This window comes from Chiloscyllium punctatum, chromosome 32, assembly GCF_047496795.1.
Source record: "Chiloscyllium punctatum isolate Juve2018m chromosome 32, sChiPun1.3, whole genome shotgun sequence".
NCBI classification, from domain to species: Eukaryota; Metazoa; Chordata; class Chondrichthyes; order Orectolobiformes; family Hemiscylliidae; genus Chiloscyllium; species Chiloscyllium punctatum.
In genome coordinates, this window is record NC_092770.1 from 12,151,318 (window position 1) to 12,295,496 (window position 144,179).

Sequence of the window (144,179 nt, forward strand, 5' to 3'; positions counted from 1 at the left end):
AGCCATGCACTGCAGGTAAGAAAAAAGAAAAAAGTGACAAACTTTGAGTGTTTCCAGACTGTCAGTGTCAAAAGGAATCAGGGCAAAGGAATTTAATCAACTTGTATACCAAAGAATTGTGAGATTGACTGTGAGATTGACCAATGTCAGCAATACAGATAACATTTACTTTAACGGCTGTTCAACTAGTTACACTTCACAAGCAACTCAGAAATTGATCCAAATCTTTTTTTAACATTGTAGTTTTGTGAATTCACTTCCTACTCCCAATATAACTGCTGTGTTAGGATTTCTTCTCATGTTTTGCAACTAATAATCTCAGTCGATTGGTAAATTGATGATTTTGTAAACATAAATTCACTTAGTTTGGGAGAGTGCTATCCACTAAGAAAGGTTTTTTTTTTAAAAATGCATCTTTTTGTGACCAACTGAGGGTGTGAATGAAAAGAATGAAGCTAATTTCTTTCTCCTTACACTGGAGTCTAACGATTTAGGGTATCCCATTTGGAATCCGAATGAATTGGGTAATCTCACTTCAGGACTAGTTGTAACACTTGTTCATAAAAAAATGTAGGAGGCTGCATTCCAAGACAGCAACTGATATAACTAAATATGAGGTGTCAATCTGGCAATGCTACATTCCAGAATTACATGAATGTCAATCAGTGGAAGCAGTAATCAATTGTTGGGGCCAAGCAATCCCACAACAAAGAGATCAGGTCTAAGCCCAGCAAACCTGCCACACTGAGTCACGAATAGAAGGGGGGAATGATACAACTAACAGCAGGGCACTCCACAACCATTCCTATCCTCAATGATAAGCATGCTGAGCACATTAATGCAAAAGACAATTCTTAGTCATACAGTCAGACACCATAGAACCAGGCCCTTTGACCCACCATGTCTTTGCTGACCAGCTAATACCAAACTACAATAATCCCAATTTTCCACATTTGGTTCATAGCCTACTATGCCCTGGCATTTTAAGTACTCATCCAGATGCTTCTTAAATGTTGTGAAAGTACCTGCCTCCACCACCCATTCAGGCAGCATGTTCCATATTTCTACCAGCCTCAGGGTGATTATTTTTCTCTCAGATTTCCTCTAATCCACTTACGCCTCACTTTAAACTTATGCTCTCTGGTCTTAGACACATCTGCCATGGGAGCAAAAGATTCTCACAATCTACTCTGTCTATGCCTCTCATTTTTTTGTATGTCTCATTAAGATACTCCCTCAGCCTCCTCTGCTCCAAGAAAACAAATCTAGCCTACCCAGTGTCTCCTCGTAACTGAGACTTATCATCCCAGGTGGAAAGTGTGTGCTGGAAAAGCACAGCAGGTCAGGCAGCATCTGAGGAGCAGGAGAATCAATGTTTCGGGCCAGAGCCCTTCATCATGTGCGGCACGGTGGCACAGTGGTTAGCACTGCTGCCTCACAGCACCAGAGACCTGGGTTCAATTCCCGCCTCAAGCGACTGACTGACTGTGTGGAGTTTGCACTTCTCCTCGTGTCTGTGTGGGTTTCCTCTGGGTGCTCCGGTTTCCTCCCACAGTCCAAAGGTGTGCAAGTCAGGCGAATTGGTCATGCTAAATTGCCCGTAGTGTTAGGTGAAGGGGTATGGGTGGGTGGTGGGTCGGTGTGGACTTGTTGGGCCGAAGGGCCTGTTTCCACACTGTAGGTAATCTAATCAGGAATTTTCATCCCAGACAACATCCTAGTGAATCTTCTCACCATACTCGCTAGTGCAATTGCTATCCTCCTGATAGTGTGTTAATCATAACTGAACAATATTTCATCTTTGGCCTAACCAATGTTTTATAAAGTTGTAACAAGACTTCCTTGCTCTTATATTCTATGCCCTGACTAATACAGGCAAGCATCTGAAATGCCTTCTTCATACCGTGTCTATCTGTGTTGACACCTTCAGGAATCAATGAGCTTGTAAACCAAGGTCCCTGTGTTCCTCAATGCTGCCTAGGGACAAACCATTCACTTACAGGATTAAATTCCATCTGCTATTGCTCTTCCCAATTTACCAGCTAATCAATATTAGACTGTACCCTGAGATCATCCTCCTCACTATTAACACCACCAATTTTAGTGACAATTGAAAACTTATTATTTATACCTTCTAAATGTACATCGAATTCATTAATGTAAATAACAAAGCAGTAAAGGTCCAAGCCCCTACCCCTGTGGTACACCACTGGTCACAGGCTTCCAATGATAGAAACAATCTCCTCCGTCATCCTTTGGCTCCTATTGCTAAGCCAAATTTAGATTCAGTTTGACAACTTGCTTTGGATTCCATAGAGTTGAAAATGTGTTGCTGGAAAAGCGCAGCAGGTCAGGCAGCATCCAAGGAGCTGATGCCCGAAACATTGATTCTCCTGCTCCTTGAATGCTGCCTGACCTGCTGCGCTTTTCCAGCAACACATTTTCAACTCTGATCTCCAGCATCTGCAGTCCTCACTTTCTCCTTGGATTCCATAGACTCTTACATTTTGGACCAGCTTTTCATGTGGAACCTTGTCAAAAGCATGACTGAAGTCCATGTAAACTGCACAACCCCATCACCTACTCAAAAGACTAAAATAAATTAGTCAGACAGGGTCTCCCTCTAACAAGTCAGTGCTGATTACCTTTGATCAATCTCTGCCTTTCCAAGTGTCCAAAATTCTCCCTCATTTCTTTCCAGTAATTTCTCTATTACTGAAGTCAAACTAACTGGTCTGTAATTATTAGGCCTATCACAACTGTCTTTATTGAACAAAGTAACCATATTAGTTCTCCTCCAGTCATCTAGTGCTTTGCCTGTGGCTAGTGATGTGCTAAATATCTCTCCCAGGGTCCCAGCAATCTCTATCATTGCCTCCCATAGTAGCCTGAGATACATCTCTTCAGACCCTGGGGAGTTATGCACCATTTTGCCCATTAAAACACCTAATACCTAATAACCTTATGTTATGGACCTGACCAAACCCAACCTGCAAATATATCGAGGAGGTGGCTTCGACCCTGACTCTTATCTGATTTAAAGGCATGTGCAAGGTGCGATGTTTGAGATGTAATTCAATTGGTCACACCACTCAGCTTTAAGCAAAACACATTTTATTCTTACCCTCAGTTAAAATCCAAACAAAAGAAAGAAGAATTGATGTAACTTGAACTTTATTGGAAAACTTAACAGAACAATAGATTATTTAATTACGAAATACAACTGTTCCAATACAGTAACATCCAATAAACATCCTTTTGGCAAAGGCAAATTCAGTAAAATAGATTGTCTCACGTGAGATTCTGGCAGAGAGAGAGAACCGAGCCTTTTAGTTGTAGCAGGGGGGAAGAGACAGCTTCCACAGCCAACTTCCAAACCCCAACACTGAAAGCTAAACTAAAATCTTGGTTCAGTGGAATTCTAATTCCACCCATTCATGCTACTTTTACTATTTCAACTTTGAAAAAAACCCAAGGCCTCAGAAGCTGTTTACTTTATTGGCATTGAATAGATAGCTCTTCACCTATGGCTCAAAACATGTCTTAAAATAAAGGACAAAATAGACCTCTTAAAGGCATAGTATCATCACACTTATTTGCATTAACACATCCTTGTACCTTACAACTCCAATTGAAATATTCCAATAAGGCTGAATAATTTGAATGCATATTCAGACAGAAGTTCGGAGTGGATGATCAACATCAGCCTACTCCTGAAATCCCCAGCATCACAAATGACAGTCTTCAATCAGTTGGATTCACTGCACGTGACATCATGAAGTTGCTGAACGCTCCAAATATCTCAAAAGCTATGGGTCCTGCCAACATTGAACTAATAGGACTCATGTCTCCAGAATAAGTCATAACTCTAGTCAAGGCGTTTCAATACAGCTAATGAGGAAATCTACTTCCAGCATTCTGACAGAATGTAACATCTATGGAGTTCCAAGAATAATTAGGAGGCAACATTCAATTCCACCCAGTGACAGGGGCAGGGCATATTGCCAAGATTTCAATTGGACACTAAGGATAGTTTAGTAGTGATGGTAAAGCAGTTTGGAGTCATAGTGAATTAGAGAAGAGACAGAGACAGAATCTCTATGTTACACTGATCTGCTGTGATCCATGTGATAGCATTTGCTGTTTGATGCAGGCTCTCAACCTTTCCTCTTGTCTTAGGAATTGTGACCCTGGAGTTAAACAATCACCAGTTATCTCTCTCTAATGAGACAGCAGCCCTATGATCAGGTAGGACGATAGTGATTTTATCATCAGGGTGTTTAGTCATGGTAAATTATTCATACTGGATAATATTAATTCTGGATGCAAGAAATAAGTTGTACATATACATGTATAGTACACTGCATTACTGTACTATCATTGTAAACCCTTGTTTGTTCAAAAACATGGAGTTTTGTAGCTTCCTTCTCTTATTATCCACCTTGGATTTCACCTTTTGTCTACTTTAAAAAAACTGGTCTCTATTGAGATCATAACATAAATTCAGTGCTTTGTTAAAGGATAATACATCATCAGCATCAGTCTAACCAATCATCACATGATTAACTAACTCTCCTGTTTTAATCAGCTGCAGTTAGTATCTGCTGCAAGGATTTGCTGGTTGATAATCAGACGTTCAGAATCAACCTTGGAAATCAATTCCTGGAATGGGATCGAACTCAGAGCTTCTGACTCAGAGGCAGGTCTATGATCCACATTTGTTATTCTTCTTCTTATTATTATTGTTACATGTACCAAGATACAATGTTTCTTACTGGATAAAGTCTTCATAAGTCATCTGTATATGCAGTTTCAAGTGCAACTAAGAACTCTCATCTTTTGACTCAGATGCTGGAATGCTGTCACAAACACAGTCACACCTAGATTCATTGCTAAACTGATTATTTATTAAAAATAAAACCTTTAATCTTGCTGAAGCAGACACAACAGAAAATGCTCTTATGCATTTTTAATGATTTATCCATATAGAAAGTTTGTTTAAGATATGCATCATCTTCGCTTCTCAGTGGTGACTGCATTCTTCAATTGAGTATTAAAATAATTATTTACTACTGACAGAAACCATAATTAAGTGACACAGAAAAATAATCAAATTGGGATGTAAAATATTTATCAGTATGTGGTAAGTTAATATAATTAGGAAAAACTTTGGTCTACAAAGTCACACATTTATTAAACTAGCTGATGCAAGGCCAAACATGGTTCTGATCCTTGATAAATTGCTTATCTTAACTTGGAAGATGTTTTATAACAATGAGAGTACTATGCTATGTTGCACAGGATACATGATCCCTAGGTGACTAATTTAATGTGACAGGATACATTTACTTTTATTCACAGACCTATAAGATGCAACAAGGAAAATGCAATGAGAAGAGCATTACAGGAAGAAAATGTAACACAGAGAACATACATATGAAACACAGCACTTAATATATTATGAAATTTGGAGCGTCAAAATTTGTACAGTATTGAAAAGTTGTATTCTTATGAACTTGCCAAATAAAAGTGAAGACACATCTTAGAACACCTGTTAAATTACAATAACATGGGTATTAAACTTGAGATAAAGAATAAAATTTAATGTGCAGTCAAAAATAGCTGTTGTAAAAAAGCAGCTATTTAAAGTGGAGCTAATAAAAAAAACAGCGTAACCCAATCAATGTGTTAGAGAACAAGCAATGCAGAACATATTAAACATGGAGGAACTAGTGAAACAGTGCTTTTGTGGTGAGACTCATAAATACAGCATGATTGGCATGGTCGATGTAGAATTTTGCCAATAAAAATGTGGAATAAAAGACCAAAAGAACAGCAGATGCTGGTAAACAGAAACAAAATCAGAAATTGCTGGAAAACCTCAGTAGGTCAGACAGCATCTGTGGAAAGAAAGCAGAGCTAACGTTTGAGACCAATGACCATTCTTCAGGACTAAATAAGTTCTGAATATTAATATCATTTCACTTTAACAGGCTGAAAAATTATATATATTGACTTTAAAAGTGCACCTCAAAAGTTGTGACTTAAATATCAGGTTATGAGCAAAGAATATATGCCAAGTCTCAGTATTGTATATTATGAATGTGTAGTCAATATTTTAAAAGTTGGACACAAACTATTAAAGTGGTGTCAAATCTTGCAACTTTTGGCATCTTGAGCTCCAGTCTTGAGTCACAAACAAACACTTAATTAAATGTGAACATTAACAGCTATCTGGGGAAGTCACACAACTCTTTAAGGATTGTTCAGCACAAAAAACAATGATTTCCAACGTGCCTGTCCTGCCCTGGACAAAAAAAATTAAACTCAATATATGGAAGATGATTGTGAATGAATACTTATTAATCTTCCACTGTGTAAGGATGGTCACTCATTTAAACTAGAATGGCTGTCTCTTACTCTCATGAGATTAAACAGCATGCACACCACTCCGCTTGGGGGCAAAAAAAATGAAATTATGGAAGTTATATGTTGAGAAAGTGATTTTGTTGCAAGCTTTTAAATCAGCTAGAACCTGTTTTGCAGATAGATAAAAAAGTTCTTTCAAAAATCATAAAAAAAGTTGGAAGTCATCCAAATGTTGTTTAATTTCACTGCATGGCTTCATTTCCTAAAGCAGTGATTGTCAATAGCCAACCTGTGGTTTTCTGATTGTCAGACTGCTATTTCTGTTATTTGTTCCTTCTAATGTATGCACTGTAACTCATGGCACTACTGCTTTAGCTCCTGTGGTATGTGTGTAGCTGTGCTGGTGCTTAGAGAACACTGTGAAGGGTTGGCTTGCTCTTGGCACAGAACATTGCTGGCAGCCTTCCTCCTCTTCAGGCCTACAATGGCAAAAAAGGAACAAGTGTTACATTGTTGCCCTCAAGATATATTTTGAAATGGAACTAGCATTGCAAGATTTTGTGTATTACACTTATGCACGTTTATTAGCGAGTGAGAAAGAGAATAAACAACGAACAGAATAGTACCAGCTCTGAGCACTAAATTAATGATACATATTAATAGGGCCAAAGGAGAAAGAACACAGGGTCATTTCAAATGGGATGCAATTGAAAAGCAGAGAAGTTTTAAACGTATTTTAAGCCTTGATTAGGCTTTTTTAAAATCAGCAATGGATGTCTTTCCTACAGTGGAAAGCAATGCAGCTAAATTGACAATGAAAGCATTGGAGATGCAACATGAATGGCTGTTGTAATCACTCAGCCCATTTCTAATGTGCAAGCTGTTAAATTGGGTATTTGAAAGCATATTTTGTTTAAAGAATAGTTTTGCTGAAAATAGTGGTGGCATAGTGGCTCAGTGGTTAGCACTGCTGCCTCACAGCGCCAGGGTACCTGGGTTCAATTCCTGCCTCGGGCAACTGTCTGTTTGGAGTTTGCACATTCTCCCTGTATCTGCATGGGTTTCCTCCCACAGTCCAAAGATGTGCAGGTTAAGTGAATTGGCTATGCTAAATTGTAGTGTTAGGTGCATTAGTCAAGGGTAAATATAGGGGAATGGGTCTCGGTGGGTTGCTCTTCGGAGGGTCGGTGTGGACTTGTTGGGCCGAAGGGCCTGTTTCCACACTGTAGGGGATCTAATCTAGATAATATAACTTGCAATCAAATATTACATTTTTATCAGCAAAAGAAATACTATACTGTAACAGAGAAATTTCAACCTTTGCATTGGAATCTTTAGAAATATGGTCACTTGGGTCTCACCAATATGACCCTGAATGCTGACTGGAAAACTTCAGTCAACCTCCCTTAATTGACCTCAAATAAATTGCCAGTGAGCCTCATTAGTTATCCACCTACTATAGGCTGATGGACCTGTCGTCCACCAAACCCACTTCTGCAAAATTGGTCTAGGGGTATATATAAGTAATCTCCAAAAAGAATATAAAGAGGAACCAAACTGGAGAAGCTGAAGGAAATAATTCCAGTATTGTCAAGACAGGTAAAAGCATTGTCACCAACAATGAAGTAATAAATTTTGTTGTTTCTGAAGAGGTTGGAGTACATATATCTTGGAGGATTGTAGGATTGGAAAAGACTTCAGAGATGGTGAGGGCAAGACCATGGGTGGGTTTGACTATATGAATTTGATAACTGAGTTTTTTTTTTAAACCAGAAGCCAGTGTAAGCCAACAAACACAGTTGTAATGGTTTAACAGGACTTCATATGAATGAAGACAAAAGCAGCAGAGTTTTGAATTAGTTCAAGTTAATGATAAGAAGAATGTGGGATGCCTTTCAGAACTGTGTTGTAATAGTGAAGCCACAGGTAACCAGAAGATGAGTTGCAACAGCAGCAGAGTTGGATGATCATATTCGGGGTCAGGCATTCTGTGGTTGGTGAGGAAATATGATTGGAAGCTCATCTCTGTATCAAATACATCAAGCTTGTGAACAGTTTGGTTCAACTTAGGTAGCTGTTGGGAGAGCAGTGATTTCAGTGGTTAGTATAGGATTTTATATTGAGAACCAAAGTCAATGGCTTCCTTATATTTAAATTAGAGAAAACTTCCATCCATCCAGTCCCTCACATGGAACAAAGCATAATTTGAGGTGTGACACAAATGAAACTTCATGATGCGCAACACTTCATAATTCTAGTTGCGCATTTCCAATTTTGGATGACAATTGAACATTGAAAAATAAGGCCAATAAGTTAAATTAACAATCTTATTTTTTGTTTACGTACAAGTCTATATGATAAATAATTGCATGAATCGGTTTTGTGTTAAGGCAATAATAATCAATTATCTCCACATGCAAGATTGAAAATTGTTTGCAATATAAAACAAAAATATTGTTCACTTTCCGTCAGTCATGTTTTTTAACGCAATAGAAAGCTAACCAAAAATATATTCCACATCTTTTGAGTTATTTTCCTTCTAGTTATTACATGCACAACTACAAAAACACCCACATTTTGAAATTGCTGTGCTATGAAGTCCTTTATTAAGTTTCTATGTGACTAAAAATCAATCATTTCACAAATCCCAAATAAATCATATTTTGCGATGACAGAGTCATGGTTTCCACATAATTCTTGATATTGCATTATTGAAATCAATGTGCTTTAAAAAATGTGGGGACAATAAGTGTTTTGTTTATTTTAAAAATATAAACAAAGTTAGAAATTGTTTAAATAAAACAATGAAGCACCTTTTAATTCCAATCAATTCAAAAATATGCTTTGAATTAATGGGTTTGTGATTGATTTTGCCTACAATAAGTCATTGTGCTAATGCACAAAATATGGCAGCCAGTTTGTACGTATGACTCAACAAACAGTAAATAGATGACCATATTATTAAATTTTTAATTTTAGACATTTAGTTGTGAACAATAATGTTGCAAAAGGAATAAAGTTCAATCAGCAATTTGTTTTCTTCTCAAGTATATTTCCTGGTTATTTCATTTTCTTGTTATGCAGAATTTCTGTGAAACGCAATTTAGAAAGATGTCATGAGTTGGCATAGGCTTTGTGGGCCAAAGAGCCTGTTCCTATCTTATACTATGCTTTGTTCTTTAGTAGCAGGATAACAAAATGAATGTTTCAATAAGCGATGATTTACTCAGCTGCCATTTCACAGTTTAGAATAAATGGATGTGAACAATCATTTTTCTAAGAAAGGTATAAATCAATGAAAGATTATAATAGAACCATTAAATTGTACATTATTGAAAAGACAGCTGATAATCATGCTTTATCTGTTTGAACGCATTTATTTTTGTTTAGTCAACACAATAATTACACAAGAAGTGTACAAAGAAAATCTCAATAAACTGATCACAAAAGTATAAAAGGAAGCAACATTTCCATGAAATGACAGAATACAAAAAGTTTGATTAACTTTTAAAACAAAGTCATACTAATTACAAATTGATTTCTTCACAGGGTGGAACATGAAAACACTCTAAGGAAGCTTTCAAAAAATATATTATTAACATCATTAATGACCTTTCCATTTTATTATCTTTTATTATTTGTTATCTTACTCTGTTGGCACAGAATGTGAAGCAAGATGATCAATTTCCTATTACCTTTTCTGCAATATGTCAATGAGCATTAAGTGCAGGAAGTTGTTAAGATGAACCAGAAATTTGTTAAAGAAACTTTAGGGTTAGGGTAATAAACTTTTGATTTTGAAAAAAGACAATTATCATTTTAAGTTTAATGCACAATAATTTGATCAAAATTCAGGCTTACCCAGCTGTACATTACAGAAAAATTCAAAATTCAAATATGCATTTGAAGTGCAAGTTTCATGACAACTGGAAGAACAAGCACTAGTAACAAGCTAGTACAATAGACATTCTGGAATTTGCTACAGTTTGTTCTTTGTGACATGATTGAAAAACCTATTTGACACATACAATGCATATTCCATCTCTTTGAAGTCCATTGCATATGAAGCTTATTTAAACCTTATGTTGTCACGTTGGATTTTTGCCACTTTGGATTTTTGCCATGTTATTCTTGAAAATGATTTATTGACAATCAAGACCAAATAAGTTGAGACATACCAGAACACACTGGCCATCTATGTTAATTGCTGCGCTGAAAATTTTCATAAACCACAATTATTAAGTATGACAAAATTTCATCTCGAGTAGAAAGAGATCATAAAAAAGAACAAGTGTATTGCTGAATATATGATTTATCATCTCCAATGTGGAAACACTCTATAGACTTGACTGTTGCATCACAACTGATTCAATAGAACCTTCCTTTAAATTATTTGGCACATCTCATGCACAATTATTTGGAAGTAAACCAGGAGGCCAATGAAAAATAAACAATGCATTCTTCCTATTGTACAATACAGACAGGGAGTAACTTAACAATTCAGTTAATGCAGTTATGAAAACTGGCAACATCTTTAAAATCACATTTGCTGTAATTTGCTAGTTTATGCTCTCCTTGCATTTTCTAAGATCATACAACGTGCTGTTTACTGAAAATAGTTGGTGAAATTAGGTTGTCAAGATAAATGTCAATCAGCCGTTGACAAAGGAGACCTGTGTTGATCTCATTCATAATGTGAGCTCTATATTTTTGACAATTAATAATAAGGTGACTTTTAGTGCAGTAATATCAGTCACAAAGATTGCTGGTGTAGTTTTTTTGTTAAATTGAGACATATAAGTGAAGGCCAAACAGTGCAACACTGAAAGCATAAGTATAATGCAAGTAATCTTCATGTGAAGTAAATACAAAATGATCAAGAAACTCAGCAGGTCTGGCAGCATCTGTGGAGAGAGAAACAGAGCCAACATTTTGAGTTCAAAGATTCTCTTCTGGAATGGAAGAGTCGTCTTTGGACTCAAAATGTGCACCATTTCTCTCTCCATGTGATGCCATGTCTGCGAAGTGCCTTTGGCATTCTGTTTTTATTTCAGACTTCCAGCATGCCTAATATTTTGTTTTTAACCATTATATGATACTGAACTTCAACCTTCAGAGGCTGTAGATTGCAAGAAGTAAGGCAAATGAAACAAATTTCGTTTGCTTAATTTGTGTTGTTACCTACATTTTAAGTTAATTCTGCAAAACACACCCTTACACATGCACTGAAGGACATTAAATACCTAACAGCATGTTGAGCCATTAATCTTTCGACTGAACTCTTAAGTGCCAGGGAACTAGTATCGTTAAACATATCAGAAGATTGATCAACTTCAAACAAACTGTCAGGCTAAGTTCTTGCAGCCAAATATACAGCTGGGGATTTAAACGCAATTAAATAAACTTAGGATAAGATAGCACCTGAAAATGATTGGATTAGCATAGCAACCCATGGCTCATTAATGTATTTTAGGAAATCTACTCTTCATTCTTGGTATGGTCTACAGGTGACCCAATACCACTGAAGAATGCTTGGTTCTTCATTGTCCTTTAAAATGACTTGGTAAGTCATTGTCAAGAAAGTGGCTCACTACCACTTTCGTTCATAGGCAATTAAGGATGGGAAATAAATGCTGGTTTTTAACAGCAATGCTGACATCTAAAACATATGATCACTTTTATATCAGTATACATAGAAAATCTGAATACTTACTCACAATTTGGAGAATTGAGTCTATGACTAACAGAAGCATGGTTCCAAAGTAAAACTGAAAGATTTGACTGCTATTCCATTCAACCCTGGCCAGTGGAGACTAGAACATGATCTCCAAATAAAATGCTAGCTTAACTTGCAACACAGCCATCCAGATTCACTGCTGCAGTGGCAGTGTTGTTGTCTATCAGTCACAGTCTTGGGTTTATACTCCACCTCAGACAACCTTGCTGACTGGAGTCCGAAAACACTGAAAACTGGTTAGATGTCCAGCAGAGTACTTCAGTTCATTGTGTGGCTGCTCCTCTGCATTCTTGAAAGATTAGTGGGGCTCTTTAATGTTGGTTGCAGCTCATCCAAGAAAAGGTACTGTGAAGATAGGTATTCGTAAGGAATGAAACTACTTGAGCCTACAAATGGCTACATACCTAAGACCATAATAGCATACAATGGATATAGTCACAATTGGGACATATTTAAAAATTACTTCTGAAATCAATTAAGACAGAAATCTCTCATTTCATCTTCAATAGCCTATTAAACATCACCTGGGTGGTATGAGCAAAGGAACGTCTGGTTGACACAATTGCATGATATTTACAGGAATAAAGGATTTGAGGTAAACTGATTCCAACTGGAGGAAAGCTGTCCTAGTTTCTTACTAGCATGCAGTTTTGCCTATCTTTGCTTTCTGCTCTCAGCTCAATTGGTCCTTTGTGCTCAGGTGGTAAAGATGCAGCAGTGTTACTTTGGATATTAATACTATAAAAATGGAAAATAGCCCCATTTAAACCAATAAAATTATTATTGGTGTGTTATTACATGTTCTACACACTATTTCACTTTCTGATGTGGACATAAAATCCATGTTTGTACAGAAATCCATTGTTCATTTTTATTTTGTTCTGGAAAATCTTGTCAACACATATTGCAGTCCATACATGTAGTGCAAAACTATTACCTTGTTCCACTTTAATAAATGCCAATTTGTTAAATTGTTCAACAAGATGAGTCTTAGCAACTTATTGTTCATTTTTGGTGCCTAGCCAAAAATAAGTCAGCTTGTTAATATAAATCATTTAGTTTATTCTGACTAATATCAGAAATGGGCTGCAATATTAGTTAGCTGATATAAAGTATTTTGTACTGTACTAGTGAACTTACATTATCCTCTGAATGTGTTTGCCCAAGATAAAGTGTGTCAGAAGAAACTGTGCAGTTAGGAACGATGTACTGTTTGTAGATTAATCTTCAAACTATTATCATCCTAAACAATCAAGAGATTCCCTGATTGGCGTTTGCGACATCTTGCACAATTAAGAAAAGGTGCATTCATGGAGCAATCTTCTCAAGTCTGTTGTATGTCAGACGATCTGAATGGGGATAACTGCAGGGGGTTTTATGCACTAACTCTGCAATGGTGTTGGCTAATTGCTTTGATAACAGAATAAGTTGTGTTCTTTATACGTGAAACTTTTACGAGCAGTGGATTTTTGTGTTTGCTTTGAACGTAAAAAGGTGGGAAGAATTTGTTGAGGAACTGTCCAGTGCTTAGGAATCTTGTCTAATCTCTGGGGGCAGCGGTGTGGAACCAGAAAGGTTGTACTTTATTAACTGTACCAAGTTAACAATAGGGTTTCAGAATACTTTCCCAGCAATGGTGGTGGAAATTGAATAAAGATTTGTGCACTTTGTGTCTTTCACTGTGTCTCACACCTGCACACACACGCCATGGGTGCTGGGGAAAGAATAAGCACTACCGCACTTAGGCGGTAGTGTGGGGGTTAAATAAAAAAAAGAGAAGAAAAAAAGAGAAAAAAAATAAACAAGAGTCTTAAGGAAAAAAAAAGAAAAAAAAATACTTTCCCAGCAATGTTTGCTTCAGAATACTATTAACGGTTTGCAGTTGGACAAGTCTCTCAGCCCATCAAAACAGAATGGTATAAATTTCTGGACTGCGTTTGGTTTTAAGTCACATACTCTCGGCATTTCTTCTGAAAAGACGCACCTAATACCTAAAGGTTATGCAGGAGCTTTCACGCGTCGTGTCCCAGGAGTATTACTGTCCCTCCTGAGGCATTCATGAGGTAACACAATCTAACCACAGGACAATTCAGAGATAGTTTTGCGGGCTGGGAAACACCCCGACACAGGGCGGTTCGGAGTCCTGGCTGTGGGTGGAGCTGATCCCGGTGTCCGAGTCGGTGTCGTTCACCTCCGAGGAGGCGAAGCCGCTCTCAGGCGGACATTTGGCGAGTCCCTCGGCCGAGCCCCGGCACAGCGCGGGCGCCTCGCCGCCGCTGTCCTCCGCCACAGCCGCCTCCTCGCCGAGGCTGAGGCGCTCCAGCTGCCGCGCCAGGCGCTCGTATTCCTCCGCCTTCTCGCGCAGCTCGGCTTCCTGCTGCTGCAGCCTCTGCTGCACGTCCGCGAGACTCCGGCCGAGCTGCCGCGCGCGCCACGCGCTCCTCTCCAACTCGCCCTGCAGCCTGAGGTCGTCGTCCTCGCCGCCGCCCTCCTCGTCCTCCGGCCGCTCGGGGCCGCTGTCGGCGTGCCACAGCTGCTCGCGCTCGAGCTCCTCGCTCAGCCTCTGGACGGTGTCGCGGCGCCGCTCGAGCTCCTCCTCGAGCCGGCCAACCGCCTCGCTCCTCTCGAGGTACTCCTGGAGCTGTCCGCCCTCCACCAGGTAGGTCTCCTGCACGTAGTTCTGGCCGTCGCTCTGCACCCGCTCCGAGTGCAGGCGGCCCTCGAACCGCTCGATGTCGCCGTCCAGCTCCCGCAGCCGGCTCAGCTGCTGGCGGATGGTGTGGTCCTGCGAGACGATCAGGTGCGCCAGGGTCTCCATGCGCTCCCGGCCCTGCCTCAGCCGCTTCATCTTGGCCAGCTTCCTGAAGGCCTTCCTCACCATCCTCCTCTGCTTGTCCCGCGGCAGGTCGCGCACGGAGCGGGCGGCCGGGCGTCTCTCTGCCGGCTGACCCCCGCCGCCGCCGCTGCTGCTGGGCACCACCTTGGCCTCGGCGCTGCGGAGGCCCGGCAGCGGCAGCCGGGCGTCCCACTTGACCAGGACGAAGCGCACGTTGCGCCGCTCCGGGCCCCAGGCCAGCCAGAGCCTGAGCAGCTTGGTGGCGGGCGGCAGCAGCCTCTCGAAGCCCCTCCACTTCTCGGCCAGGCAGTAGTCCCTGGGCGGGGCGTGCAGCAGCCTGGTGTCCCCGGCGTGGGCGAGGTGATCCCGCAGCAGCGCTCTCACCACCTGGGCGCAGCTGGTCCTCTTGGTCAGGCCGCACACCACCTTCTCCTCCTGGCATACCCACACCGAGAGTTCGGTACCCTCCGGGGAACCCATCACCCGGCTTCACACTTTAACAGTGGGGTTTGGTGGTGGTTGGGGGGGGGTGAGATCTGCAAAAAAATAAACAGCCACAGACACTTTTGTTAGGAGTGAAAATATATACCCGAGCCCCATTCCCACCGCTCTCCCAAAACACAAATACAAACCTTACAAAAATAAGAGAAAGTTTTTAAAAACTCACCAACTCCCTGCAGGATGAAAACTTCCCTCCCTGTCCCAACTCCGCATTGCTCTCTGACGATATTGCCTCTTCAACCCAAACAATATCTTCATTAGCTCCACCTCATCAAGTGATAGATATATTACAGTAAGGGTTTCCCCATTAACTTGTTTGCCCCCCCCCCCCCCCCTATCTCCCTCTGCATGTTGCCCGCACGCAACGTTATTTCCACACGTTTGGAATATTTACGTGGCTTTTGAAAGTTGAGGGAAAAAAAACAGAACGCCTCAACCTCAAAACAACTTGAAGTCTTGCACGTTCCCGTCACTTGGTAATTTTTTTTGCCAGCGCTTGGCTGCTAAGCGTTACAAAGTTAGTTAATAGCTTCTTAAAACTGTGTTCGTCTGTAACACTTTAGACCTACTTTATCAACCAAAGACAAAAAAAAATGTTGGTACACCGGTGAAGATCGTTGTTTCTGCACCCAAATCTAAAATGTAACTGTCTTCGTTTAAACTAGTTGTATTTAATTAAAATAGCAATAACACAACAAACACTGTTTGTGAGTGTTTTTAAATCTTTTAAATATTTCCATGGTTTATAGTAGTTTAAAATTACTGAAAGTTTGTTTTTTTTAAATACTTCTTGCATTTTAAGATCCCATTCCCAATGTAATGATATTCTACAGGCATGGTCACTGTTAGGTGTGAATTGATTTAATTTAATTGAGTTGAATCAGCATTATTGTCACATAAACATTGGCAGTGAGCTCTGGTTAGCTATTTACAGATCAACAGTAATAGAAACGTACAGCATGGAAACAGACTATTTGGTCCAACTCGTCCATGCTGAATAGATATTCTACATTAATCTAGCCCCATTTGCCAGCATTTGGACCATATCTTGCTGAGTCCTTCCTATTCATATATCCACCCAGATGCCTTTTAAATGCTGTAGTTGTACTAGCCTTCACTACCACCTTTGGCAGCTCATTCCATACATGCACTACCCAGTGTGTAAAACGTTGCCCCCCAGGTGTCTTTTAAATCTTTCCCCTCTCACCTTAAACCTCTGCCATTTAATGTTAGACTCCTCTATCCTGGGGAAAAAAACCTTGACTGTTCACCCTATCCATGTTCTTCATGATTTTATAAACTTATGTTAGGTCACCCCTCAGCGTCCGATCCTTCAGGGTCGAAGAGCCTGCTTCCATACTGTAGTGAACTTAATCTAATCGAAAATAGCCCCATTCTATTCAGCCTCTCCCTATAGCTCCACCCTTCACCCTGGCAACATCCTTGTACTTTTCTTCTTAAACATTTCAAGTTTCACAACATCTTCCCTATAGCAGGGAGACCAGAATTGAACACAGTATTCCAAAAGCAGCCTAACCAGAGTCCTGTACAGCCACAACATGACCTCCCAATTTCTATACTCTGCACTGACCAATAAAGGCAAGTGTACAAAATGCCGTCTTCACTTCCTTGTCTACCTGCGACACCACTTTTATGAACCTGGACTTCAAACGTCTCTTTGTTTGACAATACTCCCCAGGTTCTGGATTAGTGGTGCTGGAAAAGCACAGCAGTTTATCTAATACTCCCCAGGACCTTACCATTAAGTGTATAAGTTCTGCCTGATTTGCCCTACTAAAAAGCAGCACCCATTTATCTAAAACTCCATCTGCTATTCCTTGGCCCATTTGATTCAGGTCCCAGTGTAGTCTGAGATAATCATCTTTGCTGTCCACTACACGACCAATTTTGGTGTAATCTGCAAGCTTACTAACCATACCTCCTATATTCATAAATACAAAGCAATCATAAAAATGTCAAGAGCAATTGACCCATCACCAATCCTTGCGAGATACCACTGGTCACAGGCTTCCAGTCCAAAAAAAAACCCTTCATGACCACCCTCTCTCTTTTACTCAAAGGTCAAGCATTCAAACTGTACAGGATCAATTTTAGCATAGGCTACTGGATACACTAAGAACAGAAATGCTTTAAAAGTTTATTTTCCTCCATCACTATGCGGAGTTATATTTACCAATTAAGATTACAGAAATCCCTGGCTGAGTATTCTTTTTTATTTCCAGTTTCACTATTTTAGTTGTCTCTAAAAAAAAATCTGGAATTTAATATTCCTTGAATTAGATTACTTGGCCCAACATTGGCAGCCATATCTTCAGCCACTGAGGTTCTAAACTCGGGAAAGTGGATATGTTTGGTAAGAATATTCCAAACTCTTTCAAGTTACAGGTTAAATTTTAGATTAGATTAGATTATTTACAGTGTGGAAACAGGCCCTTCGGCCCAACAAGTCCACACCGCCCCACCGAAGCGTAACCCACCCATACCCCTACATCTACATCTACCCCTTACCTAACACTACGGGCAATTTAGCATGGCCAATTCACCTAACCTGCACATCTTTGGACTGTGGGAGGAAACCGGAGCACCCGGAGGAAACCCACGCAGACACGGGGAGAACATGCAAACTCCACACAGTCAGTCGCCTGAGGCGGGAATTGAACCCGGGTCTCTGGCGCTGTGAGGCAGCAGTGCTAACCACTGTGCCACCGTGCCGCCCAATTGTTAATTTCGTCTTTGTTCACCTGTCCTAAATTCTCATTTAGCTTTGTCCATTTCTGCTTTATGGCACACCTTAAAGGTGCAATTTAAATGCAAATTATTGCTTTCCATAGATTCATAGAATGGTTGGTTTCATGGAATCCTTACAGCGTGAAAGCAGGTCATTCGGCCTATCGAGTACACACTGACCTTTTAAGAGCATCCCACCCAGACCCATTCCCTACCCTGTATTTCCTATATTCCCACCCATGCTAACCCACCAAGCCTGCACACTATGGTCAATTTAGCTTGACCAATCCACCTAACCTGCACATCTTTGGACTTTGGGAGGAAACCAGAGAACCCGGCGGAAACCTGCATGGACACTGGGAGGATATGCAAACTCCACAGAGGCAGTTACCTGAGGCTGGAATCGAACACCAATCTTTGGAGCTGTGACGCAGCAGTGCTAACCACTGAGCTTGTGTACACAACTGAATTATTTGACTATGTGATTGTCACAGTCAAACCTTAAGAGAAACAACTAATTCATATATAAATGTTCAACCAATGTCTTTGTCATTGTCAGTCCCTATTTTCTCTAGAATTTAAAAAATGATTTGATCTAATTCTAAATTGAATGAAGGAGCACAGTTTGGGGGTGGGGAAACTGAATGTGTCCTGGAATTGTGGGATCTCCTTCCTAAGGAACACCTACAGTTTTACTTGGAGCAGGTGAAAGTATAATGTTTCCATAAGCAAGGTGGCCAGGATGGCATTAACTAATAAAGTTCACTTATTATCTTTATGCATAGTGAGCAGGATGCTGGAAAGATGCAGATATAGAGGTCCATGAGGGGCACTAATGAGTCCTCTCCAGCTTGAAATCTCCAGACTTGCACGATGTTCTCAAAGTTTTGTGACTGGTGCTTCTTTTCAATACATCACTCATCTTATAAATATTGTTAAAATCACACAACACCAGGTTACAGACCAACAAGTTTAATTGGAAGCACACTAGCTTTCGGAGCGATGGTCCTTCATCAGGTGATTGTGGAGGGCTCGAACGTAACACAGCATTTCTAGCAAAAATTTGCAGTGTGATGTAACTGAAATTATACATTGAAGAACAATTAATTCTTCAATGTATAATTTCAGTTACATCACACTGCAAATTTTTGCTATAAATTCTGTGTTACGATCGAGCCCTCCACAATCACCTGATGAAGGAGCGTCGCTCCGAAAGCTAGTGTGCTTCCAATTAAACCTGTTGGACAATAACCTGGTGTTGTGTGATTTTTAATTTTGTACACCCCAGTCCAACACCAGCATCTCCGAATCATGACTTTTAAACATTGTTCATTGTATTCAGAGATTTAGGATGGTGGCCCACCTACATGATTTTCCTTCCCTTATATACTGGGCATTCAAGATAGTCAATATTGGTTTCTGTTCCCATAAAAATATTAGAATCCACTGACCTTCGTTGTAATTATGGATTTGCTAACGGGGTTAACAGCATAGATCAACGGCACATTGCTGGGACAAACTCCTCGAAATTACTACTCATGGCACTGTCAGAGTACTTTCAGTACCTGAAGAGTTGGAATATAAAAGGAGGATGTTTTTCACTACATTCTCAAGTGGAATATGAGTGGACAATAAATGCTCACAAAACCTGCTAAGAGATAAGTTTTTGATTCAGATTTTAAAGAGAATATGGCATTGAAATTGAGGATCAACCATATAATTTGGATGGCAGAGCAGGCTCAAAGGGCTAAATAGCCCATTTCTGCTCCCAGTTTCTATGTTTCTATATCAAAAGAATTAAAGTAAGGATTTTTGCTTGAGAGAGGAGTAGAACTTCAAGGTATGCATGCCTGGAAGAGTTGTGACAGTGAGTCAACTACCATATAAAAACCAAAATAACTGTGAATGCTGTAAATCAGAAACAAAAACAGAAATTGCTGGAAAAGCTCAGCAGGTCTGGCAGCATCTATGGAAAGAAATCAGAGTTAACGTTTCTGGTTGAGCGAGTGACCCGAAACCTTCTGAGGAAGGTCACTCAACCCTAAATGTCAAATCTGATTTCTCTCCACAGTTGCTGCCTGACCTGCTGAGCTTTTCCAGCAATTTCTGTTTTTGTTTCTGATTTACAGCATCCACAGTTCTTTTGGTTTTTAATTGAGGAATTTTATTTCGCTGCTTGCAAGTGGATTAAAGTGTGTCCTCAGCAGTGTTTTAATTGACAAACATGAACCCAAAAAGTAACATCTGGCAATGAACCCTGTAATCCATTAAATTGCTTCCTTTTCCCCCATACCTAACATTTCGAACATGATGTGCATATCTTGCATTGATCTTTCTCTATACCTGTGCAGTTTAAAACTCTGACCTAGGTTGCTGAATAGAAAAAGAGTTTACTACAGTTATATTCAGAGGTGATTATGCTGACTGCCTTTTTGGATAGTTCAACATCTCAATTCTATTTAAAGTAACTTTTTTGTGATGCAAGATCTCACAAAATATAAAGTGGTGACATTATGCCAATGTGGATATAAGAAAGTCAATCTTTTTAAATCATTCAATGGGACATGACATCTCTAATTGGGTCAGCATTTCTTAATCATCCCTAATTGCCCTTGAGAAGGTGTTACTGCTATCGTCCATATGCTATGGGTATCCCACAATGCCTTTAAAGAGGAAATTCACCAAGCAACACTGAAGGAAAGGCAACATACTTCCAAGTCAGGATGGTAAGTGGTTTGGATGGAAACTTGCAGGCAATGGTTTTTCCATGTTTCTGTAGCCTCGTAAGTAGATTGAAATGTGTCCTCAGTGCTTTAATTGATAAACATGAATCCAACAAGTAACAGGCTACATCTGGCAATCTACCCTGAAACCAAGTCTGAAAGATGACTTCAGAAACAGGGAAGGAGAATGAACAGCATCGATGGCATCAGGATAAATACCTGAGGAGTGTGGCCTGGACTAAGCTCAGTCTGATTTAACAGCAGCAGCAACAAAGCAAAGGAGAGCGGACCTGGGGATAAATAGTGGCAACAGGAGAAATACCCGAAGAGCAGGGTCAGTCAGAGCAAACATGGAGCTGAACCCAGGGGTAGAACTTTGGAGATGATGTCATCACTCAAAATGAGAGAGCTAGACTCCTTGGGAATGATGTTTGCAGACTGAGTAGTGTCTGGAGAAAGGTAAAGTACTTAATTTCCTGTAGTCTGCCAGGAATAAAGAGTGGGAATGAGAGACCTGACTTTGGTGATTAGTGGGCAAAAATGTGTAATCAGTTCTTGGAATAATGTCTGTAATTGATGAGGTTGATTTTGTTGATAAGGTTCAAAATAGCCGGAGTACTTAGCTCCATGGAATGCTTCTCTTGCAATAGTGGGAAATCAGGGACACTTCCAGTGTCTGTGGTGTCTATGTATGCAGGAAGCACATCCAGCAGCTGCATGGAGCGCCTGGAGCTGCGGATGAACTTGCTATGGAGAATGTTGTGGACAGGGCATTTGGTGAGCTGGTCACACCACCAATCGGGGCTACTTAGAGATGAGTTGGGGGACCACCAGGAAGACCAGTAAACGAGGGCAGGCAGTGCAGGAATCCCCTGCAGCATTCCCCTCCCAAACAGGCGTACAGTTAAGGGAAAGCAGCAGCAAAAGGCAGATCTGTGGCATCACAACTGTCAGTGTTGTACAGCGCAGAGGGCAACATGTGGGTGAGAAGTAGTGATTGAGGACTCTATAGTCAGGGATATAGATGTTTCTGTGGCTGCAGGCAAGTATTCAGGATGATGTGTTATCTCCCTGGTGCCAGGGTCAAGGATGTCACCAAGCAAGCACAGGATATTCTGAAGGGGCAGGGTAAGCATCCAGAGATTGTCATCCATATTTGTACTAACAACACAGGCACAAAGGGAAATGAGGTCCTGCAAAGGGCCTTCAGGCAATTAGGTAATTTTGAAAAGAAGACCCCGTAGGGTTGTAATCCTGGGATTACATCCTGTGTCACGTTAGTGAGGATAGGAATTAGAAGATAGTATAGCTAAATACCTGGCCAGAGAGCTGGTGTTAGGAGGAAGGGCTTCAGGTATGTGGATCATTGGGATATCTTCTGGGGCAGATAGCACCTCTAGAAGGAGGAAGGTTGCACCTAAACTGGAGGGACACCAATATCATATTGTGGAGGTTTGCTATTGTCACTCAGGAAGATTGCAACTATTCTGGTGGGCTGCGGGAGATGCAGGAACCAGAGGAATAAGCAAGTAAAGTATCTAAGGTCAGTAAGACTAAAAGGAAGAACAGACAGGGAGAGATAATAGCAGGAATGGCAGTCTGAGATGTATTTGTTTTAATAAGCGTTGTGTAACAGGTTAGGCACATGAGCTTAGAACTTGAATCAATTCATGTAACATGTCATAGCTATTGCAGAGACCTGTTTGTCAAAGGCACAAGACAGGCAGCTTAACACTCTGGTATGTAGATGTTCTAGATGAGATAGAGAGGGATGTAAAAGAGGTGGGGGAATTATGTTACTGATTAGGGAAAACAGCACAGCATAAGAGGGAGGCAAGGCCATATGTGTACAGCTCAAGAATAGGAAAGGGACAATCATTTTGATTGGATTATACTATACACCTCCCAACAGCCAACAGAGGAGCAGAGATTTGTACAGATTATGGAAAAGATTAAAACCATCAGGTTGTGGTGGGTGATTTTAACTTCCCTGACATTGACTGGGACTGGCTTGGTACCAGGGACTTGAATGGACTGGGGAAAATTGTTAGGTGTGTCCAGGACAGTTTAAAAAAAATGTAAATTATCTAACAAGGTAAGGGGCCATACTAGACCTGATATTGGAGAATGAGCCCAGCTAGATGATCAAAGTATCAGTGGGGGAGCATTTTTTTTGGGAACAGTGACCATAATTCTCGTAAGCTTTGTTATGGATAAGAATAAGAGTGATTATCAGGTGGAAGTACTAAATTGGGGAAAGGCTAAGACAATATTAGGCCGGGACTGGGGAATGTAGATTGGCGACACTGTTTGAGGGTAAATCTGCATCTGGGAATCTTTTAAAGGCTAGTTGATAAAGTTCTGAATCAGCATGTTCCTGTGAAAATGAAAGATTTGGATGGCAAGATTCAGGAAACTTGGATGACAAGAGAAAGTGAGAACTGAGTCAAAAAATGGCAGACATAAAGTTTAGGAAACTGAAAACAGACAGAGCCCTCAAAAATACAACGGTAGCCGGAAAGAACTTAAACAAGGAATTAAGAGGCCTAAAATGGTCCATGAAATGTTTTTGGCAAGCAGGATTAAGAAAAGTCCCAAGGTGGTTTACATGTATATCAGGAGCTAGAAGGTAGCTAGGGAAAGAATTGATAATCTGAAGGACAAAGGAGGGAATTTATTTGTGGAGCTAGCAGACTTGGGTGAGGTCCTTAACAAATACTCTGCAGCAATATTCACAAAGCAGAAGGACATGATGGATGGTGACTTTCGGGAAGGGTATGTTGATATTCTAGGGTATGTCATTATAAAATTAAAAGAGGTGTTGGGTATTTTGAAAAGGATTAAGATAGACAAGTCCCCAGGAGTTGTTAGGATCTATTGCAGAATCTTGAGGGAGGCAGGTAAGGATTGCTGGGGTCTTGTATGAAATCCTTGTATCCTCTTTAATCACAGGAAAGGTCCCAGATGATGACAGAATTGTCAATGCTGTTCCTTTGTTTAAGAAGGACAATAAGGATCACCTGGGAAATTACAGGTTGGTGAGCCTTACATCAGTGGTAGGGAAATTATTGGAGAAGATTCTTGGAGGTAGAATTTACTCACTTTTGGAAAAGAATGGAATTAGCAATTGGTAGCATGGCTTTGAGCAGGTAAAGTCATGGATCTAAGGATTTTGAGAAAGTGACGAAAATAATTGATTATGGAAGGTCAGTGGATGTTGTTGACATAGACTTTAATAAGGCATTTGACAAGGTATCTCATGACAGGCTGATCAAAGGGTAGGGGATGAGCTCATAGAAGTTTACAGAATTATGAAAGGCATGGATAGCTGGAGTCTTTTTCCCAGGGTTGAAATGTCAATTACTGGAGGGCATAGATTTAAAGTAAAGTTTAAAGGTGATGTGAAAGGAAGTTGTTTTTACAAAGAGTGTTAAGTGCCTGGAATATGTTGCCAGAAGAGGTGGTGGCGGTGGATTCAATAATAATGTTTAAGAGACATTTTGATAGATATATGAATAGGCAGGGATTAGAGGGATATGGACCACTTAGAGGCAAAATGTCTTTAGAAAGGCATCATGTGTCATGCAGTCTTGGTGGGCTGAGAAACCTGTTCCTGTGCTGTATTGTTCTTGTTCTTCTAGATGGTAGTGGTTTGGAAGGTGCTGTCTAAGGAGCCTTAGTGAAGTTCTACAGTGCATCTTGTAGATGGTATATACTGCTCCTGCTGAGTGTTGGTGGTGGAAGAGGTGAACATAGTGCCAATAAAGCTGGCTGCATTTCCTGGATGGTGTGAAGCTTCTGGAATGTTGTTGGAACAACACTCATCCAGACAAATGGGAGTATTTCAATACACTCCTGACTTGTGTTGTACAGATGGTGGACAGGCTTTGGGTAGTTAGGAGGTGAGTTACTCTCTGCAGGATTCCTAATCTCTCATCTGCTCTTGCATCCACTCTACTTATATGGCTGATCCAGTTCAGTTTCTCATTAATGGCATCTAACAGGATGTTAATACTGGGAGTTCAGTGACGGTAATACAATTAAATGTCAATGGGCAATGGTTAGATTCTCTTGTTGGGCACTGCCAGGCACTTGTGTGGCATGAATGGTAGTTGTCCAGGTTCTGCTACATTTGCACATGGACTGCTTCGTTATCATGACTGGTGCCGAATATTATGCAATCATCAGTGAACATTCACGTTTCTAAGTCTATGATGGAAAGATGGTCATTGTTGAAGCAGCTATAGATGGTCGAGCCTAGGCACAGCCCTGACAAACCCCTGCAGGAGTGTCCTAGAATGGAGATGACTGATCAACAACCACAAGCATCTTCCTTTGTGCGAGATATGGCTCCAACCAATGGAGACCTTTCCCCTCAATTCCCACTGACTCCAGTTTTGCTGGGGCTTCTCAATGCCCACTTGTTTAAATGTGACCTTGACATCATTATGAATATTTGTTCCACAAAATGTACTATCAGAGTTTTAGGTTATTTTATATGGTGAATCACAAAAAATTCATTATACTGTATGGTATATCATCCTTAAATATGCATAAATATCTGTTCAAAATGAGCCTACCTGACTTATAATTATAGACTTTGCTTTGTTGTGATGAATGCAATATATTTTACAAAGCATGTTGTTTAACATTCCATACTACATCCTTCAGGTAAATTAATGTGTTCGTTTGGGGTTTCAGCATACAGATTTAACCTTTCCCTTTGAAACTTAGATAAAACATACTAGGGTACTTAGAAATGTTTAAAAAATCTGATGATTATTTATGAATATATTTACTTTGATAGATTAAGCCTTGAAGAAAAATGCATTCCCAGTATTTTCAGCATTTACTATGGAGTTTATTATTACATATTAAATGCAATCCTGATTTGGAAAGTACATTCCAAACCTTCAAAATTACTTTTCAACAGATTAGATTAGAACAATGGATCTTAGAAAATTGAAAATGCCATGTTATTATTTGAATGGATCTATAAATAAAAATGACAGTTTGCAATGTGCTGCTATGTTTGACCTTAGCTCTTAAAATGAATGTTAAAATTAGTGGAAGAAAATGAGATGAAGGTTTTGAAATCTATTTGTTGAGTTTAACTTCACAGCTCAAAGAAAATGTGTTTACTTATTTGCTTCAAAGTTTGTTTTACAAGTAACCTGAAGTGACGAGTGAAATTCTAAGCTGATTTTGTGTCAGGCATCAAGTTATTAAATGGATAAAATTAAAAGAAGAATGTATGCTCTTCAAGAGAGCACTCCAACAGCTTATTACTCATTACTTTCATGCTAGCTATGCGTGTGATGGAGTAGAAGACTGAGATAGAAATGGAAATACAACTTTGTTATCAATAACATCACTCAGATACTTTGATCTCAAAGGAATGGATTATTTAGACTGTTAAGACTGTATAATGAATTAATAAATTCACATTTAAAATATTGTCTTACTTTGGTCAACCTACCTTCAAAAGTATATTGGTATATTGGAGAGAGATAAAAAGAAAGAACAATTTCACAACCTGAAGGTTTAACTCTCAAACAGAACCTCCAAGAAACCAGTTTGCATTCCATTTGTATGAATAATACAGAGAAGGTTAGATGTAGGTATTTTACAATAGTCAGATGTAAGTAATTTTGATAATTTAGAAATATGTTACAGGAACATATTTGTATAAAATTAATAAACTTGAAAAAAATACAAAATTGATTTGTCCCCTTTGAGCATGTTGCACCACTTAATAAGATCACGGCTGCACTCGCCATGACCCCTTAATTTTCCTACCTTCTCTATCATCTTTCATTCCCTTGCTTGTGAAGAATTTATCTAACTCTGCCTTAAAAATATTCAATGATGCTGCCTCCATCACTCTGGGGAAGAAAGTTTCAAAGACTCTTAATCCTCCAAGAGAAAAGCATTCTGTTCATCTGTGTTAGATGGTTTACCCCTTATTTATAAACTGTTCCCTCATTCTAGGTTCCCTGATAAAGGAAATATTCTTTCTACATCCACTATGTCAAATCCCCTCAAAATACTGTTTCAATATGTCTACCTCTCATCCTTCTAAACTTCCAAATTGTCAACCCTTACTCATAACTGAGCTTCCCCATTCCAGGTATCAGTCATGTGAACCTTCGCTGACCTACCTCTGATGTATATACATAGTTTCTTAGAAAGAGACCAAAACTGTGCGCAGTAGTCCACATGTAACCTCACCAATACAGTACCCAACCATAACAAAGCATCTCAATTTTAAATTCCACTTCACTTTTAATGAGCAACAAAATTTAACTTGTTAAACCAGAATCAGAAATATAAGATATTGTTCACAGAGTTGCAGATGTGCAGAATAAGCCAGTGTTGCTCTTGTCAAGTTACATATGAATAATGATCGAACTGGTAGATTAGGCTCAACGGGCTGAATGGTCCGTTCTTATTCTGTTCTTATTCCTGTGTTAAGACCATTAGATCATAACACAAGAGCAGAATTAGGTCATTTCGCCCATCAAGTCTGCTCTACCATTTAATCATGACTGATAAGTCTTTCAACTCCATTCTTTTGCCTTCTCATAACCTTTGATTCCCTTACCAATCAAGAATCTCTGCTCTTCTTAAACACATTAAGTAACTTGGCCTCCACAGTATTTCTGGCAGTGAATTCCTCAGATTAACCATTGTCCAACTGAAGAATTTCTTCCTCACCTCAATTCCAAAGGTCATCCCTAAACTCTGAGGCTGTGCCCTCAGGTCCTAGTCTTTTCTACCAGTGGAAACATCTTCTCCACCTCCACTGTATCCAGGTCTCCTACCATTGTGTAAGTTTCAATCATATCCACCCTCATCCTTCCAAACCCCATCGAGTGCAGACCCAGAGTCCTTAACTGTTCCTCATAGGACAAGCTTTTCATCCACAGGATCATTCTTGTAAACCTGTGGACCCCTTCCAACTCCAGCACATCCTTCCTTAGATATGTAGCCCAAGACTGCTCACGATATTCCAAATGCAGTCTGACCAGAGCCTTATACAGCCCCAGCAGTACATCTCTACTGTTCATTCTAGCCCTTGTAAAATGAATGTTTACACTGCATTTGCCTTTGTAACTGACAATTGAACCTGCATGTTAATCTTAAGAGAATCCTGAACTAAGACTTCAGATTTCCAAAGCCTTTCTCCATTTAGAAAATGGTCTACACCACTATAGTCCCTACCAAATTGCATAACCTCACACTTTCCCACATTGTGTTCCATCTACTGCTACTTTTCCCACTCTATCATGTCCAAGTCCTTGTGTAGCCTCCCTTTTTCCTCAACACTACCTATGCCTCCACCTAACATTGTTGCTAAATTTACAGACAATATGATGTTCCTTCGTTCAGTTCATTTATATATAACATGAATAGTTGTAGTCCCAAGCTGGACCCCTGTGGAATTCCACTAGTCACCAACTACCATTCTGAGAAAAAAAACCCTTATCCTTACTCTCTGCCTTCTGCCAATTAGCCAGTCCTCTATCCATGCCAGTAACTTGTCCAAAACACTATTGGCTCTTATCTTATTTAGCAGCTTTCTCAACTGTCAAAAGTCTTCTAGAAATCCAAACTGATCACATCCACTGGCTTTCCTTTGTCTAACTTGCTTGTTACCACCTCAAAATAATCCTAACAGATTTATCAGTAACCTCTCCAAGAGAAACCTGGTGTAAATATGTAAATAAAGTTTCAGCTTTCTTACTATTTTCCTGTAAAGGTGAAGTGGTTTCAATTTGCAATGATGAAAAAGAGATATTACATTTCACATGGACCCTGATCTGAGTTCCAAGTTCACATAAACCAAGTGATGCAAGGTTCAATGAGATGCCTTCTCACATTATTTGAATGCGAGTAAGAACTAAACAAATAGGAGCATGAATAGACAATGTGACCCCTGCAACTTGTTCTATCATTTAATAAGACCTTACAGATCTGATTGCGACTCTAACTCTAATATCCTGTCTTTTCACACACACGTACACACCCACCCACCCAATTACCTTTGACTCCCTGTAAATATTTCTCTCGTTCAACCTTGAATATGATCAATGATTTGGCCTACACTTCTCACTTTGAAAGAAGAAATGCTTTTGTATCTCCATATTAAAGAAAAGATGATTGTAAAACTATTAAGCTTGGTTCTAGATTCCCCTTTAGGGAAATGTCCTCTCAGCATCTGAACTGTTAATTCCCCTCAGAATCTTATGTGCTTCAATAAGATCATCTCTCATTCTTCCGAATTTCAATGAATATAGGCGTGACTTGCTCAACCTTTCATCATAAGATAACCCCTTCATTTAGTAATAAATCGAGAGAACCTTTCCTGAATTGTGATTCAATGAAATTAAGTAAGGAGATACAATTGTCTCACCAACACCCTTCACAGGTTAAAAAGTTGAAATAACTGCAGAGACCAGTACCCCATCACGAAGTCACACTTTATTTACATGTGCACAGTACATGGGCTCTGAGCAGCCAGCACAAAGCCAATCCCTAGACTGATGAGACCTTCTAAATCTCTTGTTTATATCTGCCAGCCAGGGCTCCCTGATTGGGGTTGTTAACCTGGGCCAATCCACCTGGGCATGGTTCCAATTACTACAAAAGGCTTCCTAATTTTTATACTCCTTTCACCTAGCAATAAAGGCCAAAATTTCATTTTACTTCCCAACTACTTTCTATACCTGAATATTAATATTTTAATAATTCACGTACAAGAACCCCTTAGACTCCTTTACTGTGCACCATTTGGCAGTGTCTTTCCATTTAAATATCCCACTTTGCTAGTCTTCCAACTGAAGTGGATAACCTAATATTTTCTCATATTATACTTGATCTGCCAATGTGTTCCCACTTATGTTTTTTTTAATCATTCGTGGGTTATGGATGTCACTGGCCAAACCAGCATTTATTACCCATTGTTAATTACCTAGAGTACAGTGAAGTGTCAACCACCTTGCTGTGCGTCTGGAGTCACATGTAGGCCAGACCGGTAAGGATGGCAATTTTCTTCCCTAAAAGACATTAATGAATCAGATGGGTTTTTCCCTGACAATCATCAACAGTTATCACTACACAACATGGTCATCATTAGACTCCTAATTCCAAATATTTATTGGATTCAAGTTCCACCAGCTGCCTTGGCAGGATTTGAAACTGGCTCCCAGAATCCATAGATTAATAGTCTAGTGATAATATCACTAGGCCATTTTATTAATCCTGTCCTTATTCCTTTGTAGATTCCATGTGTGTTTTCCTTTTCTACCCATCTTTGTATTGTAAGCAAAATTGGGAGAATCTAAGGTGGTGTAATGGTAATATCACCAAACTAGTAATCCAGAAGCCGTGGCTAATACTCTATGGATATGGAATTATGGCAGCTGATGGAATCTAAATTCAATTAATAATTTGAATTTAAAGCTTGTCATTAAAATGGTGACCACAAAACTATCGCTGTGTGTTTTTAAAAATCATATGCTTCATTAATGTCCTTTAGAGGTGGAAATCTGCCAACCTTTCTTGATCTGGCCACATGCTAGTCTAGACCAACACAGAGCAAAATGATTGACTCTTAACTGCTCTCCAAATGGCCCAGCAAAGTACTTTGTTCAAATACATTTAGGGATGGGCAATGAATTCTGACTTTGCCAATAGTGCCCACATTCTATTAAAGAATGATGGAAAGAAGGCTATGATATACTAGGACTTGGGTCATAGTTTAAAATAAGGGATCATCCATTTAGAGCAGAAATGAGGAAACATTTATTCTGTCAGAGGATTGAGTGTGTTTAGATTTGCCCTCTCCAAAAGGCAGTGGATGCAGAATCTTTAAATTTTTTTAAGGAAGAGGTTGATAGATTTCTCATTCCCTTGGTAATTAAAAATCTATCAGGGATGGGCAATATCAGAAGCTAGAGTTGGCGTTAATAATCAAATCAGTCATGATTTTACAGAATGGCAGAGCAGGCTTGAAGGGCCAAGTGGCCTACTCTTGCCATTTATTTATGTGTATGTTCAAGTCCTTTATCCAAGTTATTAAAATAGATTGTGAATAGTTGAAGCCCCAGCACTACATCACTCCACTATCTGGCTCACTATTTCTTGTTAGCCATCCCTCTGTCCATGCGAATTACCCACAACACAATGAGCTGTGGGTCTTTATCAAATGCTTTTAGAAATCCAAATGTGGCACACCTGCATATTTCTCTTTATCTGCCAGTGCACTTTCCATTTACAATCTCAAAGAACTCTCATAAATTCATTAGACATTATTTTCCATTCATAATATCAGACTGGCTTTGCTGAGTTGCATTATGATTTTCTAAATGCTCTGCTTTTTAAAAAAAAACTATTTTGTGGGATGTGGGCATTGCTGGCTGGCCAGCATTTATTACCTGTCCCTAGTTGCCCTTGGGAAGATGTGGTAAGCTGCCTTCTTGAAATACTGCAGTCCACCTGCTGTGGATTGATCCACAATGAAATTACAGAGGGAATTCCAGGACTCTGACCTTGGTGAAGGAACCACGATATATTTCCAAATGTGAGTGGCTTGGAGGGGATTTTGGTAGTAACTGCTGCCCTTGTTCTAGATGGACGTGGTCATGGGTTTGGAAGGTACTACTTCCTTTCAAATTAATTGAAGCATTTTCCGAATGGCACGAACTAGGCTGACTGGCCTATAATTTGCTATTTGCTGTCAATCTCCTTTCTTGAACTGTATTTTTTATCACATTGGCAGTTGGTGGGACATTTCCAGCATCTACAAAATTTTCATAGATCCAAACCCGGTAGGATATTATTCCAGACTGTTTGAAGCCAGACATAAATAGCACTTAGATGAGTTGTTGAACCTTTGAAGCATTTCTTCAACTTCTTTTCTTGTTGTCTTGAGTAATGCATAGCAAGTTTGGAATCTAGTACATTGTTCAAATAAAAATATCATAAGATAAAAACTGAGCGTAATTGTGGATATTGTTGGAAAATCTCTACAGAAGCAGCTGCTTAGCTTCATAAAAGGCTTTTTAAAAAATGGTATTTTCGGTTTTATTGCAAAAACAGGTTGTATGAAACTATTCAATGAAGACTTGTTTGAGGCATTTATAAATAGAAAGGATAAAAATCGTGCTAAGTTATTATAGAGGGTGTTTTTTTTAAATTAGAAAGCTTGCATATAAAATGCATCAACAATATTAGATTTGGTGTGAGGAAGTATTCATAGTGAACAGGTTGTTCCAAACAACATTTAAGCATAAATTTCATTTAAATCTTCGAAAGCATTTTATGAGAGAGTAGGTTTTATGCTGTACAACTAGTAGTGTAGTGGGAAACATTTTCACGAAGTCAGAGTAATTTCCAGAACATTTCATAAATTTACCAGACCTTTTTCTTTAATCTTCTCATTTTCACCTCTCCAGGGGAATTAAGTGGCTGGGGTGGAGAAAGCATTGGAAATTCTTGTTCATAGCCGTGCCATTTCCTTTTCCTCCCTTTTTGTACACTTATGTGTTAATAGACTTCCTATGAGGAAGCATCTAAACTATGCTGTGACGTCAATCAGAATGTAATAGCTATTTAAGGAGGCAAATTTCCATATTGCCAGATGCACCTATGGGTCAGAAATGAGAATTTTTTTAAAAGTATAGCTTTTACACTTTCAAATGTACTGACTGGATTATTATCCCAAAACGTTATAAAGATTTGCTGATCTCTTTTACCACAGCTCACAATTATTTGAAACATTCAGAATAACATGACCATAATGTCAGGTAGCACGGTGTAAATGTACATCAGCAAAATAAAAGATTGATTTTCTTTTGCCACGCAATCTGTGAAGTTTAGTTCTGCAGAGCTAAATAATCTGACATATTGGATTTTATTGTTCATGGAATGGAAGTGGAGCTTAAGGAATATCATAAAATGGAAGTACAATGTAACAGCTAAAACGGGACTCTGTCACATCTTACTATTTGCCTCAAAACAGATAGAATCTTGTGCACAGGCATGTATATTTTGCAGGACCTGAGTGCAGGATGCAGGTAAGCTTTTACATAATTACAAGAAAGAATCAGGCTGTGGCTTCTTGACTTCTGTTCTTTCCCAACAGCCAGTAGCAGCTGGGAGCCATTATCATTGGATATATTTGGATTCCTGCTTCCAGATACCTCTATAGGACAATACTGGGGGAATCCTCTGGCTGACATAAATAACTGAATTCCAAAGCAGACATGGCTCAGGTTGTGTCACATGCAACTCACTCTAGGGAGGAGTAGGAAGGAAATAACTGTCCAGAAATTTCCCTCCACATGATGATCAATTTTAACCCTGAATTCTCGGCCTAATTCAACAATGTTGTGGATAGGGTGGACAAAGTTTAAAAAGTCAAACAGCACAGGTTTGTTTGGAAGCAGAGCTTTCAAAGCGCTGCTCCTTCAGGTAACTAGTGGAGCAGGCTCGCAAGACACAAAACTTATAGCAGACGATCACAGTGTCTTGCAATTAAAACGATATACTGAATATTTTAATTGCACGACACTGTGATCTTTTGCTATGAATTCTGTGTCTTATGATCCAGTCCCACTAGTTACCTGATGAAGGAGTAGCGCTCTGACAGCTGGTACTTCCAAATAAAGCTGTTGGACTATAATCTGGCGTAGTGTGATTTTTAACTTAATTCAACAATTGAGCTCTGCTTGTTTCCAAATCTCAGTTCTATTTATGTCATGCTTGGAGTGGATGTCCACTACTTTTTTGCATCCTCTTTGCTCTCCTCTAACTTTCATAAAACTTTCTCATTGTGATGTCCATTAGATTGAAAACTCATTTTTAATTGACTTTTCCTCTTCACTATTTTTCTCCTTTTCCAATGCCACTGCGATCATATGGTTTATGCCATAAAAAGAGTGAAGACGTCATGGCGGGAGCAACACACAAATGCACTTAAAAATGAAGTGTTGCCCTGGTGAATTTACAAGTTAGGAGTACTTGCTTGCCAAACAGCATTAGAAGCAAGTGAAAGGCAGCGCTAAGTGACTCTACAACCAAAAGATCAGATCGAAGCTCTGCAGAACTGCTCTATCTAGTTATGAATGGTGGACAATTAAACAACTCACTGGAGGTGGCAACTCCACAAATAACTCCATCCTCAATGATGGGGGAGCTCAGCACATCAGTGCAAAAGATAAGGCCGAAAGCATTCACAATAGTGGTTGTAAGTTTGCTTGCTGAGCTGGTAGGTTTGTTCTAAGATGTTTCGTTACCTAGCATGGGAACATCATCAGTGAGCCTCCGCTGAAGCGCTGGTGTTCTGTCCCACTTTCTATTTGTGTGTCTTGGTCTGTCAAGGTGGGTGATATCATTTCTGGTTCTTTTTATCAGAGGTTGGCAAATGGGGTCAAAATTGATCTGTTTATTGATGGAGTTCCGGTTTGAATGTCAGACCTCTTGGAATTCCTGTGCATGTCTCTGTTTAGCCTGTCTGAGGATGGATGTATTGTCCCAGTTGAAGTGGTGTCCTTCTTCATCTGTGTGCAAGGATACTAGTGATAGTAGATCATGTCTTTTGATGGCTCATAGGTGCTCATGTATCCTGGTGACTAGTTTTCTGCCTGTTTGTCTGAGGTAGTGTTTGTTGCAGTCTTTGCAGGGTATTTTGTAAATGACATTCGTTTTACTGATTGTTGGTGCAGGGTCCTTTAGTTTCATCAGGAGCTGTTTCAGTGTGTTGGTAGGTTTGTGGGCTACCTTGATGCCAAGAGGTCAGAGTAGTCTGGTCGACATCTCAGAGATGTCTTTGATGTATGGTAGTGTGGCTTCAGTCTCTGGGCATGTTGTGTTTTCTTGTTTGGGTTTGTTGTTGAAGAATTGGCAGACTGTGTTTATTGGGTACCCGTTGTTCTTGAATACGCTGTATAGGTATTTTTCTTCTGCTCGTAGTTCTTGGATGTTACAGTGTGTTGTGGTTCATTTATATAATGTCCTGATGCAGCTCCATTTGTGGGTGTTGTGATGATTACTCCTGTAGTTGAGTATCTGGTCTGTGTGTGTGTTGCTTTCCTGTAGATGCTGGTCTGCAGCTCTCCATTGACTGTTCATTCTATTGTGACATCTAGGAAGGGGAATTTGTTGTTGTTACATTCAAAATACCCTGCAAGGACTGCACAGAATTCCTAGAGGCCTGGCATTCAAACCAGAACTCCATCAATAAACACACCAATTTGGACCCCATTTACAACCTCTCAGAAAAAGAGCCGGAAATGATATCACTCACCTTAACAGACCAACACACATAAACAGAAAGCGGGACAGAACACCAGCACTTCAACGGAAGCTCACTAATCATGTTAACTAGCATGGTGACGAAACATCTGAGAACAAACCTACCAGCTCAGCGAGCAAACTTATAACCTGAACCTCAACTTGAGCTACAAATCTTCTCAAAATTTGCATTCATAATAATCTTCAGACAGCAGTGCCAAGTAGATGATCCATCTTGACTCCTCTACAGTCCCCAGCATCATAGAAACCAGCTTTTAACCAATTTGATTCAGTTCATCAAGAAATGGTTGGAGGCACTGGATACTGCAAAGGTTGTGGGCCCTGACAACATTCCAGCAATAGTACTGGAGATTTTGCTGCAGAACGTGCCACATCCCTAGCAAAGCTGTTCCAATACAACTATAACACTGGCATGTACTTGGCAAAATGGAAAAATTGCCCAGGGATTTCCCGTACACAAAAAGTAGGACAAATCCAACCAGCCAATTACTGCCTCATCAGTCTATTCTTGATCCTCAAAGTGATGGAAAGTGATTTCAAAAGTGCCATCAAGCAACACTTGCTCACAGGTTGGCTCCTGACCTCATTACAGCCCTGGTTCAAGCATGGACAAAAGTGCTGAATTTCAGAAGTAAGGAGGCAGGGATAGTCCTTGATATCAAAGCTGCATTTGACTGTGTGTGGCATTGAGCAACCCTTGCAAAACTGGAGTCAACGGCATTCAGGGAGAAACTCCCTGTTCAATGGAATCATGTCTGGCACAAAGAAAGATGGTTGTTGTTGATGAAGGTCAGTCATCTCAACTTCAGAACAATTCTGCGGAAGTTCTTCAGGATGGAGTCCTGGGCCCAACCACCTCTAGCTGCTTCATCAGTATCCTCCCTTCCATCATAAGGTCAGAAGTGAGGGTGTCCACCAATGATTGCCTTTCATGATTCATAAGATACTGAAGCAGTGCATGTTTATGTGCAGCAAAACCTCGACAATATCCAGGCTTGGACTGAAAGTGGCAAGTAACATTCACATCACATAAATAATATGCAATAACCATCTCAAAAGAGAGAATCTTCCCATCGACCATTGACATTCAATGACATAACCACAACTGAAATCCCCATTATCAACGCTGGGGAAGTTGAACTGCTAGCCATATAAATACAGTGGCTACAAAGAGCAGGTCAAAAGCGAGGAATCCTGCAGTAAATAACCCACCTCCCGACTCCCCAAAGCCTGTCCACTATCTGCAAGGCACATGTCAGGTGTGTGATGGAATACTTCCTACTTGCCTGGATGAGTACTGCTCCAACAATACTTGAAGCTTGACACCATCCAGGATAAAGCAGCCCACTTCATTGGCACCACATCCATAAACATTTAATCCTTTCACCACCCCGGTGCTCAGTAGTAGCAGTGTGTATCCGCTACAAGGTGCTTGCAAAGATTCACCAAAGATCCTTGGAAAACACCATCTGAATCCATGACCATTACGATCTTGCAAAACAAAGAGTAGATAATGGGAGCACCACCATCTGAAAGTTCCTTTCTGAGCCATTCATCATTCTGACTTGAAAATACATCAGGTTCCTTCACTGTTACTGGGTCAAAGTCCCAGAGCTCCCTCCTTAATTACATTGTGTGTCTACCTGAGGCACATGGACTGCAAAGACTCAAGAAGGCAGCTCACCACCACCTTTAAGGGCAACTAGTGACAAGCTATAAATGCTGCCCAGCTAGTGAAACCCATGTCCCTGAACTAAATAAAAATGCCCATCACTTAAGTTTGGAGCACATCAGTGGATCGTATGAAAAATATATTGCTTTACAGCTGGTGGTTGGGAGAGATTATTGGGGAGAATAATTTTTTTTGCTAGCTGGAGAGTCTAAAATCACTTATCCTGTTCACTATTAGGGCTTTTGCCCGAAACGTTGATTTCGCTGCTCGTTGGATGCTGCCTGAACTGCTGTGCTCTTCCAGCACCACTAATCCAGTATTTGATTTTCAGCATCTGCAGTCATTGTTTTTACCTTGTTGATTTTAACCCTACTGCAAATCCTCTTGCAAGGATGTAAGTATATGTTCAGCTTCTACCACAGTTTTGTTTTATGGTATTGCAGATGTTGCATTTGTTTTTCAAGTTAGTGAATGTCCAAATGATCACCTCCATATTTGCTGTGTTAAGGTAATTAATTTGTAGAGAGGTCACTTCTCAGAAATGTGCAATATTACTGATGTGTCTCCACAAGTGCATGGGAGGTTTGCACTGTGGAACCAGCACTGGAGCTTTGGTTTGCAGGGACATTGTCTACTCCTAAACTTGTTTAGAAAAGACCATTCTCAGTGTGGTCGTTCATAGCCTACATTTGACAGATGGGATTTGTTAAAAGGATCTTGTTAACAATTCCTATCTTTCCCATTACTGATGCATAGGATTATATGGGTAAATCTTGCTTAGGAATATTGGTGCATATGGGCATTGGGTGAGCAGTGGGTGGACTGATTGAGTTATTTTGGAGCATGGATGGTTTCAAACAGCAAGTGAAAGGAGCTAGGTATCCGATAACAGTAGGGGGCTTGAGACTGAGGGCAAGCCAGGAGCAGATCTTAGTTCAGCAAGAGGTGAAAGCTGCAGAATGAGGGCTAGGAACACTGCAGAGTGGGAACACATTAGTCTATTATAATATAGGAGGAGTAGGATGAATTTGGACATGGACATATTAGGAGTAGCATCGTAGATAGGTGCAAGAACACTCGAGTGAGACAGGGAATGTAGGAGTACAGAAAGTACAGGCTCATTAAAAGAAATTATGGTATCTTGGTTTTGTGCAGGAACACATGGAGGTGAGCACAAAGTTTGATCCACTGAGCAGTCTATGGGATTAGAAGAACTGAAATTGCACGACAGAATGCAAGATCTATTTTTTAATCCCAGGGCCAATCATTAGCCCAGTTTTATAAATGGAAAAACAAATTAACAGAACAAATACTAGCCTAGAACAAAGCAAAGCCATACTCGAGAAAGGTGGAGCTGAAAGAACCAAGAAACTGCTCCCAGATGGTGAACGATGTGCTAGAGGAATCGGAATATAGTCAAACGTGACCATAGCATGTCTTAGAAACTGTTGTGACCATCGGAACCTAATTGAACCTTGAAATAAATATTTTCTTTATATATATTTTCAGCTATCTTTTCTCCAAGAAGATTATAGCTCTTAAGGAGGCCATTTGGCCCATTGTATCTGTGCCAGCTCTGAACAAAGTTGTAATATGTATTGCAAGCCCTTGTTTCTTGTAGCACTGGAGGAGGTCATAACCATGAAAATATTTCTTTTGAATACACTTTCAACTGCCTCTTGACAGGTCCAACTATTTTGAGTCTGTTTTCAACACTCAGTCAGCGTACTCCAGATCATAACAATTTCAATAAAATAAAATTCTCACCTCTTTGGAGCTGCTTAGTATGATATCGTCAGGAATGGAAATGTCATCAAAATACTCTAACTATTCAACATCATTTTTGGGCAAAGCCTGAACAACAAAAACCCAACATTTTACCTCCTTAGATAAGTTGAATGATGCTGGAACATATTTTTCTGTCCCTCACTAAACTACTTGACTCTTCCTCTTATTCCTGTTCACACATAATTCCCTCCATTTCTACTCAACAATCCCTTGCTTTCAATCCATGTCATAAACCTACTGTGTGACCTCAGCCTTCTCTCTGGCCATGTCCTCATTATCTTATTTCATAGAATCACAGAAATTCCTACAGTGTGGAACAGGCCATTCAGCCCATTGATTCCACACTGACCCTCCAAAACGCATCCCACCCAGACCCACCATCCCTACCATCTCACTGTTACACTGCATTTCTCAAGGCTAATCACCTAACTTACACATCCCTAGACAACATTGGCAATTTAGCATGGCCAATCTACCCAACCTGCACATCTTTGGACTGTGGGAGGAAACTGGAGCACCCAGAGGAAACCCACACAGATACAGAGAATCTACAAACTCCACACAAACAGTCATCCGAGGCTGGGATCGAATCCGGGTCCCTGGCACTAGTGAGGTAGCAGTGCTAACTACTGTGCCACAGCGCTGCCCATAGCAAGCCTGATTAATTTTCCAGTATTATAAGTACCACTGTCAAATATAGAAGAAGCATCAAACTTTGTAACCAGTTTGAGAAATCTCCAAATAAAATGGCCTTAGGAAACCATTATGGGGTGATCAGATGCTTAGAGTGGAGGGTGAACCTGCCATGAATCAATCAGGATGGAGACAATTCAGGTTGGATTTGAATTGGCTTTGAAAGATTGAGTAGACTGCAGTACAGTGCATGTGGGGTCAGAGCTAGCTGAGAATTACTCTCGACATATCAGTTCAGCCTGGGAACACTGATTAAAGTTTAGCTCAGGGTGGACCCAAATAGAAGAAAGGAAGGATTTTACCAAGATCTATATGGACTGTAGCCAGTTGGGAGGAACAAAAGCATTATCAGAAAAATAAAAAGTGAAGTGAACAAAGCCCAATTCAATGACTGAAGCTCCAGCCAAAGAGGAACTGGCTTCTATGGGAAAATATTTGCAGGAATTTACAATGCTGTAAACACAATACTACACTGTATCACTGACTAAAAGTTACTTGTAGTGTTTCATAAAGCACTTGCACATTTATACATCATTGTACATTAAAAAATATAAGAATCTGGAAAACAAATTAAAAAATCAGATCAACATGATCTATCGAAGTCTACAACTTAGATTCTGCCTGCCTGGAAAGACATCTGCACACACATGCCCCGTCATAGTTCAAGAAGGTGGCTCATCACCACCTTCTCAAGGGCAATTGGGGATGAGCAATAAATGCTGGCCCAGCCAGCGACACCTACATCCCATGAATGAATTAAAAAAACACTTATGGATGTGAAAAGGTTCCACTTCTCTTGTTGCCAGCCTTATAAAAAATGTTGATAGATGATATGATTTTTTAAAACAAATTGATTTTAGTGTCATGTCTTGAATTTGTTGATTTTTTTAAAAGTTCAGAAGAACTTTATCCAGAGAACAAAAAAGACATAATGGTATATAAGGATATATATAGTGTGTGAATAATATATACACATATTATGCTATACATTTTTCATTTTGTGCATGCAAATAATATTTTTGTAACCATAATATATCAACTGGCATATGTTATGCCTGAGGGAGTCAAGCAGAAATGCCTGTACAGTTGTTCGTGATACTACTAAATTTAGGGGGTGAGGAGGCAGTTGTTAAGTCACTCCAGGTAGGTTTAAGGATAGAGTTGGCCAATTAACTGAGGGCGTATTTATTTGCAGTGAGACTCCATTGAATGATTGGTCAACAAATGCGCAGGCAAGCAATGGACCTACCTCACTTGTTTTTTCACCAGTAATCTGTGTATCTGCCAATTCAGAGTAATCTTTATATTTTCTTTATTTTGCACAAAAAAAACCTCTTGTAAATCCAGGAAGGGCACAATGGTCACAACTTCCTTGAACGTAGCTTACTCCATTCCTCCCTCACAACACTAGCAGCTGGCAAGAGAAGTAGACTGGCATTAATGACTTTGTCAGGTCAGTTGCCTATGGAAACATAAGTGGCACGGCCAACACAGTGATTATGGGCTGAATGTTACAAAATTTTGACTGTGTCAATTTTGTCATGTTTCATGGTTTGTTCACCTTGAGGCCGAGCAAGACTTCTCACCACATCATCCCATACTCGCCTCATTAACTACCTGTCATGCCCCTATAGTGCCCAACTTGTCTGATACTCACCAATTCTACCCAGTTGTTATTAGATTACTTACAGATTAGATTAGATTACTTACAGTGTGGAAACAGGCCCTTCTGCCCAACAAGTCCACACCGCACCCGCCGAAGCACAACCCACCCATACCCCTACATCTACCCCTTACCTAACACTACGGGCAATTTAGCATGGCCAATTCACCTGACCTGCACATCTTTGGACTGTGGGAGGAAACCGGAGCACCCGGAGGAAACCCATGCAGACACGGGGAGAACGTGCAAACTCCACACAGAGAGTTGCCTGAGGCGGGAACTGAACCTGGATCTCTGGCGCTGTGAGGCAGCAGTGCTAACCACTGTGCCACCGTGCCACCCACTAGCGTAACTGTATATCATGAAATGGATTGTCATCCCTGGTGCCTCCAACTGTTTTTTAAAATGTTTTTGTGCACCCCAATTAGCACTGGCATTCTGAAACGACCCTGCATCATTCATAATACTTTCCCCAGACATGTCAAACAAAGGAAAATTGGCATTGTGTTTTGCAGGCAGGGAGCTGGATGTTCTGGTCAATGGGGTGGTGTAGAGGAAGGATGTCCTCTTCTTGCAGGACCAGCAGAGGGAGCCACATCATAAGACCCTGCCAATCTGGTCAGAGGTTGCCACCCAGGTCAGTGCAACCTGAATTGTCAGAAGGAAAGTCCAGCAGTGCCGTCAAAATGTCCATTACATTAACCACTCCTCCAGGGCAATTGCCACCATGTTCTCTCTAGTACCACAACTTGTCCTGTCCTCACTATCCTCTCCATCCACCACCAAGGTTCTACCACTCTTGCTGATGCATGCGACATTTAGCCTCACTTGCTTCACCCACACCACTGCCACCAAACCTCCCAGACTAACACTGCATGCCCTCAACCCGGCCTTCTCATACATTCAGGACACTTTCTTCCCCATGCACACGAACAAATGGCTGTGCCACCCACTTCCATCTCACTCATTCCCTACTCTCTCTGATTCCAGGAAAATTACAGCCCACAATAGGGCAGGAAGACCCAGGTGGTTAGTGGGGTGCCCAACAAGTGGACGGAATCCAAGTCATCTCAGGAGACCAGGACCAACTCTCACATGAATCTCATTGGTCACTCATTTATTACACACAAAAACTCTTGACCCTGATGCCTTTTCTCTTCTGTGGCTTGCAGGTATAAGTCGAGTGTCCATGTCTGGGTGGTCAAGCAGGCCACCTGGGTGGTCAAGTAATCCCCAATAGCAGTTCTCAAGAAGAGAGTTCAGAGGCCCCAGATGAAGCATCAGAGAGGCTGCCTTTTACACCCCACTAGCTCAGATGCTGACACTGAGGGTACATTAGCCAGACTCAAGACAGGAGCACAAGTGGTGAGCACATCGCCAGCATATCTCTGCAGCTGGTCAAGGAAGGAATACCACTGGCTGCTGGCAGACAAAGGACAGCTGGGGACTAGGTACCTACTCAGGCTCAGGGAGGAGGACCCCATATCGTTAGCAATCAGGGACTCAATGCATATGCACAAGACAACACAGGGGCAACATACAGGTTTGTGGAAGGCAATGGCCCTCACAGCCCAGAGGCTACAGTTACACTATGTGGAACAGGTTGCTGCAAGCATGCAATCATCTGGTTGCCTCCATGGACAGTTTTGTGATTGCCATGGAGATTACCAGGGTCTACTGGATTCGTGCACAGACCTGCACTTCATTGCCTTAGTCTTTGATCCTTAGCACTAATGGTAAGGTGACATAAGGGGTGGGCCACCTTGACCTCACCCCAGGTGCTCTATCCCCACAAGGAGACAAATTCAGTGCCAGTGTCCATTCAATCAGAGGAGTCATCATGGTCAGGCCCCTCAGAAATAACTCTCACAAATCAGTTTGTATCACATGTCAGCAATGTGAAGGTTGCATTTAGAAAAGTTTCAATATGGCAACAGTGGTCTCAGTTGCCTTAAATGCGTTGCTGATCACTTCACACAACAGCAATGTTTGAGTCTGGGAGGTGTATAACACAGTGAGGCAATGCACAAGCATCTTCAGGTGATCGGGTGTGTCTCCTATATAAGCAAAGGTGCACGGTGGCCCAGTGGACAGTACTGTTGCCGCACAATGCTAGGGACCCGGGTTTGATTCCAGCCTTGGGTGAATGTGCAAACTGTACACAGACATTCTCTATGTCTCCTGTTTCCTCCAACAGTCCAGAGATGTATAGATTAGGTGAATTGGCCATAATAAATGCCCATAGTGTCCAGGGATGTGTAGACCAGCTGGATTAGCCATGGTAAATGCAAGTTTCAAGTTCTGGGTGGGATGCTCTGGAGAGTTGGTATAGACTCCATGGGCCGAATGGCCTCTTTGCACACTAGGGATTCTTCTATGAATATATGTTCATAGTGTTGTCCCTTGCAGGGCCTCATATTACGGGAATTTATAGCCCTCTCCCTCACAGGTTAAGATAGCTACCCCATCCACTTATTGTGCAGTTGCAGCCATTTTGTTTCCCATTGCATAGCTGCAATTTCCAAGACAATGGAAGGTGAAAGCAAGCCCTGCTCAGGAAATAATTTGCAGGGGTTCCACTTTTATGTGAGGGCTCAAACATCCAAGTCTCCTTCCCATGAACCCATTTTGGCTTCATATCCCCGAGGGGCTCTACCCAATCTGTCTATATCACCCTGCAGCTGCCTATGTTTCTCTCAGACTCCTGGACACGAGGTGACCATGCCAGATTTGGTCATAGACTGTCATCCCTGGAATCCAGGGCAATCATTACCTTTGAATAAGATCTCTCCTCCTCCTGTATGACCCAATTCTCATCCATGGTTTACCGTAACACACCCCCTTGCATATACATTTGACCTTCTTTAAAATTGTCATCCCTCCTGCTGTCTAGCTAAGGTCCCTAATCCCCATGAATCAGTCACCCACTCTCCTTCCCAACGCAGAAGTCCCCTTTCTTCTGAACCCCTTGCCTTTATTTGACAGAGAAATAATTGACTGCAGATCACCTCCTTGAGTGTTGGAACTGGACAGCATGTGCAGGAAGTGCCCGTAGTTGACAAATGCCTGTTTATCTTAACTCTCAGATTGGTCATTAAGGAGCCACAGGACCCACCCAGAACTTGGAACTTGCATTTACCATGGCTAATCCAGCTGGTCTACACATCCCTGGACACTATGGGCATTTATTATGGCCAATTCACCTAATCTATACATCTCTGGACTGTTGGAGGAAACAGGAGACATAGAGAATGTCTGTGTACAGTTTGCACATTCACCCAAGGCTGGAATCAAACCCGGGTCCCTAGCATTGTGCGGCAGCAGTACTGTCCACTGAGCCACCGTGCACCTTTGCTTATATAGGAGACACACCCGATCACCTGGAGATGCTTGTGCATTGCCTCACTGTGTTATATACCTCCCAGGCTCAAACATTGCTGTTGTGTGAAGTGATCAGCAACGCATTTAAGGACTGACTGCAATCCACTCCACAGACTGCAGAAGCATGGATCCATGGACCAACAGGGCCCTGACTGGATGTCTGAGCATGGCAATGCCCCTGAACTCATCTCTGAGGATGTCTTTCATCAACTGTTGCAACATCCTGACTGACGAATACCTCCATGTACTTCATTGAGGACCAGTCACTTTAGACTCTGAGACACAGCCGTTTGCTTGCAATACATGCTGTGTGTTTGTCATGTAAGCTGCTGTTGTGCCCTGAAGTGCATCTTTAGAGACAGAAGCATCCTGCAAGTAAATCAGAGAGGTGACATGGGGGTTCTGTGAAGCTGGCAGTTGTCAGATACCATATCGGCATTCAGTTGGTGCCCTTGAAAATACCTCAAGACATTGTTACTGCTGACAGCCTGGAGGACCAAACAGTGCGTTGAAGTCACTAGGTACGACTCTGACTTTCATTTGGGAATTGACAATGTCTAGTTTCTTCGCAGCAGGTGACAGAACAGGAAGAGTCCTGAGGACTTGGGTGGCACAGTGACACAGTGCATCTTAGCACTGCTGACTCACAGCGCCAGGCACCTGAGTTCCGTTCCAGTCTTGCATGTTCACCCTGTGTCTGTGTGGTTTTAAGACGGGTGCTCCAGTTTCCTCCCATCGTCCAAAGATGTGCAGGTCCGGTGGATTGTCCATGCTAAATGGCCCACAGTGTCTAAGGGTTTAGCCATGGGAAATGTGGTATTACAGGGATAAGATGGGGGCTTGGTCTGACTGGGCTGTTCTTTGGAATATTGGTGTGAACCTGATGGGCTGAATAGCCTTCATTTTGCACTGTAGGGATTCTATGATTCTATGAATTGCTGTCCTTGCTCTTTGTATTTTTCAGTTTTGACATGTGCCAAAATTTTTAAAGTACTTCTAACATTGCTATTTGCCATTTCACAATTGGTAGTTTTTAAAAAGGACCAATTTCATTGATTGGGTCTATTGTTTTCACATTCTTCATCAATATTGAACAAAGAATCAAACAACATTCAATTAATTTATGTTCAGCCTATTGTATATTTGATCGTTGTTTTGACAAAATTCTCATTTTAATACGATTAATTTTTGCTCCAAGCATGGGGAATGCTCTAAGCTGACATTGTATGTGATTCTATCTTTGAAAGGCTCCTGTTTTGAGTAGTTGATGCAAAAGTTTTAATTTTCCAGATAAACAAACAAGACAGCAAATGCTGTCATTTGTACTCATCTGCATGGAAACAACACTTTAATGCACAAGAAGCAATTACATTTGGAGGCCTTTTCATTGGCATTTGGAGTGCCAATTGCAAGTGTAATTCAATTCCAAACTTGCTAGGTGTCCTTTTTACTCTAGGGTGAGAAGGCCATAAGAGATTGGAGCGGAAATTAGGCCATTCAATCCACTGAGTTGGCTCTACCTTTCAATTATGGCTGATAGGTTTCTCAACCCTATTCTCATCCTTGATCCCCTTGACAATCAAGAACTTACCTGTCTCAATCTTAAATACACTCAATGATCTGGCCTCTATAGCCCTCTGTGGCGATAAATTCCATTGACTAACCACTCTCTGGCTGAAGAAGTTCTCCTTATCTCTGTTCTAAAAGGTCTTCCCTTTGCTCTATGGCTGTGCCCTCAGTTCCTTGTCTCTACTATCAATGGAAATTCCTTCCCAACGTCCATTCTGTCCAGGTCATTCAGTATTCTGTAAGTTTCAATTAGATCCTCCTTCACCCTTCTAAACTCCATGAAGTACATACAGGCACAGAGTCCTCCAACGTTCCCCAAATGTTCATTCCTGGTACAATGCATCTTTCCTGAGAAATGAGGCCCAAGACTGCACACAATACTCTAAATGTGGTCTGACCAGAGTGTTAGAGAGCTTCTAATGAATGTAAGAATACAAAAAAAAAGTGGAACAATATAGAACTCAATGGAACACTAAAGTATATGAAGTAATTTTGGCTTCATGCCCATTCACCTGTAATCTGGATAAGAAATTGCTTCACACTTTTATTAACAGCATGAAATTATATTGAGGCAGTTTGGTTACAAAAGCATACGCAGAATCTGGAGCTAATCCATTCTGAATAAATCATTCATATCTATTAATATTAACCTTTATTGTTTCATAATGTGTATTGATGTGGAAGATTGATTTGAATCTTGATCATCTTTCTTGCAGGATTTTGACATTTGGATAAGAAAACGTCAAATATCATTTGCTGAACAAATGCAAGTATCGATCTGTAAGAACACAACTTGACCAGCTGATCCACACCTTAGTTTCTGAAGAAAAGACCATGATCCCTCACTTTCACCAAACAACAGGTTATGAGGGAAGCACAGACCAAAGATATGACTGTAAATCTTGTGCCGACAATGGAATCACGGAAAGCTGGGTTAGTCAAGGAGTTCAGTGTGAGAAAAGGAGGGAGGTAATCTTTTACTTTGGCTTTTCTGTCTTTGTTAACCTCCAGGAAACCATGCTATGAAAAGTTACATGTGAATTTGATAAGAGAAAATATCAACAGTGACATAAATGGCGAACTGTAAGGTCATTACTCTTTAGTCGTATGTTTATATTTTAAAATGCTAAAGTAAGCTTAAGTTGTGGCAGAGAAGCTCAGCCATGTTGAATTTGAATCCTATGACACCTGGGGAATCGTGGATACCTCACATAACCGAGATGACCACAAGACAGACCATAGGATCGAGGGACTGAAGTAAGCCATTTAGCCTATCAAGTCTGGTCCACTATTCAATGAGATTATGGCTGATTTGATAATCTTAAACTCTAACTTCATCTCTTATCCCCACAACCCTTGATTTCCTACCTAATTAAAGTACAGGAAGTGTTACTGACTGCGTAAACGTGAGCAGTAGCTGGAATCACTGTGGTGCATCCATGAGGCTGGGAGTTGCCTGGATTACTGCTGCAGTTGATAGTTCTTCAGAAGACTGCAACTAATGCCAGGACCATGGCACAACAAGTAGGCCAGGAGGGAAGGAGGAAGAGTGAAAGAGGAGTAGTGATGGGTGATTCATTAGTTAGGAGAATAGACAAGCATTTCTGAGGCCACAAAAGTAACTTAAGGATGGTATGTTGTCTCCCTGGTGCCAGGATCAAGGATGTCACAGAACGGCACATTCTTTTGGGGTAAGAGTGATCATCCAGAGGTCACAGTCCACAGTCCACAGTCCCTGGTGTTGTGTGATTTTTAACTTTGTACACCCCAGTCCAACACCAGCATCTCCAAATCATCACATTGATATCAACAGTGTAAACTGATTGGGGGATGTGGTCCTGCAATAAAACTTAGGAAGCTATGTAAAAAATTAGCAAGCAGCACTTCAAAAGTAGCAATCTCCAAAATACTCCAGCGCCATGTGTAAGTGAGTAGGGAAATTGGAGGATAAGACAGATGAGTTAGTGGCTGGAAAGATCGTATAGGAGGAAGGCTTCAAATTCCTGGCATGCTGTACCTAGCTCTGGCAAAGACAGCAAATGTACAAGTCAATGGGTTGCACCTGAACAGGACAGAGACTGAGTTCCTTGTAAGGCGCTTTGCTAGTGTTATTGGGGAGACTCTAAACTAACTCTGCAGGCATTTGGGAACCAGGAAAGAATATAGAACAGAGAACATTACAGCGCAGTACAGGCCCTTCAGCCCTCAATGTTGCACCAACCTGTGAAACCAATCTGAAGCCCATCTAACCTACACTATTCCATTGTCATCCATATGCTTATCCAATGACCATTTAAATACCCTTAAAGTTGGCGAGTCTACAACTGTTGCAGGCAGGGTGTTCCATGCCCCTACTACTCTCTTGAGTAAAGAAACTATCTCTGACATCTGTCTTATTTCTATTACCAATCAATTTGAAGATATGCCCCCTCATGCTAGCCATCACCATCCTAGGAAAAAGGCACTCACTGTCCACCCGATCTAACCCTCTGATTATCTTATATGTCTCAATTAAGTCACCTCTCAACCTTCTTCTCTCTGATGAAAGCAGCCTCAAGTCCCTCTGTAATGTTGAAAGATTAAATGGGAGTGTCTCTCTGGACATTAATGTAACATTAAAGGGTTAAACGTCACTGTCTTTGGGTGGAGACAACACTCATGCAAGAATGTGGATGACTCCTCAGTCCATTTAGACAGTCATTTGCCACTACTCTCCTGCTATTTTCAAATCAAGCTATCGTTCAATCTCTTCCATTTAGAAACACTTTCTAGCGATCCCCCAAAGCTAGGTATGTCACACCTACATTGTCTTGGGGAATTACTGAGTCAGGAAACCATCTGCATAACAATTCCCCAGGATTAGGGCATTAGCATTATCTAAGAAGATGATCTCATCCTACCATTGTACCTGTGAGTAACTGGGAGTTGTCTTCAATGACTGTGGGCAAGTGGCTAGAGTATCTGTAAGCATGACCAAATGACCTGTATAACAGGGATGTGTTTTCTTTGTTCAGGGCCTCTTTGACTCGACTTTGCACGCCTGTGAAGAGGATCAAAGGGGGTCACTTAGCTTGTACAAGCTTTAATAAACTTTAACTGTTTGCAGAAATTGGTGGGCGTGAATTTCATATTGTGTGTGAGACCTCAGGAAAAGAGCCTAACACCTCAAACTTTCCTCATAAGACCTTGCCTCCATACCAGGCAATATTCTAGTAAATCTCCTCTGAACCCTTTCCAAAACTTCCACATCCTTCCTATAATGCGGTGACCAGAACTGTACGCAATTCTCTAAATGCGGCTGCACCAGAGTTTTATGCAGTTGCAGCATGACCTCATGGTTCCAAAACTCAGTCCCTCTACCAATAAAAACTAACACACTATATGCCTTCTTAACAGCCCTATCAAACTGTGTGGCAACTTTCAGGAATCTATGTACATGGACACTGAGATCTCTCTGCTCATCTGCACTGCCAAGAATCTTACCATTTGCCCAGTACTCTCTATTCCTATTACTCCTTCTAAAGTGCATCATCTCACACTTTTCTGCATTAAACTCCATTTGTCACCTCTCAGCCTAGCTCTGCAGCCTATATATGTCCCTCTGTAACTTACAACATCCTTCAGCACTATCCACAACTGTACCAACCTTAGTGTCTTCCATAAATTTACTAACCCATCCTTCTACGCCCTCATCCCAGGTCGTTTATAAAAATGACAAACAGCAGTAGACCCAAATCTGATCCTTGCAGTACACCACTAGTAATTGAACTCCAGGATGAACATTTCCCATCAAACGCCACCCTCTGTATTCTTTCAGCTAGCCAATTTCTGATCCAAATAACTAAATAACCCTCAATTCCATGTCTCCGTATTTTGTATAGTAGCCCATCATGGGGAACCTATCAAATGCCTTACTGAAATCCATATACACCACATCAACCGCTCTACCCTCATCCACCTGTTTGGTCACCTTCTCAAAGAACTCAATAACATTTGTGAGGCATGACCTACCCTTCACAAAACCATGCTGACTATCCCTAATTAGCTTATTCCCATCGAGATGATTATAAATCCTTTCTCTTATAACCTTTTCCATCATTTTACCCACAACCGAAGTAAGGCTCACAGTTCTATAATTAGCAGGGTTGTCTCTACTCCCCTTCTTGAAGAAGGGAACAACATTTGCCATCCTCTCAGCTTCTGGTACTACTCCTGTAAGCAAAGGCGACAAAGATCTAAGCCAAAGGCTTGGCAATCTCCTCCCTGGCTTTCCCAGAGAATCCTAGGATAAATCCCATCCGGCCCAGCGGATTTATCTATTTTCACACTTTCCAGAATTTCTAACGCCTCCTCCTTGTGAACCTCAACCCATCTGGTCTAGTAGTCTGTTTCTCAGTATTCTCCTTGACAACATTGTCTTTTTGCAGTGTGTATACTGACAAAATATATTCATTTAGCGCTTCCCCTATCTCCTGAATAGTACACTCTTGTTAAGTACAGATACATAGTTAGCGTTTTCAGTTAACCCTAGACCATCCCTCAGGTAAATGGAGGAATTGAGTACTTTGAATCAATCTTTAACTTTTGTAATGCCCCCAGATAGTGGACTGGAGTATTAGCACACCTTCACAGAATGGGACGTGACAGAATGGAACGACAAAAATAAGCAGATGACACCTGACTAAACAAAATTCCACATACACAGTACACTTATCACCTAGTCTGTACCTTAACTCACTGAAGACTTCACTAAAGCTTTGACTCCTGTCATGTAACACTGTGAGAGATTAATAAGGTTATAGATTTCATAAATATGCATCCTGCTTTGTTGCTGTCTTTGATTTGTTAAAAGATTTATGACCAGTATGTAATACTTTACCTGGAGTTACCAGAAGACTGCCAACATAGACATGAAATTAATTCCCAGTCCGCTCAACTAATCAAAGTGATCCACAGAATTAATTTGGGAAACAAACCGGAATAGCCTCAGAGAAAGCAGCCAGGGAAACTCTCAACCTGATGCCCACAGCAAAGTTTTCAAACTAAAATGATCAAAACTCACCTTACCCAACCTGGTAAATCACAGCAAGGATACGATACTCTTCATACGCTAAGTACTGACCCTTGTATAGAGATTAATTAATTAGCATGATATACAATTTGAAGTGGTTTGCCTTTGGTATTCATATTCAGAACAGAGCACGCACATGGAGAAAAGTTTACTTTAAGTGCAATTTCCATACAAAACATTTCCAATTGAAATTTATTGTATCTTTACAAACTTGACAAACAAAGTATCTTTTTGGGAGAAAATATTGGGGGGCGGGGGATGGTGGGGAAGAGGGGGAGAGTAACTTTACATAAACAGCAGAGATTGATTGCAAAGGAACCATTGAAATGATAGAGAACAGAAGGGGGCCATTTAGTCCATCTTCTCCATGCCAATACAAAGACAACCAGGTGTCATTTTAGTCCTTTCTTTCTTCAGATGGGCCCATTGCCCTACAGCTTACAGTATTTAAAGATGCAAAATACTGGTACTTAAAAAAAAAACACAGTTTTAGAATCTCTGCCTCCACAACCAACTTAGGTAGTGAATTCCAGATAGCCACCATCCTTTGCTTAAAAAGGTATTTCCTTACGTCCCCTCTAATCCTTCTGCCACTTGAATCTGTGACTGCTGGTTTTTGAACTCTCTGCCAAAAGAAACAGGCTCCTCCTGTCTACTCCATATCTACCCTTCATAATTTTGTATACCTCAATCATTTCAAACCTCACTCTTCTCTGTTTCAAGAAAAACAACCCCAACATCTCCAATCTCTCCTCATAACTACAATTCACCAACCCTGACAACATTCTAATAAATTTTCTCTGCATGAGTGAGTAAAACCAGGTGCACAAAATACTGGGACAGACAAGTAGCATGGAGAACAGATATCTGGCTCAGGAGTAACTGATTGGAGATATTAAAACATTCTAAATCATGGTTACACTTTTTGTAATGGGTCTCTGTGTAGTTACAACACAGAGTATAATAAATAAAACTGGTGAATTACAGGCACAGATTTCCATATGGAGTTATGATGTGGCAATAATAGACTTAGTTGAAGGAAGGTAAAAACAATGAGGTAAAAGCAATGAAGGAAGGACAGGAGTGGATATTACATTTTTCTGGTTACAGAATGTTTGGGAAAGACAGAAATTGAAGAAACAGTGGTGGGGTGGGATATGTAAGGAGAATGTTCCATTACTGTAGAAAAAAGTATGTTTCAGAAGGTTCAAGGACACAATCAATTTAGCTAAAGCTAAGGAACAAGGAGAATGTAATTACATTATTGAGTGTATTCAACAAACAAATCTGTAAGGAAATTATAATAAGGTACCAGCATTGTGGAATAGTTAAAATGAGGAACTTTAATTACCTGAAAATGACTAAGAAAGTCAAAGTACTAAGGACAGAAAGGGATAAGCATTCTGATGTTATGTTCAGTAAAGTTTCCTACACCAATAGGTGTCCAGTTCAACAAAAAGGAGGCACTACTACAACTGGCCATTGGAAATGAAATAGGACAAATAGATCACGAGTCAGTGGAGGAACATATAATATATTTATTGTATATATTATAGGGTGTACAATTATAGTGGAAAAGGATAATAGACAAAACGCAATTAACTGAGGGACAGCCAACTTCCATGGGGCAAGAAGGAGCTTAACCGGATAGACAAAGGTTAGTGGAAAGATTGTAGCTGAACAATAAGCTACTCTCAAACAAAAGATAGTTCAAATAATAAAAAAAAGAACTGTGGATAATGGAAATTACAAACAAAAACAGAAATTGCTGAAAAAACTGTTTCAGTTCTGAAGAAGGGTCATTGGACCTGAAACGTTAATTCAGCTTTCTCTCCATAGATGCTGCCAGACTTGCTGAGCTTCTCCAGCAATTTTTGTTTTAGTCCAGATAATAAAGATAAGAAAGTGTGATAATGTTATGTTTGAGGTAGAAAATACAACTGAGAATGAAGCTCAGTACAAAATTTTCAGAAGGGAAATGAAAAAGCAAATAAGTGAAGCAAAGAGGAAGTATGAAAAAAACTGGCAGCTAATTTAACAAGGAATCCCAAACTGTTGTCTCATATATATCAAGTAAAAAGCCATTAAAAAGGAGGAATAGAGCAAATGAGGATCTAAGAAGGGATGTTGATGAGGTATTTATTTATTTATTTTACTCCTATCTTTACCAAGGAAGCAATCGTTACTCAGACCATAGTGACAGGACAAAACACAGCCACGAAAAGGGTTCACAATTGATAAGGAAGTTTTACATAAGTTTTTGGAACTTAGAGTGGACAAGGAGCCAGGATGATATAACATGCATCCAGGGATATTGAAGGAAGTGAGAGTAAACATTGCAGATGCACTAACCATAATCTTTCTGTCTTTGTTGGACAAGGCGACAATGCCAGTGAACTGGAGAACTGCAAATATTACACTCTTGTTCAAAAAAAGGTTTGTAAAGAAAAACTCAATACAGATTAACTTTGGAAATGCAGATACTTCCAGAACTAATGAATTTCTGGGGGGGGGGCATGGCTCAGGGAGTGGCATGGTGGCTCACTGGTTAGCACTGCAGCCTCACAGTACCAGGCGCCCAGGTTCGATTCCAGCCTTGGGCGAGTATCTGTATGGAGTTTGCTCATTCTCCCTGTGTCTGCGTGGGTTTCCTCTGGCTCCGGTTTCCTCCCACAATCCAAAGATGTACGAGTCACATGGATTGGCCATGCTAAATTGCCCATAGCGTTAGGTGCATTAGTCAGAGGGAAATGTGTCTGGGTGGGTTACTCTTTGGACGGTCAGTGTGGACTTGTTGGACCAAATGGCCTGTTTCCACACTGTAGGGAATCTGACCTAATAATATTTCGATAAAGGGAGAAAAATTGGATTAATTAGGAAGTAAGTGAGAACTGTGGATGCTGGAGATCAGAGCCTAAAAATGTGTTGCTGGAAAAGCGCAGCAGGTCAGGCAGCATCAAAGGAGCAGGAGAGTCGAAGTTTCGGGCATAAGCCCTTCTTCAGGAATGAGGAGAGTGTGCCAAGCAGGCTAAGATAAAAGGTAGGGAGGAGGGACTTAGGGGAGGGACGTTGGGAATAACTAGGAAGTTCCAGCATGCAGTTTGCCAGTGGAAAATCATGTTTCACTAACTTACTGGAGTTATTGGAACAGGGAACAGACAGGGTTGATCTAGATAATGCTGTTCATGTAGCGTAGATAGACTTCCAAAAGGTGTTTGATACAACAGATGGAAAAAAAGTTAGCATCCATGAAATAAAAGGCACTGTGGTAAAAGTGGATTAAAAAAATGACTTGCAAAGCAGTGTAATGCTGAATGGCTATTTTTCAAGCTGCCGCAAACGTTATAATGAGGTCCGTTTAGAGCCAGTATTGGGACTCTTAGATTTCATGATTTAATAATCTAGATCTTGGAGTGCAAGGGACAATTTCAAAGTTTTGTGGGTGATTAAAAATAACTTGGAAGGTTAATATATGTGAGGAGAATAGTATAGAACATCAAATGGACATTGATAGCAGATGAAATGGGTGAATATGCAGATGGCAGATGAAATTCAATGTGCAAAAGTGTGAGGTATTATATTTTGGAAGAAACAAAAACATGAAGATATAGTACAAAGTCAAGGGTACTATTCTAAAAATGCGTAGGAGCAGGGAGATCTGGGTGTATAGTCCATAAGGCATTTAAGGTGGCAGGACAGGTGCAGGCAGCAGTTAATAAGATACTAGTATCTTATGATTTATTAATAGTGTCATTGAATAGAGGGACAGGGAGGTTATGTTGAATTTATAAAATAACAGTTTGACAGCAACATACACAATAACAAGTATTGTGTACATTTCTGAGTGCCTGACTTTAGGAAGGACATATATGTATTGTAGAGGTTGTTCCAGAGATGAGAAAGTTCATTTAAAAAGATAGACTGGAGAAGATGAGACTATTTTCCTTGGAGAGGCAGGGGTTGACAGGAGATTGGGTTGAAGTTTTCAAAATTATGAAGCGGCTTGGACAGAAATAGACAGGGAGAAACTGTTCCAGTTCATGAGTGGATCAAGAATGAGCTGCCACAGATTTAAAGTGAATTGCAAAAGAAGTAAACATGTTGCGAGAAAACACTTTTTCATAGAGCCAGTGGTTCAGGTCTAGAATGCACTTTCTGGAAGCCGAGATCAATCAAGGTATTCAAGAGGACATCAAATGATTAATCAACAGAAATAACATGAAGTGTCACAGGATAAGGGCAGCAGAATAGCACCATCATGTTGACCAGACAGCTGGTGTAGATCTGAAGAACTGAATGGCTTCCTGCACTAAGCAGTTCTGATTTTAATTTTCCAACACGCAACTGCTAAGTGTACTTGCTAAACTTGTCCTAGCATTACACTGATAGTCTCACCACCTTCATGACTGTCCAGCCACATTTAACTCTGTTTAGAAAAAAATTATAGCATTCCTTATTTTCTAATCTTTCTCATTCTCATCGGAAAATGAAGAGAAAGTAGACAGCGGCATACAGTTAAAATAAAAACAAAACCTATTTACTGAAATATAAGCCCAAAAATGCTCACTCTACCAACATTAGAAAGCAGAAAAGACAGGCTACCACTTCAGATGGATATTAATCAATTCTAAACACAGAATGTCCACCCAAAATATCAGAGTGCGTTTTTCATATGTTCATATCTCCTCATCAAATTATAGACTTTTACCAACCATTTTAATAACCTATTAAACGGCAAAAATTGGTTCATTGCACTAAGTTCTATGTGACCATTTTATTACTGGTATCTAGGCTATACATGTGAGCCATTGCTTCAGGCTTATATTTTACATCTGCTATTTTAGTCATTTCAGAGATAGAAATTGATCTTGTTGCACCCACTTTCCACATGGCTAGAATGACTAATTTTGGAATGTAATGTTGTATACTTGTTCTGTGTCTATTTTTTTTTAATGCAAGCATTCTGATGGCCACCTAGAACTCGTGGTTACTTATTTAAAGAGCAGCCTAATATCCGTTTTTGGTTTAGTTGCTAAAATGAGTTGCTGATCATTGGAACAAGCATCCAGACCTCCTCCACTTATTTGGATTCTTTAGTGGCTTACACAGGTAATTCATTTTTTTTAAAACATCAGTATTCATTGCTGTGAATTCCATTCATCCACAACATCCATATCACACCATCACACAATGTCACTCTATTATTCCACCCATCACAACTCTATTGTACATCTCCTTATCAAATTATATACTTTTACTGACCATTTTAATAACCTATTAAATGGCAAAATTGGTTCATTGCACTAAGTTCCATGTGGCAAAAAGGACTAATTTTAGGTCACAATGTTGCATATCTATTCTGTGTCTGTATTTTTTCTGTTACAGTTTTGGTAAAGCCTATTTTTCAGGCTTTTTGGTGGCCAACTAAAACAGGTATCTCTGTCAAAAAGATGTGGAGATAGATATAACGCTTTTTGCAATGTTTATCTCAAGTACTTCTGTGATGCAGGACTAGGTGGTCCACAGACTGTTCCCAGGGATTCACAGGCAAACATTAACTACACTCAGAAGGCAACTAATTTTGTGAAAGACACTTGTAGGTATGCCTGAAATCTACTGGTCTTCCAATGCAAGGAGTTGTCTTCTATTTTCTGTTGCAGGCTGGTCCATTCCAAGGCTCAGGACTAGGTCCTGAGGGAAGCTCTAAAATTCAAGGGTGTTGCCACAGAAACAAAGGGGAAGGTCATAGTTTAAGGTCTTCCAGCAGTTTTACATCAAGAGGCTGGAAACTGTATAACACCTTGATCAGGGCCTTACAAAGAATGTACATTGTGAAAAATCAAGAGAGTCGAAAATGTATTGAAGTTACTCAGAATGGAACATGGTGTATGGAGAAAAAATGACTTCTGCTCCACTTTTGGTAATTTTGAATTTGAAATATCTTGCCTTTGGGCCGTGTAGCTGACATGGAATCTATGTTGTCAATAGTAAGGCAATTGAAAATAAATTGTGTGGAATATGCTGTCTGAAGACAATTCGAACATCATTGCAGACTCTGTTGCATTTAAGTTCAAATGTTTTGTGATGTATTAACAGTATTTTGGAGGAAAAATAAACTTGCCTTCAGGCTGCTGGCAACAATGACAAGTCCCTTGGTATTCATATCTTCAAACAGTGCAGATGCCATGAGAAGCAGCATGGGTTTGGTTGGCTTGTCTATACATTTTGTGTCTGGCTTCAGATGGATTCAAAATGGCTTTCACCACATGTCCCAAACTGTTTCTGAACACAGAAATAGTGTCCAGCTAAATTTCTCCCCTTAAATCTTGTAATTAATTCAAAGATAATAATTTTTTAACAGTGGAAATTCTTAAAACTATAGAATTCCACAGTACAAGAATACCATTCAACCCATTGCTCCTGAAAGGAAGACCTAGCTAGCCCAATTATTCTGCCCTATTTCCATAGCTCTTTAAATTCATTACTTTCAATATATATCCAGGTCTGTTTTGAGACCTCCTATGGAATCTACTTCCACTACTCACCCTGGCAGCACATTCCAACTCCAAACAATTCTGAGTACAGACTTTTCTCCTCATCTCACTCCTAGCTCGCTTGCTGACAATCTTGAAATTGTTGTCCTTAGTTACTGACATACCAACTATATAAGCATAATATCTTTCATTACGCTGACAAAAGTGTGTATAACATCGAATTCCTCAATAAAAGTCACCCGCTAATCTTTTCCACTCCAAGAAGAATAAGCTCAATTTATCTTTCCTTGCACCCAAAATCCCTCATTCTGTATCAGTCCAGTAAATCTCCTTTGAATTCTCTCTAAAGCTTTAAGTGAAGGTGCCCAGAACTAAACATAGTACTCCAAATGTGGAGGGACCATTGATTTGTGGAGGTATAGCAGCACTTCCTTGGTTTTATACTCTACGCGTCTATTTATAAGCCCAAGGATTCTACAAGCCTTCTTAGCAATTGTTTCAGGGAATCATACATGTGATTCTGCACCAGTCACTCTGCACCGGTCATTCTCTCAAATCCTGCATTGTCTCTAGGTATTTCTTCTATCAAAATGCATTGCCTTGCATTTCTCTCCATTGAAATTCTGCATGGCCAATATGTCCCAAGTTCCTCAGCACAATTCACTACTCTTGTTAGCTTCGTGTCATCTGCAAATTTAGAGATTTTGCCCTCAGCATCCATATCCAAATCATTTATAGAAAAAGCATGGGTCGCAATACTGATCCCCAGGGAACACCACTTTGAACTCATCTCAATCTGAGAAATACCCATCAATATCAACCCTCTATTCCCTATCTTTTAGCCATATTTCTAATCCATGCTGCCAAGCAGCCATTAATCCCCAAAATTAATAAATATGACAAAAAATATAGATATAAAAAGAAATAAATGCAATGATGCTGAAAATCCAAAATAAAAATGTTAAGCAGCAAACACATACACATAAAAGCAGAGTAGCTGATTAACTGAAAGTACTCAAGTCAGCTTGTTTAACTGGACTGACTAAAACAAAAATAAAAAGGAAAACAACAGGTCAGAGGTATAAAATGTTATACTAATTGCAATAAGCAGCTACTCGGTTTAAAATAACCAAACTTACAATTGTGCAGTATTTTTCTCAAATTCAATATGTTAAAGCAGGTATACAAATAATTAAATATTTTGAGTTGTAGTCACTGTCAAAATACAATAAGTACAGCTGCCAGTTGTGTCAAACGACATCACACAAATGGTAATGAGCAGAGAATCTGTTTTACTGCTGCTGATTGAGTAATAAATATTGGCTGGGAACTTAGAAGAATTATTACTTGGAAGAAGCTTTCCTTCATAATAGTGTCACGTTATCTACTGTGTTCACCTTAACACAAACCTTAGCCTAATACCTCATTGAAAAATTACACCTCCAACAGTGCAATATTCCTTCAGCGATGTAGTGAAAGAGCAGCATTTCAATCTGTGCTGCAATGTGTAGAGCACACCTCAAATTTACAGCCTTCCGACAGAGAAGCAAGCATGCCAGCACTGAGCCATGGCTCTGATTTATTGGAAAAAACTGAATGTATTAGATGTCTAAGTTGCTATTTATTTCACTCTACAATACTTTAAGTTGAGGGTCAAACATAGCAATACATGTTCAAATATGGCAAATGAAAGTCAATACTCTTGCCTAAAACTGTGCAAATATTTATTAGGCAGATGTGTATTGGAAGAAAAAGTGTTAGTATGGGCTGTTGATTAGCAAAGATAAACCATTATTTTACAATGGTTAGTTTTTGTACAAGTACACACATGGATTGTTTTGCCTGTCTAGAATAAAACATTCACATTTTTCTTTTTGTTGACAGATAAAACACATGGATGTTTTATTATTCTGATGTGTCTATTTCTTAGATGGCTTCTGGGTGTTCCCAAACTTATTTTACTATCAGCAGTTTTCTGCAAAATAATGTTTTGCACGAAAGATATCTTGGTAATTCATGCAGCAACATTTTTTTTGCACTAATAATTGCGAAATGTAACCAACACAGTTGGTTCAATTCCCAAACCAGCTGAGGCACAACAACACCTCTTCTTCCTGAGGTGGCTTAGGAAATCCAGCATGTCCATAAGGACCCTCACCAATGTTTACAGATGTACCATAGGAAGCATTGTATTTGGGTGCATACTATTTGGGTCAGGTTTGGCAACTCCTTGGCCGAGGACCATAAGAAACTAGAGAAGGTTGTGTGCACAGCCCAGATTATCACAGAAGCCAACCTTCCATCCATGGACTCCATTTACTTCTCATTGTCATGGGAAGGGGGCCAACATCAAAGACCCTCATAATGCTCTCCTACAACAATCAGGCAGAAGGTACAGAAGCTTGAACACATGCACCAACAGGTTTGAGAACGGTTTCTTCACTGCCGGTTTTGAATTAAGTTTAAAATCATACAACACCAGGTTATAGTCCAGTGGGTTCATTTGGAAGTACTAGCTTTCAGAGCGCTGCTCCTTCGTCAGGTGGCTAGTGGAGCAGGATCATAGGAGACAGAATTTATAGTAAAAGATCAAAGTGTCAAACAACTGATGCGATATATTGACAAACCTAGATTGCTGTTGAGTCTTTCATCTTTTAGAATGGGGTTGCAGGTTTCGATTCATTAATATGTAAATCCCAGAACTTCTTTCAAGTCACATTCCCAAGATAACAAGGTTTTATTTTTAAAAAGTGACATCTCAGCTCAGACAAAGCATAAAAGCTGTGAGGTTATAATCTATATGTATTCCAATCTTGAGTCTGACTGGTTTTATTTCCAAAGTAGGAATTCATGAACTGTCACATAGATTGATTGCCTACCGACTGTGTGCTTTTTGAACAAAATAGAATGTATCTGCAAATATAATTGTGCAAATGCAAATTCACCCCATAGACTTATATGTGTGTGTGGGCAGTGGGGCGAAGAGGGAGAGAGAGAGAGAGAGAGAGAGAGAGAGAGCGAGCGAGCATGTGTGTGTGTGTGTGCGTGTGTGTGTGATGGAGTAAATGCCTGTGAGAGGATATGCACATGATTGTGAGTGTGGGGGTGTGTGTCTGTGTGTTCCTGAAAGATAGCGTGTGTATCAGAAAGGGTCTGCAGGAGTGTGTGAGTGTGTAAGAGTGTGTGTGTGTATGTGTGTGCTTTGTGTGTGAGAGTGTATAGTGTATTGGGATCACCCGCAGTGTGACATGAACCCAAGGTCCCTGTTGAGGCAATCCTCATGGGTACTAAACTTGTCTGTTAGCCTCAACTCAGCCACTCTGCTTTTCTGCGTATCCTGAAGTCCACCTTGGAGGATGGTCACCTGAAGATCCAAGGCCAAATGTCCCTGACCACTTGGGTGTTCCCTGACTGGGAGGGAACACCCCGGTCTGGCGATTGTTGTGCGATGTACATTCATCCATCGGGGAACACTTGAGAGCCCCATAGTCAAGAAAGCATAGCAGCTTCTCTACTTTCTGTGCAGGCTGAGGAAAGCCCATCTACCAAGCCCCCACCCCCTCCCCAGCACTCCCCCCATCCTCACCACATTCTACAGAGGGTTCATTGAGAGTATCCCGAGCTGCTGCATCACTGCCTAATTCAGGAATTGCACCACCTCGGATCATAAAATCCTACAACAGATAGTGAGGACAGCTGAGAGGATCATCAGGGTCTCTCGTCCCTCCATTACAGACATTTACACCACACGCTGCACCTGAAAGGCTAAGAGCATTGTGGAAGACTCCACACACACTCTTTCAAACTCTTCTCCATCCTGCCATCTGGCTGAAGATACCAGAGCATTCAATCTCTCACAGCCAGACTGTGTAATAGTTTCTCCCCCCAAAGCCATCAGGCTCCTTAACACAGTATGATCGGACTCTTTCCCATCTGAAATTCTTTGCACGACTTTGATTTGCTGCTAGAAAAATATCTATTGTTTATCATTCTTCTTTTATCCTGTATTTTGCCTCTTTTGCACTTCTTATGCACTTTATGCCATGTACCATTCTGTAGCTTGTAATGTCCATGTAGTACCCTCGGTCCTGGAGGAACGCTGTCTCATTTTTACTGTATCAGTTGTATATGGTAGAAATGACAAATAAAAAGCTATTACTACTATTCTATTTTGTTCAAAAAGCACACAATCTGCAGGTAGACAATCCATGTGATATTTTATAAATTCCTACTTTGGAAATAGAACTTGTCTGACTCAAGACTGAAATAATAGACTCTAACCTCACACCTTTAATGCATTGTCTGAGCTGAGATGTCACTTTTTTTATAGAACCTTAAGTTATCTCAGGAATGTGACTTGAAAGAAGTTCTGGGATTTACATATTAATAAATCAAAACCTGCAATCCATTCTAAAAGATGAACGACTTAACAGCAATCTAGGTTTGTGCAATATATTGCATCACGTGTATAACACGATGATCTTTTGCTATAAATTCTGTGTCCTATGATCCTGCTCCACGAGATACCTGATGAAGGTGCAATGCTCCGAAAGCTTGTATTTCTGAATAAACCTGTTGGATTTTAACCTGGTCTTGTGTGATTTTTAATTTTGTCCACCCCAGTCGAACACCGGCATCTCCACCTCATTGTTGGACTAATGAACGGACTCTCTACCTTCAAATAATGTTGATCTTGTTCATCTCGATCTTGTTTCATGCATCTCCTGTTCCGTGTAATCTGTATGCCTCATTCTGTTTAAGCCCCACGCTCTGTATGTCGTTGCTTACTATGATCTGCCTGTACTACCTGCAAACAAAGCTTTTCACTGTACTTTTAGGTAGACGTGACTACAATAAATCAAATCAAATCAGGTCATCATGAAGGACTCTCTTCCTCAATCTCTCCCCTCAGGTTAAATGATCACTAGTCATCTCTTCTCTAATGAGAGAGCAGTCCTCTGGTCTACTTAGAGTATGGCAATTTTATATTAGTAATTTCAGTAAATTGAACATTTACTTCTGTATCTGCCTCGAGTGAGTTCCTTCACTTGTCTAACTTTGTAACAATGCACGTTATGATGAAAGCCCTTGGCTCCAGCTTCCAGTAGCATGATTTAGATATTTTTACCCTTACCCCACTTCATGCTAATAGGGAATCTAGAAGCTTCTGAATGTTAGGTCTAATGATTTATGGCCTCAATGAAATTTGAACATGAATAGATGGATAAGGAAGTGAAATGAGGTTAAATTAAAAATAGATAGAGGGAGAATGAGAGAATAGATTATGAACGACACAAAGAGCAGAAGTAACACCACAGCCTTTAAAATAAACCCTAAGAAAATGCCTCAGGGAACAAGTTACTACTTGTACGATCAAGTCTCCATGGCCTCATTATTTACTCCAGACTGGTTGGCCTGCCAGGACAATAAATCATATCACGAACACCATTCTTTGACATGGGGCTACGAGCCCCAAATGACTGAGCTTAATTTGTATTGACAACGCAAATGCAAAACTTTGGTGAGTCACTGTATAAGGCCGCGGGGCCGGGGGTGGTCATTCTGTCAGCTTTGGCAAAATTGTGCCCTGTAAGTTCTGGTGATTCCAAACTCGTGACGTATGAGTTTATCTTATCTCTAACTTGTTTTTTTTAATGTATAAAGTGCGCACTGTTATTTTGTCAGCAATTTCTGAGCTCATGCACTCATTTTATCTTTTATCAAACCAAATTCGCAAGAAGTAGAGATTGCCGTTAAAACTGAGATTAGGGGCAGTATGTCCAGGCGCCATGGTAGTGACTCTACTTCTGGAACAGAGGCGCAGGTTCGAATCAGTGCTATAAGAGGTCGAGTATAAATCTGTACAAAAAGCTCTGTTATTCACTACAGAAAGGGTTGTTGACACGTTTGCAAACGGCAAGCTAGACTGAAGTCTTACTTTACATTAGACTGCATAACCCGTGTTTAACGCGGATGGCTGAAATTTCGATCCTTTTTTAGATTCCTTACAGTGCGGAAACAGGCCGTTCGGCCCAACCAGTCCACACTGACCCTCCGAAGAGTAACCCACCCAAGACCCATTTCCCTCTGACTAATGCACCTAACACTATGGGCAATTTATCATGGCCACTTCACTGACCTGCACATTTTGGACATTTAAAATAGAACATAAAGGTGTGCATTGCTTAACTCCTCCTCTATAGCCTCACAGATACATACATTGGCCGTCAGTGCACACGATAATCTTACCCTGTTAATTTCGGCCAATTTTAGTGACTCCTTTCAACGGAGAACGCTTCACTTCTGCGACCAAGATTCCCGGAAAGTCTCTTACAAATGAAAAAAAAAATCCATTGCACCGATGGTTTACTCATTAATTGTGACCCTGCGAATGCCGGAGATGCCGAGTGAGTGGTTTGGCACAATGCCACGGCTAAAAAACCTCTCACCTGTTTCAAAAACAACATTGACGTTTTGGCCAGAAATGCTCGGAATCCGTCAGGAAAGTCCATCATTTCAAATTGCCTTATCGATTTAGGAAATGTACCTTGCGAAGCCAAATATTGACCACATGCAAACAAAAACAAAAAAAATGTAATCGTGAAGTTGTCAGTTTAAGGGACATTAAACTCACATTCCGATTTAAAAGTGAGAAGCCAGCGTTTAGCAATGCCTCTGGAATGTTTGAGGAAGACTTGATTTTAACCGCATTATATTGCACTCCATTGCACTTCCCTAATCTGCGTGTGTATAATTGCTCGCTATAGATTTATATGTATTTGGAATTCCATGTATTTTTAAAACTCTGGTGCCAGTGAAAGTCAGCTTGTGGAAAGCGAATCTCGTGTGTTTGTTGTTGGTAACCAAATTGAAAGGCGAGTTGGTAGCAGTGAGTTTGTATTCCCCAGTCTCACTCTAGTGGCCGCTGCTGGAGTTAATCTGTGTGCGCCTTTTGGGTGAGAACAGCCGGAGATAGGTATATGCAGCCAGCAGTCCTGGCCTGCTTCCCCGTACATCCCACCTGAGATCAGGGCTCTGTTTAATTCTGGCAGGCGAGAGAGCAAGAGAATTGGGGCCATCTGAAGTGGAATTGCTGATACCACATTACTCCAGAGTGCAGAAGTTCATAGCTGGGCCTACCGTCTGAAGGATACATGGCCTCAGCCAGGGTTGGGGGAGGCAAAGAAGAATCCTCATCTTCATTATATCGATTCTCAGCCCAGTTATTTCAAAACCTGGACTATTGTGTTGCCTGGGTCAAAATCCTGGAATTCCCTCCCTAATGACATTTTGAGTTAACCCACAGTAGGTAGACTGCAGCGGTTCAAGAAGGCAGTTCATCAGCACCTTCTCAAGGGTAACTAGGGATGGCAATGAATGCTGCCTTTTCAGTGATGCTCACGTCCCCGGTCGGCATGGACGAGTTGGACTGAAGAGTCTGCTTCTGTGCTGTACATCTCTGACACTTTGACGCTAAATAAATTTTAAAAAGCACAATATGTCTAATATGCCTCAAATATCCCCAGCTCCCAAATTAAAAGGGAAGATTCCTCAACACAAACGACCCTGCTCCCACTTAACTACCTTTACCTCGCTTCCTTCCAGAGTCATAACCCATTCACTAGCAACCAGGGGCACCGACCCCAATGAAAGTGACCAACATTTGGTAGTAGTTTGAATACCTTTATAGTCTCTATTGAACAGCTTCCAGCAAAAACAAACTGCACAGATTCTTTCCTTCAAACACCTGGCAAAAAAGCTTAGGTTTGACAATGCGTACTAATTGTAGGATTCAAATATCTTGCGGTTTCATCAAGCATGCATATGAATCTTCACTAGTAAAATTAGTTAGCAATTACACCAAAATATGTATTTGATGGTTTCCCCTAGTTTATCAGCAATTCCACAAAATACGTGAAATAAAGTTACTTCATAAAATGGTAATGCATAAAATGGTCTTAAGAATCCAATAAGAGAATAATTTTATGTATTAAAGCTATAACATGATGAAATGAGGAAAAGATGGATATTTTTAAAAGGAATGATGGTCAATCAATATTCTTAAGGATATGACATAATGCTATATCCATTTTTCGAGGAGCACAGTCCTGAGACAGCACTCATGTTAGTTGTTTCACATCCTGCAAGGTATGTTAACATATTGACACTTTGTATCCCAGGCATTGCACGAATTCTCACTCTCTGTGGTTGCAGGATCTGGACACTGCAGTAGCCAATTAAGTCAATGCATACCCCAAACAAAAGAAGAAAACAGCACAGCATCAGGAGTAGAGAATGTAGAAATCCCAAATTTAACACCAGGTGAAGAGAAAACAATGGCAATTATTGATTTTGACTCTGACCTGGTAGATAGGCACAGAGGTGTAGGATTTACTGTGCCAATCTCTGAAGTCATAATAATGCATACCTATTAATAATAACAACTTACATTTATATATCAGCATTAGCATAGCAGAATAACCCAAGGTGCTTCAGAGATGTGTAATCAGGCAATAACAGACACAGTATTGTTGAGTGCCTATTCACATTGGGTTTCTCCCTCTAGCAACCCAGAGATACCAATGTGAGTACAGATATTGTAAATGGGGAAATAACATTTTCAAGATACAGAGCACAAGGATGCTGTAAAATTCAAATGTAGAAGTGAGCCTTTGGTAATTGAACAAAGCAGTGAGACATATCTGTTCTTTGTTCTAAAGTCATGAAATGGAAGCATTATGCAGATATAGATCTTAAATAACCTACCAAAAAGGAATGGCTGCCAGCAGAACATTAGACATAAGCAGTCCCTGGGTGAGGTACCCCAATTATTTTACCATTCCAGATGGATACCACAAATTGTTATGTATCTGAGTCAGAAGGAATGACTGGCTCCACCTCTTTATTCATCTACCACCCTTGGTCACAACAAGAATAATATAAAAGAATCTCCTTCCCTTGTGGATATTTTTCTTCCAGACTTAATGTATGTTTTAACAGAAGCCAATTTAACTAGGCTTTCTTGAGTCAAATAACAAGTGAGTTCATTAGTTACTAAACAGAAGAATAAATAATGTTGCAACACGTGTATACAAATAATAGAAATGAGAAGTGAGCTAAAAAAAGGTTAAATCTAAATAAATATGGTTCAGTCTCTGAGTTGTCCATGAAGAGTAAATAGTGTAACATTGTGGATGTTATGTTGGATGTTACATTGATGTTAATAATTAAGTAGTTATTTTTAAGATTCTTGACTTTGTAGATGAAGATCATTTGTCCTGTTCACGTTTTGATGATGACTAGCTTCCAGCACTCAGAGCGATGTTTCTATTTGCTCTTTACCTGCAGTGCGGAATTGCTTAATAGCTGCCTTCAAATTTTGGCCTTCACAACTTACTAGTTCATCAGCCCACTAGGATACACAGACTAGGGATTTGAATTGGTTTTTAACAACTCTTTTGTAAATTCCTGAAAGGGTGAAACATAAGTATGTCTTTTGATTCATGCCCACAGTCTGGAAACCATAGGAGATATTTTCCCATTGAGTGGAGGTAATTAGAATATCTTGCCCCCTGCCTTTTGAAGTCTGTCTCTTTGAAGCTTTCTTGACATCTTACAAGGTGTATCATGATATGGGCTCACACAGGTGAATGTTTCAGCAGTCAGTGAATTCCATTCTTAAAAGTTATATTTTCAGTTAGGCCTGGCTTGCAGCCTTTGTTTAAAACAAAACACATCCTGTCCAGTATTCAATGCACCCATAAGTAGTTTGGGGTTCTGATCTATCATCATGACACTTCTCCTGTACAACAAATGAAAAAAAAAATCCATTCTCATTTCATCACTAATGCAGAAATAGATTTTAATATATAAAGAACAAACACGCAGATAAATTCTGATAACCCTGGCCAATATCAGCTTTTGAGTTCTGACTTGGTCTCTTTAAGTTCTGGAATTGGATTAGATTTCCTGGAAATGTAGGTGATTTTTTTAGATGGTATCGTTGAAGGAACAATTTCCAATGGAATACCTGGCATTCTTAGCCTTAAACCATGCCACCAAGAGTTAACAGATTGTGGTCAGTTTTGACGGTGGTCTCTCTATACCCATTTTGGACTCATATCTCAAAGAGTTAGTAATAAGCTGAGGATTTTGTTTTCTAATGAGATCTATCATCTCTGGTGCTTATTTAGTTTTCGGGAAATATAAACGATTGGTCTGTACACTTCAGATTTATTTTTCTGAAGGATCCCTAGCTTGAAGTCATTCACATCGATGGCTATTCTAATTGCTTGGATAATGTTTGAAAGTGCCAGCACAGGCTCTCTTGTTAAATGGTATGCAATTTTTCAAAACATTTCTCAGTCCACACATCTTTCACTTTTTTTCTGTCATGATCGTGGCTACTGTGTTGAAGTTTGGGACCCATTTTTGAGAGAGTTCACACACTCCTCGAAATTCATGATTTCATGTTTTCTTGTGAGAATGGGAAACTCTTGTTTCTACCTTCACAGCCCTGGTCAATATTCATCCTTGAACCAACATGTGTCCTTGATGGATCACTTGAGGCCTTAGTAAGACTGACCACTAGGTCACCTGACTGTATTTTCTGAAGGAGAATTTCCAGTTGCTCTAAGTAGATTTCCCAGTGTCAATGTGTACTAGGGACTTGGCGAGGTACACTGCATTCTTAAATAACTCTGCCTCTGTTTGCTTTATCAGCCGTGAACACTGGCTGGGGGAACTTGGAGCCCAAAAAGGCATAACAAAACATAACATAACCTGTCTAGAGTTATGTCGGTGGAGATATCCTTTGCACAGACAGTCAAGGAAACCTACCAGTATCCCTTGAGTAAAACTATAGGCTGCTTTGAATACAAAACCTTTGCAATTTTCTAGCCCAGGTGTGAAGTAGGAGTTAGCTCTGGTCACTGCATTGAACCTTATTGAAGAGCCTTTTGAAGCTGTCTGGCCAGAGGACACGCATAACTGGGAGCTCTGGCTCCTGCTGCTGGGCTCTAACAGTTAGTGGTCCAACATGTAGTGAACCTCATATCAAGCCTTTCTAGGGATATTGTCTTGTGAAGGGAGTCATTCCCATAGCCACATTATGTAGAGCTAGGGAGCTACAGTTTGGTTTGTCTCACCATAAGCCTTTTACTGCAGTGAGTAGTCTTTTCAAAGCTGTTCACTGTTCTGCACCCAGGTGAGTTAATAAGTGAAATAATTGCACCAATGCCGGTGTCCTCTCATCAAGTCACCCTTTATTTACTTGTGCACAATACACTGGCTGTGGCCAGCCAGTCCCCTGAACTGAGGAAATTCTAAATCTTTTGGGTTTTTTTTAAGAAAACAGTCAAGGAAACTCTCTTCCCCCACAGTATACTGGCTGTGCGACCAGCCAGTTTGGAGTCAGTCCTCAACTGAGGAGATTCTAAATCCCCTGTTTTTTTTTCTCTGAGGAGATTCTAATCTCCTGATTATATTGGTCAGCCAGGGCTCTCCAGATTGGCCTAGGTTAACAATCCAAAGCAGCAAACCCGTAGTCAATGAGGTCAACCTGGTTCCAATCACTGCAATAAGGAATCTACATCTGTTGGCATTTCTGCATTGGTTAATCAGCTATTAAAGTATTCAATGTGAGCCTCAATCCATCTCCCTCCAAGCCACCCCCATTGATACCTAATCCTTTAGGTCTACCCATGGGATAAATCTGTTATCTGCTTGTCCCCCTTCACAGTGGTAGTATTGCTTTATCATGTTGACATGGTCTTTGCTTTCTCTTCCAATCTCCCATATCAATTAAATTATTCACTTCCTTGAGTTTCTTGGCTTCTCCATGAGACTATTAAAGATTCAGCTGGTATTGGTAGGAACAGTAACTGTAATGTCTTGGCAGAAACATTTGAGCCCTAAGTTTTGTTTATTTATTTATTCAGAACTGTCTTGTTCATAAGTCCAATATGACTGTATGTAGTTTGGGATTCTGATCCATTGTTACAACAACAAACATGAAAGATCTGTATGATCTCAGCCCAAAATTGGATGCTGGAATTAAAATGCTATTGACAATGTTGCTATCTGCCAATATCTGAGAAGATTTCAACTTGATGAATTGCTGTTTTTCCACAAAGTGTCAGCTGTAGGAACATCTGAAAATCTTCCACAACCTCATAAAAGGCTCAGGCAAGGAAATCAATTTAATAGCAAGCCACTGAATGAAGGACTGTAAGTCTTTTAAATCGGGAGAGTTCAGTTGTAATCAAAATGCAATATACACAGGAAAAGATCTCAGAGGGATGAAGGGTGAAGTTACTTTTCAGAAATGTGTTGATCTTTTGTGATTGAAGCAGGTCTATTCTCCCAATCATCACCATTAATCAGCATTCTGCTCTCCCCTACCAGCAATGTGTTAAAATGCATGTTTCAGATGTATTTCAAATTCATAAATTCCCTCCCAGCAGCAGCACAGAGGCCTATTTCATTTGGTTCTGTGATGTACAGTTTGTGATTTTGAACTGCTGGCATGTGGAATTTACTCTGTGTTCATGAAAAGATCAAAAAGGATTTGTCAATTTCCATGGAGCCATAAGTTTAAATCAGTATGTGCCAGAGATCGGGGACTAGGGCACCCCTGAATGATAATGTGAGTTTGTTTGTATTGTCAGAGTTTTATGATTGGAGAGCAAATATTGAAAAGCATTAGCTTATTTTTACTTTTGAATAATAAAGGGTTGATTTTAGCTTCGTAAAATGCAGAGATTGAAAAGTTTTTTAGCAGTTCTCTGAAGACCTGCATGGGGTTATTTGAAAAAAGAATTTCTTCTGAAGAAAAGAACCAGCTCAGAGCAGTTAGGACACAGGTAACTTGGCCATAAATATATTAGTTTGAAAATTCCAGAGCAGAAGTGTTTGATTAGATCCCTGAAGGGATTACTTGAAGCTAAGTAAGTTTGAGCTCAGTTGTGTGAATAATGAAGGAAACCAATATTCAGCAGGAAATTGAGAAACAAATTTTGTTAGGAGATTTCAGTTTTTATCTGTTAGAATAGTAGGGTGGTTATGGTAGGAGAATTTAACTTGCCAAACATAGACTGGGACTGCCACAGTGTTAAGGGCTTGGATGGAGAGAAATTTGTAAAGCGTGTTCAAGGAAACTTTATGATTCAGTATGTGGATGTACCTACCTGAGAAGGTGCAAAATTTGATCTATTCTAAGGAAATAAGGCAGGGCAAGTGACTGACATATCAGTGGGGGAGCAATTTGGGGCCAGTGACATAATTCTATTAGTTTTAAAATGGTGATGGAAAAGGATAGACCAGATCTAACAGTAGAAGTTCTAAATTGGATAAAGGCTAAGATTGACGGTATTAGGCAAGAACTTTCAAAATTGATTGAGGGCGGATGTTTGCAAGTAAAGGGATGGCTGGAAACTGAAGTCTTCAAAATGAGACTATAAGAGTCCAGAGACCATATGTTCCTGTTGGGGTGAAGGGCAAGGCTGGTAGGTGTAGGGAATGCTGGATGACAAGAGAATTGATGTTTTGTTCAAGAAAAAGAAGGAAGTATATTTTCAGATCTAGACAGCCAAGTGAATCCCTAGAAGAGTATAAAGGCAGTAGAGTATACTCAAGAGGGAAATCAGGAGGCCAAATGGGGTACATGAAAAAGCTTTGGCAAATAGTGTTCAGGAGAATCCAAAAGGATTCTACAAATACATTAAGGACAAAAGGATAACTAGGGAGAAAATAGGGCCCCTTAAAGATCAGCAGAGTCACCTATGTGTGGAACTGCAGGAGATGGGGGAGACACTAAATGAGTATTTTGCATCAGCGTTTACTGGAAAAAGATATGGAAGATACAGAACATGGAGAAATAAATAACATATATCTGGAGAAATGTCTATATTACAGAAGAGGAGATGCTGGACATCTTAAAACTCATAAAGGTGAATAAAACCCCCAGGACCTGATCAGGTGTACCCAAGAACTTTATGGAAAGCTAGGGAAGTGATTGCTGGGGTCCTTGCTAAGATATTTGTATCATCAATAGCCACAGGTAAGGTGCCAGAAGACTGGAGGTTGGCTAACGTGCCAATATTTAAGAAAGGTGGTAAGGAAAGGCTAGGCAACTGTAGACCAGTGAGTCTGACATCAGTAGTGGTCAAATTCTTGGAGGGAATCCTGAGGAACAGGTTTTACATATATTTGGAAAGGTAAAGATTGATTAGGGATAGTCAACGTGGTTTTGGGCATAGGAAATTGTGTCTTACTAACTTAATTGAGTTTTTTGAATAAGTAATGAAGAGGATTGATGAGGGCAGAGCGGTGGTCGTGATCTATTTGGACTTCAGTAAAGCTTTCAACAAGGTTCCTCAAGATAGACTGGTTAGCAAGGTTAGAAAACATGGAAGGTCATGCCTGACAATCTGTTAAAATTCTTTGATGAGGTAACAAGCAGGTTAGACAATGGAGAGCCAATGGATGTGATCCATCTGGACTTCCAGAAGGCTTTTAATAAGGTGCCACACAGGAGGCTACTGAGTAAGATAACAGCCCATGGTGTTAGAGGCCAGGTATTGCAGAAGGCAGAGATTGGGAATAAAAGGCCCCTTCTCAGGATGGAAGTCCTGACTAGTGGTGTTCCACAAGGGTTGGTGTTGGGATCACAACTTTGCACTTTATACATTAATGATCTGGATGAAGGTACTGAGAGCATTCTGGCTAAGTTTGCAGATGATACAAAGATAGATGGAGGGGCAGGTAGTATTGAGGAGGTGTGGAGGCTGGAGAAAGACTTAGACAGATTAGGAGAATGGGCAAAGAAGAAGCAGATGAAATGCAACATAGGAAAGTGTGAGGTCATGTACTTTAGTAGGAAGAATAAATGCATTGACTGTTTTCCAAATGAGGAGAAAATTCATAAATCTGAAGTGCAAAGAGACTTGGGAGTCCGGGGTTCTCTTAAGGTAAACTTACATTGAGTCAGTAGTTAGGAAGGCAAACACAATGTTGTCATTCATCTTGAGAGAACTGGAATATAAAAGCAGTGATGTAATTCTGAGGCTTTATAAAGCTCTGGTCAGGTCACCTTTAAAGTATTCTGAGCAATTTTGGGACCCATACCTCAGGAAGATGTACAGGCCTTGGAGCAGGTCCAGAGGACATTCACGAGAATGATCCCAGGAATGTAAGCCTTAACAAATGAGGAACATTTGAGGACTCTGGGACTATATTCAATGGAATTTAGAAAAGATGAGAGGAGGATCTGATTGAAACTTACAGAATACTGAACAGAGTGGACGTTGGGTAGATGTTTCCATTTGCAGGAGAGACAAAGACCCGAGGGCACAGCCTTAGAATAAAGAGAAGACCCTTTAGCATGGAGATCAGAAGAAATGTCTTTACCAGGAGAGTGGTGAATCTGTGGAATTCATTGCCAAGGAAGGCTGTGGAGGCCAGGTCATTGAGTATATTAAAAATAGAGATAGATAGGTTCTTGATAGCCAAAGGGATTAAAAGTTGCAGGGAGAAAGTGGGAAATGGAATTGAAAAGCCTATCAGCCATGATCGAATGGTGGAGCAGACATGATGGGCCAAATAGCCTAATTTCTGCTCCTATGTCTAATGGTTTTATGGAATACAGGGAGGACCAACCATTAGGATACAGAACTGGCTCAAAGGTAGAAGGCAGAGAGTGGTGGTAGAGGTTTGCTTTTCAGACTGAAGGCCTGTAACCACTTGGGTGCCACAAGGATTGGTGCTGGGTCCACTACTTCTCATCATTTATATAAATGATTTGGATGTAAACACAGGAGGTATGGTTAGTAGGTTTGCAGATGACACCAAAATTAGAGGTACAGTGAACAGTGAAGAAGGCTACCTCAGAGTACAATGGGATCTTGATCAGATGGGCCAATGCACCAAGGAATAACAGATGGAGTTTAATTTAGATAAACATGAAGTGTTGCATTTTGGGAAGGCAAATCAGGGCAGGATTCTACACTTAATGGTAAGGTACTGGGGTGTGTTGATGAACAAAGAGACCTTGAAGTGCGGGTTCATAGTTCCTTGAAAGTGGAGTCACAGGTAAATAGGATAATGAAGAAGGCGTTTGGTATGCTTGCCTTTACTAGTCAGAGCATTGAGAGTAGGAGTTAGGAGATGTTGCGGCTGTACTGGACATTGGTTAGGCCACTTTTGGAATACTGTGTACAATTCTCGTCTCCCTCCCGTAGGAAGGATGTTGTGAAACTTGAAAGGGTTCAGAAAAGATTTATAAGGATGTTGCCAAGGTTGAAGGATTTGAGCTCTAAGGAGAAGCTAAATAGGCTGGGGCTGTTTTTGCTTGGGTGTCGTAGGCTGTGAGGTGAACTTATAAAACTTCATAAAATCATGAGGGACATGGATAAGGTAAATAGACAAGGTCTTTTCCCTGGGTGTGGAGAGTCCAAAAATAGAGGGCAAAGGTTCAGGGTGAGAGGGGAAAGATTTAAAAGGGAACCTAAGGGAAACTTTTTCACGCTGAGGGTAGTGCATGAATGGGATGAGGAAATAGTGGAGGCTGGTACAATTATAACATTTAAAAGGCATCTGGATGCGTATGCAAATAGGAAGGGTTTAGAGGCATATGGGCCAAAAGCTTGGAAATGGAACTAGATTAATTTAGGATATGTGGATGACATGGACGAGTTGGATCAGAGGGTCTGTTTCTCTACTGTACATCTCCATGACTGTATGACGCTAAGAGGTTATCAGGCTCTCAAAACAGTGAATTGAAAGGAACAGTTAAGTTAAACCTATAAACCTAAATACAAGAATTCTCTGGTATTTGAGAATACAAAGTGATTGTGTTGGGATATATAGGATTATGGTTGAGTTTATGGTGTTGGAAAAGTACAGCTGGTCAGGCAGCATCCAAGGAACAGGAGAATCGACGTTTCGAGCATAAGCTCTTCTTTAGGAATGAAGCCTCATTCCTGATGAAGAGCTTATGCTGGAAACGTCAATTCTCCTGCTCGTCCAGTGCTGCCTGACCAGCTGTACTTTTTCAGCACCACACTCTCGACTCTGATCTCCAGCATCTGCAGTTCTACCTGACGAAGGAACGGCACTCTGAAAGCTTGTACGTCCAAGTAAACACATTGGACGATAACCTGGTGTTGTGTGATTTTTAACCTTGAAAAGTGAGTGTGTATGTATTTGGGGATATCTAGAGCTGGACACATTTACATTACGTTTACACTATACTATGCAATTACCAGTTACTACATCTTTATTAAATTGATATTTTTAAAAATGAACCAACAATTGTTTACCTGTATTCAGAAACCTGGCTGATAAATATTATTGCCTAAACCTTGATACAGATAAGGTATTTACATTGCCATAACACCAACTGAAAAAAAACCTACTTTTATTTTCTGTTGTGGCCTTCAAATTGATGGGATTAGAGCTACAGGGCATTCCTTCAGCCTGGATCAGAATGTTAAAGTGAAGACTTGAAACGGTATAGCCAATAAGTACATTGTTTAGTTGGAAGTAGGGACTAATAACTGAAAAAGAACTTAAAGGAAATACGCCAGGGTTCTTGTGCATTATTGTATCAAGATGGATTTGGCATGTGTTAAGATGTTTCTGGGGTTGCAAGATTCATTCCTGAATGATTTGCACTGAGTAATCAAGATTAACCAATGCAGTTGGCAGTAGATTAGGATTAAAGTTAGAAGTAAAGGGGAGGAGGCAGACATAATTGAGTTAGTAGTATGACATTTGAAGTTAGAAGAACAACAATACAAACCAGACTTGCAGTTGAAGCAGCTTAAAAAGGAAAAGAAATAGGAAAATGATTTTGACTATGCATGAGACACTGAAGTAAATAATTCTGTTGTAAGAATTAAAAACTTGACAGATATAATTCTTAGGGCTCAAAGGATCAAACGTGATGGGGAGAAAGCTGAAACAGAGCACTGAAGTGGGTGATCAGCCATGATAATACTGAATGGCAGAGCAGGCTCAAAGGGCTGAATGGCCTAGTCCTGCCTCAATTTTCTTGGTTTCCATGACTCCCTGCATTAGTAAGAACTCACATAGAAAACCAGAGATTATGACAAGATGGATAGCTGAGATGTTTGACAATTATGAGCTGTCCTATAAATTCGATGTTTATTTCTGTCACCAACACAAATCCTAGAAGGATGGTAGCTGGGAAGGATAAAGGAAGAGAAGAGAGATGGGATGAGAAGAGAGAATTGGGAATGCCTCAGGATCTCTTCTTCAGGCCAGAAAAAATGTATTAAGGGTAGAAATGATGTCCAAAGGCCTAAGTGTTTCCATTGTCACAACATGGGACATATTTGTGCTGATTGCTGAAAGATTTATCAAGGCATATAATATCCAGGCAGAGCAAGGATACCTGATTAAGAGTACAACAGAGCTGAAAAATGTGTTGCTGGAAAAGCGCAGCAGGTCAGGCAGCATCCAAGGAGCAGGAGAATCGACGTTTCGGGCATTAATACTGTTGAGAATGCAGGGAAAGCAAGCAAGCCTGGGAGTTACAGGAAATTATTGTTAAATGAGGCAAGGAAACTTATAGTCATACTTAGTGATACAGAAGCCATTCAAATTCTTTTGCTGGGGAAAATAATGACTTTTCTTCCAGAGATGTTATGAATGCCAGAGCTTCAACAAATGGTTGGTGCATGGAGTACAAAATCATTCCTTTATATTGGCAGTGTCAGATTGTGAGAAAACTACGTCATGCACCAAATAGGCATCTTTAACTCACATTTTTTTGAGAAACCTTTAGTAGGGTATTAATAGATTGTGTGGACCAATGAAAGCAGAGCACCAATGTGACATTACAATCAAAGACATGCTAATCAATTTCCAGAGGTCATAACCTCAAGAAAAATCACTTCTAAATTAGTGTTAGAGAAGGTAATCCAGTTATTCATTCAAATGGATTGCCAACACAGGTCTAGTCAGATCAATGATACAACTTAATGCCTAAACCTTTTTAGGAAATTATGGGTATAATACAGTTAAAGTCTTCAGCTTACAACCAACAGACACAAGAAACTTTTGAAACATAATATCCAACTTTCAAAATAATGATTGCATATATAACCATGAATATTGTCATGACTGGGACAAATGACTTAAATTTCTTTTTTTGACAAACAGGATTTCCCAAGAGAGTCTACATGTTTTAGTTTTTTTGAGTTAATTTATGATCATGATCATGAGATAACAGGACTTCAGAGGTTGATCAAAGAATTTTATTTTAGGATTTAAGGACAATTTGTTGATGTTAAACTATATAGCTGTATTCCAGGAGTGGCTCTTACAAACCTGCAATATAGTGCAAGCACACCCTCAAGCATCACAAACAACCATGAAACAATACAAATTTGTCCCCAAACCCCAAATATTTCAACCGGGTTGAGGTGTTATTATCATTGCCTTTCCAAGTTAAACAATTTAAAGCATGATTCAATGTTCCACATGGCATAGTAAAAGAATTGGTAACTTATCTAATTTACAACCTGGATGGCCAGAAAAGCAATTGGTTTTGTCTCATCAATATGTTGAAGCATTTTATCACTATTGGGAGGAGGATAGCAAATACAGGTGCGTCAGGGAGTAAAGGCAGTGGAGGCTGAAGCTATACTGAGGATCGTATATTAGAAGATGAGTTAACTCCAAAACTGAACCAGCTATTATCCAGTTAGCTGACACTGAACTGTTTGGAAGATAAGACACCATGTTTTCACATTTAGTAGCTGAGAAATAAAAAAAACCAAAGAAGGTTATTGATCACATTTAAAGGGACAAAGTAGGCAGTACAATCTACCAATACATGGTACAGACATAGAATAATCCTCTCAGATAAAGCAGCATCCTTATTGCTAAGGTCCAGAAAAACAGTCCACATGAAATCACCAAATGAGCTGAAACCCAATACATGTTTAAAAACTACCTTATTGAATCCAGTCAAAGCATTTTGAGTTTCCCAGTTGGGTTAACACCTCAGCCTGATGGTTCATCCTCATTCCACATAGACTACAGAAAGATCAATGAAGTAACAACAGAAAATCCAGACTGAATTGGAAGATTGTACTAATAGGGTTGGCAGTACCAGATTTCTTACCAGAGTAGATTTTTAAAAGAGATAATAAAGCAGAATTGAAGATGCTGGAAATCTGAAATAAAGACAAAAATTGCTGGAGGAGCTCATCAGATTTGGCAGCATCTGTAGTGAGAAATCAGAGTAAATATTTCAAGTTCAGTGATCCTTCTTCAGAGCACAAAGGGATAAAGTTCATTCTGGCAAGTTCATTCAACACCCAGAGTGAGCAAGATTTGTCATACCAGCTTTTTTTTCCAATGCAAGACAATGCCATTCGAGCTAAAGAAAGCGACTGATTTTTATTGCTTTTAGTATTTCCAGAAGCAATTCAGTTTTGCAATTTACTGTTTGTCTTTGATGCCGCTAATTGTTTTTGTTTAATATTCAATAAATTCCGTGTGTGCCTTATTGCCAAAATCATTCATTTTTCTCTGTATCCAAAATTAGGTAACCGTATGAATTAAAATGTCATGTCCAATAATTTAGATTACGGCGATGAACATTCTCTGCTTGACATGTGATTCAGCACCATTGCCTCGATATTGGACAAGTTGAGGCATATTCAAGAGATTCTCCACATTATAGAGAATGGGATATGTTCATTAGAGTGGTTGATGATGCTGAATTTGAGGAATATATCTAATTTAAGAAAAAAAACTCAAATGTAACTGCTTGTTTCATTACAATGTCTGGAATCCCATAGACATACCTGACCATATTCATTAAGTTATTAAAATATGTGGTTGAAAATTTACTCTGTTGTGCAATTGCTAACATGAAAGTATAAAATACTTTTTGCCATCACTGGAGGGATAAAAAATAGCATCAACTAGATTTTTAACGAAATCTCCCTTTAACCTTGAATGGTTTGCTGATTTAGTTAGGAAACCACATAATTGCCTGAAGCATGAAATCCCACACACACACATTCTAAAATTTGTACCTATCACGCAAAGTGTATCCTACTTAGACCAAATTGTGATTTGATGCTTTCCAGTTAACTACTATGATTCACATTCAGTTTAACATGTAACTTAGAAGTCAAAATGATTTAAGCAAAAAAAATCCATAAGGCATATTTAATGAAGAATTCTGACGTCAGATTGTTCATGATAAATCAGATTTTGTTCTTGTAGAAACATTTGAAAGCTTTAAAAAATGCTTCAGGCAGGATTGGTCTGTGACAGCAATGGATTCAAGTTTGTTCATGATATTTGAGTTCCTATATTGATCTCATGTGAATTCCCAATCTTTATTTTGCTGTCTGTAAAATGATTAGAAGTTAATTAGAACTGGTGCTTTTTAACTTCCTAGCTTGTTATTTATGAGAATTTTTAAAGCTGAATGATTGTTCAGTCTGTTTGATGATTTCCCTATCCCTGAATGTCAGTTGGCACCAGAATAAAATTAATATTGTACTCTGCGAAAGTGACGCCAGAGAGTTCACTAAATCTCTGTGGGCAGCCCTCTTCTTCGTTTCTACTTAGTATTGTGGTGTGCTGAGCATCTTTGTTATTTTAATGAGTCAATTTCTTCTGTTGAGCTCTACATATGCAGGTTTTGCAATTGTTGCAAATTCCAAATTTTCATCCCTTAGGTTTCAGCCCCTGGAGATCTCATACTCTCATACTCTGTTCTGGATTAGTGGTGCTGGAAGAGCACAGCAGTTCAGGCAGCATCCAAGGAGGAGCGAAATTGATGTTTCGGGCAAAAGCCCTTCATCAGGCATAAAGGCAGTGAGCCTGAAGCATGGAGAGATAAACTAGAGAAGGATGGAGGTGGGGAGAAAGTAGCATAGAGTACAATGGTTGAGTGGGGGAGAGGTTGAAGGTGATAGGTCAGGGAGGAGAGGGTGGAGTGGATAGGTGGAAAAGGAGATAGGCAGGTAGGACAAGTCCGGACAAGTCATGGGGACAGTGCTGAGCTGGAAGTTTGGAACAAGGGTGAGGTGGGGGAAGGGGAAGTGAGGAAACTGTTGAAGTCCACATTGATGCCCTGGGGTTGAAGTGTTCTGAGGCGGAAGATGAGGCGTTCTTCCTCCAGGCGTCTGGTGGTGAGGGAGCAGCGGTGAAGGAGGCCCAGGACCTCCATGTCCTCAGCAGAGTGGGAGGGGGAGTTGAAATGTTGGGCCACGGGGCGGTGTGGTTGATTGGTGCGGGTGTCCGGGAGATGTTCCCTAAAGCGCTCTGATAGGAGGTGCCCAGTCTTCCCAATGTAGAGGAGACCACATCGGGAGCAACGAATACAATAAATGATATTAGTGGATGTGCAAGTAAAACTTTGATGGATGTGGAAGGCTCCTTTCGGGCGTGGATAGAGGTGAGGGAGGAGGTGTGGGCGCAGATTTACAGTTCCTGCGGTGGCACGGGAAAGTGCCAGGATGGGAGGGTGGGTTGTAGGGGGGCGTGGACCTGATCAGATAGTCACGGAGGGAATGGTCTTTGCGGAAGGTGGAAAGGGGTGGGGAGGGAAATATATCCCTGGTGGTGGGGTCTTTTTGGAGGTGGCAGAAATGTCGGCGGATGATTTGGTTTATGCGAAGGTTGGTAGGGTAGAAGGTGAGCACCAGGGGGTTCTGTCCTTGTTATGGTTGGAGGGGTGGGGTCTGAGGGCGGAGGTGTGGGATGTGGACGAGATGCATTGGAGGGCATGTTTAACCACGTGGGAAGAGAAATTGCGGTCTCTAAAGAAGGAGGCCATCTGGTGTGTTCTGTGGTGGAACTGGTCCTCCTGGGAGCAGATATGGCGGAGGCAGAGGAATTGGGAATACGGGATGGCATTTTTACAAGAGGTAGGGTGGGAAGAGGTGTAATCCAGGTAGCTGTGGGAGTCAGTGGGTTTGTAAAAAATGTCAGTGTCAAGTCAGTCGTCATTAATGGAGATGGAGAGGTCCAGGAAGGGGAGGGAGGTGTCAGAGATGGTCCAGGTAAGTTTAAGGTCAGGGTGGAATGTGTTGGTGAAGTTGATGAATTGCTCAACCTCCTCACGGGAGCATGAGGTGGCGCCAATGCAGTCATCAATGTAGCGGAGGAAGAGGTGGGGAGTGGTGCCGGTGTAATTACGGAAGATCAACTGCCGCTCTCTCACCACCAGATGCCTGGAGGAAGTACGCCTCATCTTCCACCTCGGAACACTTCAACCCCAGGGCATCAATGTGGACTTCAACAGTTTCCTCATTTCCCCTTCCCCCACTTCACCCTAGTTCCAAACTTCCAGCTCAGCACTGTCCTCATGACTTGTCCGGACTTGTCCTACCTGCCTATCTCCTTTTCCACCTATCCACTCCATCCTCTCCTCCCTGACCTATCACCTTCATCCCCTCCCCCACTCACCCATTGTACTCTATGCTACTTTCTGCCCACCCCCACCCTCCTCTAGCTTATTTCTCCACGCTTTTATCTCATACTCTGTTCCCCAGAGCTGTCATTCCCAATCCTGGAGAGACTTTTCAGGGGTCCACAAAATAATTGCGTAGTGACTGGTGAGACGTTTAATGTGAGCTGGGGGCAAAAGTAGAAAGCATGTACAATACCGAGTTGACTGGTTGTTTCACTAAGAAGCCAAGTGCATGTATCGGAAGGTTAAGAGAAGCATAAAGATCGGCAGGTAGATCCAAGTTAGTAAGGATGGTTGGGGTGCAATGCTTCTCTAAAAGGGGGGCAGTTTTTAAAAATGGTATTTAATTACTGCCTCCTATGAAGTGAGAAACACCCATTTGTGTGTAAATACCTGTTTCTTGAAAATATTCAATTCATCTCCAGAGGGTGTCGATTTACATACCAGAGCTGGTGGAAAGCTGTTTAATCTTACTTGTCTAAGATCCACAGTAAATGTGTGTCAAGTTCTCATTGGAGAGCTATTGTCTGCTGACTATGTCAGACTAGCATTTTATTATTGGAGGAACATTTTCAGAGGCAAATGGACAGAATCTCTCACACCTGTATGGAGACTGGTTTGACCATCAGCATTAGGACTCCAAATGTCATAATTCAAAATGTGCCAAATCACCATGGATCAACATTGACAACATGAAGTTGGAGGCCTTTGATAACTTCATGTATCTAGGCTCCCTAATCACCAACAATCTGTACTTGATGTAAGATCAACACATACGTCACAATAACTGCAACTTGTTATGTCCAAGTTTAGAACAACAGCAAGCTGACTGAGGAAACACCAAACTGCAAGTCTACCAAACTTGCATCCTTAGTGAACTCTTCCACAGTGATGAGTGCTAGCCATATATGCCAGGCAGGAGAATAGGCTGAACAAATTCCAATCTTCACCATATCAGACATACTCCTTGGTGTCTCTTGGCAGGGCAAGGCCACCAATTTAGCATACACTCATTGTGAAGTCAACAATGTCTGTGTTGGCTCATGCAGTCATGCTCATCAGAATAATGATGGCTGAAAACCTGCTGTACAATGAAGTGGTCTCTCAGACACACTCTCTCCCAGGTGCCCAAACCTCAGATACAAGGATACTTCCAAATGAGATATGAAAACATGAGCTGACAACTGAGACACAGTCACTGCTGGCCGTGAACTCTGGAAACAGATGATTTTGAAGGGCATTGGAAGAGGCAAGCAGAAACATAAAGCTCAGCTGACCAAGAAAAGGGCATAAAAACTGAGGCCAACAAATTGTACACCTTCTTCGCCCACTGTTATCTTTTTCAGTATTCTAATGAGGACTTCTTGAGTCACACTGGTCAATACTTAACATAAACACCAAAACATAAACTATTGCCTTATTTTATAAGCCATTACGATCATTGAAAAATTCTTTACAAGTGGTGCTTTCATGTTATGAGTATTATACAGTATAATTTAGATAGGGAATCTGTGATTATTAATCCATCTGAAAATGAATTTCAGCCAGACTGCTTGAGAACCTAAGGTAACCTGCAATCTTATTTCACTGTTGGTAATTCCACGTCACAGAGTCCTGAGTATTTAATCAAGATCCAAACTGAAGTACCAAATTTGTTTAGTTATATTACAAAGCAAAAATATATGCAGATTAACATAATTCTTACAGAATTATTAGCTGCTGAACTCACGGAGTTTTTAAAGATTAAATCTACATTTGTAACAGTGAATACATTAAATAATGTTCAAATAATAATTTTCAGTAGGGTCCCAATGAGTATTCCATGTCTTAAGCTTAGACCTTGTTGATTTCTGTCTCTTTAATTCTGCCAGCAGGTGCTTAAATGTCACATTTTCTCTTTTGTTTTCCCGGAAATAATAATAAGTTCAATACAATCATCAAATTGAAATGTCCTTTTTGTATCATTGATATTGTTTGGTTTCAAAGTGAATTATGCATAGAGTTAGAATAGCATTATTCTGAAATGCGTCCTGTTGACTGAATTGATGATGAATCCAGTCTGCATTTCAAAATGAACAATAATGACCCTTCAGATATATTGGAATTATTTGGCCATCTTACAATTTACTTGGTGGAGAATAAAACCTGCCTTTACTTTTAATTTATCCACAAGGCCAGACTCACTGGCATCTAAATTAAAGTGATGACCAGACCTGTCACAGAGGAATAATGAAAATGTAAGCAAAAGAACAATATAATAAATAAATCATTTGTTTCATTGTAACATGTGGAACAACATTAGGATCCTTTTCTTTCAACTAACTTGGCAATGGTACCTCTTGAGTTTTGGGTGCTGTATTGTGATGACTGAATTCTGATTCAATTTTAACCATAACTGTAATTTTAATGATTTCTCACCACTTTTATAAATCTTTCCAGCAGCTATCCTACTGCTTCTGGGGTGACCAACTACTAATCACCTACATTAGACAGGGGAGGACTACAGGAAACTCTGGATGTTACGTTAGCTGCAAGGTTTGTTTGGCTAGAGATGGTTGGAATTAGAGTCAAAAAGCGTGGTACTGGAAAAACGTAGTAGGTTAGGCAGCAGTCCGAGGAGCAGGAGAGTCGATGTTTCTACATTAACTCTTCATCAGGAATGTTGGGGGGTTGATGGGGGCTGAGAAATAAATAGGAGAGTGAGAGTGGGAGTGGGAGAAAGGTAGGTGGAAAGGTGATGGGTGGATGCAGGTGGGGGGGTAATTGTGATAGATCAGTGGGGAGGGTGGAGCGGATGAGTGGAAATCAAGTCTATCCTGAGCAAACTGAGAAGAATTCATTTTACATTGAGAAATATATAATAGTGATATGAGTCATTAAGTTATTCAACACACCTGAATCAGGCTCTGTATGATTCTCCAACATGTTTTGGCATGTTTTAAATGAATCAGCATAGCTCATTGATGGAATTTGGACAGTCACTGAGTGATGGAACTCTTAACGTAAGTTAGCAATCCCAGAACCTGAAAGTTCAAGTGACCTTGGCTTAACAAACAATAGTAACTTACCAGTGTTCTGTGCTGGCATGATATACTTTTAACCAGTTAACACTTGTTGCACTCCTATGTATGAAAAACATTGCCTCTCTCTTGGTGTTGGAGACAGTGAGTTCTGCAAATGCTGGAGATCAGAATTGAGAGTGGGTTGCTGGAAAAGCACAATAAGTCAGGCAGCATCCGAGGAGCAGGAAAATCGACATTTTTGACCGGAGCCCAAAATGGGCTTCCTGATGAAGGGTTCCAGCCTGAAACATCGATTTTCCTGCTCCTCGGATGCTGCCTGACCTACTGTGCTTTTCCAGCAACACACTCTCAACTCTGTCTTGGTGCTGGTTGGTGGAAAAAGATTTTAGGAAGATTGTACTTGTTGATTTTAGGCTAGCTGCTAGCTAGTCAGACAATTCTGTGGCTGACGGATTCTCTCACAACAGGCGGAAGTGGAGGATAGTCACTGGGGACAATTAGATTTATCCTTCTCCTCCTTTTCCCTTTGATGCTTGCTCATTGTCAACCTGAAAGGTGTCTGCAGCATTACAGATATCGCTCATCCAGGTATCATGATATGTGGACTGCACTTACTAGTTGTAATGGCTGGTGTGGCTAATGGAGAAGAACTTCTTCTGACGGTCTTCAAAGTGTTCCTTTCAGACACTTCTGTTCCATTTAAAAGTGGTCAGCTCTCCCTGCAATCAGATCTTGAGAAGCAACTGTTATCCTTCTGGGTGATGTGACTCATCCAATGCAGTTGGCTTTGTAGGAGGCTTTGTTGGCTTTGGTGTTGGCCAGGATGTCACCTCTGCAGCAGTGTTGGCAGTGGACCTTGAGACTGCTGCAGAGGTCTGGCCACTTGTTGACTAATGACTATATTCTCTCCGTCTGAATGAGCAGCATGTTTCCCAGAAAAATAAAGGAAAGTCTTCATCAGGACAAATAGATTATTTTTCTGAAGTCTCTACTGCAGCTTATATGGAAGATTTTTGAAAACTGTAAGTGGGTCTATGCGAGTAGCTACTCATCAAAACAGAACAGAAAATATTATCTTTTCTGGCTGTTCACCACTTCTGAAGCTGCTAAAGGCTACTATATTTTCAATACCTCCACAAACCGTACACCATCCATTGAACACTTCAAATTAAGCATAAATTAATCTGAAGGCAGAGAAGGCATTTAAGGCGAGAGGGAAAAGATTTAAAAAAGGACTAAAGGGGCAGAGGGTGGTTAGTGTGTGGAATGAGCTGCCAGAGGAAGAGGTGGAGGTTGGTACAATTACAAAATTTAAAAGGCACCTGGATGGGTATACGATTAGGAATGGTTTTGAAGGATATGGGCCAAATGCTGGCAAATGGGACTACATTAATTTAGCATAGCTGGTCATCATGGACAAGCTGACAGAAGGGTTTGTTTCCATGCTTTACAGCTCTATGACTCTCTGACTCTATGATGTCTAAACTTAATTGGGCACCCATAGTGCATGGACTCCTTGGAATATTAAATTGGTATTATAGGTTATTTAGAATGAGAAGGGAAATTTTAACTGAGAGTTCCCAGTTTACATTTGAGTTAACTGCAATTCAGATGATAATGCTTGACACTGATTCACATCAACATTAAATTGTTCCAGGCTTAACAATCCACCCAAAAACTCTTTAATAGAAGCTACAATTAATGTCATACACAGATAGGACTAACACAATTGGATTTATTCAATGAAGCATTAAGAATTGTTTTGAAAATCTCAGAAATTATTAGAATGAAAGAACAAGCTTAATTTGCAATCTGTTACACTTGATTGCATTTGAAGACAAAATATTCTCTTTTATAATTATCAAGTCCTATGCCAGATGGTGATTTAATCTTGAAAGAAATTCTCAATTAATATATTAAAATTGTTTTGTACATTTTTGTTCACCTTAGACTTTTCAGGATTAAATTCCATTTGATACTGTTCATCTCATCTAACCTGCCCATCTATATCATCCTGTCATCTAAAGCTACCCTCCTCATTGTGTACCACACCACCAATTGTTTGTGTCATCTGTGAACTTACTGATCATATCTCTACAATTATGTCTAGATCACTATTAATGTACACAACAAATAGCAAGAGACCCAGCACCGAACCCCTATGGTGGACCATCAGATACAGACCTACAATAACAAAATGTATTTCAATCATCATCCTCTACTTCCTGCCAGTAAGACAGTTTTGAATATAATTTGTCAAATTGCCTTGGATCCTATGTGCGGTTAGCTTATTAACTGGTCTATCATCGGATTCCTTGTTAAAAGCATTAGTGAAGATATGAACTAAGTATGTTTTATCTAGTCACACTCTCAAAAAAGTCAATCAAATTTGTTGGACATTAGCTTCTCCTGACAAAGCCATGCTGACTGTTCTTGATTACTCCATTTCTCTCCAAGTGGAGGTTAAGTCTGTTGTCAGAATTGTTTGTAGTATGGCTTCCCTACCAATGATGTTAGACTACTGGCCCTTAGGTTCTTGGCTTGCCCCTCCCACCCATCCTGAATGATAATATTTCATTAGCTGTCCTCTAGTCCACTGGCAATCCAATTGTGGACACAGATGATATAAAAATTAATGCGGGAACCTCTAAAATCTCATCCTCTGCCTTCCCCAGGTTGCCAGGCCACTGTGGGAAATTGGAAACATTTTTGAGCACTGAAATTGCCAGTCACAATGGCAGCAGCCTGAGTCTGCATGCCACCAACCAGGATGTTATTGGTAACAGCAACTTGAGCTTCCACTGCTGCTTGTGTTATGGCTTTCAAGCAGGCCTGCCATTATCATCCAATCATTCATTCCATATGTTTATACAAATACTTTGAAGGCTGGCTTGGCAATGGAACCCATTCCTTACTGTCTTCAGTCCCTTATCATGCACGTGAGGTTGGGTTTAAATGATGAGTGTAATGTACGAGATCTGACTAATAGATTATATATATGGGATGTGATGATTTGAGCAGCGTTTGAGTCTGACGATACAGTTGGTAGGATTTGGCATTTTAATTATACATTTCTTGACTTTGACCACTGATATTGTTGTTAGACCTCTTGCAATTTTACATTCAGATCCTTGGTGCTTGACTCCTGGCATTGACTCCTATGGCCCTCTGCTCCCACTGTTTTCTAAGTGTGTGCCCAGAAGGCCTTCTGCAGAACTCCTCCTGTACTTTCCACCTTCTCCTTCAGGGGAAACTTGGTCAGCATTGGACAAGTTGGACCAAAAGTATGACTCTATGAGTCCTTCATTGCAACATCTATAGAAATCTTGTGACCCCGTCACTGTATCACAGGGCAGATTTACTACTTGCATGCCTTCTACCACCTGCCCCAGCATAGCACCTCTCTTTCAGAGATTCAATCTGACTTTAAGTAATACACATTAGCTTTAACAGATGTGTGCATCCAATAAACTGCACAGTTAGCATTGGCTGCAAGCAGAAGTCATTCAAATGAGCAGTCATCACACTATTAGATGTGCTTCTGCGTGCAACAGTTGTACTGTTACACTCCCAATAAAGACCAATAACTTTTAAATAGATTTGAATTCTCAGTGCCTAATGCAAAGGATCACACTCCAGGATTCATGATTTAAACTATTTATTGTAAAAAAAGTTAACTAAAATACACATCAACTAAACATTAGTGCATTAGTTCCCACAAACATAAATTACAGAGTTTCTTTAGCTTACTAATAATCCCACCACATCATGACACATTACATTGCAGGCTCAATAGAAATGTTGTCTTATTTTGAATATCTTGAGTCCCTTCTAGTATTTCAACAGTCTTTCTTCTGTTGTTTCACAGGTGGAAGTCTACCTGAGTTCCCATAAAAGTCTTTTCACTCCATGCTTCCTGAGCATCGAATCAATTTCAGCAATGAGGCACCCAAAGCCAACTTCTTAGTCTTTGAACTTACATAACATTGATCAGAGTCCATTCCCACCAGCAATGTGCTCTCTAATTCATAGCATCCCTGCTTTTCTCACACACAGCAGCACTGAGTTCTGAAGAAGTTATATTGGAATCAAGTCAAGAATTCTGTTTCTGTCTCTCCACAGATTACACCAAACCTGCCAAGTATCTCAAATATTTATTTTTTATTTCAGATTTGACATCCATAGTATTTTGTTTTTATCAGTATCTCCTTGTTCCTCTTTTCAGTGTCATGTCTTAACGGGGAAGAATGCACCAATAATAAAGTCCCACTGTTTCACAGGTCATCACAAATGTGAACAAGCCCAATTAAAGCACCATCATGACCAATTTGTGACAAAAGCAGTCTATACTAGGCTTCATCATTAACAGCAAAATAACTATGCAATGAAAAGTGTTTTTTTTAACAAAGAATAGAGAAAAAGAAAGGATTACTAATGTGATTTAAACCATAGTGCTTTAAATCTCTGACTAATGGCTGTCCCCATCAAATGACTGGGGATTGCTCGCCACCATAATGAGCATCTTGTCTTCATGTCTGTGATAAGCTGCAAGGCAAGATAAAGATAATGTCAGCCTGGTAGCTTTGGCTGGGTTGCGTTGTGGGCAGCAAACCTTAAAAAGGCAAGGGAAGGAAAGGCAAGGATGCTGTGAGCATCTGGGTAGGTTCAAGGTGAGTGAACACTAAGAGAACAAGCAAATAGCCTTGAGATACAATCTGGTGCATTCCACGAGCTGGGTACCTGTCCCAGTGTGCAGCATGGTCTTACAATAGCAGTTCAAAGCTAGTTGCTGGTGTGCCCTGAAATACAGCTTTAACACGCAGAAGCAATCAGAAAATGGATCACAGATTCCATAAGGTACAAGCCAGTGCAGCAGGTACCCTTGAGGGAACCCAGAAATGTTGTTTTGATGTCTTCAGGTGTTCAAGATGGCAAACTTGAAGTTGCCAAGTATCTGCTTTGAATTTAATATTGGGAATTGTTGACAACTAATTTCCTTACAGAAGGTGGTAGAATAGGAAGCGACATATTATTGACTTGAGATTTGCAAATAATGAGGCTGACGACAAGCAATAATCCCCATTAATAAACATCTTGTCACTCCCTAATGAACCTCCCCCCCCACCCCCACATTTGACACCTGGAATTTTTTAAATTTTATTTATTCACATGATGAGGGTAGCACTGGCCATTCCGAATTGCCTAAAGAGCAGTTAGGAGTCAACCACATTGTGTGGCTCTAAGTTGTATGTAAGGGTAGCAGTTTCTTTCCCTAAGGGCATTAGTGAGCCAGATTGATTTTTCCAACAACTCGCAGTTGTTTCATGGTCATTGGATTCTTATTTCCAGAGACTTATTGAATTCAAATTCCACTTATCTGCCATAGTGGGTTTCTAAGCTACGTCCTCAGATCATTAGCTGGGTTTCTGGATTCACTGTCCAGTGTTAATACCACTAAGGTATTGCCTCCCATTCAATGATGCAGGAGTTGCTCCTGACATTGATAAGGGCCTCACCTAACTTTTTATGTAATTATTCTACATTTCTCACCATAGTCCATGTCTTTCAGACCTCTAAGATTCCACCCTTAAGTCTATCTGCCTTAATGAGCTGCCCGCCCTTTGCTTTTTAAGTATTAAACTTGGCTGTGACTTTTAACAAGATTCCTTCTAGGATTTATCCAGAGCAAAAATTTGGAATCAGGCGGAACTAGTGGTGGATCACATTTTCCCTTGAACAAAAAAGAGACAGTTTCAAATGTAACCATTTGATAAAACTTGGTTTTCACAACAACACCTGCCCCAGTTTTTCGGGACAGTCTAATTTTCTTCCTCACTACCTTTCCATCACCCTCTCCCCTTAAAGACTCACCCTCAAAATTCATTTTTTATAACCAGGTTTGTAGAACTACTCAAGTTTATTATCCTCCTTTTACTTTCTTTTCTGATGTCAGAGCACTTAATTTTTTTTTGTAAATATAATTACTAGCAAATTTTTTTAACTTTACAAACATTTAATATTTTTGAAAAACAAAACAATAACAAATATCAGTATAATAAAAAGAAAAAAAAACACAAATTACATTACAACTATTATCTACTAACTACTAACCTACCTTATAATACAAAGCAAACCCTAACACTGTGCAAAGCAACACCAAAAAAAGAAAGAAAAGCAAAAAAAAACCCAAAAAACCCAGAACAGCTATGCTCGGCGCAAAGCTCCCAAACAAAGGAACGGGAGCATTGTATACATACCTGTATTAACTCAGGAGACCCCCTCCAGGGCCCAGGGCTTGACAAATCCAATCATCCTGGTTAAACAAACACCTTAGTTAAGATAACTGACAAATCTATATCCAAATAACTCAAGGAGGGCTGCCATTTCTTATAAAAATTGTCTGTAGTGTGGTGCACCATGTTTGTAAAACGTCCAAGGGAATGTGGTCCATAATTAATTTCTACCATCCCAGCAAGCCCGGCGGGTTCTCAGACACCCAATTCATCAGAATATTCTTCCGTACACAGTATGCAAGAATATTAAATAGTTTCTTCCCACGCTCGTCTAAAGATGGTAAATTCCATAGACCTAAGAGGAGAGATATCAGGTCTACTTTGACTTCAGTCCTCAAAACCCTCCCTATCTCTCCCGCCATAATGCTCCAATAAACACAGAGCCTGTGGCATGTCCAGAAGCAATGGCTAAGAGTATCTACACTTATTTCACATTTGGGGCACACTGAAAATGCCCCTTTTTAAAACTTTGCCAGACGGTCTGGTGCCAGATGAGCCCTGTGCAGAACTTTTAACTGCGTAGCGCATGTCCTATTACAGATTGAGATCTTTCGAATATTCTCACATATGTTTTCCCATGTTTCAGAAGAGATCTCCACTCCCAGCTCTTGCTCCCAGACCTCACTCTGACGCATCACCCTCCATGCCTTGACTGTACTAATGGCAATGGGGTTCCGGCAGTGGTCCATAGCTGTCCTCATCTTATCCATAAACAACAGGTTAATAAGAGGGCACTTTGCCTGGGAGGCCTCGATATCCAGCCATATTGAGTTTGGATCGTTACCTACCCAATCACAGACAAAGGACAGCAAGGAACTCAATTGATACCTTCTGATGTCTGGGAAGTCAACTCCTCCTCCTCCATGAGGCAACTGCAATTTAGTAAGTTTGATGAGGGGCCACCCATGATGCCAGACAAAGGAACCAAACCACCCCATAAGCTTCCGCAGCGTTGACCTGGGAAACATTATAGGAAGCATACGGATGGGATAAACATTCATCTTAATGAGAGATATTCGACCCAGCCATGAAATTGGAAGAGACTCTCATTTCTGGAGATCTCGCCTAATATTGTTGAGCAAGTGAGCAAAGTTAGTCCGAAATAACAGATCAAACTTGGGGTTAATAAAAATGCCGAGGTACCGGAACCCTGCCCATGACCACTTAAAAGGGAACTAAGGGCCACCTTCAACTTCTGGCACATCCTTAAGGTTCCCCAAGGCATAGCCTCCGATTTTGCAAAGTTAATTTTATATCCTGAAATAGCCCCAAATGAATTGATACATTGTATCAAATGGGGTTGGAGATCATCGGGTTCGATAAAAACAGAAGGACACATCTGCATACAGTGTAATCTTGTGAGCCCTTGATCCCACTTCCGGAGCGGTTATGTGGACGTTCTGACGAATGGCTTCTGCCAGCGGCTCTGTCACCAACGTAAACAACAACGGTGAGAGGGGGCAGCCTTGCCGACTACCCCGACCAATCCTAAAATTCCCAGACTTCACCCCGTTGGTGATGACCGCGGCCAGAGGGTGGTGATATAAAACCTCTACCCACTTAACAAAGACCCCACCCAACCCAAACTGTTCTAAGACCTAAAAAAGCTATGGCATTCCACCTGGTCAAATGCTTTCTCTGTATCTAAGGAAATCACCAACCCTTGAAACAATGGTTGCTGACAAGCTTGGACCATATTCAGCAACCTTCTAATATTATTAGACAACCTACAGCCCCTTATAAATCCTGTCTGGTCCACTTTAATAATATGGGGCAACACCCTTTCCAATCTCAATGCCAGGATCTTGGACAGAATCTTGAAATCTGAATTTAATAGAGAGATGGGCCTGTATGAGGCACAATCTTCAGGAACCTTCCCCTTCTGAAGAATTAGGGAACTATTAGCTACTTTCAAAGATGGTGGTAGGCATTCATGCATATAGGAGTGATTGTACATCTCCAACATTGGCCCTGATAGAATCCCTATAAACTCCTTATAAAACTCACCTGGGAGACCATCAGGGCCAGGCGCTTCCCCACTCTGAAGTTGCCTAGCTGCCTTCTGTATTTCCTGAACTGTCAAGGGGGCATTAAGGAGAGAGGCCTTTTACAAGGTTACCTGTTGGAGGTCCAGGTTCTTAAAAAAGGTCTCTATTTTAGCCCTCCTGTCCTCGCAACCTTCAGACCGATACAATTCAGAGTAAAAGCTCTGAAAAGCTTCATTAATCTTTTTAGCATCGTATGTAAGGACCCCAGCACTGTCTCTGATTGCAGTAATGGATTGGGGAGCACGCTTTTTCCTAGTCAGGTACGCCAAATACTTCCCTGGCCTATCCCCATATTCGAACAGCCTATGTCTAGCAAAAGCAAGTTCTTTCTTTGCGTTTTGTGTCAGTATTGAATTCAAGGAAGCCCGGAGGGCCGTGATCCATTGTAGCTTAGTCACCGAAGGCCGCGCAAAATATTCAGCGGTTTTCAACCGTGTCTCAAGTAGACGCTGCTGTTCTTCCTTCTGTCATTTCCGACTTGCCGAATAGGAAATAGCTAATCCCCGAGCAAAGGCCTTAGCAATCTCCCATAGCATAGATGACTACTAACCATGCCTGAGTTGATTGTCAACAATTCCTGAAACTCCTTCAAAATGTATTCCACAAATTTAGAATCCTTAAGGAGAAAAGGGTCCAAATGCCAGTGCCACAAACCTAGCCCCTCATTTTTGGCCTCAACCTCCAAATACACTGCTGCGTGATCAGAGGTAGCTATATTTCCAATTTTACAGCCCATAATCGAATCCAGAAGGGCCGAGGGAGCCAGAAAGAGGTCAATCCTCGTGTGACACTTATGTGGGTTTGAAAAAAAGGTAAAGTCCCTGCCGGTAGGGTGAAGACATCTCCAACTATCCACCAACCCCAACTCCTCGCATAAGTCAACCACCTGCTTGGCCTGCGAAGAAATAGTTGGGGGCCCACAAGGCATCCTGTCCACTGTCGGATTCAAAAGACAATTAAAATCCCCCTTCTAGAATAATGTGTCGTGTTCCAAAAGCACTCAACTTACAGAAAGCACAAATCAAAAATTTGAGGGGAGGCGCCGGAGGGTAGTAGACATTTAAAATGCCATATTCCTGCCCATATATCAGGGCTTTAAGTATCATAAACTGTCCCTGCTCATCTTTCATCTGCTCTAATAATTTGAACAGAGGATTTTTCTGGATAAGTACCGCCACTCCCCTATTTTTAGTCGTAAAAGATGAAAAGAATACCCAGTCATAACCCCCCTGTTGTAATTTCATGTGTTCCCCATCATCAAGATGGGTTTCCTGCAACAAAGCAATATCAACCCTTTCCCTCTTAAGGCTAGAAAGCACTTTTTTTCCTTTTAACAGGTGAATGACTTAATGTTCCAGGTGCACCATTTAATAAGACACTTAGCCATATCCCCTTGAACCCTGGGGAGGGAGAACCCTGCTTACAAAGCGCTGAGTGTAAGTAAATAAAGACTCATAGAGTCGAATAACTATATATACAAAAACTACTCTATCATAACTATAAACAACTATTACTACCAAAAAACTACAAAAAAAACAACTATAAAACCTTGAATGGAAGACTCTTCCCCCCTGCCCATAGGGGACACACCCTACCCACCCCCTCCTTCACAGCTCCTTCAAACCCTGACTGTGCCCCAGCCTTAGGCCAGAAAAAAAACAAGGAGATGATCCTTAAATCAACAGAAAAAAGACCAAGTCAGGGTGAGCACCCCACCCATCCCTAGCTTCATGTCACCCCTACTTGTGACTAAAAGAGAAACAGAAGAAACAAAAAAAAAGGGAGCGATAACAGAGAACATCCGCAAAATTTCCCATCAGAAAATCCAGTTATTTTAAAAAAAGGAACAACTTATTCCAAGGTCTTTTCCCCCCTTTCCAAAAAGGAAATTATTAGGGAGAAAGAAAGGAATTCTTAAAAAAGGAAGGGAAAACATGGGGAACGATAGAAAAGAGAACAAACATTAACCGTATTCTTCAGGCCAAATCCATCTATTGTAAAGTGTCTACAAAGTTTTTAGCTTTATCCACTGAGTCAAGTGTATAAACTGAGTCCTCGTGGCTGAAATGGAGCTCTGCTGGGTATGTAATGGAGTACTGGATGTCCAGGTTCCTCAGCCACCTTTTAACTTCATCAAAGGACTTCCTCTTTCGAATTACAGCTACAGAGAGATCCTGGAAAAACATGATTTTTGACCCCTTGTACAGCAGTGCCTGTGGATCTTTTCCCAGGGAGCTGGAAGCTTCTATGACTTTTTGCTTGTCCTTATATGAATGGAAGTGCACTAGGACCGAGCAGGGCTGCTGCACCAGCCCTGACCTGTGCACTGTAACCTGATAAGCCCTTTCAATTTGTAACCTGCTGGACTCGATGTGAAGGCCCAAAACCTTTGGCAGCCAGTTTTCAATGAAGCTGACTGTCTGTTCATCTTCCTCACCTTCAGGGAGCCCAACAATTTGGAGATTTATCCACCAACCTCGATTTTCAAGGTTGTCGATATGGTCTTGCAAGGCTCGCACCTCTTGCTCCAGCACCTGGATCTGACTGGATGAGGACTCCATCGCAGCTTCTGAGGCCTTAGTTTGACCCTCCACCTCCTCCAGCTGCTCCCTGAGGCCCTGGATCTCCTGCCCATGCTTCTGCAGCATGGATGCGATAGTTTGAACCTGGGCACGAATCTCCCCACGGATCTCCTTAATCCCAGCCCTAACTTTCAAGGTAAGTCTCTCCATCATTGCAGCCAATTCCTGTGAGTCTGTTAGGTCCCCGGGGGCGAGGGCGAGGTGGGGGGGAGGTGAGGTTGTGGTGTCAGGAGAGGCTGCTGCTGCTGCAGTCTCTGGTGTTGTAGGTGCTGCAGGAAAGTGTCCTCCCTGCTGCTGTTTGCTTGTTCCTTTTCCCTTTGGTATCCTTCGCACTCCCAAATATTAACAAATATGTGATCTGTAAGTTTTTAAACTAATAATTCCACCACATAACTTGGCCAGGAATGGCAAAACACCAGTATGCCTTGGCTGTTAGGCAGAGCTGTCCACAGAGCAGTTCTACTGAATCACTGCCATTTTGCCGAGTCCTCTGCACTTAGTTTTTTTAAAACATTAGACATACTGTATTAATGCCAATTGTTGTTTGTTTTCTCAATTAGATGTTTGTTTATGCATATCCTTTTGGTGAGCTTTGAGCAATGGACTTTCATTCACTTCCAGAGCCAATAAACCTCCTTCAGCTTGTTCAAATAGTTTTATGTAGGATGTCAAGTGTAGACAGAAAAAGGAAACTCTTTTCAGTCCAGCCTAATACAATTTTATCTGATGCTTTAAGAGGTGGAAGTATAAACAGTAAACCTTTCGACCACTCCATCCTACTCGGTAAACAATGGTTGTGGGATATAGGTAAAGTAGTGTTACTTCTGCAATTATAATTACTTATGCAAGGTAAATGCACTCACACCAGTGTATAATTGTTTCAACCAAGAGCTGAGTCAACAAGAATGAAAACTATGTGGAGGAAATATATCATTGTTTTTGTATTAGCTAAAATGTGAATGCAAGAATGAAACGTGCCTGCTAACAATGGTAGACAAATAGATAAGGTGCTGTGAGGATGTAGGTTAAGCCAGATATGCTTGTACAAGCAGTAGTTATAAGCATCTGTTTTCCACTTTTGCAAAAACACAAAAACAAACCCCAATTAAAAGGTCATAAGGATCAATATGGTTGGGGAAAGGGAGGAAATGGCACAGATGGAGGAAGTAAATAATCATGAAGAAGGATATACCTAACAATGGGCCAGAGCAGGATGTGGTGAAATGGCCAAATAAAACTTGTACTTTGTTATGCACAAGGCCGGATAAGGCAAGAGATAAACAATAGTAATGGGCACCAGGTTTGGAGTAGTGAATCCTATATAAGATATGTACTTGCTAAACTCTGTGTGCCAATTCCAGGTACCACGCTTGTAAGTATAAATACACTGATTGCTTCAGATCTTGTCTCAGATTGAAATTATTGAAGTGAGTGAGCTTTGTTTATCACAATTGGGGGCTTGTCCGGGATATTCTTCCATCGCCGGGGGGAGTGGCTGGCCCTGGACACTGGGAAGACGCATCCCGTTCCCAATTGAGGATCGGTCTCATGTCCCGGTTTGGTCCGCTCCCTTGGGCGACTGGTACGAATCCCACAAGAGAGACATGTGAATTGGACAGTGAAAGGAGGTCGATAGAAAATATGGCAACAAGGGGCCAGGCAAATCTGTGCACAGACCAAGGTAAGAAAACTGACTTTTAAGTATTGCCTTGGTGGCCGGGAAAAGGGGTATTTAATCGCTGAGGGACTGGCGAGGGCCCCGAGAAATGGGGAGTAGGCAGAGTAACTGTCACGGAGTAAAGGAAGAAAAAGTTCCTGGTAACATTCCTCCTGAAAGTGCATTGGGGAGGATGTTGCGGGAATGGACAAATAACACTTGTACAAGGGTAAAAGATAAAAAGAAAATTATTAAATATTGTTGTTTAGTATGGACCAAAGAACGAATCCTCCACCTGGCTGTCTTCTGGCCAAAGTATGGTTCAGACAAGGATTGGGTATGTCAGTATTTAGAGTTGTATGTGAATAAAAAACAACCTTTTAGGCACGAAGAGGCGGACTATGTGTCCTGTTGGAAGGGCAGTTTGGGAATGATGGTAGTAAAGCAAAGGATTCCTCCTCTGCCCCACCCAGTCCCTGGGATCCTCTTGGCTGCTTGCCCCCAGCCGCCACCCCCCCCACCCCCCCCCTACCCGTACCATAAAATCAGATTATCAGATTAGGTGAAAATGGGGGAGGAGGAGAGACAAACAGACAGGGACAGGGAACAGATGACCCACAAGAGGAGGACAAAGGGGCAGTGGACAGGGATGTTGTTGTTCCCGACCCTCAATCCTCAACAAAAGAAAAGGAAGATAAAGTGGATGTAGAGGCGGCTTCCAGAGCATCTAAACCAAAGCTTAAGGAGGAAAAAGAAAAACAAAAAAAGGGGAAGAATGTAAAGACTTATCCCCTTCGGGAGGTACCAATAGGGGACAAAGAGATTGGGTTTGTAAGTATCCCCCCTCACCAGTGGGGAGGTCAGAACATTTAAAAAGGAGATGAAGGTCCTGGTTGAGGATCCGGTAGGGTTGTCTGAACAAATTGATCAATTTTTGGGGCCCAGTCTGTATACATGGACTGAGTTAATGTCTATTTTGAATATACTATTTACTGGGAAAGAAATGGGACTTATACGAGGAGCAGCCATTAAAATATGGGACAGGGAACATCCCATTGAAGATGGGGATGCTGGACAGGGAGAGACGAAGTTTCCCCTCAGAGACCCCCAGTGGGAAAATCAAAACCCAGAGCATAGAGAAGAAATGAGGGAATTGAAAAACCTGATTCTAAAAGGAATAAGAGAGGCAGTTCCGAAGTCGCAGAATCTAACTAGAGCCTTTGAAGTTAGACAGGAGAAAGATGAGACTCCCTCAGCTTTCTTGCAAAGATTAAGAGACTCAATGCGGAAATACTCTGGAATGAACCCTGAGGATCCAATGGCACAGGGTCTTTTGAAAGTACATTTTGTGACAAAGGCATGGCCAGACATACAGAGAAAGATACAGAAGATAGAAGGGTGGAGTGAAAAACCATTAGATGAATTGTTAAGAGAGGCACAGAAAGTGTTTGTAAAGAGAGAGGATGAAAGACAAAAACAGAAGGCAAAAATGATGGTAGCTATGGTTGATGAAGTAGTTAAGAAAAGAATGAAACCAATAGTGAGCAATCTGAGCGGCGAGTGGCAGCATGTAGGACAGAGGGGAAGAGGGAGAGGGAGAGGACAAGGGGGAGCATTTGGTAGAGGGTTCGGGTGACAGGGGCAGAGATGGAAGTCTCCACAGGCAGGATGCTATTATTGCGGAAAGATAGGGCATTTTAAACGGGAGTGTCCTGATCTACAAGGGAAGAGGGGGCAATTCCGCTTATGAATTTTGATGAAGAATAGGGGTGTCAGGGGTTCCTGCCCGCAGGGACCCACCAGGAACCCTTGATAAACTTGAAGGTGGGACCCTGTAGGGAAGAGGTAGTCTTCCTCGTAGATACGGGGGCAGCACGGTCATCACTGAATTTTAAACCAAAGAAAGTAGAAATGTCAACACAGTCAATTACTGTTTCTGGGGTAAAAGGGGAAGGACTTACTGTTCCAGTATTTGAACCTATGATGATAGAAGATCCTAAGGATACAGTCACAGGGGAACTGTTGTATATCCCTGACATAGGAAGTAACTTACTGGGAGAGATTTAATTATCCTCTTAGGGCTGGAGATTGGAATTCAGGAAAAAGAATTAGTTGCACAAATGGCGATGTTGACAGAGGATATGGAGAGAGAGATAGACCCTATTGTATGGGCTAGAGAAGGGAATCGTGGAAAACTACAGATCCCTCCCATAGAAATAAGTTTCAAAAGGAAAGGGGACATTGTCTGTGAGTGACAATATCCCATTTCCACAGAAGGTAAACGAGGACTGCAGCCAGTAATTGAGGGACTGATTAGAGATGGACTGTTGGAGCCATGTATGTCTCCTTATAATACCCCAATACTACCAGTACGGAAATCCAATAGAACTTATCGATTGGTGCAGGATTTGAGAACATTGAATCGAATAGTACAGATCAGGCACCCAATGGTGCCAAATCCCTATACGTTATCAAGTAAGATCCCTCATGCCCACAAATGGTTTAGTGTGATAGATTTAAAGAATGCCTTTTGGGCTTGTCCCTTGGTGGAGGAAAGTAGGAATTTGCTTGCCTTTGAATGGGAAGATCCCAAGACAGGACGGAAACAGCAATACCGGTGGACCATGCTTCCCCCAGGGGTTTACAGAATCCCCGAATTTATTTGGACAGATGCTAGAACAAATATTGGAGAAATTTAGCAGCCCCAAGGGGACTACCCTGTTGCAGTATGTAGACGACCTCTTAGTAACAGGAAAAAGAAGAGAAAGAGTAGTAGAAGCCACTAACAAATTATTGAATTTCCTGGGTCAGCAGGGACTGCGAGTATCTAAAAACAAACTACAATATGTGGAGTGAGAAGTGAAATATTTGGGACATTTAATTAGTGAGGGAAAGGGAAAGATAAGCCCGGAACGGATAGAGGGAGTAGTGGGGATGCCGCTGCCTGGGACTAAACGGGAGTTACATAGATTTTTGGGTCTAATGGGATATTGCAGATTGTGGATTGATTCTTATGCTCAAAAGACTAAGAAATTATGTCTCAAACAATTAGAGGAGGAACCAAAGTGTCTAAGTTGGGATGATGAGGAAAAAGAACTAGTTGAGGAACTCAAAAGAGATCTGATCCATGCCCCCGTATTAGCCTTACCTTCTCGAGAGAAACCTTTCTGCCTCTTTGCTACCGTGGATAAGGGAGCGGCTTTGGGAGTATTAACCCAGAGGTGGGGAGGAATGAAACAGCAGTAGCATTTTCCGCCTCAGGCGACTGACTGTGTGGAGTTTGCACGTTCTCCCCGTGTCTGCGTGGGTTTCCTCCGGGTGCTCCGGTTTCCTCTCACAGTCCAAAGATGTGCAGGTCAGGTGAATTGGCCATCCTAAATTGTCCATAGTGTAGGTAAGGGGTAGACGTAGGGGTATGGGTGGGTTGCGCTTCGGCGGGGCAGTGTGGACTTGTTGGGCTGAAGGGCCTGTTTCCACATTGTAAGTAATCTAATCTAATCTAATCTTTCAAAGCTATTGGATCCAGTATCCCGGGGGTGGCCTGAGTGTGTGCAGGCGTTGGCTGCCACTGCACTGTTGGTGGGGGAAAGCAGAAAGCTTACATTTTGGGGAGCCCTAATAGTAAGTACCTCACACCAAGTGAGAACGATCCCAAACCAAAAATCTGGGCGATGGTTGACAGACTCGCGGATTCTGAAATATGAGGCAATATTAATAGAAAAAGATGATCTAGTGTTGGTCACGGGCAATTGCTTTTCTTTGGAAAGGGGAAGGCGAATCTCCTCAGAATCCAGAGCACGACTGCTTTGACATTATAGAATACCAAACTAAGGTCCGCATGGACCTGAGAGATATTCCGCTTCATGCAGGAGCCCGACTTTTTAATAGAAGGATCATCCTGGGTGACTGAAGGGAAAAGACATAATGGGTATGCAGTCGTAGACGGGACGAAAGGTAGTGTGGTAGAGGCAGGAAGGTTGCCAAATGGGTGGTCAGCTCAGACCTGCGAACTCTATACATTGGAAAGACCCCTTAGGGCGTTAGAAAATAAAGAGGGAACAATATACACTGACACTAAATATGCATTTGGTGTTGTGCACACTTTTGGAAAGAAATGGCAGGAACGAGGACTGATCAATAGCTGGGGAAAGGAACTAGGACATGAGGAGTTGATTAAACGGGTCTTGGAGTCCCTATTACTCCCCTGAGAAATAGCGGTATTGCATGTAAATGGTCATCAGAAAGGAAATGAACCAGAATTTTGGGGGAATAGATTAGCTGATGAAGTGGCTAAGGAAGCAGCCCTGAACCCACAAGAAGTAGTGATTTATTCCCTAACACCTACTGTCCCAGATCCTCTGGAAGCTCCTACATTTACTGAAAGAGAGGAAAAGAATTACAAGGTTTAGGGGCTGCAAAAACAGCAGACAGGCATTGGATGTTACCTGATGGAAGGGAAATGTTAAACAAAATGATGATGCAAGACATTATGGCTGTCCTACACCAAGGCAGCCATTGGGGAGTACAAGCAATGTGTGATTTAGTTCTTAGGGAATATGGATGTAAAGGAATATATACAATTGCTAAACAAATATGTGAGGAACGTATAATATGCAGAAAGGTAAATAAGAAGGTCTTGAGAAAACAGACCCCGGGAGGAAGAGACCCGGGATTGAGACCCTTCCAGAGTATACAAGTAGATTATACTGAACTCCCCAGAGTAGGAAGACTAAAATATATGCTGGTCACAGTAGATCATCTATCTGGCTGGGTTGAGGCATACCCCCTAGCTACCGCCACTGCGAGTGGGGTGTCTAAAACAATATTAGAGCACATAATTCCCCGATATGGGCTCGTGAACTATATGATTCCGACCAAGGAACTCATTTTACCTCTAAAGTGTTACGGGGGTAATGAAGGGGTTGGGAATTTTCTGGGAGTTCCATACTCCATGGCACCCACCATCATCGGGAAGGGTTGAGAGAATGAACCAAATACTCAAACGAAAGCTCTCTAAATTGATAATAGAAACCAGACTCCCTTGGACCAAATGTTTACCTATAGCTCTCTTGCGAGTACGAACAGCCCCAAGGAAAGATTTGGGACTATTCCCCTATGAAATCTTATTTGGATTGCCCTATCTAGGAATTGCCAATTCCCGAAACTAAAGACTTGTTCTTAAAGAAGTATATACTGGGCTTGTCCTCCTCTTTGTCTTTCCTCAGGAAACAGGGTTTATTGGCACAGACTCTGCCCCTTGAATTCACCGTTCATCCCATCCGGCCGGGAGATTGGGTCTTAGTAAAATCATGGACAGAGACTAAATTGCAGCCGGACTGGGAAGGGCCGTATCAGGCTCTTCTGACGACTGAAACGGCAATAAGAATGGCGGAGAAAGGCTGGACTCACTACACTCGGATCAAAGGGCCAGTGGAATCTCCAGTTGACAGCCGAATCAACGCAAGAACCGCTGAAACTCAGACTAAAGAGACTTTGAATAACTGATTATACAGTGGCGACGCGAGCATGGGATTATTTCTGTAGGATTGTATATTAAGTCTTTTTGTGCTTCAATACTTTTTTTTTAGAATGCTGGGGATGTTTAGAGTTATGATGCTAGCCCTCTTAGTATCAGGATTTTGTCAAATATCATTTTCGTCCATGTTATTAACGGTTCCTGAGTCTGATAATCCACAAGTAATAGACGCTGATGCATGCAGCTTAATAAATTGTGGGGATGTAGATAATAAGAGACAGTACCGCAGCTCAGAGATACATCTTAAGTCCTATGGGGATGGCCTTGGGAATGGTACTTGGTATAATGGTCTCGTCACAGTACACCGGGCTCGCTTCCGTTCAGCTCTCGATTGTCCCGATAAAAAGTGTAACCCAATATAGTTAACAATAAAGAAAACCACATGGCACGAAGCAATTCTGGGGGGGGGGGGGGGGGCACCTATGAGATACAATTAAATGAAACATTTGGGATAGAAATGAAAGCAAACTGGAATGATTTCTCAGGCTGTTGTTTTCGAATTATTGTAGGACAGGGAAAACGGGTAGAACTATTGGATAATAAGGTACAACCTTTCACCCCTCCCAATGATCTTAAAGTAGTAAAATTATACAGGTAAAGGACTTAAAACAGACCATTGAAATAGAAACTGGGTATGGGGATGCAAATGCCTGGGTTGAATGGGTAAAGTATACTGTAAAAACTCTGAATAAGAGCAATTGCTATGCATGTGCCTCCAGTCGGCCAGTGGCCCAGGTGGTTCCCTTTCTGCTCGGGTGGAAGCGAGACAGGAAGGGCATAAAATGTATGATAGCCCTGTATTAGGATGAGATTGCATGGAATGATAGGAACTGTACCTCCCTATCTCTGATGTTCTCTCCCTTGGAGAAGAAAGATTCAAAAGCCCCCTACGTTTTCAGCTGCAGTCGGAAATCAAACATCGTGTGTGCGTAGATGAGGTACAAATCGGTCTAGAGCTTTGGGGGAGCTGAAATTATATACAGAGATTAAGAATGTCACCGAAGCTGACAAGGGAGGGAACTACTCAGCACTAAAGGTTCCCCGAGCGGATCTGTGGTGGGACTGTGGAGGCATAATACTGAGACCCACTCTCCCTCGGGATTGGAGAGGGATATGTGCAATTGTACAATTGGCAATTCCATTTACCCTGGCATTTGAGAAGGAAAAGATAGTAGGGAAAAGGGAAGGATTAAAAGATCACTGTTAGATACTTCTTTCGATGACAAGATTTATCTCGATTCTGTAGGAGTCCCTAGGGGAGTACCTGATGAATTCAAGGCTCGTAATCAGATTGCAGCAGGCTTTGAGTCAGCTCTCTTTTGGTGGGTAACAATTAATAAAAATGTAGATTGGATAAATTACATTTTCTATAATCAACAGCGATTTATAAATTATAGAAGAGATGTGGTTAAAGGAATATCATAACAGCTTGATGCGACAAGTAGGATGGCATGGGAAAACAGAATGGCCCTTGATATGATTTTAGTGGAAAAAGGGTGTGTGTGTGTGATGTTAGGAGGAAGCTGTTGTACCTTTATTCCTAATAACATTGCACCTGATGGTTCAATTACTCAGGCCTTAAGGGGATTGACTACCTTAGCAGAGGAACTGGCTGAGAATTCAGGAGTAGACACATCTCTCACGGGATGGCTTGAATCCTGGTTTGGAAAATGGAAGGGGGTGGTGGTTTCCATCCTTACTTCCCTGATAGTAGTAGTCGGGCTATTGGTAGCCATTGGCTGTTATATCATACCCTGTATACGAGGGCTCACCCAAAGACTGATTGAGACAGCCTTAATGAAACAGATGCCCCTAAAAGGGAATCAGGCAGAGGAACTTTATCGACTAAATAATGAGGGGATGAGTGAGACCAAGATGGATGAAATCTCCGGAATGATGCTTAAAGAAAAATGCAGAAGATAACAAATGGTAATTAAAGAAAGAAGGGGAAATTGTGGGATATAGGTAAAGTAGTGTTACTTCTGCAATTATAATTACTTATGCAAGGTAAATGCACTCACACCAGTGCATTTACAAGAGCTGAGTCAACAAGAATGAAAACTATGTGGAGGAAATATATCATTGTTTTTGTATTAGCTGAAATGTGAATGCAAGAATGAAACGTGCCTGCTAACAATGGTAGACAAATAGATAAGGTGCTGTGAGGATGTAGGTTAAGCCAGATATGCCTGTACAAGCAGTAGTTATAAGCATCTGTTTCCCACTTTTGCAAAAACACAAAACCAAACCCCAATTAAAAGGTCATAAGGATCAATATGGTTAGGGAAAGGGAGGAAATGGCACAGGTGGAGGAAGTAAATAATCATGAAGAAGGATATACCTAACAATGGGCCACAGTAGGATGTGGTGAAATGGCCGAATAAAACTTGTACTTTGTTATGCACAAGGCCGGATAAGGCAAGGGATAAACAATAGTAATGGGCACCAGGTTTGGAGTAGTGAATCCTATATAAGATATATACTTGCTAAACTCTGTGTGCCAATTCCAGGCACCACGCTTGTAAGTGTATAATAAACATACTGATTGCTTCAGATCTTGTCTCGGACTGAAATTATTGAAGTGAGTGAGCTTTGTTTCTCACAGGTGAATCATATGAGTTTGCTATGACAGTTATATTGAACAGAGTAGACAAGACTGGATAAGATTAACAGACTATATTGGAATAAAAATATTAGAACATCAAAAAGACATTCATGCATAACATATATGCACACAACTCTTGCATACGATTAGATAAATTAGTTCAATTTTATCCTTGACTGTTAAAAGCCATCTTTGGAATGGAGCCAACAAAACATAAGCACTCAATCACATTGCGATAATCCACTGAGCTTTTTGCATGTTAATTCTATTTTAATTTATATGAGACATTTTTAAAGGACTTGTACAAAAATAATGGTGTGATCCAATAGATCATAGTTTCAAAAAATAGATGTACCCATTTAGATGTAATTTTTCTGTTCAGATCTTTGCAGAAGTTGCATCGTATTACACATTCCATATACATTATTAAAATTATCATCATATGGAACTTATCACTCCTTTTACTCCTACCCCATACTAGGTGGCCAACAACAGGCATTCACAGAGTTGCAAAGGTGTATTTAATACTCCAATAATGTCTCTATTAAAGTTGAGCTATTTTTATTTTGTTGCAACTCTTCAATGTCACTTGAAACTGCCTTAAAAACTCTGTTGGTGATATCATCCTTTAGAGTTACAAAACTGACACCTGGGATGAAATTGGTCCTTGTCAAGTAATGTACACCAACAGTATAGTGAATTGGAAACCTGCTTTATATGGCAGCACCTGTTTATTCTGCTGAACTGAAGAAAATAGAAACCCAGCTCTTATGTAAAATAGGTTGCTGTTTGATGAAAGGTCTGTTTCGTGCTGACTGATGAAGACTAATTTCACGTCAACTGATTTTTAATGAAAACTTAGAATCTCCTTTTGCTAGATACATTGTTGACTTTGTGAGAACACTGTAATTTCCTTTGTTGAAATGTTTTGTTCTTTTCACTTTGTTTCAAAACTTAAAAGTTAAGAACCATGAAACTCACACTGAAATGGTTAATCAAAGAAATTCTGGAGATCACATCCTATCAGGCAGCCTCCATTGAGAGAATGGGAGACAGTGAGGTCTGCAGATGCTGGAGATAGTTGAGAGTATGTTGCTGGAAAAGTACAGCAGGCCAGGCAGCAACCGAGGAGCAGGAAAATAGATGTTTCAGGCCGGACCACTTCATTCCTGAAGCTACCTGACCTGCTGTGCTTTTCCAGCAATACAGTTTCAACTCCATGGAGAGAAACCAACTGCTTGATCTGCAGTAATCTCTAGCACTTTTTTGTTTCCAATGTTGATTCCAGCATCAGCACTAATTTGTTCCTCCTGAAATGGTTAAAGTAGTTGCTAATACCATTGATTAGTATGGCTGTGGAATGAAGATTGTTTCCTATATGGACCAGACCCAAATCAAATGTGTCAAAACATTTAGAAGCAAGGCCAAATATGTATTTTGGATTAAAAGTGTCAAAATTTGCAAACATAGATGGTATATACTTATGTTACCAAGCTCAAATATCCCATATAATTAGACATCTTGGTGTTTAGAGGTTATAAATATTGTATCATTGTTCAGGTTACTTTTAAATTCAATGCCTATTCCTTAAATGCAAACATGTAATGAATTCTTGGGACAACAGATCTATTTTTCTCACAGTGTTTTTTCATTCCTGATCCCATCATCTGTTTTCCTGACCAGTCCACTGATATCCTCCAGCAGTGTACAGCTATCATCCTCCTTATTCCTGTGTTTCCATGAATTTCTTGATCAATCCCTCTATGTTTAAGTCCAAAACACGAATGTACCTCACGAACAGCCGGGCCTCAGCACCAACCCTGTGGAACCATCCTGTTAACAGACTTCCAGCCATAGAAACACCTGTCTACCATGAATCCTTGTTTTTTTGCCTCTTAGTGAACTTGGAATCCAACATGCCAACTTGCCTCAGATCCCACGGACTCTTACTTGACCAGTTTGTCTGCCTTATCAAAATCTTAGCTAAAGTCAATTTGGACCAGATTAAATGCTAATCCTCATCAACACTCCTAGCTACCTCCTCAAAGAATACAATGAAATTTGTCAAACATGACTTGCTATCGCTGATAAATCTGTGTCTCTCATAGTGTAAATATCTCTGTCCCTTTGAATTCTAATAATATCTCTAGCACTGAGGTTAGACTGACTGACCTGTAATTTGCTGATCTCTTTCTTCATTCCTTTTCTTTGAATAATGGGACAATTTTAGCAGTCATAGAGTCCTCTGGCCAAAGAGGATTTCCAAACATTAAGTATAGAACTGCTCCTCCTCTGTTAGGATTTCTACATAATGACTAAAAACTCTCCTGCAATTGAAGAATGTTGTTTCGTCTCTATCTTGCACACAAAACCTATCCCAGTTCATCTTTTGGTAGTTAAAATTCCCTACTAATACTGCCTTATTATTCTTACACTTCTCTGAAGTGTGATTCTGTGTTTGATCTCCATCTCTTCCTGACTTATTTGATGATCCTTCTAAGACATAATCCCTCCTCACAGACATGAATATTCCTACATCTACATTGTAAATCCCCCTGCCATTTTATCTGAATGTCCTATAACCAGTCATGTTGAGCTGCCAATTCTGACCATCATTCAGGCCAAGTCTTGATGATAGTTATGATATCATGCCGTCACATGCCTATCTGCACCCCCATCTCATCTATTTTAATCTTCAGGCTCCCTGCATTAAAATAGATTAGATTTAGACTTGCAAAATGTTTTATCTGCCTTCCAGATTGACTTGGTTGGTTTTAACTTTTAATTCCATCTCAGCCTTTCTCTTCTTTGAATTACATGTCAGGATCCCATCTCCCCGTTAAACCAAATGCCCCAACAGCATTTAAAAACCTCCCCATGAGGATATTTGTCCCATTCCTGTCTAGGCGCAATTCATTTAACATGGGCTGGTTGCAGCTCCCACAGAAATGGTTCCAGTACCTCAGAAGTTTAAGCTCTCCCTCTTGCATAGTTTTTCTAGCCACACCTTCATCTGCTCTATTCTTCCATTCTGATACTGTATGATTCCAGGAGTAATGTAGACATTGCTACTTTTGAAATTCTGCTTGTATCCTATCCTTGAAGTCTATTTGTGGGAGCTCATTTCTTTCTTCTATCCCATTGTTCCAACCTGGATCATAAGCTCTAGATGTCCACTCTCCCCTTCAGAACTGATAGCAAGGCTGTCAATTGGAAAAAAAATATATCTTTTACATTTAGAGTAATGACATGCACTCAAAAATTTGCATCCTATTGCAGAAATTAGTCCCAATATTATCTGCATTTGAAAACAGCTCCCTATATCTCACACTCCTTTTTTTATTTTAGCTCTTGCATTTGTTCTGGCATATCATAGTCCAATTCCTGCTCTTCTTTGTATTACTCTTGGTTATGTACCTTCCTGCAGTGTTCAAACTTCATTTTATTTTACAGATTCATCTTGAATGACCATGGATCCAATAAACACAGATTGTTCCCTAGATAACATTGACCTCAGGCATCTGACATCATGTTCCTCTAAGATAGTATGCTAATTAGCAAAGCTCATTTATATTAGCACAATCAAAGTATTTACAACTAAGCAAACATCATTGGAGGAACAATGGTAGATAAATTTATCTTGGGAAGACGAGAATGAGCTATGAGGCTATTTCTGCATAGAGTCATAGAGTCATGGAGTCTTATAGCACAGAGACAGGCCCTTTGGCCCAAATTGGTCCATACCAACCACAATGTTCATCCACGTTAACCCCATTTCCCTGCACTTGGCCCATATCCTTCTAATCCTTTCCTATCCATGTATTTGTCCAAATGTCTTTTAAATACCCACCTCAACCTCTTCACTGGCGGCTCATTCCATATGCATACCACTGTCTGTGTAAAAAAGTTGCCTTTCAGGTTCCTTTTATTCTTTTCCCTCTAACCTTAAACTGGTGCCCTGTAATCCTTGATACCCCAACCCTGGCAAAAATACCAAGTACATTCACCCTATCCATGCCTCGCATGATCTTATACAACTCTATAAAGTCCCCCCTCTAAAGTCCTATCCTCTAAAGAAAGAAGTCCTTGCTTGTCTAACCTCTCCCTATAACTCAGACCATTGAGTCCAGGCAACATTCTTGTAAATTTCTTCTGCACATTTTCCAGTTTAATAACATCCTTCCTATAACAAGGTGACTGAAACTGAATGCAATACTCCAAGTGCAGACTCACCAACATCCTGTATAACTGCAACATAACTTCCCAACTTCTTTACTCAGTGCCCTGACTGATGAAGGCCAGTGTGCCAAAAGCCTTCTTCATTGCCCTGTCTACTTATGACTCCATTTTCAGAGAACTGTGAACTTGAACTCTAAACTCCCTCTGTTCCACCACACTCCTTAAGCTGTTACCATTCAGCATGAAACTCCTATCTTGATTTGACTATCCAAAATGCAAGACCTTAGACTTATCTACATTAAACTCCATTTGCCATTTCTCAGCCCACTTCCCCAACTGATCAAGGTTCTGCTGCATTTTCTGATAACCTTTCTCACTGTCCACAATACTGCCTATTTTAGTGTCATCAGCAAACTTAATCATGCCTTGTACTTCCTCATCCAAACAGTAATGGACCCAACACCGACACCTAAGGCACTCCACTAGTCACTGGCCTTCAGTCTGTGAAACATCCTTCCACTATCATCTTCTGCTTCCTACCATCAAGCCAATTTTGTATCCAATTTTCCAGTTTGCCCTGGGTTCCATACGATCCAACCTTCCAGAGCAGCCTACCATGTGGAACCTTATGAAGGGCCTTACTATGTCTCCTGCTCTGCCCTTCTCAACCTTTCTGGTCACTTTGTCAAAGAACTCTAACAAACCTGTGAGGCATGATCTCTCACTCAAAGTCATGCTGATTTCTCCTAAGCTTACTCATCTATAGTGCCCAGGCTTTGCTTTGCTTTGCAGCCTTTCTTAAATATCGGCACAATATTTGCTACCCTCCTGTCTTCTGGGACCTCACCCATGGCTAACAATGATGCAAAAGTATCAACCAGGACCCACGCAATTTCTTGTCTAGCCTCTTGCAGTGTTGTTGGATATACCTGGTCAGGACCAAGAGATTTATCCACCTTTGTACACTCTAATACATCCAACACCTCCTCAACTGTGATATGGACTGTCCCCAAGGTATGACTACTTACATCCCCAAGTTCCCAAATCTTCATATCTTTCTCCATGGTAAACATAGAGGAGAATTTTTTCATTGAGAACCTCACCCAAGTCCTGCAGTTTTACACATACATGTCCACTCTGGTAGTTGAGGGGCCCTATTCTGTCTCTAGTTATTCTTTTTCCTTTAACATATTTAAATGACCGCCTTGGATTCACCCTAATCTTCTCAGCATATTACTACATTTTTCATCAAATGAAAGAAAATGGGCCAAAAGACAAATCGTGCTGCTGATTCATTCTTACACAGGTTGCATCATTATCCAAAACTTATTTATTTCCCAAAATTTCACAGGTTACTATTGTTCAGTTGAATTTTTCCTGGTCGATTACAAATTTCCAATGCAATAGACTTGTCATGATGGTTATTATATTACAAAGGAGTGAAGGCTGGGTTTTGAAGAAAACTCTCGAGACTCGGACCTTGCAAACTGATTAGTTTATTACACGATATATCATGGGGAATTCAACGTCCTAACTGTGGCTCGGTTTATTCTGAAGTACATCAGGATACTACAGGATTATATAGAGAAAGCAGATAGGAGCTGATCGTTAATTACACAGTTTGGCATGCTTACAAGTTAGTACTAAATTAGTCATTAAGTTCAAAACTAAAGCACTACTATGCATTCCACAAGTGGACAGAACAAATAGTATCACTGTCTGTTCTAGTTACACAGATTGCTAACACTAAGCAGAGATATCCCTAATTAACTGAATGACCGTGAAGTGGCAATAACTCGTGAAGGAAGTGGGGCTAATTGGCAAGTCCATGTCAGCTTGCTACAGCCTGCACTGATCATTCAGCAAAGGGAGGAAACACTGTCTTGACACCTTAGAAAGATAAGGCCTACCTTTTACATTACCTCATAGTAAGGAATGCACAGCCAGCAAAGTTCTGGCTGGGGACACAAAATGATTTCTCAGCCGGATTAGGAAAATGGCTTCCAGGCAAATAATGTTAACTTTTCCCCAACGCTAGGTCATTGAATTTTTCATGACTGAGCTATGCAGACTCAGAAGGCAAGGGTCCCAGGGCAGGCAGTAAAGTGGAGTTGATGCCATGTCTAAATTAACTGTGATTTAGTTTGAACAGCTGAACAGTCTATTCCTGCACCAAAGTCTTATGATCCTATGTACATGTGTACTATAGTTGCTTTCAAAATGTTAATTCCTGAAATTTCCTTTTATGACATACTCAAAATGACACAATCACATCTTGTCCACAGACATACAATTAAAATCACTGGTATACATGATACCAAGGTTCTATTCATATTGTGAAGCTGAATCAACCTGTTTGACACACTCTCACCTAAGGTGGACAATATCCTCATTTCATTCCTTCCCAAATATTTCCAGATGATTCTTTAATTAAATTTCATATTCTTAAGGTTCAGTGTGATAAGATTTCATGGTGAAATCTGATTTTGAAAATTATCCAGAGAATTGTATTTATTTGTTGCATTGTCTTTACTGGAGTCAACATTTTAATCCTTTTCACACATATCATTTAACGCCAGGCACATGGCATATACCCAATGCTAAATGTTATACCTTCCAAAAATATTACCTGTTGTGTGCCCTCAATCAATTGTCACATATTTCGGGGAGTTGATTAACATCTTCTAAAGGTTCCAGTGAAAGAATAATTAATGGAGAAAGGCATCAATATTTGACAAACAATGAATGGGACTGTACACTGTGCAATAATCAGCAATCATTCCCATTCCTGATTTATATTGGAGGAAAGGTCATTGGCGAAGATTGTTGGGAATGGGGCACTGCACATCTGCAGTATCAAAGACTCCTAAGGCTGAGATGATTCAATAATAACAACAATCATTCTGTGTGCCAGGTAGACTCAAACTAATGGAGAGTTTTCTCCCCAAGTTCTGTACTCTCCAATTTAGCAATAGTTCCTTGATGCTATAGATGATCAAATGCTGCCTCAATGTCATCATTTGAATGAGAATCTGTGTTGGCCTCACACAATTAAACAAAGTAGAAATGCACGTGTATCCAATGGTGGTTGTATACAAGAGTCTGACAGAGATAGCACAAAGCACAACTTTTACTAAATTAGGTACAAACAATGGCTTCTGGCAACAATCACTGGATAAAAAAATCCAAACTGCTGACAACATCCATCAGACTGTATTGAAGATTTTGCTTCAAATGCCTACTCTTTGGTGTTACATCAGCACCAGGAATTTTTCAATGTACTATGATAAATGCCAAATAATAATTGGGGAAAGGGTTATCAGGCAAATGGATAATTTGTGGATAATTAATTCATAGTTCTACCACTTAAGTGCATGATGACAGATTGAGAGCAATGTACATGTTTGCAAGAAGTAGAACTTCATCACAATGACAAATGTGGATCTGACAACGAATCATTATAAGTATGGGATACATAGTTCATGCAGTAGGCATCAGGGCTGATCCTTAAAAGCAAAGCAATCAAAGATTTTCTCAAATTTTGTGGGAATGGTGACTCAAATTGTTGAGTAGAGGAGATGGAATGTCATGTTGAGGTTGTACAGGACATTGTGAGGGAAATTTCAAGTATTGTGTGCAGTTCTGGTTGTCCTGCTATAGGAAGGATATTATTAAATTGAAGAAGGTTCAGAAAAGATTTACCAGGATGTCGCCAGGGCTGGAGGTTTTGAGTTATAAGGATAGCCTGAGACATTTTTCACTGGAGCGTAGGAGGTTGAGGGGTGGCCTTATGAGGTATATAGATAAGGTGAATAGCAAAGGTCTTTTCCCTAGGGTGAGGGAATTCAAATCCAGGGGACATATTTTTAAGGTGAGAAGAGAAAAATGTAAAAGGAACCTGAGGTCAATGTTTTCACACAGAGGAATGAACTGCCGGAAGTGATAGATACAGTTCCAACATTTATAAAATATTTGGAAAAGAACATAAATAGGAAAGGTTTAGAAGGATATAGGCCAAGTGCAGGCAGGTAGTATAGTTTGGGAAACAATGTCAGCCTGGAGGAATTGGACTGTTTCTGTACTGTATGACTCAATGACTCTTTAAATAGGAACAATCTTCCCTAATCTGGCAAAGGTAAATGAAGAAATCTGATCATTGCTTAAGTGAGACGAAGATTGCATTGGCAAGAAAGTCGACACATTTCCTTCAAGACAGTAAAATATGCGCTCATTCAGCAAACATTAGCTGTCTATTGACCCAGACCTATCTACAATAGAGCAGCTGATAGAAGGTATTCCCTTTGCCTGCCACTGCAGATAAACATTTTGGGCAAGGTATTCGGCACCAATGACCATGGTGTGTGGGCTCTCTGATGTCACCCTTTCCGCTGGTAACACTGCAGTAGAGACAGACAGTGAGGTGGCCACCCACTGGTGTTATCCCTGCCTTTAATAACTCTGTTTGGGCATGAAATCCAACTCAGTGTTGCAGAGCAAGCTAAGATTACAATTGTACTATCACAAATAGGATGGGCCAAATGACCTCCATTGTGCTGATCATCTTATGGTTCTATGGTACTTCTCATCAAGATTGTAAATAAGAATCAATATGAACTTCATTCTTTCTTGATGAATTTTAGCTCCTGCATCATCAGAGATGACTCATCCACCTTATAATTCTTCAGGGTAGCAAGCACACTTCATTGATTTCTTAATCAAAAAGAAAAAAAGATGATTTAAAAAAAACTTTGCATTTACATTTTCTCATCATGCCATATTATCTCACAGCTGCATTATATTTGATGTGTGGTCACTATTTCTCTGCAGGAAAGTGTTGCTGTCAAGCTTCTTTGCCTGAAACTCAACACAAGGACGTGCACTTGCAGCAGTAAATCGGTCAATAACAACATTTAAGAACAGATAATACTGCATGAAAGCTGGCTACAGCTCCTCATTACTATTATTTGAAGTTAGGGGACAATGTACACAGCCAGTAATTCAGCTGGTAGTTTAATTTCAAGATAGGGGATAGTTTCTTTTAAAGAGTTAAGAGGCATAACAACAGGGTGCAGATGGAGACAGCTGCAAAAATAAACACAGATAACTCAAATATTTAATTCTGTTGATTTCTGACATCAAAGAAAGCCTTTGAAGAAACTGCTCTGAGATATCAAACAGTAAGTTGTATATTTCCTATTGTTTAATGCACGCTCCAGCAATCCTAATTCAATAAGTGGTGGTTAAGGTTCCATATTTCAACCCCTGTTTACAAAGGACAGGGTGTCTGGGATATAACCGAACAGACAGGAATGATGAGGTGGGAGGCTTTGCTGCTGGTATTCTGTGTAAACATTTTGAATTAAAGTAGAATCTTGAAGTTAAGTGTTGACAGCATACAGCATTCCTTCTACAAACAAGGAGATCTGCCTTGAACAAGATAGTTGCCTTCACTGCTTCTCCCATTATTGTTTTAAAGACAATTAACAGCCTGACATACACAGAGTGAGATCAACATTTCAATGAAAAATTTGAGAGGTCCATTCAGAAGTGTAATGAGAGCGGGGAAGAAGCTATTCTTGAATCTGTTGGTAAGTGTGTTTAAGCTTTTTATGTTTATCAAGCCAATGGCTTATAATAGAAAAAAATAATTATGAAGTAAGTTTGGAGGGCAACTCTTAAATCAATTATCCTTGGACAGGATAATTGATTTAAGTGTTGGACATAATACTGAAAGTAGAAAATTACACTGTTAATATTTACCATATAGGGTGAATGACAAAATGTACAGCTAAATAATGTCATGATTTATGGAATTTGTAGTTGAAATAGAGTTCCAACAGAATTGCAGCTTTAATCTGCAGCTGAAATTAATAGATCATATGGATGTTGGTGAGGCCTCTTCTGGAGTACTGTGAGCAGTTCTGGTTGCCCTGCTTTAGAAAATAGATTATTAAACTGGAGGGAGGGTCAGAAAAGGTTTACCAGAGTGTTGCTGGGAATGGAGGGTTTGAGTTATATGGAAAGGCTGGATAGTTTGGGACATTTTTCACTGGAGCATAGGAGGTTGAGGGGTTACCTTATAGAGGTTTATAAAATCATGAGGGGTATAGAAAAGATGAAGAGCAAGGGTGTTTTTCCCCAGGGTGGGTAGTTCAAAACTTGACGACATTTTTAAGGTGTGAGGAGAAAGTTTTAAAAAGGACATGAATGGCAACTTTTTTACCCGAGAGTGGTTCATGTGTGGAATGAATTGCCAGAGGAAGTGATGGATGCAGTAAATTACAACATTTAAAAAACATTTGTAAAAGTACATGAATGGGAAAGGTTTCAAGGGATATGACCAAATGCAGGTAAATAGGATTAGATAAGTTTGGAAACACGGTTGGCATGGAGTAACTGGACCGAAGAATTTGTTTCCATGCTGTATGACTTGATGACTCCGTATACTTACCCTAGTTTATCAGCATCATTATAACACCATTGGCATTAATCTTTTTGGTATGCATGCTAGTTCTTCATTAGGAAACAAATTACCTTATTTGATGTTCATAATGAAGCTGGAACTTTTTGTATTATTGATTAGGAGCAGAAAACTGGAACTACATAACAAGTAAAATGGGACCCAAATGAAATTATTGACAAATTCTCCACTTTGCTCGTGAAACTTGGAAAGCCTTTTCTGCCCTCCCTCCAAGTGAGGCCCTTAACTGAACAATTAATGCTCATTTTGCGATTATTCACCCAGTGGGGCAGTTTCCATGCAGAAAGCACACCAAGTTAAAACACGGGGAGGTTTGCTTGCCATCTCCCAAAGGAGCCTACATTAAAAGGTACTTGTTGAAGGAGTCCAGCACTGGGAAGAGATGGGGAGCTGCTGAGAGTTCTGCTCTTACTGCCAATCCTCAGGCAACCCCTATCCCTGTAACCTCCAATCCACGAAAACTACCATTCACCTACAGCCTGAGATTCAGTTATACCACTGTGCTTCAGTGGGTGCAATACCAACAGCATCCTCTTTCTCTTCAGTGTCACTGCCATTCAATCAAGCTACTAGACACTGATTCCCAATCTATTCTCATGGTGGTGGGTCTTAACTTATATTCTAGGGAAGAGGAGAAATAGAGTCAACAGTTAGTAACATCATATTTTTATTTACCATCTGCTAATTGCTTCCATCCACTTATTTCTACACGGAATCATCTTTCTCCAAGTCTGTTGTCATGTGATCTTTTCAATCACGACATATGCAGACTATTTACATATTTGAGTAATAATCCTTTACCCTAAAATCAGTGGCTCTGAGCAGGACTTCAGTACCACCACCCTCCAGGGGTCCTTGATGCCAGTGAAGGTTTGACCCTTGACATGTCAAGTGTCTGAATGCCATTGATATAGCGGGTCTGCTCGAAACGAGATAACATGGGTATGAAATCATAACATGATTCTAGATTAGTGTGGTGCTGGAAAAGCACAACAGTTCAGGCAGCATCCGAGGATCAGTAAGATTAATGTTTCGGGCAAAAGCCCTTCATCAGGAATACATGAAATCATAACAATATTGTTAGTGTAATGATTGGAATGATGTCAGCCAGGTGGGTCTCATTGAATATGAGTCCTCTGATTGAGTCTGTTAACCTAGTTTGATCAGGGAGTCCTGGCTGACAAATATGAACAGAAGTGTCAAAAATAAGCACTACCGCAGTTAAGTGGTGGTGTGGGGTTAAAGAAAGAAAGACGGGGGGGATAAAAAACGGGAGTTAAAAAAGTAAACAGGAGTGTCAGTCATTCTGCTCACTATGAGAGCTGGCTCTGAGGAAACTGAATCAGTGTCAAGGATTCTCCATTGTAAACAAACTGGGTGATAGGATACGAGCTGCTCTGGAGTAAAAAAAAACAGAAGTGTCAGGGATTTTGCTCACTCTCAGAACCGGATCTGTGCTAGCTGGGTCAGTGTCATGTACAATGCACATGTAAATGAAGGGTGACTTGGTGATGGAATACCAGCCACCGTGGAGTTACTTCACTGGCAATGAAGGAAAATTATGTCCCTGAGGAGATTCACTTGCAACAGCTGTGTTTGAATTGGGGTAAATATTTCTGGCATCATGCTGCTATTTTGGAAACTTAACCTGTTTGATCCTGCTGTCAAAGACTGGGCCAAGTATATTGAAAGAATACATTATATTTTCTAGGCAAATGACATTGGGTCAGATGAAAAGCAATGAGTAATTTTCCTGATAGTGTGTGGACCCGCACACTTTTTGGTTATTTGGAGCATAACGTTCCCTAAAGCACCAGTTCAAGAATTGATAGATTTATATAAGGAATATTTTAATCCCAAGCCTCATCTAATTCTGAGATGCTATTGGCTTTACTCTCATTTCGAGAACTAGGGGAAGCCCTTTTGGGATTTTTGATGAGGTTTAGACAACTGGCAGAGGCATGTGATTTTGGTTTTACCCTTAGTGTGATGCTGAGCAACTGTTTGGTATGTGGGATTGATTATGTCTTTCGAAGGTGCAGCAAGTGGAGCTTATGAATGACAGGGTATGTCAATGGAACTGGACACCTATGCCAGGTTGTTGAGCTTGGGAAATACCACTTGAGTGAAATCAATTGCATAGCCTCACTCAGGATATTTCCTGAACAGAGGGACTCTAGGTCAGCCCACAGTAAAACCCCAAAACAAAGCCAAACCTCGGCCAAAGAGTTAACATTTTCTCGAAGATCCAGGTCAGAAGGCCATTGTAGTTTCTGCCAGCATGCAGGCTCAAAACAACAGAAGAGTCCCATTAGGCCTGAACCGTGTTTGAGAACTCATAGGCTGGTATCCAGGGGAGTAAATACCCTGGAAAGTCCACCTACAGCTGGTGTGGAGCAATTAAATTGCTTAGCAACATCCATAACAGAGCCAATCAAAATATAAGTCTGGTTAAACAGTCACTAGGATCTGATGGAGGTTGATACCAAACTTTGCTCTGTATTCCAACCCTTAGGTTTGCATAAGACTTTGGCCAGGCTGAGAACCTATACCAGGAACCCCTACAGACTAAGGGTACAACTTTGGTTTCGGTTTCTTATGAGAAACAGCTGGTTCAATTATCACTGATTGCAGTGAACAGCTCAGGCCCAAGATTGATGGAGCAAAATTGGTTGCGAAAGATTCACTTGATTGGCTGAACATTTCTTGATTAGAAAATGGCTGCCAGTTTGAAGTCCTAATTAAGTATCTGTAGGTTTTTCAGGAAGGTCTAGGGACTATCAGAGGGGCCAGGACCACCTTACATGTTGACCAAGAAGCAATTCCACGATTCTGCAAGGCCCGCCCAGTATCATTTGCCTTATGTGTAAAAGTAGAGGCAGAAATTAGGAGGCTGGAAATCATTAAACTAGTGCAGTTTGTGGAGTGGGCAGTTTTTAGAGGGAGCATTGCACTGCTTGGATTGCAGCAGGAATGAGAATAGCTGTTCATAGAATGTCTGTAAGAGAACTAAGTACCAAGTGAAATGGGTTCCCAAGGGCCAGTCAGTTACACCTCTGTATCAGCTGGTTGGCTATGGAAGGAGAGGTGAGAGATCCTAAGCCCGTATGTGGCCATGACTTGACCAATTATGGACCTCTTCCTGCTCGCTATGTGGGGAAGGCCATCCTTGGTTTCTCTTAACCTTGAGTTTAGCAGTCTCCTCTCATGAATATAAATGATCTGCCCATCTCCTAGGAGAAAGTGAGGACTGCAGATGCTGGAGAACAGAGTTGAAAAGTGTGGTGCTGGAAAAACAGAGCAGGCCAGGCAGCATCCGAGGAGCAGGAAAATCGATGTTTCGGGCATAAGCCCTTCTTCAGGATTGAGGCTGGTGTGCCAAGCGGGCTGAGATAAAAGCTAGGGGGAGGGAATTTGGGGGAGGGGCGCTGGGAATACGATAGGTGGAAGGAGATGAGGGTGAGAGTGATAGGCCGGAGAGGGGTTGGGGGCGGAGAGGTCAGGTGGAAGATTGCAGGTCAAGAGGGCAGTGCTGAATCCGGGAGTTGTGACTGAGATAAGGTGGGGGGAGGGGAAGTAAGAAACTGGAGAAATCTACATTCATCCCATGTGGTTGGAGAGTTCGTACGCAAAAGTTGAGGCTCTATCAGGCATAGTCTGGCCACGGTTTGGCGATGGAAGAGGCCAAGGACCTGCATGTCCTTGGTGGAGTGGAGGGGGAGTTAAAATGTTCAGCCACGGGGTGGTTGGGTTGGTTGGTGCGGGGGTCCCAGAGGTGTTCCCTGAAACGTTCCGCAAGTAGGCGGCCTGTCTCCCCAATGTAGAGGAGACCACATCGGGTGCAGCAGATGCAGTAAATGATGTGTGTGGAGGTGCAGGTGAATTTGCGACGGATATGGAAGGATCCACTGGGGCCTTGGAGGGAAGTGAGGGGGGAGGTGTGGGCACAAGTTTTACACTTCTTGCAGTTGCAGGGGAAGGTGCCAGGAGTGGAGATTGGGTTGGTGGGGGGTGTGGACCTGACGAGGGAGTCACAGAGGGAGTAGTCTCTCTGGATGAACTGTTCAACCTCCTCGTGGGAGCACGAGGTAGCACCAATACAATCATCGATGTAATGGAGGAAAAGATGGGGAGTGGTGCCAGTGTAGCACCTGTTCCACCACTCCATTGATGATTGTATTGGCACTACCTCGTGCTCCCACGAGGAGGTTGAACAGTTCATCCACTTTACTAACACCTTCCACCCCGACCTCAAATTTACCTGGACCATCTCAGATTCCTCCATCCCCTTCCTCGACCTCTCCATTTCTATCTTGTGCGACCGACTCAACACAGACATTTACTACAAACCGACCGACTCCCACAGCTACCGAGATTACACCTCCTCCCACCCTGCCCCCTGTAAAAATGCCATTCCATATTCCTAATTCCTTCGCCTCCACCGCATTTGCTCCCAGGAGGACCAATTCCACAACCAAACAACCCAAATGGCCTCCTTCTTCAAGGACCGCAATTTCCCCTCCGACGTGGTCGACGATGCTCTCCACCACATCTCCTCCACTTTGCGCACCTCTGCCCTTGAGCCCCGCTCCTCCAATCGCCACCAGGACAGAACCCCACTGGTCCTCACCTTCCACCCCACCAACCTCCGGATACATCGTATCATCCTCCGTCATTTCCGCCACCTCCAAACAGACCCCACTACCAGGGATCTATTTCCCTCCCTACCCCTATTGGTGTTCCGGAGAGACCACTCCCTTTGTGACTCCCTCATCAGGTCCACACCCCCCACCAACCCAACCTCCACTCCCGGGACCTTCCCCTGCAACTGCAAGAAGTGCAAAACTTGCTCCCACATCTCGCCCCTCACCTCCCTCCAAGGCCCCAGTGGATCCTTCCTTATCCGTCACAAATTCACCTGCACCTCCACACACATCATTTACTGTATCTGCTGCACCCGATGTGGTCTCCTCTACATTGGGGAGACAGGCCGCCTACTTGAGGAATATTTCAGGGAACACCTCTGGGACACCCGCACTAACCAACCCAACCACCCCGTGGCTGAACACTTTAACTCCCCCTCCCACTCCACCAAGGACATGCAGGTCCTTGGCCTCTTCCATCACCAGACCCTGACCACACGACGCCTGGAGGAAGAGCGCCTCATCTTTTGCGTATGAACCCTCCAACCACACAGATGCATGTAGATTTCTCCAGCTTCCTCATTTCCCCTCCCTCCACCTTATCTCAGTCACAACCCCCGGATTCAGCACCGCCCTCTTGACCTGCAATCTTCTATCCGACCCATCCACCCCCCACCCCCTCTCCGGCCTATCACCCTCACCCTCACCTCCTTCCACCTACCGTACTCCAGGCGCCCCTCCCACAAATTCCCTCCCCCCTACCTTTTATCTCAGCCCGCTTGGCACACCAGCCTCATTCCTGAAGAAGGGCTTATGCCCGAAACGTTGTTTCTCCTGCTCCTCGGATGGCTGCCTGGTCTGCCCATCTCCTAGCCCACAACTTAATTTAAAAAAAATTAACCTAGCTTTCTTAATGAACCTGTTCGAAGATATTATTACATATGTCTGATGAGACTTGCACTCAGCCCTCCTGGTCCATGAGTACTGAATCACAATAGAACCCCATCCTATTCCCTAACTTCTACCCAGAGAATGTCAAACAGCTGAAGATACTCATGTAAGGAACATGCCTAATACATACCTACTGCTCATGAATCTAGAATCACAAATCATGACTGAAAAATAAACACTGTGGTACTCATTTACCACAGAAAAGATAAAACTGATTCCACAAATTGCTATGAAATTAGCTCCTCCTGTCATTCTGGAAAAATAACTGCTCTCATCCTGCAATGGCATACTGAAGAAGGCATACTGAAGAAATCATCTGTGATGTGCAGGTTATTTCAAGGTACAAACCGCATTTTCATCCTAAAGCTGTTCTGGGAAAAAAAAACATTGTGAGGCGGCCAAATGCATCTGTTTACATGCAACATTGATTTTTAAGAAAAAGCTTTCAATAGCATCTGCGGGATTAAAAAATAAAGGTTCTAATGCAATGCTGCAGGACTGGGCAGAGTAGAAACAGAATATAAATTAGTCAGTAAGAGGTGAGTAAACTTTGCTAAACCTGCGTTTTAAAAATCTAAGTATTGTGGAAATATTGGAAGTCTAAGGAAACAGGATAAAATTCTTGTTTGAAAATGTGTGAAACTTCATGATGAGGTTTGAATTCAGTACAATGATAGTGGAAGAAATCATTTGTCAAATAGTGTTATAGATTTAAGTTCAGAGTGACTCTGACTACAGTATAGAGTCATCATTAAAGTAGTCAGAGACAAGAAGGTATGTGATGTAGGAAAATTGTTTTATGACAGAAGGGTGAGGGAAGAGTTGCCCCCTAGACAATAGACTTTCATTCACCCTGAGTGAGAATGTTTGAAGATACTCAGTCGATTTGAAGCAATTTCTTTTCATTGCAATCTTGAATACACTGGGTCTTTATAGAGATTTAGGAGTTGCTAAGAGGAAAGGGCATATCTAAGAGAAAAGAAGAAATAATCTCCTCCAAGGCAGCTTTCGAGACAAACAAAACATGAAATAAAAGAACAGAGAATGATGAAACATATACTAGTCAGGGCACATCGGGGAGAGAGAAGCATAACTAATGTGTGAAATCTTCTCAGCTTGGTGCCTGCCAGAGAAAACAGTTTACTTTCTGAGCATGGTTTTCTCCTCCCTGGAGGTGACAAGGAAAGAGGTGAGAAGGGCAAATAAGTGAGTGAGTTGGCATCAGTGAGATACCTCCTCCTTCCTACCACATCGGCAATTAATTTCAAGATAAGAAGGTGGGCACCAATGAAGGTCCTTAAGTGCTCAATTAATGGTCATCTCAACCCACCACTACCATAGTTACCTGTCTTCCTGGCAGGTTGTCTTCCCAACAGGAACACCACAGCAGTGCCACTATATTCCCTGACCTGGGTACAGTAAGGGGCATGTTCAGGCAGCAGGGGGGGATGGCCACTGGAAACTACACCAAACTCTCACCTTGCCGTCGAATTAACCACATCCCAACCCCCCCCCCCCCCAAAAAAAACACACTTACCTCCTCATTAAAGCAGCTCTTCACAGCCACATTGCACTGTTTACATAACCTTGGCCTGCAGCCACACTCTCCAGCCTTCTTAAGGCTTCTGGCCTCTGATTGGCAGGCAGTTTTAGTTGGGGCAGTATTTCAGAAGCAAGACCCCTGATTTGATAAGACTCCTGCTGGATAGGACTCAAATACCGGACTGATACTCAATGCAGTGAGCTTTCTCATTGGTGGGGCAGTTATTTGCCTCTGCTCTTGTCTGCCCTCACACGTAACAATAAAACTCAGCACATGTGCATGGCTGTTTCTCTTTCCCAGAGCAATCTAACTATCATCTCAGCTCCAGACTCCCCAGTCAATTAGGGAGGGCAGGAGGGATGACACATTCATTCTGTCAAAGGATTTCGAATTAGAGGCATGTATCAAAGAAGCGAATCAGTACTTAGACTTTCAGGCTGCAGCAACCACAGGAACAGAGAGGACACCTGGCAAATCTGCTACCCAAGTCTTTCACCTTTACCTGGAGATCCAGCTGTGGGATCTGGATGGTTGTGGTGAGGTGGGAGGAAGAGGGAAATTTCTCCAAACAATTAGGCCTGGAGAGAAGGGGCTGAGCAATTCAGCAGCCAGAGTGTGACTGCAGTGTGCAGCAAAACCCAAGCCTTTAGAGAGGTCTGATTGGTAACAGTTTCAGGTGCCAAGCTCCACACTGACTTTCCCAGCAAGCTCCACAGTGACTTGTCCTCTGCAGCATTCCACAAGTCAACAAACTTTGCAGCTCCGTGCACTCTTCTCTCTCAAGCCCTGCCCATCCCATCATGAGCAACCAGAACTGTCTCCTCTTGTACCCATGTATCATAGACATCCTTCATAATTGTTATCCTTCTCTCCTCTTCACACAAGATACTACAACACTCACAACTCTTTGCTCTCTATCCTTGCAGGAGGTGAGAGGACGTAACTTGGTATGAGACATAAAGCTGGGGTTGGGGGTAGTGGTTGGTTGGTTGAGGAGGTGGCCCTCCCAATGGAAAGCATCTTAACAGCTAGTGGCAATGCATGCACAGCCACTTTATGTGGAAGGAAACAACTTGTTTCTGGAGACTCAAGATGCTACCTGTGACACACCTTGAGATTCTGAGCCTCCTGAGATGCTGTTGCTCAAACAATCTGAGAAAATTGACCCAATACCTTCCATCTGAATTGAGGTATTGGTTCTATCTAGCCTGTGAACGGGCACACAGTGGTGAAAGCCACCTATGTTGCCTTCAGTGTTGCTCCTACTGCTTCCGGTATCAGTCTTGTTGCTTGATCAGTTGGCTGTGGTGTTGTCTTTACTTGTGACCATTAGCAAAGGTGGAGGGCTGGATATCCTGTTCCAGTGTTGTGCTGAAGGCTGGTAGTGGGGTATTGCAGCTAAACCTAGGTAATGGACAAGATGGATGAAGGGTTTTCCAAGAAGTTGGCACTCATTTGCCAAATACTAAAAGTGTGGAGAGAAGGGAGGCCCCGATGATCCTCTCAGCTGTCCTCACTCTCCGTTGTAAGGTCTTATGATCCAAGACAGTGCAATTCCCGACCCAGGCAGTGATGCAGCAGTTCACAGTACTCTCAATGAACACTCTGTAGACTGTGGTGAGGCTGGGGGGTGAGAGGTGGGCTTTCCTCAGCCGGTGCAGAAAGTAGAGACACCGCTGGGCTTTCTTGGCTATGGAGCTGGTGTTGAGGGTCCACCAGGTATTTGCCAAGAAATACCTGTGGGCGGCACGGTGGCACAGTGGTTAGCACTGCTGCCTCACAGCGCCTGAGACCTGGGTTCAATTCCCGCCTCAGGCGACTGACTGTGTGGAGTTTGCACATTCTCCCCGTGTCTGCGTGGGTTTCCTCCGGGTGCTCCAGTTTCCTCCCACAGTCCAAAAGATGTGCAGGCCAGGTGAATTGGCCATGCTAAATTGCCCATAGTGTTAGGTAAGGGGTAAATGTAGATGTAGGGGTATGGGTGGGCTACGCTTCGGCGGGGCGGTGTGGACTTGTTGGGCCGAAGGGCCTGTTTCCACACTGTAAGTAATCTAAATCTAAACTAAATTTGGTGCTCTTCACAATCTCCACGGGTAAGCCATCGATGTCCAGTGGAGAGCGGTTGCTCCATGCTCTCCTGAAATCAATAACCATCTCTTTCATCTTGTCCACGTTCAGAGACAGGTTGTTGGCTCTGCACCAGTCCATTGGCCGCTGTTCCTCCTCTCTCTGTGCTGGCTTGTCGTTTGTGCTAATGAGACCTACTACATTGTATATCAGCGAACATGATGTGAATCGACCTGTGCGTCACTGCACGGTCATGTGTCAACAGGGTGAACAGCAGTGGGCTGACCATACAACAGAAGTTTGTTGCGGCTGTACAGAACATTGATTAGGCCATTTTTGGAATACTGCATTCAATTCCAGTTTCCCTGCTATCAGAAAGATGTTATGAAACTTGAAAGGGTTCAGAAAAGATTTAGAAGGATGTTACCAGTGTTGGAGGGTTTGAGCTGTAGGGAGAGTCTGAATAGGCTATGGCTGTTTTCCCTGTAGCATCTCAGGCTGAGGGGTGACCTTATAGAAGTTTATAAAATCATGAAGGGCACATTTAGGGTGAATAGGCAACATCTTTTCCTCATAGTAGGGGAGTCCAAAACTAGAGGGCTTTGGTTTAAGGTGAGAGGAAAGATTTAAAAGGGACCTAAGGGACGATGTTTTCACACAGAAGGTGGTGTGTGTGTGTGTGTGTGTGTGTGTAGAATGAGCTGCCAGAGGAAGTGGTGGAAACTGGAATAATTACAACATTTAAAAGTATCTGGGGGGGTATATGATTGGGAATGGTTTAGAGGGGTATGGGCCAAATGCTGGCAAATGGGACAAGTTTAATATAGATGTCTGGTCAGCATAGACAAGTTGAACTAAAGAGTCTGTTTCTGTGCTGTACATCTCTATGATTCTATGACTAAGTAAATGTGAAACTTTTATCTATGATTTTTTTGTATAAAGAGAAAAAAATAAAATATTGTTTCAGTGTATTAAACCTCAGTGCTAATAACTTCAATAATTTGTATGATTAATTAACATAGGTTTTCAAATTATGAATGGTGCTTGCATAACACAACTAAAAGATGTTTAATATTTTTTGCGAAAGCTGCACACTCAGAATTCTTTGCAATAAGTTAAACATAGAGTCTCTGATGTGCTTGTCTGAAAATAAATTTGTGTCAAAACAAAATATCCTCATGACAGTAACATCTAGAATCAATTCCAAACCAATTCTCATGTGGATTATTTAAAATCATTTATATTCATTCACTCTAGAGGTATCATGCATTTGACGTTTTTTTAAAAAGCAGATTTTGATTACTAAATGGTCTCATTCCATATTTCTGTGTCGGATGACTATAAGTCAGGGGACAAATCATTTTTATACATGCATCAGAAAAACAGTTATCTACAGTCTTTTTTTTATTCAAGACAAGTTTATTATTTTGCGTTAAATACTGTTAATGTTAAACAACAGCATTGATTTATTGAAATTCATTTGGAAATTCTCATCTGTGCTATTCTCAACAATAAATAATGTGCTATTCCATTATCATGCAGATTAGATTAGAATCCTTCCAGTGTAGAAACATGCCCTTTGGTCCAACAAGTTCACACTGACCCCCTGACGAGTAACCCACCCAGGCCTATCTCCCAACATTTACCCCTGTCTAATGCACCTGACACTATGGGCAATTTAGCATGGCCAATTCACCTGACCTGCATATCTTTGGACTGTGGGAGGAAACTAGAGCACACAGAGGAAACTCATGCAGATATGGAGAGAATGTGCAAACTCCACACAGTCAGTCACTTAAACCACATTTCCTGGTGCTGTGAGGCAGCAGTGCAACCACTGAGCCACAGTTCCGCCCCACAGATGCATACCATTTGCCTGACTTTTTTTCATATCCTTCAGCTTTTAATAGAAACAATAAACTGTTAGAGAAACTCAGCATGTCAGGCAGCATCTATGGGGAGGAGACAGAGTTAATGTTTTGAGTCCAGAGACCTTTCATCAGACCTCAATTCCTTAGGTGTACAATAACTCTCTCAATCTCAATCTTAAATACGTCCAATGATTGTCATATCCACAGTTCTTGGAGTTGAGAATTCCAAAGCTTCATGACCCTTTTAATGAAGATATCTCTTCATGATTTCATCCAATATGCTCGATATTTTATTTGAAGACTCTAACTCTAGTTTATAGTTTCTTAAACCAGAAGAAACCGTTTTCAGCATCTAATCAGTCAAGTCCCTGAGATCTTCTTTTAGTCTATGTTCTCTAATATTTTGAAGAATATGTGTGCTAATTCCCAACTGTTGCAAAATTCATGAGCTTTACAAAATTATTTGAGTTATTATAATTCTTCCCAAAAATCTACACAAACCTGAAATCTCAAATTACATTTGATTAGATTGCTGTGAAGTGAGTGCCTTTTTTGTATTCATTTGTGGGATATGGGTGCTACTGGCTGAGCCAGCATTTATTACCCATCCCTTATTGTCCTTGAGAAGGTGCTGTTGAACTGCCTTCTTGAATCGCTGCAGTCCATCTGCTGTGGGTTGACCACAATGTCCTTTGGGAGGGAAATCCAGGATTTCAGAAATCCTGGATCCATAAATAAGGAGAGAGAAGATTAAATATAAGGTAAGCTAGCCAGTAATATAAAGGAAGATTGTAAAGGTTTTTTTAGATATGTAAAGTGTAAAAAAGAGGCAGAAGTGGACATTGGGCTGCTGGAACATGAAGCTGGAGAGATAATAGTGGGGAACAAGGAAATGGCTGAGGAACTGAATAATTACTTTATGTCAGTCTTCATGGTGGAAGACACAAATAATACGCCAAAAATTCAAGAGAGTGAGGGGGCAGAGCTAAGTATGGTGGCCATCAAGGAGAACTTGCTAGAAAAACTGATATGGCCTGAAGGTGGATAAATCACCTAGACCAGATGGACTACACCCCAGAATTCTAAGGGAGATAGCTGAATGGGCATTAGTGGTGATCTTTCAGGAATCGCTGGAGTCATGGAAGGTCACAGGCGACTTGAAAATTGCTAACGTGATACCTCAGTTTAAAAAGGAGTATGGCAAAAAACCTGAAAATTATAGACCAATTAGCCAAACCTCGGTCATGGGTAAGATCCTGGAATCTGTTGTGAAGGATGAAATTTCTGAATACGTGGTGAAATAGGATAACGTCAGCATGGTTTAATCAGGGAGAGGTCATGTCTGACAAATCTGCTAGAATTCCTTGAGAGATTAACAAGCAGATTAGACTTGGGAGAGCCAATGGATGTTATCTACCTGGACTTCCAGCAGGCCTTTGACAAGGTGCTGCACAGGAGGCTGCTGAGTAATATAAGGGCCCATGGTGTTAGAGGCAAGGTGCTAGCATGGATAGAAGCTTGGCTGTCTAGCAGAAAACAGAGAGTGGAGATAAAAGGTTCTTTCTCAGGGTGGCAGCCAGTGATAAGTGGTGTTCCATAAGTCTCAGTGTTGGGACCACAACATTTCACTCTATACATTAATGATCTAGATGAAGGAACTGAGGGCATTGTGGTTAGGTTTACAGATGATACAAAGATAGGTAGAGGGACAGGTGGCATTGAGGAGGCAGGGAGGCTGAAGAAGGATTTGGACAGGTTAGGAGTGTGGGCAAAGAAGTGGCAGATTGAGTACAATATGGAAAAGTGTGAGGTCATGCATGTTGGTAGGAAGAGTACAGGCATGGACTATTTTCTAAATGGGGAAAAAAATCAGAAGTCTGAAGTTCAAAGAGACCTGGGTGTTCTAGTCCAGGATTCTCTCAAGGTTAACTTGCAGCTTGAGTCAGTAGTTAGGAAGGCAAATGCAACAATGATATTTATTTTGAGAGGACCTGAATATAAAAGCAGGAATGTACTTCTGAGGGTACATAAGGCTTTGGTCTGACCACATTTGGAGTATTGTGCACAGTTTTGAGCTCCATATTTCAGGAAGGGTGTATTGGCTCTGGAGTGTGTTCAGAGGAGGTTCACGAGAATGGACCCAGGAATGAAAAGCTTAACATATGAGGAACATTTGAAGAGTCTGGGTCTATACCTCTGCACAACATTTGCAATCCCCCAGTCCTCTGGTACTAAACCTGTAGACAATGATGACTCAAATATCAGGGCCAAAAGCTCTACCATCTCCTCTCTAGCTTCCCAGAGAATCCTCGGATAAATCCCATCCGGCTCAGGGGACTTGTCTACTTTCACTCCTTCAAGAATTGATATCACCTCTTGCTTACTAACCTCAATCCTTTCTAGCCTAAATACCATATCTCATTCTTCTCCTCTACAATATTCTCCTTTTCTTGAGTGAAAACAGGTGAGAAATATTCATTTAGCACCTCTCTTTAAATCCTTCTTAGCTAATCTGTAACTCCTCATCGCCTCATCTGAACCATGTTGTCTCAACATCACATAAACCTCCTTCTTCTGCTAATGCTTACCTTATCACTTCCTCCCTGCCTGACAGGGACATACCTGTCAAGGACACACAATATCTGTTCCTTAAATCAGCTCCACATTTCCATTGTCCTGCATTTTGCTACCCCATTCTATGCATCCTAAGTCTTGCCTAATCACATTATAATTGCCCTTCCCCATCTATAACTCTTGCCCTGTGGCATGTACCTATCCCTTTCCATCGCTAAACTAGACGTAACCGAAATATGGCCACTCTGTCCAAAGTGCTCACCTACCACTAAATCAAACACCTGGCCTGATTCATTACAAAGCACCAGATCCAGTGTGGCCTCCCCTCTTGTCGGCCCTTCGACATACTGTATCAGGAAACTCTCCTGTACACACTGGACAAAAACTGATCCATCCGACGTAATAGAGTTATGGCATTTCTAGGCAATGTTGGGGAAGTTAAAGCGCCCATAATGACCACCCTGTTTGTTTCACTCCTACACAGAATTGATTTTTTGCTGATCCTCTCCTCCACATCCCTGGAACTCTGCGGATGCCTATAAAAAACTCCCAGCAGTGTGACCTCTCCTCTCCTGTTTCTAACCTCAGCCCGTACCGCCTCAGTAGACGAGTCCTTGTCAAAAGTTCTTTCAGCCACCGTTATACTGTCCTTGACTAACGAGACCACACCTCCCCCTCTTTTACCGCCTTCCTGTTCTTAATGAAAAATCTAACCCTGAAACCTGGAACATCCATTCCTGATGCTTCTCTATCCATGTCTCTGAAATGGTCACAACATCAAAGTCCCAGGTACCTATCCATGCTGCAAGCTCAGCTACCTTATTTTGGATACTTCTTGCTTTGAAGTAGACACATTTCAAACCAACTTGCTGTCTGCCAGAACACTCCTGTGACAGTGAAATCCTGTCCATGTCCTCACTACTCACATCCTCCATTATTTCCATTGGTACGGGAGACTAAGACCTGAGGGCACAGGCTTAGACTAAAAGGAAGATCTTTTAGAACAGAGATAAGGAGAAAAGTCTTCAGCCACAGAAGGCTGTGGAGGCCAGGTAATTGAATACACTTAAGACTGAGATCAATAGGTTCTTGATTGTCAAGGGGATCAAAGGTTGTGGAGAGAAAGCAGGAGAATGGGGTTGAAAACTTATCAGCCATGATTGAATGGCAGAGCAGACTTGATGGGGTCAATGGCTTAATTTCTGCCGCTATGTCTTAGGGTCTTATGGTCTTAGGATTTTGAATTAGTAATTCCCAGCTGTTACTATATGTAAAATTAAGTATCCATTCAGTACTTAAGCACTATCCAAATTAAATGAAGCAAGCAACTAAATGTAATGTTTCAAATAAATCGACATCAAGAAAGACAATCATATGACTATAACTTGCACATGGTTAGGAGTTAGCCAATTTGACTGTGAATGGTTCCTATATATTGGGAAATAATTTGCTGTATTGACAAATTGAACAAACGATGTGCTGTATTTCTGATGCACTTAGTAATACTGCAAGCAAGTAATCTATTCTGCCCTTTAATTGTCATCAAATACTGAATCATATTTGAGAAGAAATAAATGCACAGGATATCTGCTCAGAAGCAGTGGAGTTTGTTTGTTGGATTTAGAGAAGACATACATAGGTCCCAAAGAGACGATGTAGGTGCAGGAGGCAAATAGGAAAAAATCATTAAGTTTCAGGACTTGGAGGTCTAGCTGAGCTTAATGATAGCTCTTCCTATCTTAACGAGTCCCTTGCCCTTCCAACTTGCCAGCAGACAGGGTGCACGACAATCAGGATAGAAACCTTTCTTTATCTACTACGGGCAGATGAACATATAAATTGTTCTCATCACATGACAAATGCATACACACATACAAATATCTCACACTAAGAACATTCACATTTTTTGTAAAACCAGTTCAAAACAAAGGTCATTAGAAAAGAAAAGGCCTGTATGTTTGTGTCACGCCATTTTCACCTTGCTACAATTCCAGAATCCTGGCATGTTGACTGAAAAAGCATTCAGGACTATTAAAGTAAAACTTCATTCAATAGTGTTAAATAGTTGAACAGGTTATTTAAAATGATGCAACAGGTGTGAAAATCCTTGTCAACATATCTGTCTAAATTAAAGGTTAGACTTCAGTGTGAAGTTAATTATTGAAAACAAGCTGCAGAATTTTAGCAGCAAGAGATTTCATGCCAGCAAATAAGATAGAATTTATACATTGTATCCATTTGAGAATTTGTGATTATAAAAGCAAACCATCTATTGGCACTAGGCTGCATTACTTATAATGATAACAGTAAGGAGAGAATGAACAACACAAGAGAAATCATCAGTAATTCATTTACTGCTGTACACCACCATCTGTCTTCATTCCATGAATATTGGTCATGCATTATGAATTTCACATCCAGATGTAAATTTTATATGCATTAAACTTGATATGCACATGTTTTGCACTGGTTAATAAGATTAGATCACATGGAATACAGGGAGAATTAGCCATTTGGATACAGAACTGGCTCGATGCTAGGAGACAGAGGGTAGTGATGGAGGGTTGCTTTTCAGACTGGAGGCCTATGATCTGTGGTGTGCCACAAGGATCTGTGTTGATTCCACTGATTTTTCTCATTTATATAAATGATTTGCTTGTGAACGTAGAAGGTATGGTTAATAAATTTGCAGATGATATCAAAACTAGTGGTGTAGTGGAGAGTAAAGAAGGTTATCTCAGAGTACTACGGGACCTTGATCAGATGGACCGATTGAGCGAGGAGTGGCAGATGGAGTTTAATTTAGATAAATGTGAGGTGCTGCATTTTGGAAAGGCAAATCAGGACAGGACTTATAATGGTAAGGTCCTGGGAGTGTTGCTGAAGAAAGAGACCTTGGAGTACAAGTTCATAGCTCCTTGAAAGTATAGTCACAGGTAGACAGGATAGTGAAGAAGGCATTTGGCCAGCCTTTATTGGTCAGTGCATTGAGTACAGGAGTTGGGAGGTCATGTTGTGGCGTACAGGACATTGGTTAGGCCTCTTTTAGGATACTGTGTTCAATTCTAGTCTCCCTGCTATAGGAAATATGCTGTGACACTTGAAGGAGTTCAGAAACGTTTTACAAAAATGTTGCCAGGGTTGGAGGGTTTGAGCTATAGGCAGAGGGTGAATAGGCTGCAGTGATTTTCCCCAGAGCATCTGAGGCTGAGAGTTGACCTTATCGAAGTTTATAAAGTCATGATCTTTTTTACAAGGTAGGGGAGCCCAAAACTTGAAGACATAGCTTTAAGTTGAGAGGGAAAGACTGAAAAGAGATCTGAGGGGCAACACACAGAGGGTGGTGCGTGTATGGAATGAGCTGTCAGAAGTGGTGGAGGCTGGAACAAATACAGCATTTAAAAGGCATCTAGTTGGGTATATGAATAGGAAGGGTTGAGAGGACTATGGTCCAAATATTGGCAAATAAGACTAGATTAATTTTGGATATCTGGTTGGCAGTTAGGCCGAAGGGTGTGTTTCCGTGCTGTACGTCTCTATGACTCTAGGAGTCTAGGTGGTGGCAACTTCAGTAGTGTTGTATCCAATGGAACAACTTCACTCTCTGTTCTTGCACTGGTATTTTAAAAGGAATTGAAAAATGCGGTGCCGGAAAAACACAGCAGGCCAGGCAGCATCCGAGGAGCAGGAGAATCGACGTTTCGGACATAAGCCCTTCTTCAGGATTCCTGCTCCTCGATTCTCCTGCTCCTCGGATGCTGCCTGGCCTGCTGTGTTTTTCCGGCACCACATTTTTCAACTCTGGTACTTCAGCATCTGCAGTCCTCACTTTCTCCTATTTTAAAAGGAATGCCAGTCACAATTTACCTACCTCCTCTTTGAACTTTAAACTCCAGGGGTGGGACTTTGTCAATCATGTGCTATTCCTGATGTAACTAAAGCCATCTCTGTTGTCTCTCTCCCTCGCTCTCTCTCACTCTTTCCATTAACATAAGGCTTGAGAGGACAAAGATGGCATGGGTGTTTTCCAAAATCAAATTTCACCTTGCGAACGTTTCGCATTATATTAGTTTCACCTTATTTATGATGTCATCCTCATCGTTTGTTGAGACTAACATTGTCAGAGAGCTAAATGTACAGGCATTGCCATGGCGGGAATGCACTGATGATTACAGGGGAGTTAGGGACATTTCAGTTATTGGGAAGACACAGTCGGTAAAACAATCCAATTCCGTATTGATAGTTTGCTGAAAAACTTGATGAGATACTTACATTGACCCTTCTGAGCAAGATTCACTGTACTTTCCTCCAGTCAGGTGGTTTGAAAGCAGCATGGGTATTCCTGATACCATTGTTCCCAGAATGGAGATTTTGCTGAGTGATAACTGCTGGCTAATCTGAGTCTGACAGTCCTTGTAACTGGTAGTGTTGCTGAGAAAGCCGTGGCTGCTCCCAGTAGGACAAACAAGATGATAGCTTTTTTGTCAGTTGCAGGGGCGGAGCAGACAGAGACAGAGACAGTGAGACAGGGCAGTCAAAATAGGTGACTCACAGAGTCCACCCACCTCTACACAAATTGGGCATTTGGTATGCTTGCCTTCATTTGTCAGTGCATTGAGTACAGGGGTTGGGAGGTAATGTTGTGGCTGTACAGGACATTAGTTTGGCCAATTATGGATTATTGCATTCAATTCTTGTCTCCCTCCTATAGGAAGGGTGTTATGAAATTTGAAAGGGTTCAGAACAGATTTGTGAGCATGTTGCCGGGGTTGGAGGGTTTGAGTTATAGGGAGAAGTTGAATAGCTAGGGCTATTTTCCCTGGAGCTTTGGAGGCTAAGGGGTGACTTTATGGAGATTTATAAAATCATGAGGGGCAAAGATAGGGTAAATAGACAAGGTCTTTTCCCTGGGATGAGGGAAATACAAAACTAGAGGGCATAAGTTTAAGGTGAGAGGGAAAATATACAAAAGCAACATAAGGGGCAACCTTTTCACCAAAGGGTGGTGGGTGTATGGACTGAACTGCTAGAGGAAGTGATCTAAGTGGGTGTGATTTACAACATTTAAAAGCATATTTGAATAGGAAGGGTTTAAAGGGATATTGGCCAAATGCTGGCAAATGGGACTGATTTATGTAAGATATCTGGCTGGCATGGATGAATTGGACTGAAGGGTCTGTTTCTGTGCTGTACATCTCTACGAATGTATGACTCCAGTGCAGATATAGGCACCATCCCCATAACTGACAACCTGCAGACTCGTCAGGTGGGCTAACTCTGTTTCTCGTCTGCCTTGAAGATGAGAAAGTTGAGGGAATAGGTGGGAATATGCCTTTAATTGTCTAATTGATCACTTTCGGGCCTCATATGGTGCCAAGACAGAAAGGTGAAACTTTGGCCTCCTCCCAATAACCCCACCTTCAACAATAACTTTGGAGGTGGAAAGGGGGTTGGATTCTAGTATGCAACCACCCAATCTAATTAAGTAGCTTTCCCGAAAACCAACTGGGAACATTCCAGTCAATGCTTTTTTCCACTCATACCATAGCCACATCACCAGACTATTCCCAATCCACTTATCCAATTTCTTTATACCCTTCTCCCACTTCTCTTCTGTACCCTTGACTCAAATCCATAAAGCTCCTCATTGATAACTTACTGTTGCTGGTCCTATGCCTCAGTTCCATTTTCCTTCTCTTCTGCCTTGTGCTGTAAATGTCAGAGAAGAGAATGTGTAACTCATGCCAATGCAACTGATGATGCTCCTCTGACATCTGTACAGCAGAGCAGAGCAAGTGAACTTAAGTTGGACCAGAGAGAAGTATAGAAAAGATGACTTAGATACTGCACTGGAGAGCTGTATTGAGTAAAAGAAGAGAATGAGACAATGTTATTCTAGGATAAAGATGGACTATGAATGCTGGAGATCAATAAGAGTTGTCACCTCGAGAAAAAGGGTCAGCTTCTTAGAGTAGCCTAACAACTCCCAGAGGTAAAAACAATAACTGCAGATGCTGGAAACCAAATTCTGGATTAGTGGTGCTGGAAGAGCACAGCAGTTCAGGCAGCATCCAACGAGCAGCAAAATCGACATTTCGGGCAAGAGACCCTTCACTCCCAGAGATATACTGAAGTAGTATCAAAGAATGATAACAGCTTGCTCTCCACAGATGCTGCCAGACCTATTGACTTTCTCCAGCAGTTACCTGTTTTCGTTTCAGTTTTCCAACATTCACAGTTTTTTTGTTTTACATTAATACGTGAGTAGTGTTTGCACAAAGCATACTACGACAGAGGTAAACAAGGCTGAACCAACATACAAATGCATAAAGCTAACTTCTACATGTTATGTTGTATTGATTGTTAACCAATGACCATCAGATATTGATGCTCCATTCACTTTTGTTCTCTGATAATGGGGTTTCAATGCTGGCAAATGTACTAAAAGTATGAACACTCCACAGGCTGGTGTCATGATCAACACACTGCAAACACACTCCTGACTTTATCCCAGGAAATTGAATTTTTGCATCCTGTCGAATTGAATCACCCGACATGCCATGCTTCCTGATCTTGTGGACTCCATAAGTTCCACCCCCCACCAACAAGTCTTGTTTTAACAGTTATAAAAATTTATCCAAGCAGCTACACATTGACTCAGATCTAATGTAAAGAAAAGATGCAAAGCATGGACCTGAATTTGGAAATGAAAATGACAAGGCAGCTGAGGGACATATTAAATTCTATTACGTTCCAATATATACCAATTCACACTGCATAAAGAATTCACAAAGCAGCAGGTTAATGGCATAACCGTGTTAGGAAAAGGGAATGCATTTGTTCGAACTCATGCATTCTATTGTTGAAGTCCTGACATTTCACACTGTCTTGTTGCATTATTTCATTCCTCACACCTCCACAGATTCCAGCTGTACCTAATGTTTAATTTTCATTGTCACAGACGAAGTTAAACTTAGTGTAAATTTAAATTATGATTGCTTTTCCCCTCTTAAACCCAAACAGCAGCATATTATTGGATTTACACCTTTCCCTTTTCACTCCCATCTCTTACTGAGGTAGGCTGAAGCATATTCCCTGAACCCTAGTTATTGAATTCCAATTTTTGAAATAATCCCGGATCAAAATTCATTAAGGTGAAATCAAAGAGAAGGTCTATGAACACAGAATTCAAATTGCAGGGAGATGGCCTTGTTAAACCATAGGCCACACAAGCACTCATGAAACTAAGGGGGTCAGGGGAGGATATAGGTTATAAATGATAAATTTTGGGAAATCCAGAAGTATTAAAAATCAATTCACAACAGTTACAATTGTCTAGATATCAGTGCCTACTAATAGATTCCTTGGTGAGCTGGGCCCAGTAATTTTTTTTCAGGTAGGCAAAGTATGGATTCCTTCCAGCCAGCAACTTGGACACTGGGGGTCGAAGGCAGGCTGCCAACTCAGCCTGGAGAAAACAATAATGACATTATTTAAGTAATTCAACTTGTTCAGATTTCAGTCATGTGACAAAGACACACATTTCAGCTGCTGATGACCCACCTCAGTGGTCTTACTGGAACTTTGTTAAGCTAAGTGCATAGCTTTATCTCTCCATTAGTGTTTCCATTGTGAGGTAACAAGTCAACAGTAAAAACATTAGCACCCACTCGAGCATAATTACTTCACCTTTATTTTTACTTTTTCAGGAGCTGGCTGGAGGAAGACAGTTCACTTTCAGACTTGTGTCAGCTTTAGTTGAACTATTTATACAATACAGAGAGTTCAGAAGCTTCTGGAAATATAATCATTGGATCAATCAGGGCCTATTTATGAGCCAGGCAAGATTGTTAAATTTTAAACAAACAGAATTCAAAGACAAAATGTATAGGAGGCAATACAATTTTTAAAAAATGGTCTCTCCATGCCCTATGGTCATTACACTATTTACTTTTCTCTTTCCCTATATCCATCTGGTTAATTTGTTATTGTCACTCACAACAAATCTGTAGCCATGATGTGGAGGTGCTGGCATCGGTCTGGGGTGGACAAAATTAAAGATCACACAACACCAGGTTATAGTCCAACAGGTTTATTTGGAAGTACAAGCTTTCAGAGTGCTCCTCCTTCGTCAGGTAGCTAATGCTGGAAACAAGTCTGTAATCAATGTGTTTCAACTGTTCCATCTCTCACCCAGTGCACTGCATCTGTCAGATAAATACCCGACCTTCACTTGTTCCAAAGTTTATTTTTCCACCTCTTAGAGGGGAGGCTAAACATGACAAAAGGAAGGGACAAGAAATAATTCACCCAGCAGATACAAATGATGAAGCGCTTGAAGTAGATGGCACTGACTTAGAGGGACATCCGGTGTCAGAATGATGAATATTTCTGGCACATTTATGATGAATTTATTACATCAAAGATTGAAATCTGTATGGACAAAATATAGCAATCGTGAAGATTACAACTTCACCATGACCAAATCACCACAATAAAGACATTTGGTTTCAACTTATTGGCTTCCTTAAATAGGAGGAACATAACTTTACAATGCAGAATTGTCTTTTCTGCAACAAAAACAGAAATTGCTGGAGAAACTCAGCAGGTCTGGCAGCATCTGTGGAGAGAAGGTGGAGTCAACATTTCAAGCCCAGACAATCTTCATCAACTGCTGCTGCTAACAGTTCTGATGAATTATGTCCAGACTCAAAACATTAACTCTGCTTTCTTCCTATACATGCTGCCAGACCTGCTGAGTTTCTCCAACAATTTATATTTCTGTTGCAGATTTTCAGCACTCTCAGTTGTTTATTTTGTTTCACTGACCTTGGCCAAGTGATCAAATAAAGGTGAGGTTGGCATGGTATGGGAATGGTGAAGAACATGGCCATGGAAGTGTGTCCTCCCACAAAATCTCTTAACCATTACTCTCTCTATCATTTGTCCTTCCAGTACATTAATATTAATTCAGATAATAGTTTTAATAAAATTGGAAAAGCTTCTATTTTACTTTGTAAGCGTCACAATTAGTGACCATGATTCTTGTTAGTGAGTTTTGAGAAGATTTGTAGCTCAGGTTGAGGTTCTGGATGTAGGTTTGCTCGCTGAGCTGCGAGGTTCATTTCCAGATGTTTCGTCACCCTACTAGGTAACATCTTCAGTGTGCCTCAGGCTAAGCAGTGTACATGATTCCTGCTTTCTATTTATATGTTTGGGTTTCTTTGGGTTGGTGATGTTATTTCCTGTGGTGGTGTCATTTCCTGTGGTGGTGTCATTCCCTGTTCTTTTTCTCAGGGATTGGTAGATGGGGTCTAACTCGCTGTATTTGTTGATAGAGTTCTGGTTGGAACGCCATTATTCTTGTGACTGCTGATGGGGCAAAAGTGTCCAATGGTCAGAGCAGCAAGACCTTGAATTTTAAAATTTTGGCAGCGCCTCACTGAGTGATAGATTACAGAGGTATCAGAGTTATGATTCTTCCTCCCACTAATGGATCAGTCTCCCACTGTGAAGTTACATGAAGGACAGTCATCGATGGTTCTTCAAGTGTTGGAAAACCTTGAGGAGAAGGACAAAAAGCATTTCAACAGACAAGACATGAATCTGAAACACACAGAAAATAGAAATTGCTGGAGAAACTCAGCACATGTGGCAGCATGTGTGGAGAGAAAGCAGAGTTAATGTTTCAAGTCCAGTGGCCCTTCTTCAGCACTGATAGCAGCTAGGGGTAAAAGTGATATGTACACTGGTTGCAGGGCGATTCAGCAACGAGGGGAAAGGGGGTTAGTGGTGGTGTGGAGTAAGAAGTGGAGAGGGAACTCAGAGAGAGAAAGAAAAATAAATTACTTGAGGATTGTTAATAATAAGCCAGAGGACAAAAATAAAGCTAGCTTGATAATAATGGGGATTATAAGCAGGTGAAAATGGGTTGGCTATATTGAAAGCAACCCACATCATGACTGATCCTGGGGTGTGGTGGGGATGGGAAATAGATATGGAAGGAGGTTTTCTTGGTCTACAATGATAAACTCGTTATTGAGTCCTGAAAGCTGTAATGTCCCCAAGTAGAAAGTGAGATGTTGCTCTTCCAGCCTGTATTGAGTCTCATGGGAGCACTGAAGCAGACCCGAGACAGCAATGTTGGTATGGGAGCACAGTGGTGTGTTGAAGTAGCAAGCAACTAGAAGCTCAGGGTCATTTTTATGAATTGGTGTTCTGCAAAGCTGTTGCCCAGTCTAAGTTTTGTCTTCCTAGTGTATAGGAGACTGCCCACATTGTGAGCAGTGAATACAGATTAAGTGAAGTTCAGGTAACTCACTGCTTCACCTAAGAAGTGTGGATCAAGTCTTGGATAGTGAGGAAGTAAACAGGCATGTTTTGCATCTTCTGCCAATGCATAGGAAGATGCTGTGGGATGTAAAATCAACAGATTTCTAACATTAACTAACAGGTCAATTGTTCATCAAGCTAGGGAAAATGTTGAGCTTTCTATTAACAAGGCAGTACTACCAGAATATACCGTACAAAACGCTTTCACTTAATACAATTCTTCTAGATAATGTAATATTAAAGGACCAATCAGAAAGTATCTCCTCATCCTCCAGTGGAGATTCATCACTTTCTAGACTGTGTCAACAATTCTAGACACTTTTAACAAACTTGCCACACTGCCTGAACTTTCAGCACTCAATTATCATCCGCCAGGTGTATCTCAACAAATTCCCCTCTTCCTCATGTGATGAAGGTTGAGGCAACACCGAATTACATGGATTCTTGTATTTGACCACTTTAAATGGCTTAGACAACGCTAGTAAAACTGTTTTACTATTAGAGAGTTTTATTTCTACTTTCCACCATTTTCCATAGAACAGAGAAGATCTGGTCTTCAGAGTGTTCCAGTTCTCTCCTCCATGGTGACTAGCAGCAGCTTCTTTCCCTGTTTTGTAAGCTTATGTACCAGGTGTTCTATACTGTGATGCAATACCTCATGGATTTCTAATTGAGAATATTCCTCTTCTTAACTCCCCTCCCTAATACAATCTGATGTCAAGTCAGAGGAGCACTTTTCCAAACTGAGGTGTTAACCAGTTCCACCTCTTTCAGAAATATGTGTTTGACAATGAATTAAAGAGATATTTTAAAGTATGAATTTTAAACCAATGTCTTATAATATTCAGCTTTCATGACAACTTGTTTGCTGCTCAATGCAAACACATGTCGAGACCTATTAGGAAGAATTGTAAAGATGCGGTTGAAAGAATATTCAGCACCAAAGGCGAAGTGTGGTTGGTTCTGCTAGTGGGAACAGATTGAAGTATTTCATTTCTTCTGGTTTCCTGTGTGAGTCAACACTGGATGAATTTTTAAACGATTATGACATCCTAGGCAGAAATGTGTGTCACTGTTCTAATGATGATTTGGAGATGCTGGTGTTGGACTGGGGTGTACATAGTTAAAAATCACACAACACCAGGTTATAGACCAACAGGTTTAATTGGAAGCACACTAGCTTTCGGAGCGACGCTCCTTCATCATCACCTGATGAAGGACCGTCGCTCCGAAAGCTAGTGTGCTTCCAATTAAACCTATTGGACTATAACCTGGTGTTGTGTGGTTTTTAACACTGTTCTAGTGAGAGGTGACTCACTTCCATCCTCCTCAAACTCTTCCCTTTTCTCCTCACCATATTCCTTTCATCTGAGCATGTCTGATTTGTCCATTCTTCCTATTCCACTTGCTATCATCTCTGCAGTGCACCACTGTCATTCTGGATATCTTGTTGAGGATTGAAGGGTGCCTATATAGCTATCTAAGGATCTCAAATGCATCTTCACCATCATATATAGAGTCCTTGAGGTTTTGTTATCCTGTGTTTGTGCCTTGTTTCTTTACAGATCTCATATTCCATATTTTTGGCTTTCATTAGCAGGGGGATTGAGTTTAAGAGCCACAAGGTTATGCTACAGCTCTATAGAGCCCTGGTTAGACCACACCTGGAATATTGTGTTCGGGCCTGGTCACCTCATTATGGGAAAGATATGGTAGCCTTAGAGAGGGTGCAAAGATTTACCAGGGCTGCTGCCTGGACTGGAAGGCACGTCGTATGAAGAAAGATTGTGGGAGCTAGGGCTTTTGTCATTGAAGTAAAGAAAGATGAGAGGTAACTTGGTAGAGGTGTATAATATGTTGAGAGGCATAGATAGAATGGATATCCAGAGACATTTTCCCATGGTGGAAATGTATATCACAAGGCAGCATAATTTTAAGGTAATTGGAGGAAGGTTTTGGGGAGATGTCAGAGGTAAGGTTCTTTACAAAGTGAGTGGTGGGTATGTGGAATGCACTACCAGTACTTTAGGGACATTTGAGCAGCTCTAGGGTAGGCGGATGGATGACAGTACAATGAAGGGTATGTAGGTTAGTCTGACCTTAGAATAGGATAAAAGGCTGGCACAACATCGAGGACCTGTTCTGTTCTGTACTGTTCTATGTTCCACGTTCTATTGAAGGGCGTATTTCATTTGTACGTCCGTGTATTTGCTTCCTTGAACAAAAAAGCTGAAAATGTTGAACTATTGATGTACAAAGGCAAAGGTGGCTCCTGGACAGTCTGGCAGATACCTGTACAAACCCCTTCTTGTGGTCATATATGAGCTGACATTGATAGAAGGACATCTCTTGCAGTTTATATGAACTTCTGCTTGCTGTGCTGGTATTAATATTGCCATATGTGTGCAATCAATAGCACCACAGGGTCACATTATTATTTTCCTAGCTCATACACAACAAAGCTCCCTTGTAGAGGGTGATCCACTGAAAGGGACCTTTAAATATCAGAATCTTGCAAAAGATTTCTGTTGTTTGGCATAGTGAATGGTGAGCACTGAGCCTTCCTGCTGACTCAAATATCTGAGCAAACACATTTAAATACTGTATAACCTTTGAAACACTGCAATCATTGTGATCGGAGAAATCAAATGCTTAAAACTGGTTTGCCAATTTTAATAGTCAAAACTTCAATTGTCATAAGTTTTTGGTATGACCATAAGACCATAAGACATAGGAGTGGAAGTAAGGCCATTCGGCCCATCGAGTACACTCTGCCATTCAATCATGGCTGATGGGCATTTCAACTCCACTTACCCGCATTTTCCCCATAGCCCTTAATTCCGTGTGACATCAAGAATTTATCAATCTCTGCCTTGAAGACATTTAGCGTCCCAGCCTCCACTGCACTCTGCAGCAATGACTTCCACAGGCCCACCACTCTCTGGCTGAAGAAATGTCTCCGCATTTCTGTTCTGAATTTACCCCCTCTAATTCTAAGGCTGTGTCCACGGGTCCTAGTCTCCTCACCTAACGGAAACAATTTCCTAGCGTTCACCCTCTCCAAGCCATGTATTATTTTGTAAGTTGCTATTAGATCTCCCCTTAATCTTCTAAACTCTAATGAATACAATCCCAGGATCCTCAGCCATTCCTCATATATTAGACCTACCATTCCAGGGATCATCTATGTGAATCTCTGCTGGACACGCTCCAGTGCCAGTATGTCCTTCCTGAGGTGTGGGGACCAAAACTGGACACAGTATTCCAAATGGGGCCTAACCAGAGCTTTATAGAGTCTCAGTAGCACAGCAGTGCTTTTATATTCCAACCCTCTTGAGATAATTGACAACATTGCATTCGCTTTCTTCATCATGGACTCAACCTGCATGTTTACCTTTAGAGAATCCTCAACTAGCACTCCCAGATCCCTCTGTACTTTGGCTTTACGAATTTTCTCACTGTTTAGAAAGTAGTCCATGCTTGTATTCTTTTTTCCAAAGTGCAAGACCTTGCATTTGCTCACATTGAATTCCATCAGCCATTTTCTGGACCACTCTTCCAAACTGTCTCGATCCTTCTGCAGCCTCCCCACTTCCTCAGTACTACCTGCCTGTCCACCTAACTTTGTATCATCAGCAAACTTGGCTAGAATGCCCCAGTCCCTTCATCCAGATCATTAATATGTAATGTGAACAGCTGCGGCCTCAACACTGAACCATGCGGGACACCGCTTGTCACCAGCTGCCATTCCGAAAAAGAACCTTTTATCCCAACTCCCTGCCTTCTGTCAACAACCAATCCTCAATCCATACCAGTAGCTCACCTTGAATACCATGTGCCCTCACCTTGCTCAGCAGCCTCCCATGTGGCACCTTATCAAAGGCCTTTTGGAAGTCTAGGTAGACCACATCTACTGGGTTTCCCCGGTCTAACCTACTTGTCACCTCTTCAAAGAACTCCAACAGGTTTGTCAGGCATGACCTCCCCTTACTAAATCCATGTTGACTTGTCCTAATCCGACACTGCTCTTCCAAGAACTTAGAAACCTCGTCCTTAATGATGGATTCTAGAATTTTACCAACAACCGAGGTTAGGCTAATTGGCCTATAATTTTCCATCTTTTGTCTTGATCCCTTCTTGAACAAGGGGGTTACAACAGCGATCTTCCAATCATCCAGGACTTTCCCTGACTCCAGTGACTTTTGAAAGATCTCAACCAACGCCTCTGCTATTTCCTCAGCCACCTCCCTCAGAACTCTAGGATGTAGCCCATCGGGGCCAGGAGATTTATCAATTTTAAGACCTTTTAGCTTTACTAGCACTTTCTCTTTTGTAATGGCAACCATACTCAACTCAGCCCCCTGACTCCCTTTAATTGTTGGGATATTACTCATGTCTTCCACTGTGAAGACTGATGCAAAGTACTTATTAAGTTCTCCTGCTATTTCCTTATCTCCCATCACTAGCCTTCCAGCATCAGTTTGAAGTGGCCCAATGTCTACTTTTGCCTGTCGTTTGTTTCTTATGTATTGAAAGAAACTTTTACTATCATTTCTAATATTACTGGCTAGCCTACCTTCATATTTGATCCACTCCTTCCTTATTTCTCTCTTTGTTATCCTCTGCTTGTTTTTGTAACCTTCCTAATCTTCAATCTTATGTGTCAAACATCAATGAATTTATGTATATATTTACGCCCAATTCTGAAAATATACACAATCCAAGAACTTCAGTTTTAATAATGATAAACATGTTGCTCATTT

At 41.1% G+C, this 144,179-nt stretch overlaps 1 protein-coding gene and 1 long non-coding RNA gene across 5 annotated transcripts; one reads left to right on the plus strand and one right to left on the minus strand.

Moving 5' to 3' along the window:
- Positions 1–9,737: 9,737 nt before the first annotated feature.
- Positions 9,738–63,863, minus strand: rassf9 (Ras association domain family member 9). 3 transcript variants are annotated; one of them, XR_011953409.1, is made up of 3 exons: positions 15,610–15,762; positions 14,091–15,478; positions 9,738–12,451 (listed from the first exon to the last, which is right to left on the minus strand). XR_011953409.1 is itself a non-coding variant. In XM_072551641.1 (2 exons), the coding sequence occupies exon 2, from the start codon at positions 15,420–15,422 to the stop codon at positions 14,196–14,198; it is 1,227 nt and encodes a 408-aa protein (XP_072407742.1). In that variant the 5' UTR covers positions 15,423–15,478; positions 63,814–63,863; the 3' UTR covers positions 9,738–14,195. The 3 variants fall into 3 exon arrangements, 2 of the variants coding, with proteins under 2 accessions (XP_072407742.1, XP_072407741.1); XM_072551641.1 differs by lacking the exon at positions 15,610–15,762 and adding an exon at positions 63,814–63,863 and having other exon boundaries at positions 9,738–15,478; XM_072551640.1 differs by having other exon boundaries at positions 9,738–15,478.
- Positions 14,651–49,108, plus strand: LOC140457896 (uncharacterized). 2 transcript variants are annotated; one of them, XR_011953411.1, is made up of 4 exons: positions 14,665–14,765; positions 41,565–41,686; positions 46,716–46,968; positions 49,014–49,108. It is a non-coding gene; the product is annotated as an uncharacterized lncRNA (long non-coding RNA). The 2 variants fall into 2 exon arrangements; XR_011953410.1 differs by lacking the exon at positions 41,565–41,686 and having other exon boundaries at positions 14,651–14,765.
- Positions 63,864–144,179: the final 80,316 nt, after the last annotated feature.

Coding starts and splice junctions, on each gene's coding strand:
- rassf9 (XM_072551641.1), bottom strand. CDS start 15,422: ATGGGTTCCCCGGAGGGTACCGAACTCTCGGTGTGGGTATGCCAGGAG.